General features: G+C 58.1%; 3 protein-coding genes and 1 long non-coding RNA gene across 6 annotated transcripts in view; 1 reads left to right on the top strand and 3 right to left on the bottom strand.

Annotated features, from left to right (window-relative positions):
• DBH (dopamine beta-hydroxylase) overlaps positions 1-1,224 on the top strand; it is a 17,754-nt gene extending 16,530 nt beyond the window's left edge. Inside the window, exon 12 of the mRNA XM_061434138.1 lies at positions 615-1,224. Coding sequence (XP_061290122.1) covers positions 615-746 — 132 coding nt within the window. The 3' untranslated portion in view covers positions 747-1,224. The remainder of the gene's footprint in view (positions 1-614) is intronic.
• Positions 1,225-6,392: 5,168 nt separating this feature from the next.
• Positions 6,393-66,452, bottom strand: SARDH (sarcosine dehydrogenase). Of its 3 annotated transcripts, none has more exons than XM_061434142.1 (23): positions 66,350-66,451; positions 65,623-65,719; positions 65,004-65,091; positions 64,081-64,442; positions 62,880-63,058; positions 61,345-61,524; positions 60,557-60,680; positions 60,307-60,407; positions 51,034-51,138; positions 49,689-49,818; positions 45,699-45,785; positions 45,312-45,402; positions 41,415-41,556; positions 38,686-38,769; positions 36,590-36,703; positions 31,015-31,153; positions 29,479-29,592; positions 27,877-28,024; positions 23,878-23,971; positions 11,417-11,579; positions 10,734-10,902; positions 8,440-8,575; positions 6,393-7,675 (listed from the first exon to the last, which is right to left on the bottom strand). In XM_061434142.1, the coding sequence occupies exons 4-23, from the start codon at positions 64,412-64,414 to the stop codon at positions 7,550-7,552; spliced, it is 2,760 nt and encodes a 919-aa protein (XP_061290126.1). In that variant the 5' UTR covers positions 64,415-64,442; positions 65,004-65,091; positions 65,623-65,719; positions 66,350-66,451; the 3' UTR covers positions 6,393-7,549. The 3 variants fall into 3 exon arrangements, with proteins under 3 accessions (XP_061290126.1, XP_061290125.1, XP_061290124.1); XM_061434141.1 differs by having other exon boundaries at positions 65,623-65,722; positions 66,350-66,450; XM_061434140.1 differs by lacking the exon at positions 65,623-65,719 and having other exon boundaries at positions 66,350-66,452.
• On the bottom strand, positions 19,700-20,258 carry LOC133257760 (uncharacterized). Its single transcript, XR_009739691.1, has 2 exons — positions 20,158-20,258; positions 19,700-19,968 (listed from the first exon to the last, which is right to left on the bottom strand). It is a non-coding gene; the product is annotated as an uncharacterized LOC133257760 (long non-coding RNA).
• Positions 66,453-74,190: 7,738 nt separating the features above from the next.
• On the bottom strand, positions 74,191-117,009 carry VAV2 (vav guanine nucleotide exchange factor 2). Its single transcript, XM_061431408.1, has 24 exons — positions 116,997-117,009; positions 114,210-114,502; positions 113,519-113,619; positions 106,690-106,789; positions 105,719-105,814; positions 104,835-104,903; positions 103,432-103,518; positions 100,858-100,943; positions 99,990-100,122; positions 98,544-98,558; positions 97,581-97,690; positions 96,118-96,219; positions 95,661-95,749; positions 91,160-91,176; positions 90,347-90,368; positions 89,267-89,394; positions 88,066-88,140; positions 86,774-86,826; positions 85,390-85,506; positions 82,387-82,474; positions 81,071-81,194; positions 80,174-80,260; positions 79,085-79,242; positions 74,191-76,475 (listed from the first exon to the last, which is right to left on the bottom strand). Exons 1-24 carry the CDS (start codon positions 117,007-117,009, stop codon positions 76,428-76,430), a joined length of 2,211 nt encoding a protein of 736 aa, XP_061287392.1. The 3' UTR covers positions 74,191-76,427.
• Between the last annotated feature and the right edge of the window lie 24,433 nt (positions 117,010-141,442).

The raw sequence follows: 141,442 nt of genomic DNA on the forward strand, positions 1-141,442 counted from the left end.
AACACAGCGCTCAGCAGGTGGGGTCGGTGAGAAGTCAGGGTCTGAGGCTGCAGGCTGGGTTCCCTCCTCATTCGGGACCCATCGGGATCCAAAGGCATCTCGCTGAGCCCCTGCGAGCTCCTGGCAGGGCCCAGGGCCTGGGCTGGGGCTGAGTTAGGTGGAGAAGGCTCTGCAGCCTGCAACTCTGTGAGGCAGCTTTCCTGGAAGCACTGGGAGCTGGACTAATCGCTAATTGAACATTCCCAGCCCCAAGGTGGGGGCCAACACTGGATCATCAAAGAGCAGTTTGGGGCTGACGTCTGACGTGGTTAAGTGCGGCGTTTGACGCAGCCGTGTGTATGAGTCGGGGGGTGGGGAGAGCGGCTGAACACTCAGGCTGCACCCAGGCCGTCTGACCGCTTCCCTGAAGGAAGTGAGGGGTGGCTGAGCAGGCAGATGGGGTCGGCCCCGTCTCCCAGGTGAGGACCCCATGTAGCAGTGGGCGGTTTGCTTTGGTTTGGGAGAAGGTGAGTTTAAGGGCAGGAACCCACAGGGTCACTGGGAGAAGTGCTGGGGGAGGTGGCCCCCACTTCGCCCCTCCAGCCTCCATTTACCTCCTCGTCCCTTCCTTGCAGGGCGAGTGGAATCAGCAGCCCCTGCCTGAGATCGTGTCCAGGTTGGAAGAGCCCACCCCTCACTGCCCAGCCAGCCAGGCTCAGAGCCCCGCCGGCCCCACCGTGCTGAACATCGGTGGGGGCAAAGGCTGAACGTGGGTGGCCTCTTCGCTCCCCTCACCATGCTGCCCCTGCGGGCTCACAGCAGCTCTGTGCACCCCCTACTCTGTGAAGACCCCCATGGAACAGCCCAGCACGGAGGGCTGGACCAAGCCACCACCTGAGACCAGGGTCTGGTCCAGCTTTCTCCCCCAGGGACCCCCTGCATGGCTGAGAGGGTCCCGTGACAACTTTTGCTGACCCACCGAGGCCCAGGTGGAACGGGACCCTTGCACACCCTTTGACACAGCATAAGGGTAACCCCTCTTGGAAGTCTAGAGTCCAGAGCCCCGAGAGCCCTGCTATCTCGCTGGGGCTGGGGGGTGCCCATCTCCTGGGACACGAGCCACGACCGGACGCGGGCCAGACTCCCGGAGCTGTCCCGGCCCCGCGTCCCCAGCCCCCGCAGAGGGTGATCGGTGTTGCGTGTGACGGGTGCAAGTGCTGTTGTACTTAAACGTGTCCCTGCAGACCAGCTCGTGTGTCGCAGTGGGCGTCTTCTCTGCCGATGGGGGCAGGACAAACCACTTAGCTAGTTAGAGACTCGCCTGGGAAATTGATCCATTGGAGGGTAAACAGATATTTTCACCTACCTAAAGGGAAAGCCTAAGAACAGCTCTCACCACCACCAAAAGGATGAGACAGCAAGGATCTAGGCCAGGATCTGGATACCAGCTCCCTGGGAGATGGGGTCAATGGCCCAGGTCACTTCTCTCTGCGGTGGGACAGGTGGCTGACAGAGCAAGCAAGCCCTGGAACCAGACCTGCGCTAGAAGGCCGGCCCCGCCTCCCCGACCCTCGGTCTTCTCATCTGTGAGACGGGGCCAGCGTCGTGCAAGTTGCTGAGACGATAAGGCTCACGCCTGGGGCCAGCACCCGGTGGCAGCTAGTGCAGGGTGGCGCTGCCTGGCCAGGCCTGCCTCCTGGGTCGTTTCCACCTTCCCTCCCTCTTAGCCGGCGCTCGTTTCAGGCCAAGTTCAGCTCTTTGATAGTTGCTGCCGAGAGAGACAGATTCAGCTCTGTTCAGCCAGTTCAGCAAAATGCTGTGCGGCTTCTAGGAGAGGGTGGGTGATGGATGGGCCTCTGGGCCCCCCTTACACCCCAACAGCCATCTGCTAAATGCCACTTCTCCTCCTGCCAGCACTTCATTACAGGCCAGGCGCTGCGCACCACGTCTTGTAAATCACACTGCCCCTGCCATAAGTCAGGCCGTGACGGCTGTGAGCTGCCAGGCCTGACGGAGGCTGCAGAGCGGCCAGCCCTCCGTCATCTTTAGAGCCTCGGGGGGCAGTGGGGCGAGAGGCCCTCTCTGCAGGGCCCCGGCCTCAGGAGGGCAGCTGCGGCTCACCTAGCCGCTGGCCTTGACCGTCTGGTCCAGGAAGTCCCCTCCCTCTGAGGGGTCCCGTCAGCCCGGAGCTCTGGGGGAGGGCTTGGAGGTGACCCCCGGCCTCACCCCCACCCAGCCCGTCTATCGCTTTGTTCCCCAGACCCTGGGAGGCACCAGCGGCGCCTGCCCCAGCCTCACCCAGGGGCGAGCCCAGGTCCGCAGGAGAGAAAGTTGCCCCCCGCCCCCAGGGTCCCTGGGGGATTAGTGGCAACCAGGAATCGCTCCCAGTTCCAGAACCTTCTGCCGCCCTCACTGACACGCCCTCCCCTGCACTCACTGTTGCCCTCGGGCTGGTCGCTCTTTTCCTTGGGGGGTGGCGTGTGGTTTGCCCCACGCACAGGCCCCTGCCGCCCCCTGCCCTGCCCGGAGCATCCCACCCGGGTCATCTGTAAGAACATGCACCCTGGTTCTGCATTAACTCGGCCACGAGCCCAGGACACGCTGTCTTTCCTCCCACTGACAGACGGGGGCACTCAGACACCTAAAGCTAGGTGCCAGGGTCACCCAGCGTGCGTGGGGGGTCCTGGAGGTGACCTTGGGCCTGTGTGATGGCAGAACCCAAGCTCCCAGCCTCCAGCCTCCCCTGAGGACCCAGGCAGCACACCCTGCACCTCATGGGGACCGAGCTAAGCCAGCCAGGGAAACGTCTGCGGCCAGGGCTGGGCGCCCCTCAGCCAGGCCCCCCACGCACCGTCAGGCTCGCCCACCTTCTGCAGGACAGGAGCGATATGGGCCCAGCGGCCAGGGGTCCCGTTCTGCCCTCTGCTGAGTGGCTCTGGCCAACCTACTCTCCTTCCCTGGGCCTTCCTCTCCCCATCCGCCCACGGAGAAGGCTCCCTGGGCTCCTGGGGGCGAGGGCTGCTAGGGTGCCAGGCCTGGAGAGCCAGGCTGAGCTGTGCCCGTGCAGGCTCTGTGTGGAGACAGCCTGGGAGGTGCGGGTGCCTGGCCTGAGCCGGCCCCAGGATGCCCCGGGGCCACACTGCCCACTGGCCATTAGGCTCATGTGGCTGTTGAAGCGTAATCGTAAATAAATTAAAGTGATGTAAAATAAGGCATCTGGGTTCTCGGTCACAGCAGCCACATTTCAAACGCTCCACGGCCACATGTGGCCAGGGCTCCGGTATGCATTGCTGGGATATCGGCCCGTCCAGCAGCACGGAAAGTCCCATCGGGCTGCTCCGCACCAGGGTCAGGCCCCAGACTGATGGGGCGGGAGCCGCCTGCACCCCCTCCCAGCTCCCTCCCAGTGGGCCCGGCGGCCCTGATCTGGCTGTCACTGGGCAGAGCAACTGGACCGGCAGGGCTGTGGGCTTGTCCACGGAGGCACGTAGGGCAGGACCAGTCTCCCAGGCCAAGGGAGGTCCTTCCAGCCCCGGGTACGAGCACGAGAAATGCCCAACAGGCCTCCCAAAGCCTGGGGAGGGCCAGGCTCAGGACCCAAACCATCACAGGCTCTCTCAGTCCCTGCCCCCCACCCGCCCCAACCCTGTGATGCTGAAGGTGAAACAGTCCAGGCTTCCTGGGGGCTCCTGCTGCTCTGGGCTCCGCTACAGAGGAAAACAAAGCTTCTCGTTACGGCAAAGAAGCCCCGTTCCGTTCCCCTCTGGCTCTTCCAAAATGCGCTGAAACCCGCCAACGGTCTCCCTGGGACACGCACGGTTCTATTTTCTCCCGTCTTTCCAGTATCCCCCCTCCCCCACGCCCACCCAGCCTCACGCGTACATTCCACATTTCCCTGCTTTCTCAGGAGGTTCTTGGATGGAAGGCAGCCCGCCAGGTCCCGTGAATCCCTGGCCAGAGACTATGGTGTTTGTGGCAGACTCCTAATGGGGGGACTTTGGGAGCCTTCAGTGGAAGACGCTAGACCTGATCCTGGGGAGCCCTGCCCCGTTCTGACGTCACAGCTCAGGAGGCCTTTGTGTGGGGACCCTCACCCTCCATCCCCTCCCAGTCAGAGACGAAGGCTTTGCCCTGGCCTTCCATCCTGTCCCTTCTTCCTCTGGAGGCGAGAGGGCCCGACTGCTGGGAGAGGCCTGGGGGGCTCACGGGGCTGGAGGGGGAGCCCAGCGGGGGAGCCAAGGGGCAGCACCCGCAGCTCCAGGTCCCGTGTGCAGGGAGCTAGCGTATTGGCAGCAGGCTCCTTGGGCTATGAGGAGGGACGAAGGATAAAGCTGAGGGGGAGCAAAGGTGGGACCCAGCACCAGCCCACGCTGGGCGTTCTGAGGCCGCTCAGGATTGCCACGCGCCCCTGAGCTCTGGGAGCAGCGAGAAGGCCGCCTGGAAGACCATCCAGCGCCCCTGGAGGAAAGTGGACAGGCCCCTGCCTACCTGACTCTCCTGCTGGCCCCTGTCCAGCAGCCTGAGCAGGCTGTTAGGGACCATGCAGGTCCCAGGTCCCTGCACCCAGCAAGGACGTTTGCACCGGTCTGCCGGCACCTGGCCTCTGGTCTCTGCATGGCTGCAAGGATGAGGTGCCAGCTTGCTCAATTCCTAAATGCCTCACACTCACGGGGCTGGCACGGGACCCACTGCCCTCCAGCTGTTAGGAGTGGTGGCAACAGCATTTGGCAAAGGAGAGGCTCTAGGGTCAGACTTGCATGCACCCAGCCCCAGGGCCGCGCTCAGGGGTGCCCCACTGGCCACACTGCCTGCTCCTCCCCACGGCCCACCAGATGCCCCACTGCCTCCTGCTCGAGCAGCCAGGCGAGGACCCTGGGAGGAGCGAGCGTCTTGTTCGGGTCCCAGGGCTTCTGCTGGGCAGGCCCTCTCCAAGCTCACGCTGCACGACCCCAGGCCAGACGGCTCAGCGCTCTCCTGTCCATCAGGGACGTGGGTAGGATGTGCTGGCCACCCTAGGCAAGCACTTCGTTCCGTGGCGTGGGGGTGAGCTGAACACTCGGGCCTGTTTGGGCTGGATGGCACCTCTGTGGGGTCCGGGAGGGTCCTCAGCAGGCAGAAGCTCCACCGGGGTGTCCCCAGACTGAGGCAGAGCAGCAAAGCACCCTGCCCGCTGCCCCAAACCCCTTTGCAGACGGGGTGGAGGAAGCCCAGCCAGGCTGACACTGCCCGAGGCACATGGCGGGTCACGCCCACCCCAGGCCCTTTGCACGTGACGGGCTCGCTGTCCACGTCACTCAAGTCTGGCCCTAGAGCCTCTCCTTTGCCAAATGCCATTGCCACCACTCCTAACAGCTGGAGGGCAATGGGTCCCAGGCCAGCCCCATGAGTGTGAGGCATCTAGGAACTGAGCAAGCTGGCACCTCATCCTTGCCAGCCATGCAGAGACCAGAGGCCAGGTGCTGGCAGACCATCCCTGCTGGGTGCAGGGACCTGGGACCTGCATGGTCCCTAACAGCCTGCTCAGGCTGCTGGACAGGGGCCAGCAGGAGAGTTGGGTAGGCGGGGGTCTGTCCACTTTCCTCCAGAGGGCACGTCGCTGCCCTGGTCCCTGCAAGAGGCTCAGAGCTCCCAGGATGGCTGGCCGCATGTGGGCTGAGTCTGAGGGTCGGTGGCGGGGGGGGGGGGGGCCCTTCTCCTGTGTCCTGCTAACAGCCACGCTCAGCCCAGCCTGTGCAGAGCTCCAGGTGGTGCTCAGAGCCACGGTGCTCATTCTGCCCAGAAAAACCTTCCAAAATTAAGGCAGCAGAGTGCTTCCGGATTAGGGTGAGGAAGGGCTGGCCTGAGGTCACCAGCTCCGATGGGAGAGGGCGATACGGTCCAGCCCGAAGCGATGGGGAAGCTTGCTGGGGCTCAGACCTTCCCGAGCGGCTCTTTGGGGTGAGGTGGGTAAGTTGGGGGGGTGCGGCCCATGACCACCTCTCTCACGTCAGTGGCCAGTACCGTTTCCAGAGGGGCCCAGGGTTATTTCTCCCCAGCAGAGGGACAAACACAGGCAGGGAAGGGAGTATGAACACTTCTGTTCCCACGCTCAGCACCCTGAGAGAGGAGTCGAGGTGGAACCTGGGCAGGACTGCCCCTTGGCTCGAGCCGCCCCCAGGGACGGCTGTGGAATGAACGCTGCACAGGCCCCGTCCGGGGTTCCAGGGCCAAACCACAGGGTCCGGGAAGCAGGCCTGCTCCCCCCCGCTTCTGGCTCCACAGAGTCCTCTCGGGGTCCCCCAGGCCCACCTATGGGCAAGGGCTGCAGGCGCTACTCTGCCTGAGGCTTGAGAAAGACAGGCCCCTGGCCCCCAGGCTGCAGTCTGACGAGGGGACCAGCTCTCTCCCCAAAGGTCACCTGAAGCACAGACGTCTTCCCGTGGCCTTGACTTTATTAGCCTGAGCCGTTTCAACCCAGTCCACAGAGGGCGCTGAGTGGGATGGCGCCTCTGAAACCAACCCCAGGCCCACCAGGACTTTCTGCACCCAGTCACCGCACGCCTTCTTGCCCGCGTCCCCTCGAGCCCCGTCCCCCAGGGGTTGCCTGGGTGCTGGGGCCAGGCACCGCTCCCTGCAGGGAGGATGGGCAGTTCTGAAGGCCCTGGGATGGGGACAGCGGGGTCACCTCATCCCAGGCCCAGGGAGAGTGCCACCCCTGGGGACTGGAAGAGGGGGGGACGAGGCCTAGAGCTGAGTCAGACAGCAAGGACAGAGGCCCCCCGGGCAGGGGGTCCTGACAGGTCCTCACCCGGCAGCACCCCTTCGTCTCTGACATGGTGAGCGAGGGGCCCGGGGGAAACCAGGGCAGGAGAGGGAGCTTCTGCACCTTGTGTGTGGGGGGCCCAGCTGAGACCCTCCCAGCCCTGCTCCTGGAGCCAATTTCAGGGCTGGGAACTCTCTGGGGGCTTCCCCGTGTGAAGACAAGCGGAGCTCGCTTTCTGGATCCACCCCTCCTTCCTGGGACCTGGGAACAGACCATCCTGCCAACTCTGACCTCAGGGACGGTGCCAGTCTGGCACGCCTGCTCTCCGCCATCACTACTGTGCCCGAGGCAGACAGCACCAATCAATCCCACACGGTCCCCCCTGCCAAACACACCCGCAGCCCTCAAGGCCGCTACGGACAGCCTGCCCGTCAGGGACAGAGCACTGGGTGATGCTCTTTGCCGCCCGCTTTCACGGGGCCTTCTTGAGCGTTTCCTAAGCTCCTCTTCAGAAGCTCTCCAGGGCTACAGGCTGGTCCCTGAGCCCAAGGCACTGCGGGTGGCTTTTATGGGGGGGTGGGGGTGGACTCGAGAGCCCCCTTCTGTCAGTGACCACAGAACGGGCCTTCTGGGTCTTCTTTCCACCCCCTCTGTCTGCATCTTTGGGGGCCATGGCAAGTAGCACTCGACGAAGGGCAAGGGAGCCCATGTTCCAGCCAGGGTCCGGGTCCTGGCGTCCAGGGCGGTGCGGGTCCCTGGGAATGGGCAGCGTGGGCTGGGGCGGCAGGTCGCTGACCCTCGGGCCAGCTGAGGCCCTGCCCGCGGCCATCAGTAGACCCCCTTCACCCTCTTGTTGTCGGGATCGAAGGGAGACTTGAGGTGGGCCTGGGCAGCGTGGGTCACTCCCATCCTCTCCAGGGCATAGTCCCCACTCTTCACGAAGTCCAGGGAGACCTGGTGGGCACAGAGGAGGGGCCGTGGTCACTCGGTGCCCTGTGGGAGCCGGGCTCACACAGCCTGCCTCCCGGGACGGGGCCGCCGTCTCACCCTCTCATGCCCCTACGTCCTCTGAGTCCAGGAACTGCCCTGAGCCCTGAGCATGTGGACTCCGTGTCCCCGGGCGCCTGAGCTGGACCTGAGCCCCCAGGGTCTGGCGGAGCCGAGGTCTGGCACCAGGGAGAACCTCTCCCGCTGGGCAGCAAGCCCTGCCCTGTAACCACTGGTCCCTGGGAGGGCAGGCGACCGGTGGGGGACTTCGGGGGTTTATAAATGACGGTTTGGGCAAAATGCTTAAACATTCCACACGCAGACCAGGCTGCCCCTTCGGCCTCATTGCTGAGCCCCCAAATGAGCCTGTGCACATGTGCCCATACATGTGCTCACATGTGGTATACCTGTGTGTACACTGATGTGTGCACACACAACCGTTTGCACACACACAGGATCTCCAGCTCCAGGGAGCAGAGTGGGTGAGCCCTGCCCAGGGCCCCTTTCTGACCACGAGAAGCCTGGAGCTTCCAAAGTCAGATTTGGTCAGAAAGAAAATATAGAAACAGCCGCCACGTCTGCCTGGGGAAGACAGGGCCCGTCAGTCAGTCCCTTCACTGGCCTCCGGTCCCCCCAGGCCCAGCCGACCCAGAGAGGGAGGCAGGGGTGTGGGGGAGAGCCCCAGGGGGGACCAGGGCTCCCCGTGGCAGTGCAGGGACGGGAGGACTCACCGGCCCGCCGCTGGGGTCTCGGATGTAGCCGTAGGCCAGGGTCTTATTGATGGTGAATCCAAAGTCAGCCCTCCGAACATGGCCCACCACCTGGCCGTTCCTCCAGATGGCCTCCAGCCCGAACATGGGCACTTTCCTGGAAGAAGCAATAGATGGCTGGGAACCCAGAGCCCCTTGAGGGGGAACTCCTGCACTTTGCCTGGCCAAGGAAAAAGGACAGAGGCCCCCCAGACCACGGGCTCCACTCCTCAGGGCTGGTCTGCTAGGGGCCCATGTGCCCCTCACCTGGCCCCCAAGGATGCTGGGGCTCAGGCTCCGAGCAGATAAATGGACAGAAAACATCAAAACCAGGACCCGACTTTCATGTTTCTGGAGGCAGGCCCCACGGATTTGGAACTGTCACACAACTTGTTTTAATCTGACGGCTCTCCTTTTCTGACAGTGTGATGTATCATTTACTAAAAGTAATTTTCTGTATTACACATAAAATATGAATGCTTGCCGTAAAATTTTTGAAAATTTAAAATAGGAAACGAGCAGAGGATTAAACTGCAACCCCAGAAACACCAGTGCCAGAGTGTTTGGTGTAAACCTTGGCCGGCGTGCCCTCTGCTGCCCGAGTCCTCATGCCCGCGGGCACTGGGCCAGGTGCTGGGGATGAGGTGCCCCCAGGGCTGCAGTACCGCGTGGCCCCGTGGGTCCTGGCGTGGGTGCCAAGGACCATGCCCCATGGGGTGTGGGGCACGGCTGGGCTGGTTACGGTAACCGGAACTGGGGGACCCTTGCACTGAGCCAGAGTCTGAACAGGGTCTGGGTGCCTCCCGGTTCGGAGGCCAAGGGTGACAAGATCTGGGCCCCACGGGGGCAGAGGATGAGGGTGGGGTGGCGGAAGCTTTGCAAACGCATCCTGTCTCCTTCGATCCCGTCCTACGGGGGTGCTGTGTCCACACGAGGAGACAGCCTCAGCGAGGCCCCTGCCCCGCCCAGGCCCCAGGGCAAAGCAGCAGCATCCTGGCTGCCCTTCCTCGGTCCGGGATTGGCCGGGCCGTGGCCCTAGGCGGATTCTGCACCCCAGCGGGGAACCCTGGGGAGGGACGAGCTGGGCTGTGGCCGCTGCTCTCCAAGGCAGCAGGAGCTTTCTGGAGGGCAGGCAGCAGGTGGGCTCGGCGGACCCCTGGCCTGTCGGCACCCCAAACCAGAGCCGAGTGTTCCCCGGGAGGCGGACAAGTAGTCAGGCAGAGGGGAAGCCCGACGGGGTCCCAGGGAGGAGCTAGGAGACGACACGCCCAGCTCCGCTCACTCTGCACCCCCAACCCCGGCAGCCTCAACGCTTCCTTTGAAAGCGCCGAATCTGGGAGAAAGGGCACCGCTGGCATCAGCTGTCGGCCCCAAACCAACGAGACTCAGAGACGCCCGCTGCCCTGGGGACGGCTGCTACCCAGTTCCTCATCACCCCACCCACGTCCTCCAACACCAGACCAGGGCCCTGGGGCCTGTGCAGGCTCAGCTCCCAGCACGTAAGGGCGACGCTGCCGGGGAGGTGGGGTGGGGGAGAGGTGGGGGCGGGGGAGGCGGGGGAGAAGAGATCGGCCCCGCACGGGGCTTCCTTCCACCCTGGCCACGGGCCTGGGTGAGAACCGCTCTGTCCCTGGGCCCCTGTGGTCTCCTCTGTCGATGGGGCTGCTGGCCCCAGCCTGGCCCCTTCCTCCACGGGGGCCCCTCCCGGGCTGTGGGGATGCTCTGACCAGGACACGGGGGGCGATGGCAGCACCCTGACAGGCAGCCAGATCGAGGGCCTCGGCCGGAGCCCCCCACAAAGCCTGCTTGGCTGGGCAGGGCCTTCCCTTTTCAGAACACGTGTTCGGGGGAACTTCCCAGCCGTCCAGTGGTTAGGACTCGCAGCTTCCACTGCCAAGGGCATGAGTTCAGTCCCTAGGTGGGGAACTAAGATCCTGCAAGGCACGTGGTGCAGCCAAAATAAATAAAGTGAAACGAAACCTGTGTTTGCTGAGGGCTGCCCTGCCCGCTCCCTGCTGACCGCCACCAGCCCGCGCCCGGTTTGCCCCCTGCCCGGCCCTGGTGGGATCTGATTTGCAGCCCCGGCTTCCGAGTCGGGCCTGCTGTGGACCCAGCCCTGCCCCGCAGGTCCAAGTCTCCTCCCTGTCGGGGGCTGTGATGCGCGCTCCGGGAGAGGGTGCCTGGCCTGCGGGGGCAGCGGGAGCCCAGAAGCACCGTCCCATGCGTCTGCATGGCCGCTCCCCACTCCCGGGGGCCCCAGGCCCAGCGGTACTCACTCGTCCACAGTGAAGCCCACCAAGCGCCGGCGGAGGCCCTCGGCCCGCTGCTTCTCCAGGGCCTCGCGCCCCAGGAAGGGGACGGAGGACTTGAGCTTGCAGGTAAAGGCCAAGCCTGCCTCCAGCGGGCTGTCATCAGCCCGGAGGTCGGCGTGCCAGTGCCGGTAGCCTGGAGTGGGGGAGGCCACGGGGTCACTGTCCAGCGGGGGCGGGAACTTCAGAAGATGCCCCGGGGGATGCCCGCCCCCGGTCACACCCTCAGCCTAGACCCTCCATGACCCGGGGTTTCTGGGGGCTGGGAGCATCCTCAGTCACAGGAGGCGCCCTGGCTGAGCCCCGGAGTTAGACCACCCCCAGCAGCATCGCCGCACATCTCTGCCATCAGGCTAGAGGCCCTGGGGAGGGGGCAGTGGGAAGCCGGGCAGCTCAGAGGGCCCCTCTCATGCTCTGATGGTCTTCAGCTCTCTCTGGGAATCTCAGCGCTAAATCCAAGTCTGGCTCTGGGCCCCCTCCCCCTGGGAGATACCTGCCCCCCCCACCCCCAAGAGTGCTGGGATCTCTGACCGTCCCCAGGCCCTGGTACAAGCGCAACAAAGGGGGTTTGGGGAAACAGTCTGTGTGGGGGGACGGGGCAGCCACGCTGTGGCTCAGCGCCCCCACTGTGGTCCAGGCCCCACACACACCTTTCTCGATGCTCAGCGAGTCGATGGCCCGGTAGCCGGCATTGACGAGGCCATGCTTGGCCCCCGTGGTCATCAGGGCCTGGTACACGGGCAGGCAGGACGGCCTCGGGGCGTGCAGCTCCCAGCCCAGCTCCCCCACGAAGGACAGCCTCACAGCCCGGACCTGGGGACGAGGCACAGCTCAGACCTGGCCCAGCTACCACCGATGGGTGGACACTTCCTACCGCCACCACTAAGAGCCAGGCCTGGGCCCAGGCCACAGGTCACCAAGAAATGGGGCCTGCCAGTGAGAGTCCTCAGCAGTGCTCTGGAAATCTTTGAAATTAAGAGATGTTGTCGTTGGGAGTGGAAGTGGACATGTGGTTCCCAGGCCACAGCTCGTCTCCTAAATGACTATAGGAGTGTCCTGGGGCCTCGGTAGCCAGGGGAAGAGGACCACGGAAGTGAGCTCTCTGCCAGGTCTAAGGCCCGAAGTCCAAAACCAGGCTGTGGGCAGGGCTGTGCTTCCTCTGGAGGCTCTGGGGCAGGTCCCTCCTGCCCCTTCCGTCTCCTGGCGGTCCAGGCTCTGCTGACATGGATGCGTCACGCTGGCCTTGGCCTCCGTCTCCTCTGTGTCTGTATCTCTCTGTCTCTCATGAGGACACTGGCTGCTGGGCAGAGCCCCCCTACCAGGGTGCTCTCATCCTGGGATCCTCACGGGCATTGAATCAGCAAAGCCCCTGATTCCAAGGTCCCGTTCCCAGCCCAGGGGTGATGTCTTTTTAGGGGGCCACCGTTCAATCACTGCGGTGACCTTGGGCAAGACTCTTGGCCTCTCTTTGGCCTCTAAATGTGGTCGGGAGCCTGGCTTTGTCCGGCTTAGGAAGCTCTGAGGGGGTGTCCTCGAGTAAGGATGGGGAGTCAGCCACACAACTCATGAGTCACGGCGGCTGCGCTTAGCACATTCAAGGGCAGCGGGAGGGGGCAGCTGGGCATCAGGCGAGTGTCCTGGTCACCCCCAACCCCGGTGGGCCTCGGCCAAGAGCTAGGATCTGAAGACAGACACAGCCTCTGCCCCCCAGGCCTTGAGTCTTGGAAGGACACAGCCAGATGCCCAAGCAGGCTCCAGGGCAGGCAGGTGGAAGGACCCTGAGGCAGGCACAGGCCAAGCTGGGATCTTGTGCAGGGTTTGCTGTCGTGGACAGGCCTTCCAGACAAGCAGCAGAGTGGTGCAAAAGCACGGAGCAGGAGCGGCTGTGGGTGTTGTCGGGGGCAGGGGGCAGGCAAGAAGGCTGGCGGCTGAGGCCGGGAGGGCCTCGCCAACCGGCTGCCAACGCTGGGCCACAAAAGCACTGCCCAGCGCTGAGCTCACAGGCCAGGAAAGGGACCGTGGGCCCCCAAACCCCACAGAAGGGATGGTGCTGTTCATGGAGCACCCCCAGGCCTGCTTTTTGTAGACATCACTGCAAAAACTTTCTAGGGGATGATGCGGAAACAGGGGCTCCAGAGACAGCCCACCGGCCGCGCACACACAGTGCTGACGCGGGGACGGCTGGTCTCCGGGCAAGCGTGTCCGTCAGCCTGTGTCCCGCACCAGCAGCCACGTGGAGGCCACGAGCAGGACAGGTGACGCCTGGCCCAGCAGCCTGGCTTTTCCTGCCTGGCTGGTTGGGGCCAGGTCGCTTGCACACCCAGCTCCTGGCGTCTGCTTCCAGCCTGCAGGCAAACCCTTGAACGCCCAGTGTCTCCGTGTGCGGGGCCGGGCACGGCCCTGTCCAGGTCACAGAAGGGACAGGGAGGCCACAGCAGGCCTCAGTGCTCCCGGAGGCAGAGGACCCGATCCCATCACTGCTCTGAGCCTGAGGGGCTGCCCGGGACAGCTCCCGCAGCGATAAGGTCAGCGGACGGAGAGCCAGCCCACTCTCCCGAATGACTTGAAATCACAGCCGCTGGGAGGGCTGGATTCAGAAAGCTTTTGAAAGGCACACATTTGCCCTGAGCTGCCATTTGCCCGGGGCCTCTCAAAAAACTCAGAATTGACACAGAAAACATACTGTTGACGTTTCCCTGCTCCCCTGGTGCAAGCCGTGGGCCCCTGACAAAGACTGCCTTGTCAACGGGGTTCTAATTTTAGGCAGACCACGGAGGAGCTTGGGGCTCAAAGCCAATCTCATTTCAAACGGGAAAAAAATAAATTTCAAAGCTCACCCATCAATGGGCCCAGGACTGCGGGTCTTGTCAGACACACTCCCTCCCCCAGTTAAGCCAGGCTCTCGAGTGAATTCAGGGGTGGGATGGAGCGACCCGGGCCCTTCCCCAGCTCCCAGGAATCAAACGAGGCTGAGAGGCTGGCCAGCGTGCTCTCCATTACAGCCCTGTGGGCAAGCCCGGCATGCAGGGGGCTGAATAAATACTTCCCGGACGGAGTGGGGAGACAGGTGCAGAGGGCCAAAGCTCTGCTTCCCGGCAAAGCGAGGGGAAGGGCTTGGGGATTCCTAGTGACTTTCTAAGTCGCCAGCATCACTGGCTCTCGAGACACCTTGCACTTTTCTCCACTGAAGCCGTGGATTTAGGCAAGCCCTGGGGTCTTCTGAGAGGGGACGCATATTGAAGGGACAGGCTGAGAATGAGTGCATCTGGAACTTGGGCTCAGAATCAGCCTGACCCACGGGTGGGCCTCCTCCAGCCTCCATGCCCACGTCTGATAAACGGGGGTGAGCATCAGGCTCATGGAAGGCAGGTGCCTGGTACTGTGGTCTGCCAGTCAGCATCAGCTTGGACCAGCTTCAAAAGTGAGCCCCAAACTGAGGCAAACCCTCTGCAAAATAGCACCGCCCTGCTCTGGGAACCATGGGCAGTGGGCTGGGCCACAGAGATGCAGAAGGTCATAAGGAAAGGCCTTAAACCAGGTTTTGTTTAAACCCTTTTATGACCCCAGGACTCCCCTGATAGTGTTAAAACCAACGAACCAAGTCAGCAAGGTTGCAGGGTACCACATCAACACTCAAAAGTCAGCTGCATTGCTATACTCTAACAACAGACCATCTGAAAAGGAAATTAGAAAAAATTCCATTTACAGTCACACCAAAAAGAATAAAATACTTAGGAATAAACCTAACCACGGAGGTGGAAGACTTGCGTGCTGAGAACTGCAAAGCACGGCCAAGAGAAACGAAGGAGACAAACGGAAAGACAGCTCTTTAGTTTGTGGACTGGAAGACTGAACATCACCAAGATACCAATATTACCCAAAGAGATCTACAGAGTCAATACACTCTCTGTCAAAATCCTAGTGGCTTTTTTTTTTTTTTTTGCAGAAATAGAAAATTTCACCCTAACAGTTACACGGGTGACCTCGAATAGCCAAACAGTCTTGGAAAAGAACACGGCAGAAGACTCACTTCCTCATTTCAAAACTCATTACAAAGCTGCCACAGTCGAGACAGTGCGCTGCTGCCATAAAATCAAACGGACAAATGGAATAGAGACGAGAGCCGACATAACCCTCAGGAAACGCCTAGTGACCTTGAACAAGGGGCCCAAGGCCGCTGGGCCTTCCCCGGCAGCTCAGCAGTAAAGAGTCTGCCTGCCAATGCATGAAACGCAGGTTCACTCCCTGAGTGGGCAAGATCCCCTGGAGGAAGAAACGGCAACCCACTCCACTCTTCTTGCCTGGGAAAATCCCACGGATATTGGAGCCTGGCAGGCTGCAGTCCATGGGGCCGCAGAGAGTCGGACATGACTGAGCGTGCACACGCGCACACACGCCGTGACTATTCCACGGGGAAAGGACAACGATCGGCACACTGAGCCTTCTCATATACCATGCACAGGACATACACGCCCGAACTCAGACCGAATCAGAGCCCAGATGCGAGCCCGCAGACAACACAGAGGCGAGCTTCGTGACTCTGGACTCGGCAGTGATTCCCAGATAAGATACCAGAGGCAAAGGAACAAAGAGCACAGAGAGCTAAATGGGACTCCAGCAAATCCAAAAACCTCTGTGCTTCAAAGGATACAGCCACCAGTGAAAAGTGGTGGCTGTGGCCACCAGTGAAAACCTACAGAACGGGAGAAAACATTCGAAAGTCATGTGTCTGATGAGGGGTTAACATCCAGAATATATAAAGAACACCTACAATTCAACAACAACAAAACAACCCGATTAAGAAATGAGTTAAGAACTTGACATTTTACCAAAAATCTACGAATGGCCAACAAGCATATGAAAAGATGGTCAGTGTCGCTAAACAGTAGAGAAACGTCAATCAAAACCACAATGAGATACGACTTCTAAGCCATTAGCATTTCAAAGAAAACAGAAAATAATCAGAGCTGGCAGGAATATGAAGGAATTGGAACCCTTGGGCGCAGTTGGGGGAATGCAAAATGGTGCAACTGTTAGGAGAAACAGTATGGTGATTCCTCGAAAAACTAAAAATAGAACTACCATATGTCCAGCATCCCACGTCTGGGTGTATATGCAAAAGAACTGAAGGGTGGAACAAGGAGCTGCTCTGGTCTTGTACCTCCCGGGCAGCAGCAGCCAATAAGCAGCTGGAGCAGAGCCTTGTGTGAGGTCCTGCTGGGAGCAAGGTCCTTCTCTGCTTGGCTCAGCTCAGGGACCACTCAGGAATCACCAGGGCTTGGCCAGGGCCCATCTTTCCAGCGGCCGGCGTGGTTCTGCCGGGTGACCCACAGAGGAAGGAACCGCTTCTAAAGCTAGCAGGAGCCCCCTGCAAGGCGCAGAGTCCTGGGCTGGGGAACAGAGATGCAATGGGACCGCTCGATGAAAAGGGACCGTGCTGGGGGTGGGGAGGCAGACCCGTCAAGCCCCAAACATCTGCGTGAGCAGCTCTCCTGCTGTACGGCTCTTCTCCAGTCTGAATTTGCTCAGAGACCCTCTCCTCACTGGAAGGACTGATGTTGAAGCTGAAGCTCCAGTACTTCGGCCACCTAACACGAAGAGCCGACTCATTGGAAAACACCCTGAGGCTGGGAAAGCTTGAAGGCCAAAGGAGAAGAGGGTGGCAGAGGATGAGATGATTAGATAGCATCATGGATGTAATGGACATGCATTTGAGAAAACTCCAGGAGTTAGTAAAGGACAGGGGAGCCTGGCATGCTGCAGTCCATGGAGACGCAGAGTCGGACACGACTTAGTGACTGAACAACAACAAGCCCTCCTTTAGGGAGATTCTGTGTTTCAGACCCCTCCACCCAGGGCCTGCAAAGCCCTGGAGGGAGTTAACGTGGGATGCTACGGGTCTCCTCTGGTGAGAGAAGATTCTCCCCGCTGCCCGTCACCCGCTTCATTCTAGGCGGCACCTGCGGTGTCAGCAAGGCGCGGTGAGGGAGCGCTCTCCCCACGCGGACAGAGCTGTGTCTGCATCAGCCTCGGCTGCAGCAGGCTTAAAGCTTATCTGCCTTGTAAGGACAAGGTTGGAATCCAGAACACGGGAATCAGATGCCTCTGAGCCCCCCAGTCCCCGGGCTCTGCACACAGTGGGTGGTCAGTAACGTCCGTCATTCCACACGGGGTCACCTGCCCCAGACAAAGGTGGCAAACCCAGCAAGACAAAGCTTCTAGCCACGCTTTCCACAAACGCCTGTGTTCCAGCATCCCCAGGGGCCCCCGCATCACCCCAGGATCTGGACCCTCCTCAGTCCTCCTCAGGGTGGGATTCACACCTGACACAGGGCAGTAAGGACCAGCCGCCCCTCCCAGAGCAGGCACCCTGGTGGCTGGGAGCGTGGGCTGGGTGCCACGTACCTACAAGGTTTAAATCTGAGTCACAAACGTCGCATCCCCGTTGACTGACATCCCTCTGAGTCTGCTTCTGCAAATCCTGGTGGGAATAGGGTTCACAGAGCCTTGGGCTCAGTCAACAAAACTGTCAGTCCAGGGCCCCTGGCTGCCTGGCAAGGCGGGTGCTGCTGGCATGCGCATTTTACAGATGAGGAAGCTGGAGCTCAGGGAGGTCAGGCCACCTGTCCGAGGCCCCGTGATGTTCTGGAAGATGCTTGACAACCAGCTCTCGGGAGGCAGGGGTTGTTTCACAGCGTTTACCCCTTTCTGTGGGGTGAACAGCCCTACCATGGTTGATTTCAAGCTGCCAGTGGTTTAACCATAACCTGCCAATTTTCCTCCAGCTTTAGCCATCAGCTCTCACGAGCTGGAAGGAGCACTTTCCAGCACGCTCAGAGGACTCACAGCCAGTAAGTCAGAGCAGGCGCTCCACGCCGTAAGCTCTCCACACTCCCTCCCTACCCTCGACTGACTCACTGGATTATTTTGGGGGCAATGAATACACTCAGGTTTCAGCAAGATGGATTTGGGGGCTTCCTGAAATTCCTGCCAGCTCTCCATGGGGAGGCACGGGAATGGAGGGGGTGTTATGAGGAGGTGGTGCTGGGTCCCCATCCTGGCTTGGATCAAAGGCCACGTGGGCACCCCGGGCAGGACAGTCCACGTGGCTCCCGTGGGACGGGTGCTCTGGCCACGGGTGACATCAGAACCAGCCTGGGGCCGCCTCTCTGGACAGACACCACGAGAGGGCTTGAGCAGATGTGTCCACAGACACCAGGCACAAGCCAGCGTGTCCAACTGTCTCAAATCACATTAGCTCACGGGTGTTTCACATGCTTCCGGGGAGTTTGGTTGTATAACAGCACCCCTGACTCACCAGGCACGTCATCCAAACTTAGTCATCCCTTTAAATAAATGAGGATCCTAGGGGCCCCCAAGGCAAGGGATAGACAGGGGTCTGAGCACGTGCAGCCTTCTGCAGGGGCCTGGGGCCCCGAACCCACACACGAGTGAGGAATTCAGCTGGCAGTAAGGCTTAAAGGAGCTTCATTTTCAAATCCTCTGAACAACCCAAGACACTCTTGACTCCAAAAACATCCTTCTACATCAGTGTGCAATTTCTCCCTGCAGTCTGGTCCAGATGGCTGCGTGCAGGCATGCTGGTGGTTCTGGTGAAGGTGGTTCTGGTGATGGTGGTGGTGGTGATGGTGATGGTGGTGATGGTGGTGGTGGTGATGGTGATGGTGGTGATGGTGATGGTGGTTTTGGTGGTGATGGTTTTGGTGATGGTGATGATGGTGATGGTGGTGATGGTTTTGGTGATGGTGATGATGGTGATGGTGGTGATGGTTTTGGTAATGGTGGTGGTGATGGTGGTGATGGTTTTGGTGGTGATGGTTTTGGTGATGGTGGTGGTGATGGTGGTGATGGTTTTGGTGGTGATGGTGGTGATGGTTTTGGTGATGACGGTGGTGATGGTTTTGGTGATGGTGGTGGTGATGGTGGTGATGGTTTTGGTGATGGTGATGATGGTGATGGTGGTGATGGTGGTGGTGGTGATGGTGGTGATGGTGGTGGTGATGGTGGTGATGGTTTTGGTGATGGTGATGGTGGTGATGGTTTTGGTGATGGTGGTGGTGATGGTGGTGGTGATAGGGTATAGTGACTGGAAACCAATTTTCCGAGAATAAGAAGAAGTAAAAGGTGTGGTACTTCCCTGGTGGTCCAGTAGTTAAAAATCCGCTTGCCAATTCAGGGGGCACGGGTTCATCCCCTGTCCAGGAGGATTCCACATGCCGCAGAGCAGCGAAGCCTGTGCGCCTCAGAGCCTGTGCTCCAGCACGAGCAGCCACTGCAGTGACGGCATCCCGCAACTAGAGAGGCGCCCCTGCTCATTGCAGCTAGAGAAAGCCTGCACTCAGCAACGAAGACCCAGCACAGATAATAACTAAATAGATGCATCTTTTAAAAAAAAGCTGTGACGCTCCGATCACACTTCACAAACTTGGCCATCTCTGAGGATCAGCAGGTGAACAGGAAGGGGCACCCCCAGAAAGACCCCACCTGCACCTACAGACGGGCAGGGACTGAGGGTCGGATATCCCTGCAAAGAAAGGTTCTGCCCTGGAGGAGCCTCCAGAATCTCTGAAACATGCTCGTTCCAGCCACACCCTGTCCTTACAGTTTGACCGCAAAAAGCTGTCACTGTCCCCACGAGATAGCCTTGCGTAGTGGCCTTGGCCACCACGTCTTTCTCGACTACACACACCCCTGTCTCTCCAGGGCTGTGGTGAATTTACACGAGTTGTGCAAAGCAACTTTTCAGGCAACGGCTAAAACCCAGTTGGCAACCCAGGCTCCGTGAAGGTGCGGGCCTCCCGCCTCTGCATGAGGCGCGCAGGGGGAAGAACAGTCCACCCTGGACTAATGGAATCTGAACAGTGAGATGCACACAGTCAGGAAAAGAAATGCAATTTCCTTTTGACCCAAAATTAATTTTCAGAAGAAAATTGCTTTATCACGTGGCCTCAAGATGAGCCTGTAGCCCAGCACCTGCTGCTTTCCGAGGGGCCCCCGTCCTCGGCTGAGGACACTGTGTCTTCCCTGAGAACAGGGCCGGGAGCGGACCTACACTGGAAACCTCGCTGGCCTTGAGGACATCTGGTCAGCTGGCAGCCGAGGGGACAGCTCCCGCCCCGTTCTTCTGACAGGAATGCGAGGATCTTGGAAGCCTGGGGCCCATCCAAGCATCTCAGAATTGCTGCAAAACAACGGCCCCGCTCTGCTTAGGACACTGCGACTGACGGCACTGCTCAGCCTCGGTGGCCCACCCGCGCGGCTGCCGTGACGGTGGGTCTTCACGGGCAGCAGCGGGGTCCCACTCACCCACCCTTGGCGGGATCTGTGGTTCTGGGCTCTGACCCCCATCGTCCCGCATGTCCCTTGTGACCTGGAGGTCTGGCCGATGACTCAGACACACACATTCCTCTCCCGCAGCTGGTTGGCTGGTGACCAATTATCTCCCATAAAGACTTGGCCCTGAACTCCAGCCCCAGCATCTCAACACTGATGGAACTGGTGTCAACACATGTTGATATTATTTAGGAGAACATGAAATTCCCCCTGGATCCAGAGTGCTCAGGACGTCTGGACAGACTTCCAGGACGGCTCAAAAATGCTGACGGCCATTGTCTAGACACTGTGTGACAGATGGGGAAACTGACCCCAGAAGGGGGTCCCGGGGTAGGACCAGAGGCCAGGCCTGCTGGCCCCCAGCTCTGCTGGGCCCTGATGGGACTGTGCCCCGGACCCCCAGATCCCGGGCCGACCGGCTCTCAGCTCCCCGTCCGCCTGTGAGGCCGCCTCGGGCGGGGCTGGGTCAGCGGCCAGCCCAGCTCCTGCAGCCTGCGTCCTGCTGGGCGCCCTCGTGCAAGCGGTGGACGGGGAGGCCTTCACGCTGCCCGCTGGGACCATCTGGGAACTTGTGGCCCCGGCCACTGTGAGGTCATAACATCGACACTGCGGAGTCAGAGCCCCACCAGCGGGGCCGCAGGGGGAGGTGCAGTCGCCAAGGCAAGACTGGAATCCCCCCGTACACGTGCTCCCAGGACCCCCTCACTCCATGTCGGCTTGCGGTAGGTGCTGCGACCTCTCTCCACCCAGGTCTCAGGGCCAGTGCAGGCTGTGCTGGGGCTGCAGCATCCTTCCCGCCCCCAAGCCCAGCCAGGCTGTGAGCTCAACGAGCCCCTGATGTGGTAGGCTCCCAGCCAACATGCCCAGGACTAACTCCAGGGGCAGCTGCGGCTCAGCACTGGGAGAGACCCGGAGGTTTAGAAGGGAATGCCAGAACTCAGCTGGGCTTCCATGCCGGCCGAGTGTGAGCTGGTAGGCTGGGCCGCACTTGGACAGTGTCTGTCCCCCCCTCCCCCAAAGGGGAGGCAGAAAACCCTGCAGAACTGCTGCACGGCCGGAAGGCTGGGGCCGTGACCCTGGGACACCTCTGCTTCCGGGTCCTGGTTCTGAGCAACGTGTCCAAGGTCAATAATCAAAGTCCTAACAGGCCCACGTCACAGGGAGCCCGTCACAGAGCAATTCCAAGGCGAAGAAGTGGCCTGACCAAGTGTCCTGCGTACGGTGTTGGAGTGGGTAACGCAGTATTTCAACCTCAGGCGGTATTTCAAGGAACAAGAAAACCATCCCAGCAATGTCCTGAGAGAAGCCGAGTGCACGAACTGTGTACAGTTTATGGGATGATCCTGCTTCTGTTTTAGAATTTACAGGCAGAGATCAGGGACAGAAGGCGGAAGGAAACACTGGTCACCTCGGGCTTTCTCTCCGGTGGAACTGGAGGGGTTTTCGTTAACTTGCTCTTGTCTTACAAATGTTCCCAGTATTTACAGCGAAACACTGACGCCCGTCAACTCTTCAGCCAGACTCTGTGGCCGGCGAGAAAGGGCAGGCTCAGCGAGGTCAAGGGCGGCACCCAAGGGGGTCCCGCCAGGATGAGCTCTGTACCCCGGCCCTGCACAGCAGCTGGAAACAGAGGCGAGCAACGCGGTGCTTGCCACAGAACCGCTGAGCCAGCTGAGGGGGGCAGTGGGGAGAAGCAGCCTGCGACCTTCCTGCGCCCCACCTCTGCCCCCGAGCACCCCGTGGCCCCCACCTTGTGCCTGTCGTCCCGGGCCGGGCTTCACCCTGCAGTCTGGCCTCTGCTTCTCCTGGCCCGTGCCCTGGCCAAACCCGGGTCCCAGGCCCCAGAGGCCAAGGTGCAGCCAGACAGCCATGGGCCAGGCCTGGGGAGGCAGCGGGGCCAGGGAGGGCCGCCCCCGCCCCCCAGGATGGGTGTGGGGAGGCAGCTGGAGCCCGTTGTCCCAGCCCAAGTCCCCAGCGCCTCCCTGGAGTGGCCCTCGGCTGGAGGGGCGGCCTTCCCATCTGCTCTTCTTCCACACGAACCCCCAAACCACACACAGGCTGAGCCACACTAGCTGCCCTCCGCCCCACATCACAAGTCAGAACCCCTACTCCTGACTGGAGGGCACTGCACAGACCACCCCCTCGGGGGTGCCGAGAGGGCCCAAGCTGCCCACAGGCAGGCCAGCGGCCACAGTGGCCTGGGTGGAGCTGTGCTGTGCTCTCAAGACGCACACCCTCTCTGGTCCTGGCAGGCAGCGCTGCGCCAAGGAGGCAGGAAGCGAGCGAGACAGACACAGCCCCGCTTCCTGCCCCAGCGCGGCCTCCAAGAGCGCAGGCAGAGCAGAGCCGCCTTTATCTGCCTCCTCCTGGCAGCCTCCTTGCTGACGTCAGCGAGACACTGTTTACTTGCTAACAGGACCAGACTGCGTGACCTCCCGCCCCTCTGCAGGCCAGGATCTGGAACCTTCCTCGGCGCCTCCCCAGATGAACACAAGGAGAGTAAAAGTGGGGGTGCCCTCAAATCCGGCTCTGTCCACCCCTCCCTCCTCACAGCCTTGTCTGTGTTACTGACACATAGTCACGAGGTTTTTTATGTTCCGTTAGCTGGGGGGCCTGGGCAGTCCATCCGACTCCTCTGAGCTCAGGTTGGGAAAGCACCTGCCCTGGCAGTAACATTTCCTACATCGGGAACTGCTGGAAGACCTTGTTCAACGCACGTGGCCGCGACCACCTCCAGGGTGCCTGCACGCCTGCTAACTGGGCGGTCACGGGGCAGTGCGGCCCCCCACGGGGCTCCTGCCCTGGGAACCTGTGGTCATGCCTGGGCACGCTTTGGGTTGTCACATCTGGGGTGCTCCTGGCGTCCAGGGGCTGCAGGCCAGGCCTGCTGTTTCACACGCTGCTAAGCCCCTCGCCCCGAATATCTGCTCCACAGCATCGTTGATCGCGCAGGGCTCAGAAGCCCTGATAGAACCTTCCACGCTGCCAGGAGGATGAAGCCGGAGCTGTGCGAGCCCTTGGCTGACAGCGGCTGATGTTACTTTGACCGCCTGCTCCTCACCTCGGCCCCAAGAAGTCAGAGTGGAAATCATGACACTTATTTTCCAAAAAGGAAACCAAAGCCCTAGAGCAGGACGCGCTGACCAGAGCTGGACCTGGGGCCTGGCCCAGGGGCTCAGAGGGCGGCGGGTCCGCTGGAGCCGCCCACAGTCTCAGAAGCTTCCGGCCCCGGGACCCGACTTTCTGGGCTGGTTGACGGGCAAGGTTGCTGCCCAGGGGCCTGGCAGGGCACCCCGAGCAGTCCCTGCCCCCTCCCATGGTGCCAGGGGAGGGGGGACAGTCCAGGAAGACCTGGACATGCTCAGCACACGCAGGCCTTGGGAACAGCAGAAATGACTGCTGTCTGCAGCCCCGAGCCCTGCAAGAAGGCGTAGGAAATGCACTGACCCGGGAAGGTGTGCCCCACACCCGAGGAGTGGACATGGGGGGCAGCCGCACTGGCAGCAAGGCCAAGGCAGAAGCTTGGGACTGGGCCCCCGCGTGTGCCAGACACCACCTTGGACCCCCACTCCTCCTCTGAGGCCCTGAAAGCTGGCAGGCATGACCGTCTGGACCCCCACTTTACTGCAGGGAAGCCGGGCCCAGGGAGTTCCAGAACCCTGCCCAAGGGCACGAGATCCCCCCGCCCCGGGTTTGGCCCCGGAGCACGTTGCTGCTGCCACCCCAGCCCGGGGGCCCGTGGGTAGCTGCTACCTACCAGGTGCCCGGCGGCTCTCACCAGCTTGTGGGTGGAGAAGGGGAAGGCGTCGTCGCTCAGGTCGGCCTCCAGCAGCTCCTGGAGAACGGCCCGGCTGTGAGCAAGGAGAAGGCTGGTCAGTCAGTAGGGCGAGAAACACCTGCCAAGCCCACCTGGGTGCGCACCCCGGGCTGGGAGGGCTCTGAGGGCACCGCGGTGGTCAGGCTGAGGTCCTGTCCTCACGGGGCAGACCGCGAACAAACGTGCTCTTAATAAAACACACCAAGGTAGAGACGTGCAAAAGTCCAGTCATACGAGAAAGGCACCTTCAGGACTTCCCTGGCCATCCAGCTAAGACTGCAGAGTAACGTCAGCTAAGACTCTGTTCTTCCACTGCAGGGGGCGTGGGTTTGATCCCCAGTGGGGGAGCTAAGATCTCAAATACCAGGCACCATGGCCAAAAAAATTTATCAAGTTAAAAAAAAAAAAAAAAGGCACCTTCATCGGAAACAGTGGCAGAAATAGCCAAGCCCTGGCTCTCCTTTCTCAGATGGGGAACCCAGGCCTGGGGCAGCTGTCTAACCAGTTAACGCCCGACCTGCCAAAGCCCCCCAAGGGCAGGGGCCCCTCTCCTCGCCCCTCTGCCCGGCTGTGCCCGGAAGAGTCTGAACCTCACGCTTGATACTTCGCCTGAGACCTTCCAGTGTCCATGGAAACCCTCACCTCTGGGGTGCCTTGCTTCTCGCCTCCCTCCCTGCCAGCCTGAGCTCACTCTTGCACCATGCACATTCCCTCCAGGCGTCCCGGCCCCTGTTGAATCTTCCGTCATCCTTCAGGTCTTGGCTCATCTGTCACCTCCTACAAGAAGCCCTCCCGGATTCCCTGAGTCCAGGTCAAGTCCCCCCTCAACGCCCCTGGCCTGAGCCCGCGGCCCTGAAACGTCTCCCACCAGGGCACCTCTCATGGTTGCAAACCTGCCCCACTGAACTGGGAGCTCCGTGCTGACAGGGCCCCCTCTGCAGACATGCCTGGCACAGAAAGGGCACTTGGTAAATGGGACTGATTGAAGGTGGGCTGACTTTGCACCACTGGGCCAGCTCCCCATCGGCAGGAAACAGCTCCCACCCACCCCCATTTCTGCCTTGCAGGGTCCCAGCCAGTGCCCAGAAACACTTCCGACCCTGATGATCCCCGCCCCCCAGGGTGCTGGCAGCTGCCTGCCCACGCTGGCCCGAGGTGCCCGGCCTGCTGCAATGTGTCAGGATCCTTATGTAACATCCCGGCACCCACGCATGCCTGCCCCTGGAGGAAGCACACTCGGTCCTCAAGAAGCCTGTCTACACTGCAGCCCTGGGCGGTGGGGTCTGCCCCACGGGGAAGGAGGAAGGAGCTGGAGCTGGGGCTCAGCAGGGCCGGGGGCCCCCAGTCGGGCACCAGCCTGGGCACGCAGGTCTGCAGGGCACAGGCCAGGGTGTGAGAGGCTGTCCATCCCCCAGTGGGCAGCAGGTGGCACCAGAGGGCACCAGCTCTGGGCGGAGACCAGGTTCAGGCTTACTGTCCCCCGACCTGGTGCTGGGCCCTCTCGTTGCCCTGTGAGGACCGTGGGGCAGGCGTCAGCCAGAGGCCCCGAGCCGAGCACCTGGGTATTAACCACGCAACAGCAACCACCGCCCACCAGGCTGTCTCCACCAGCCACGAGTGGTCTCCTGAGCTTCGGTTAATTAAAAAAATTCTGTCTCGCCGGCCACCTTTCAAGGCCTTGCTGGCCACGTATGGCTTAGAGGCTACCATTCTGGGCCATCAATTCTGAACTGTCTCCCGAAAGTGCCACTGGTTGCAGGCCATCCAGCACCTCCCATGGTCCAGGTGCCACGACACGCTTCCCACGCAACAGCTCAGAAAGTTCAGCCCGTATCAGCGGCGCTGGTGACATTATTATTCATACAAGAAACTTTGGGTTATTTTTGAAGGAGCGAGGACAGCTTGGAGGAGAAAGTTAAGAAATCGCCAGGAGGAGGGGAGCTCGTCTTCCTGCCCTGGCAACCGTCACTCGCTGCCCTCCTGGAGCGGCTTATAATGAGGCTGGGAGAGCTGGCCTGTCCCCGCGGGCCGCGCCTTGATCAGTCTGTCTGGTGCCCCCTCCCTCCCCTGCCCACTCACCCCCCCACCACACCAGAAATAACCCAGTCCCTCCCCAAGGTCGCCATGGCAATGAAGCTTCCGAGGACCGCCTAGCGCTCAGGAGTCCAGGACCACCCCCCCCATCCCCATTCAGCCTAGAGATGCGGACATCAGCTCACCCAGGGGAGAAATGCAGACCCCCACCTGCAGAACAGGGCGCTTCCCCGAGCCGGGCCAGGGCAAGCGTGGTCCATGCATCTTTCTGCAGAATCCCAGCATCCTGGTTCTCCTGCTGCGGCTGGCATGCTCAGCCTCTCTCCACACGCCCCATTCCTGTCCTCTCCTCCTGTCTCAGCACGCCCCCACCCAGCCACCCCTGAGATGACCCTCGTCAAGTCTGCAGGAGCCACCGGGCCGCCAAACCCACCTGTCGATGCTCAGTCTTTGTCCGCTGACCACCCGGACACAGCTCGTCACTCCCTCCTTGGAGTCCTTCCTTACCCTGGCCCTTGAGGCTCCTGCCCACCTCCCATACTCTGGCCCAGCATCAGAGACCCCGATAAAGCCCACGTCCAACCGTGCCCCTCCTCTGCTCAGCCCCCTGTCCTGGAGGAGCAGCCTCTGCCCTTGCGAGCTCTGGCCTCCGCGGGCCTCTGAGCTCGTCCTCCCCCACAGCCCTGCCGTCGCTGCGTTTCCTCCCGCCACGGGGCCTTTGCACCTGCCGCTCCCTCTGTCTGAAACACTGGCCCCTCAGAGAGTGCCAAGGCTTGAGTCCCATTTCCTCCAGTGTCTCCTCCAAGGTCCCCTTAACAGATACTGGCTTTCGTGAGCAGCCCGAGGTCCAGCATCTGATGGATAAGGGACACGACCAACCCTGACTCCACGAGCACTACTGCCGGCCTGTCCGCTGTGGGCCTCTGGGCGACGTGGGGCACACGCAGAGCCACCTGCAGCTCTGCCCGGGAGGGGAGGTCCACCCGCCCAGGACCCAGCCCGGAGCTGCTGGCTTGGCCAGCTCCAAGGCCCCAGGGAAAATGGACCCTGTGGCGGGGTCTGAGGGCAGCGACCAGGGATCCTGGTGTGACCCCAGGCTGACAGGGATGCCCGTGGACACAGCCGTGCGTCGTCTCAGCGAGCAGCTGGGGGATAACCTGGCTGGAGGCACACTGTCCTCTCTTCTTCACCACTAAGGAAAGAAAGCAGTTCTCACCACCTAAAGGGCGGGGTCAGGACTGGAGCAGCTGTTGGAGCACCCCAGGCACCCCGCTGGTCGGCGCCAACACGCGGGGCTTGCCCCTGGTCCTCCACCCCGCCCCCACCCAGCCCTTCCCTGATGCCCAGCCAGAGGGTCTTTCCAAAGTGCACACGTGCCCAGGCGTCCCGTTGCCTCAGACTGTCCGGGCAGAAGCCAGCATCCAAGGGCCTTCTGGGAGCCGGTTCCTCGTGGGTGGGAACACAGCTCAGTAAACGCTCACAGGATGAATCAACGAGCCAATGATCGTCCGTAGACCTAGTCACTGGAGGTGCTCAGGGAGGAGCCAGTGTCCTCCTGCTGCGGAGCACCATTCTCAGCCCGGGTGGCACAGGGAGCCCCAGTCTGGCTCCGCCCACTTAGAAATGGCACACACAGTTCTCAGGCCATATCAACCATCCAGAGGCATCCCTGCCAGACTTCCACGACCCCTGTACCCTCAGGTATTGAGTATGAGTCGTATATTAAGAGCTTTTCCGTATCCCAGTGCTTTGAAAAGCATGTTCCTGGTTGGCCTCTTGAGGGTCGCCGGCACGTTCAGCTCGCTAGCCACCGCGTCCCATCCTAGACCAGTAAATGGTTCTGCCTTGGGCCCAGACAGAGGGACGAGGTGTACCCCGGCCCTCAAGTCCCCATCCTCTCCTCACCTGGCCGGGCCCTGGACGCTGATCAGGCCCAGGTCCTCGGAGCTGTCAATGAGCTGGCACCGGAACTTCCGGTCCTGCAGCACGGTCCTGATGTGGGACCAGTTGTGCTGGGCTGCGGCCCCACCCACAGCCAGGTAGTATCCGTTCCCTGCAGGAGAAGCGCCGGGACTCAGAGCAGGGCTGTGGGGAGGCAGGAGGAGGCAGGACCAGGAGGGGCGGCCCAAGGCCTCCGTGGAGGAAACAAGCCCTCCTCCCTTGAACGTGAGCCACCCAGGCCTGAGTCGGGGGACCCTCCCAATGGGGCTCTGGGTTCTCATCGCCCACAGGACAGAATGCCAAGGGAGCATTTTCAGGGAGCGTCCAAGGCTTTCTCCCACTTCTCAAAGGGTCTGTGATCCAGGGAAGTGTAAGCGCCCCCAGCACAGTCACCCCTCGGGAGATCCTGAGTCCCACCTCAGCCACCAGCGCTGGGTGACCTCGGACAAGCCTCTGTCCCTTTCTGAGGCTGCATCCTCACCAGTTCCCATCTCTCTCCACATTCCCATGTCCCCACCCCATTCCCAGGGTTCCCAGCGGTGGGCTTTCAGAGGCTGGAATTTTACAGCCATCACACCACTGACCCTCCCCCAGAGGCTGACACGCGTCAACACCCTCGGGTTTCTGAAAAGGAGACTGAGGTTCAGAGAGGCCCCACGTGGAAGACTGCCTCTAGCCAGCTCTGAGTCCACAGCCTGTGGAGCAGCCACTGGGCCAAACCGCCCCCCGGGAACTGCTGAGCGGAGGGCAGCCCAGCTCCGCCTGGTGTCCTGAGAGCCACCGTCCCGGGCGGGCGACCTTAGACGGCCGTGTGGCCCTCGGTCCCTGGAGAACCTGTCACTGTCTGTGGATCTTGGCCACCGCTCTCCCTCCTGGATGGGAGGGGCTGCCGCACGAGAGACCAGACGGCTCCCACGCCCGCCGAGGGGTGATGTGATGGGCAGCAGACCTCGCTCAGGGAATCAGACCCGTACAGATAAGGGGCTCGGACGCTGAGCTCCCTGTCACTGGAGGCATGCAAGCAGAAGTGGAGGACCTGCAGAGGGCAGTCCAGGCATCAGCTTGGGCCCAGAGCTGGAGATCTTCAAAGGACCTGTCCCCTGCCTCAGACTGGGAGTTCCATGGGAACCAAGACAGCCGATTCGGCAGAGATGCCGGAGGCAGGAAGGAGGTAACTTCTCCCTCCACGTGGGAGGCACGGCCTTATCCGTGGCTCACTCTGTTCTGGGCAGGTGAGCTGAGCACACCCATGCTGATGCCGCCCTGAAACCCCGCAGGACAGGCAGGTTCAAAGGCATAGCCACCGAGCACTCAGGGCTCAGCACCGCTGCCCAAACAAAGGCTGCATTCAGCCTGAAGCAAGACCTCTGGTGTCCCAGGCCCTGACCGCAGCGGGCGCACGCGGGATTGCAGCAAGACCTCTGGTGTCCCAGGCCCTGACCGCAGCAGGTGCACGCAGGATTGCAGAGCAGCCTCGGAAGCCCTTCCCGCCCGTCCCGCACTGGCCGCCGCCTCACTGAGCTAGGCTGCCGTCGGGGCGCTGCTGGGCCCCGGGGCACCTCTCACCTTCAAAGGCAGGGGCCAGCGGGGAGGCCTGGGGGCCGGGGGCCAGGCGGCTCACGGTCAGGTCGCTCTCTGTGCCCCCGCGGTGGTTCAGCATGCACGTGTACACTGTGGAGCCTGCGGGCAGGAGAAAGACCCCAGAGAGGGGGGAGCCGCTCAGCAGGGCAGGCGGTCCCTCAGAGCTGGGCAACCTTGGCCAGATGCTTGGGGGAACCCCGACAGGCCTCTCAGCTTGGTGATGCCGCCGTGACTCGATGACCCAGAGAGGGACAGGCAGGCCACCGAGCACCGCCATCCTCGGAGGAGGAAGGAGCAAGAAGACTTACTTATTCTGAAATGTGACTCTTCCCACCCATCCCTCCCACCCACCCCCCACCTCACGCTGGGGCACTTTCAGGGCAGGATTTACTTCTCATTCACTTTGGTGCTCGAGTGCCAAGCCTGGCATAGCAGAAGCTCCATGAATGCTGAATACATGAATATGTGGATGGAAGATGGGGATGAATGGGGAGGTGGGGAGAGGGGAGGGGCAGGGATGGATGGGAGGAGGGGTGGGGGGTAGAAGGATGTTAGCAGGGTGAATGGGGGGAGGGGGACCAGGGGAGGTGGGTAGCAGGGGCATGTGATGAGGTGTGTGGGTGGTTTGGCAGGATACATGGTGTAATGGGTTGCACTGTGTCTCCCTAAATGGTGTGTTGGGGTCCTAAATCCCAGTCCCTCTGAAAAATGGACCTTATCTGGAAATAGGGTCTTTGCAGATGGGATCACGTTAAGAAGATCAGAACTCATGAGAATGGACCTGATCTCACATGACTCATGTCCTTAGAAGAAGAATACGCAGGGAGACGGCCTGTGACCGCAGAGGCAGAGGCTGGAGTGATGTAGTTGAAAGTTGTGGGCTGGCGGCCGCGGCCGGAAGCCAGGAGATCCCACGGTCTCTGGCCCTGACTTTGAACTTCCAGCGTCAGACTCTTAAGACAACACATGAGGGTTGTTTAAAGCCATTCAGTGCGGTATTTCGGTGCAGCAGTATCACCAGGAAGTAACAGCAGTGGGGCCGGGAGAGTTTGGGGGCAGGTAGATGGGTGGGGAAGACGCTAAGCGCATGGTTGATGAAAAAAGGGGAAGTGAGGATCCCAAACACTGTCTGGGACACACTTACACCACGGGATTATTCATCCTTCATTCCGAATTCAAATGCAAGTGAGCATCCTGTGTTTTCACTGAATTCTAGAAACCCTATCGGAGAGAGCATTCCTAGAGGGGGAATGGACAGGCTCCTCAGCCCCAGGAGACTGTTCTGAGAGCCTGCTGCTTCGAACCCCCTCTCGAACAAAGTCAGAGGTGGATAGTGGAGGACGCAGAGGAAGGTGGAGGGGGCTGGGCCTTGGGGCTTGGCGACCAGGGCAGAGGGGGCTGGAGGCGGGGGCCCAGGGCTAGGCTGGGGGCAGAGCCGTGAGCTGCGTGAGCCCGGAGCGGTCAGCCTGTGCCCAGGGCCGCGCTGAGGCGGGGGAGGCACGCAGCCCTCCCGCTCCATACCTGGGGGCCGGCTGACGTCGGCGGAGAAGAGCCAGTCGGCAGCCTTCCTGGCGTCTGGGCCCACCAGGAAGAACTTCCCGAAGTAGGACATGTCGAACACGGCCGCGGCCCCCCTGCAGGCCAGACACTCCTTCTTGATCTGAAAAGTTCCAGAGTTGGGGTACCATGGGGGCTTCGGGACCCGCCTCCCCGAGAAAGACCCCACAGCCCTGGGCTCCAAGACCCTCTCCTCCCCTCCAGCTAGAAACGCACGGGCACACTCTCCTCGGGCGCAGGAAGAGCGCCCTGCTGGTGCGCATGTGCACAGTGTCCTCGGGCACAGGGAAGAGCGCCCTGCCGGTGCAGGAGACCCGGGGGGAGCGCGGGCCGCGAGAGGATACGCTCCAAAGGGTGAAGGCCAGTGGAATGTGTTCTTTGACCACAATGGAATCCAATTAGAAATCCGCAGCAGAAGGAAAATTGGGAAGTTCACAAATAAGTGAAACTAGAAAACACACTTCTTAATAACCAGTGGATCAAGGGAAAAGGTCACCAGGAGGATTGGAAACCCTTGGAGAGGGATGAACACGAGGAAACAACGTGTGCAGACTGACGCGCGGAGGCCAGCGCCGTCTCATCCGACGTTATACCTGCAAAGGCTCTCAAGTCAGCCACCTCGCACTCCGCTTGGAGAAACCAGAAAAGGGAAAGCAAATTAAACCCAGTGCAGGCAGAAGGAAAGAAATAACAAAGACTGGAAAGGAAATAAACAAAAATCTCAAAAGATAGAGAAAATCAGCAAATGGAAAACTGGTTTTTGGAAAAGTTCAGTGAAATTAGCAAATCGTTAACTGAAATTACCAAGAATCAAAAACGACTCCAAGTGCTAAAATCAGGAATGAAAGAAAGGTGTCACTATCCAATTCATAGGAGAGAATTGTAAGGACTCCTGTGAGCCACTGTCCACCAATAAATCAGACACGAAACAGAAATTCCCAGAAAGACACAAATCGCTGAAGTCGGTTGAAGGGGAAACAGACAGTCTGAACAAATCTACAACCAAAAGAGACTTCTTCAGTCATTTAAAACTCTCCACACGGAAAAGCCCAGGCCCACATGGCTTCACTGGTGAATTTTACCAAACATTCAAAGAAGAATTAATACCAGTTCTTCACAAACTCTTCCCGTGAGGCCAACATTACCCCAAAACCAAAACCAAAGGCCTCATAAGAAAATCAGAGACCAATATCCTTCATGACTATAGCTACAAAAAACCTCCATGATATACTAACACACTAGATTCAACAACATATAAAAAGGATTACGTGATCAAGTGGAATTTATTCCAGAAATGGGAGTCTGGCTCACCATTCCCAAATCAATATAATGTACCATATTAATGGAACAAAGGACAAAAACCAAATGGTCATCTCAGTAGATGCAGAAAAAGTATTTGACAAAATCCAACACCAGTTCATGATAAAAACTCCATATAAACTACAACTAAAAGGGAATTTGCTTGACCTGATAAAAGGCACGAGCAAAATCCCACTTAATGAGGAGAGACTGGATGTCCGCTGCTAAGACCAGGAACAAGACGGGGCTGTCCCCTCTGCCACTTCCACTCAACATCGTATTGGTAGAATTTTTCTGCTACCAGTGATATCATTAAAGAAGTGAAAAGACAACCCACAGAAGGGAAAAAATAATTATAAATCATAAATCGGGTAAGGGACTTGTATCCAGAATGTATAGAGAATTCTTATAATCCAATAAAAAGACAACTCAATTTTAAAATAAGCAAAATATCCAAATAGAAATTTATCCAAAAAAGATATAGAAATGACTAAATAAGCACATAAAAAAGACGTTCAATATCATTGGTCATTAGGGAACATTGTGCTGGAGGTCCGACCCAGGGCAATTAGGCAAGAAGAAATAAAAGGTATCCAGACTGAAAAAGAAGAAGTAAAACTATCTCTATTTACAGATGACATGATCTTACATATAGAAAATCCTAGAGAACTCACTGAAAAAAAATCTTATAATTAATAAAATAGTTCAACCAGGTTGGAGGATATAGGGTCAACATAAACAAAAAAATAATTTCTATACAATAGCAGTGAGCCATTAATGAAATTAGGAAAATAATTCCATTTACATCTTCAAAAAGAGTTTTTAAAGGCTTACAAATAAATTGAACAAATGAGGGGCAAATTTGTACTCTCAAGAAAATGTCTCTGAAGAAAATTAAAGCAGACCTAAATAAATGGAAAGGCCTCTCGTGTTTGCAAGATGAAGACTTACCATTGCTAAGATGAGGGTAGCACCTCATGTTGGTCTACAGATTTGACAGGGTCTCTACCAAAACCCCAGCGGGCTTCTCGGCAGACGTTGACAAACTGAGGCTAAACTTCACACAGAAATGCACGGCGCTTGGAATGTTCAAGACAATCTTGAAAAAGGAGAACAAAGCTAGAAGATCTGCTCTTCCTGATTTCAAAACTCACTACAAAGTTACTGTACTCGAGACAGTGGTGCAAACATACGGATGGAAATGTAGATCAGTGGGATGGAATGGAGAGTCCAGAGATAAACCCTCACCTTATGGCCAGCTGATCTGCGCAAGGATGCCAGGACAATTCAATGGGGAAAAGAGTAACCTTCCACAGATGGTGCCGAACAACTGAATAGCCACTTGCAAAAGTCTAAAGCTGGGTCCCTTCTTACACCTTTCACGAAGCTTCATCAAAATGGACCACAGACCTACGTATAAGACTGAAAACTACACAGTTCTGAGAAGAAGACATAGTAAACCATTGTGACCTGAGTTAGGAAACACTTTCTTAAATATGACACCAAAGCCCCAGGGACAAAAGAAGGCATCCATAAGCTGTTTTCATTCAGTCACCAAGTCATGTCCAACTATTTGCAACTCCATGGACTGCAGCACGCCAGGCTTCCCTGTCCCTCACCATCTCCTGGAGTTTGCCCAAGTTCATGTCCATGTCAAGTACATAAGCTGTACTTCATCAAAATTAGGAACTTTTGTGCTACCGATGATATCACTAAAAAAGTGAAAAGACAACCCACAGAAGGGAAAAAATAATTACAAATCATAAATCGGATATGGAACTTGTATCCAGAATGTATAGAGAGTTCTTATAACCCAGTAAGAAGACAAACAACTCGATTTTAAAATGAACAAAATATCCAAATTGAAATTTCTCCGAAACAAAGAAATGGCTAAATAAGCACATAAAAAAGATGTTCAACATCATGGGTCATTGGGGAAACGCAACTCAGATCGTTGAGATACCACTTCACACCCACGAGGATGGCTAGAACCAAAAACAGAATTACGAACGCCGATGAGGATAGAGAAATTGAAACCTCGTCCACCAAGGGTGGGGACATAAAATGGTGCAGCCACTTTGGAAAACCCTCGGCAGGTCCCCAAAAATGTTAAACGCGGAGTCACTACATGCCCCAGCACTCCCGCTCCTAGATACGAGAACTGAAAACATTTGCCTAAAAACCTGTGCACACATTTGCAGAGCAGCATTATTCACGATGGCCCCAAAGTCCAATGACTCACGCGTCCGTCCACAGATGAATGGATAAATAAAAAGGAGTGTACCCCTGCCATGGAATACTGTTCCGAAGAAGAAGTAACAAAGCACTGACATGTCCTCAAACATGGAGGTGACAGAGGCCAGTCACCAAAGACCACCACTGTGTGAGTGCCTTACGGGAAACGTCCAGATACGATACATCTACAGAGACAGGACGTAGATCAGAGGCTTCCGGAAGGTGAGTTTGGAATGAGAGAGGGGCAGAGGCCACGAGAGGGCCAGCAGCCCGCGCCTTCTCCCCCATCCCACGGTTCAGACGCCACTGCCCAGCGGTCTACAATTAGCCTTACAGCCAGCTGCCTGCTGAGGCCCAGGCACGGGGCGTGGTCTGCTCAGGGTTACACAGGAGGAAATGATGGAGCCTGGGTCTATCCAGCAGTGCCCGGACCCCAAGAGGCCCCCAAGTGCATCCTCCCCACCGTGTCTTCAGTGATTCCACCTGGATGGGAGGGAGGGCATGGATGGCGAGTCTCTATACCAGGGAAACTGGCCAGCGTGGGGCCAGCTCCCTGCCCTCTACCCCGGGGCAGCTGGCTGCCACACAGCATCCCACTGACTCATCTCCTGAACCCCAAAGGCCGCTGCTCACCACTGTCCAGACCCCACCACCCTTTACAGCTCCCCCTCCACTGTCAGGCGTCAGGGTGCCTTCGCTTACGCTGCTGGGGCTGCAGATCCAACCCCCAGACAACTTGCAGGCCAAGTCTCATCTGCCCGGGCTGGGGAAGCTGCCAAGGCTGAGAACGAGCGTGCATCTCCTGCTCCGGGATGTCGAGGCGCCTCTGCTGGGATGCAGCCAGGAAGTGGAGCTGGCACCCCGGCCCGGCGCCCACATCCTTAAGGGCCTGAACACCCTGTGGGCCTTGGAAGCCGCCCCGCGGAGGTGCCAGACGGAGTCCCATTCGCTCCTGGGAGAGGCAGCCCCCAGGGCCTCCTGGACTTCCCGAGGCACGTGCCTCCCCTCCCGTTTCAGAAGCCTCTTCCCCAGCGCCTTCACTAGAGCAAGCCTGGGGGGGCGTGTGGTTCCTTCCCTACGGGATCAGGTGCAAAGTCCAGGTATGGGCCACGCTCAAGATACATTCAGGATTTGTAGGCAGCAGCAGCAGAGCATGAAACCCAGCCCACGGTGCTTCTGAGTGAGGGGCCTCACACGACTGCAGGGGCCCCACGTCCAGGAGGCTTCTCAGGCCTCCCGTCTCTGGGGACAACCCCCAGGCTGAGGCTGTGGCCCCAGCCCAGTGTAGACACTGAGCGGGCCTTCATCCCCCTGTGCGGTCGGCCACATGCTCACGGACACAGAGAGCACATTCTCCTCTGGAACACAACAGCTGGGTGTCTCAGCAGGGACACTGGAGTTGTCTTCTCTGCAGACACTGAGAACCCCTAGCGTGATGCGGACCTGGGGGAGGCCTGGCCCCTAGGACCCCGTCACCTCCTCTCCCACTGTACCAGGGAGCTGGGCTTGGAAGGGCCCAGGAGCCACCGGAGCAGCCACACCTGCCCATTTCCAGAGCAAGCTGGGCAGTGAGCGGGCCCCAGCTGCGGTCTCCTCTGCTCGCCCCCTGGGGGTCCCGTCTTGGACCTCCTTGTTCTGGGTCTGCTCGGTCAGAGCGGCAGACGGAAACCATGGCCCCAGATCCGGCAGGGGGCTCGCCACCCACAGTCACACTTGGGGGCGGTTCCAAGGCCTCCAAGAGATGAATCCCCAGCCCGAGACCACACAGCCTGAGCCAGGCCAGGCCGCCTGGCTGATGCCCCCAGCAGGCCGCGCCACTGGCAAAGTCTCAGAACAGCCGGAGGGCCGAGGAGAGCATCACCTATTCTGCCTCAAAACTGAGTCAGCCCAAAGCGGGATGGGGGTACAGGGAGCCGGCTGGGAGAGGGCCGGAGCTCCCCGGGTGCCTCCCCCGACCGGCCCAAAGTGCCGCCCAGCTTTCTGCCCCTTGGGGTTGGGGGCCTACCACATCGTGGTGAGGAGGGAAGCTGAAGGTGTGCTCCTGGCCCAGCAGCCGGCCGTAGGTGTAGTCCTCGCGGGCCCGATGCCCGTACGCCCCGCAGTAGTCATAGGGGAGCACCTGCGGCAGGCGAGGGGGTGTCACAGCCCGGCCCTCCTCCCTGCACACGCTGCCTGGAGACCGAGGCCCACAGGACAGACGGATCTTGGCCCTGCCCTCGCCAGGCCCCACCCGCATCACGGGGCAGCGCGTTGCGGACGGGGCTGGCTCAGGCATGCCAGCAGCACGGCACGAGCGAACTGTGGTCTCCGCGGCAGTGGGAGGGCGGGGCCCGAGACGGAGGAGAAATGGGGTGTGCTCGGGCAGGCAAAGAGGGGGAGAGAGGGGGCTGAACAGCAAACAGGGCGGGTTGACTGGGACCCCAGGGGCCACCCCAGGGCTTCCGCCTCAGTGCCGAGGGGCTGCGATGAGGCCCAGGGGTCAGCCTGCTGAAGAAGAGAGAGACAGAGTCAGGGGTGGGGTGGCTGCCGCAAGGATTCCGGATGCTGTTGCCATGGCGATCCAGGATGCGGTCCCGCTCCGGCCTGGCCCTGCTCAGAGGGTCTTGCACGTTCAGGAAGGGAGTCTCTGGACAGGTGGGGGAACCAAGGTGCAGAGAGACTGACGCTTGCCTCCAGTCCCCGGAGAGCCCTGACTGCCTGGCCTGAGGCAAGGCGGTGGGCCCCAGAGGCTGGGACTCAGCGCCTCTTACCTTGGCCTCTCCTGTGCTTGGCCAGCCGCTCTCAGGGAGGCCCAGAACCCCACACCCCACTCTAGTCCTGTTCCTGCTGATGGAGCCCCTCCTTCCCAACTCCACGGCCACTCCTGGAAAAGCGTGAGCAAGCCCGGCACCTCTCACCCACAGCAGGGCCAGCCCCGCCCTGTCTCTTCTCACCAGTAAGAGCTGAGGGTGAGGTCTTGACTGAACTGGGCCTCTCTGTTCCTCCAAGTACCCCCTCAGTCCCCACCCCCAGCTCCTGGCCGAGCCCTGGTCCAGGGAAGGCCTTTACAGGAGTCTCTGCAGGAAGTCATCTCCCTGGCCTGCCAAGTGGCTCCCACTGGCCCCTGAGGCCCCTGCAGGAACACCCCAGCCTGCTGCAGCCTGGCCAGGAAGCAGGGAGTAGGGGATGTCCGGCCGCCCAATGCCCTGGGCTCCCAGGGTGGCTCCTGGGTGGGAGGGGGCTGCAAAGCCCACCCATCTACGAACCAAGGGTGTGTTCCTGATTCTGGCTGTGGTCTCCTCCCCTTGCCCATGGGTTCTGGGAAAGAGGGGCTTCCAGGCACCAGGCTGGAGGCAGGGAGGGGTCTGTGCAGGCCTCTCCTCTCTGCTGACCCCAGAGGTCATCAGGAACTTGCCTTGGGACATGGTTGCTATGGAGATGGGAGATAGGTCGCACTTGGAAGGTGGCTGCTGAAGTATAGCGGCAGGAAGGGGCTTTTCATTTGTAAAAACCTGGATCCACTCCTATCCCCCTGGTTGTATTAAAGCATCACACCACCTGCCCCAGAGACCCAGGGCCTCACAGGCAGGATGGTTCCCAGTCTTTCCTCTGAGAACCCAGTTCCCTGGGAGGAACTGGGTGGGAGTTGGGAGCCCCCAAGAGGGCACCCAGAGGCCAGGACACTGCGAAAACCCCAACTTACAAACTAACACACGGAATGCGTCATTTTGTGCTCAATCCTCCTACTCACATTAACAGTTGCAGCCGCCAAAAATATATAACAACATTATGAGAAGATGCTCTAATTTCTCCCGTCAACGGGGGAGTCTCGTGTGTGGCCTCCTCGCTGTGGAGCACCAGCTTTCCTGGGCCCCTGGCCCATCTAAGGCGGTGGGAGGCCGGGCACTGTGGGTGGTGAGTGACGTCCGTGGCAGGGCCCCGAGGTCACAGGCGGACCGGGCGGACCAGCAGGGGCTCGACTTCTCCAAAGGCCAGACGAGCCTCCCACCCCACGGCTCACCAGGCTCCCGAGCGCCAGAGACAGCGAGGGGCGCGGACGCGGGGGTGGGCAGTGGGCGGGGCTGGAGGGCAGGGCCGGGCGTGTGCCGGGGGCCTACTCACCGGAGCTGGGCCCTGGGCGCTGAACCATCCCGGCCGCTCCCAGCCGTGGCGCTCTTGGAACACGCAGCCTCGTGCACGGAGCTCCTGTTGGGGGGCGGGGCACAGCGAGCAGACTCAGGCCTGGTGAACCCCCAGAGCAGGGCAGGGGGGCCGGGACCCGCCACCTGACACCTCAGGGCGTGGACGATACAGAGATGCTGGTGTTCAGACCCAGGACCCAAGCCCAGGCTCTGAGTCCAGGTCTAGGTCCCCCTGGCACCCCAGCTGCCCGCCCTGAGGATCCCCAATCTGTTAGGTCTCCCCTGGCACCCCAGCTGCCCGCCCTGAGAATCCCCAATCTGTAGAACAACCTTCTCCTGTGGACTGAACTGCACCCCAAACTCCTGTGTTGAAGCCTTATCCCCAGAGTGACTGTACTGGGGACAGAGCTGGTGAGGAGGGAATTAGGGGAAATGAGGGCCCAAGGGCGGAGCCCAGATCCTTATCAAGTGAGGAGGAGCCAACACAGCGGGGAGATGGCCGTCCCGAAGCCAGGAAGAAGGCCCTCACCAGGGACCGGGCGGTGGACTCCTTTACCCCTGACCATCCAGCCCCCAGAACGGTGAGAAATGAGCCCGAGCCCCCCAGCTGGCGGCGTCTGTTACAGGACAGCCGGGGACCCCGTGATGCCACAGCCGGTGTCTACCCAGGAGGAATGAAACCAGGGGAATGGCCAAGCTGTGCACACACGCGTTCACAACAGCCCTGACGAATGCAGGGGCGGCAGGTGTGGCCCACCCATACGACAGGGCGTCAGCCTCCGAAAGGAAGGACATTCTGACACCTGTTAGATCACAGACGAACCCCAGGAGCAAGCTAAGGAGAAGGAGCCAGTCACCAAAGGCCGCGTGGTGTATGATTCCATTTCTCTGAAATGACTAGAGGAGGCCAGTCCCAGAGACAGAGAGTACAGCACTGGTGCTCAGACGTAAAGAATCCGCCGGCAACGCAGGAGACCCGGCTTCAATCCCTGGGTCGGGAGGATCCCCTGGAGGAGGATTCTTGCCTGGAGAACCCCATAGATGGAGGAGCCTGGCGGGCTCCAGTCCACCGGGTCGCAGGGAGTCGGATACGACAGAGCGACTAACACTTTCACTCACTTTCGATTTTGCGAGGCTGGAAGGCGGGGGATGGGGAGTTATTGCTTAACGGGTACGAGGCTTCCTCTTGCGGTGACGGGAATGTTCTGGAACTAGCTGGAGGTATGGTCGCACAGCAGCGTGGAGGCCCTGAAGCCCCCTGAACTGAGCACTTCAGGTTCAAATGGCAAGTTGTATGTGACACGCACTTTGCCACAATAAAACATTACAGCAGATGCAGTAAGTTATTTCAGTGGCAGACCGCTTTGAAAATAAATGCGGTTGGGGGGGAAGAAAAGAATCTCTACTCTTGGGTTTAGAAGGTCCTGGGGCCGGGGCCCAGCCATGTCTGGAGCCCAGGAGGAGTGGGCCTTGGGAGCTGAGTCTGGCAGGACTTACAAGTGCCAGCCAGGACCAACGGGCACCCGAGGCCCAGATGGCCTGTGTCTCCCCCTCCCTGTGGGCCACCGGCCTCAAGGGGGAGGACGCACGCGGCCACATGCCTGCTGGTGACACCCTGATGTCTCCCTGGGCGTCCGAGGGGCTGGGAACAAGGACACAAAGCCTGCTGCCCTCCAGTAAGAAGGGGGCGCCTCCGCCCGAGACAAGTCGCCTCCCCGATGACACACACATCAGCCGTCAGCGGCCGGGAGGTGTCACGAGGGGGCGGCTAAGGAGGAAGTGGAGGCCTGCGTGAATGTAGATGCCTCCCCGGGGGCACGGCTGTGCGCCCACCAAGTCCCCTCCAGGCACAGCTGTACGCGCCTGGACAGCTTGTCTGCGCCCGGCTCCTTCCACCCCAGGCTCGGGGAGCAACCCTGTGTTCCTTGGGAAGCAGCTGAGCTACATAGACAGTGCGGGTGATGAAAGCCTGGGGTCAGGCGGGGGGAACCTGAACCCACGGGGGTCCCAAGATTGCCCCCGGGCCCTCCAGGCCAGGCCGGAGAGCAGGACAGCCCAGGAACCTCTGCTGACTCTGTCCTGGTGGGATAGCGGGGAGCGTGCGTGGACGCCAGCTGCCTCTGGGGTCCAGGGACTGGTCTCAGAGGAAGGAGGCCCTGTCTTCTATAAACACCACCTGCTCACTGAGCCTGCCACCTGCCTCCCGCTCCACCCGTCCAGGGGATGGGCAGTCCCTGAGCATCTATCCAGAGTCAGGCTCTGTACCCAGAGACAGGCCCGGGCCCCGCTGGCTGGGTCCTTGCAGACAGGTAAGCTAAGCATGCAGCCCCAGACGAGGGCAAGGAAGCGGGAATGGAGATGGAATGGGGACGATAGGAGCAGGGGGACAGAGCCTGGGTTGCTGGGGACCTGAAGAGTGCTGAGGGGCAGGTCCCAGGAGAGGGCACCTGACGATGGGTTTCATCATATAAGTAGAAGTTTGTCAGGAGGAACGACGGCCCAGGCAGGCTGCTGCCTGGCTCGGCCTCCTGACCGGTGACTGCACACATCTGCCCCCGCGGCTACCCTGCCGCCTGTGCTGCTCCAAGCGCGTTTTACCCGCAAATGCCGGGAACGAGCCAGCGGCCTCGTCACCTCACGCGCCCTGCAGCCGGGACTCCCCGAGAGCGCCGCAGCCAGAGCAGAGCGGGCCCCGTGGGGCTGGGGTACCTCGTGCAGGGGGCCCGTCCGCATGTTGCGTCCTGCCAGCGGCTCGTCGTGGGGGAAGACGACGGAGTAGTTCTTGGCATAGGCCTCGTGGCTGCGCTCCCGGATCCAGCGGCCGTGGCCCGTGAGCGAGCGGTGGAAGCGCCTGTGGTGACAGAGAGGGGTGCGTCACCGCCTGGGGGACCCTTGTCCTCTCCCAGAGTCCTCCCCAAAGGGGCCTCGGGCACCCCCAAGCCTTGGGGAGCTCAGCTGCCTCCTCTGCAGCCCCCACAGCCGTCAGGCACAGGGACTGTGGGCGCAGGGCCTCAGGCTGGGGTCGTGCTGGGGGTAAGCCATGCCCCTCGTCCTACTGGGGAGCCACCCAGAAGCCTGGACCTTCCGGTGGAGGTTAACATTGGGGTCTTCAGAGTCTGGGGTCAGCAGGTGTGACAGCCTCTTTCTCCATGGGGCCCCCTCGGCAGAAACAAGGGGTGAAGATGAGAAACCCCCCAGAGGAATGGAGGCTTGTCTGGGGACCCTAGCTGTGTCTGCAGACCCTGCACCCGGGGACTCTGTGGCCAGGATCCCCGCAGGATTCCCCCGGGCCGCTGGGGGGATCACGTCACCCCCAGGGGCGTCCAGCTCCACCTACGGGCCCTTCGCCGTTTCCCACCGAGCTCAGAGGCGCCTCCCCAGCCTGCTCACGGGCGCGATGGCCGGGCCACCCGACGGCCCTTCTGCCTGGCCTCCTTGGACTGCAGGGCCGCCCGAGCCAAACAGAGCACAGCCCCGCTGGGCCCCGCTGCCCTCCCCGGGCACAGCCCACCCCTCAGGTGCCCAGCTCAACACCCCCAGCCCCCGCCTTCCCCCCACCTGTGGGCATCTCGCTTGTCCTCCAGGACCACCGCCCCCCCGGCTGCGTCCCCACCGGCTGCTGTCCTCAGGGACCCCGCCCGGGCCTCGTTGTGCCTGCCAACTCTCAGTTCTCACGTGGTTCTCGTCTGCGCGGTGCCCAATCTGGGCGGGGCAGCGGGACCACACTCGTGAGGGTTCTGACGCCGACTCCATTCACAGTGGCTGCTACCGCGTAAGGGGCTCCCTTCCAGGGCGGGGCTGGGGGCCGGCTGCGAGAACCCAGGGCTGGTCCTCAGAGCGGCCTCACGTGTGGGGCCCTGGTTTGGCTCCTTGCACGGGACAGGAGACCAGCCTGTACTGAGCCAGGAGCTTCAGCATGAAGGCGGCTTATGGACGGGGGTCTGGGGGTGCCCAGGCGCGGCCGGGACCGAGGAGGGGGATGGGCCTGGGGCAGGGCTGGGTGATCCCCAGACGGACAGATCCTGCCCATCTGGACCAGCCCCCGCCGGCCTTCTGCTCACACCTGTGCACGCCTGTGGGTGTCAGGAGCAGGCACTCTGCTGAGCCAGAGCACCAGCAGGGGTCAGCAGGAAGAGGGGCCCTCCCTGGGGCCCGCATAGCCCAGGCTGCCGTTTCCCACCTGCATGCAGGCGGGCAGAGGGGCCTGCAGCCGGGCACCAGCGTCCAGCCGCCCTCCCAATGTAGTAAGGAGCGACTCCTCCTTTCCTGGCTGCCAGGACCCCAGCGACTCTCCTCAAACCAGCGGCCTGCGCTCTGGGCCCCGCCTAGGCCAGGCCCCGGGGGTGGGGGGCACATCCCCACCGTGAACCTCAGACGCCTCCACTGGGAGAGGGGACCCTCGTCCCCATTTCACAGATGGAGAGACCCAGGTCAGAGAGGGGAACTGGCCACACAGCTAACAGGGAGGGCCTACCCTGGGAGCCTCCCCCACAGGTGACCCCCAGTCACCTCCGTGCCCGAGCTTGCCCTCCAACCCCCTGCATGTGTGAGCACAGGGACGAGCGCGGCCCCCCGCTCCCCGCACAGAACCCTCTACCCCCGCCTCGCCGCCCCCACGGCCCGTCTCCACCCCCGCTCATTAGTGCTGAGAGGCCCCGGGTGCCGTGCCGGAGGCTGGCCTGGGGGTGGCGGCCGCCCAGTATGTGTGTGGGGACGGGGCGTGGTGCTGGGTGGGCACCAAGTCCCACGTCAGGGACTGCTCGGGTCGGACGTCTTCAGCTGGTCCTCTCCTGGGGCACACTGTCCGGGCCGGGAGAGTGGGCGGACCAGCCCCCAGCCCCGAGATCGCAGCTCTGGGGGTCTCCCTCCGGGGACCCTCTGCTCTCCGACCTGTGACCCGAGGTCCCAGCTGGCCGGGGCAGGGGCGGCGGCTCTGTGCGCACCCACGAAGGGGCCCCCAAGACGCTCCCACTGATGTCTTGCTTGTGAGAGGAGGCAGGGAGGGAGAGAGGCCCAGAGCCCCTGAGGGGGGCGTCCACCAGCCCTGGAGGCGGGAGGCCGTTGGTGAGGCCCAGGCTGCACCCTGGTCCATCGGTTCCCAGGGCGGAGGCCTCACCCCTGAGGGAGGGGAGATGGCAGACAGCCTGCAGGCCTGGAGCTGGGCGGCTGTGGCTCCAGCGCCCGGTGACTTCAGGCGAGCCGCCTCCTGTGAGGGCTCCTCTGCTCTGCTGTTTGTAGCCGGAGGGGCTGGGACTGGCCCATCCCTGAGGCCCTGGGCAGCTTTATCATCTCTGGAACATTCCTCTCTTGGGAGAGCACGTGGGCACAGCCCCAGACTGTCTCCGAGGCAGCAGACCGCGCTGTGCCAGGCGCCACGGGGAGGGGATCTCAGGGTATGCCTGCCTGTCTGTGTGGGTGGCGGACACACCCCTGTGGACACAAAGTCCCCATCAGGCCAGGACGGGGCGAGGTTAGAAGAGGAGCCAGGGTGCGCTGAGCTGAACCAGAGTGGTCTCCACCACCCCCACCACCTCCAGCCCTGCCGGGCAGCCGGGGTCTCTCCAGGGAGCCCATCTGCCCAGAGCCATCACAGCGCCACGGGCTGGGCCCCCACAGAGGCCTCTCCAAGCCGCTGTCTCCTCTGCCCTCTGCAGTGCTCGGGCCACAGAACTGCCACCCAAGGAGCGGAAGCCTGGCCCCACCGACCCTGCCTCGGGGCCTCACTGCTCCAGCTCACAGAGGGCAGTGGGCAAGCCGGACGCCTCCCAGCTCCGATAGCAGCCCCGCACGCACACTGGCCTCAGCTCAGCTTTCTTTAGTGTTTCACGCACAGACCCGATGCTGAGCATTCTGCCTACTCAGACACGCTCACTGCTCCCAGCAAGCGCCTCACACCCCCGTTACAGAGGGACGGGCTTGCACGGGGTCCGATTTATTCCAGTCTCCCCGTGAGTGAAGTGTGCGGCCAACGTCTCACTCGGGGCTGCCTGCCTCCCAGACGTGCTCAGATCCCAGCAGTGACCACCCTGGCTCAGCCCCATCCCTGGGCAGCCTGCTCCCCCGGCCTCAGTCTCCCCATCTGCAAAGTGGGACGATGGGATCCCACTGCTGACCCCAGAGCCGTCGGACAGGTTGGGCAGGACACTGGGACGAGAGGTCCTGGAAACTGTAGAGGGCGGTGGATTTGCCAAACCCAGGCACCCTGCAGCACTGACCCCTCCCCCAGCTGGCCTCTTCCTTCTTTGCTTACTGCCACCTCTTCCAAGACGCCCTCTGGATTTCAGGGAAGGCTCCTTTCTAAAGAGCCCAGGATGTTCACCCCACCCCACCCCATCCCAGCAGCTTCCCTTGTAGCTCAGTCGGTAAAGAATCTGCCTGCAATGCAGGAGACCCAGGTTCGATCCCTGGGTCGGGAAGATCCCCTGGAGAAGGAAATGGCAACCCGCTCCAATATTCTTCCCTGGAGAATCCCATGGACAGAGGAACCTGGAGGGCTACAGTCCACGGGGTCACAAGAGTTGGACACGACTTAGTGACAAACCATCACCTCCGCCGCCCCATTCTAGGGCAGCCACCGCCCACCCACCAGCCCCCATGGGCACTCGCCTGATGTCATAGCTGTGCATGTCCTTCTCTGGGCGCCCGTGGACGATCCAATAAGCCAGCTGCTGCCCGCAGCCACCGCCCAGCATCATTCCTGGCAGGAGCAGAGAGCTGTGGGTCTGCAATCCGCCCCCAGGCCCTGCACCCCACCTCCGTGCCCCTCCCACCTCTGTGGGCAGCGTCAGCCCCTATGCCCTGGATCTCACCCCTGGGGTGCCACATGCCTCCTCCTGGCAGGCCTGTCCCATCTCCACCCCTGTCCCAGCCACAGCGCTCCTAGGCCCACCCCCATCCCAGGAAGGGGCGGCTCTGAGAACTGGAGGAGAGCCCAGCTGGGCCCCTTACTTCCGAGACGGCAGGAGTCGGGGAAGCTGCGCTGCCCGTACTCACCTGCGCTGTTGAAGCCGCAGCCCAGGAAGAACCCGCGGAGCTCGGGCGCCTCCCCCATCAGGGGCTTGTGGTCCGGGGTGAATGACTCTGAAAGGGAGGGGAGAGCCTGAGGGTCCCTCCTGGCCACATGCTCCTGGGTGCAATCTCCCAAGAGGACAATAACTGAGGCGGGAGTGGGCATCCGAGGCCGCTTCCTCCCTGCTCCCTCCTGCCACGTTCCGCTGAGGTCTTCCTCACTGATGATCTGAACTGGGCTCCACCTCGTGGGGCCCAGGTGTGTCTCGTGACTTGCTGCTGGCGGGGGACCTCTCCCCGAGTCCCCGGCACAGCTTCCCGTCCCTGCGCCAGCTTCCCGCTGTATCACAGCAGGGCGTTCCTGCCCATTGAACCCGGGCAATGCAAGGGCCGGGCTTTGCTCGCTGCCGTATCTCAAGGCACAGGGTCCAGCAAACAGTTGGTGCTTGATACATGCTCGCTCAGTGAATGAAGGGTTGTAAGTTCTCTGGGAGAGGGGACCAAGCCTCTGGCTTCTGTCTGCCGCCAGCGTGCTGGGGACGGAGGCTAGGACTGGTGGAGAGGAACGCTCGAGCATGATTAAAAAGGGCGTCCCTGGTGGCTGAGATGGTGAAGAATCCACCTGCAACGCGGGAGGCCCAGGTTCAATCCTTGGGTTGGGAAGATCCCCTGGAGAAGGGAAAGACTGCCCACTGCAGTATTCTTGCTGCTACCCACTCTGGTATGATTATAAAGAGCCGCACTTGGCAGCCACAGTCCTGGGTTTGAACCCTGCTTTACTGATTCCTGGCTGTGTGACCTTGGCTCAGAAGAGCCTTGGACCCTCGTCTGTAACACAGGGATCATGGTCCCGATGACCGCGGACTTCACAGGGCTGTGAGTTACTCGGTCACAAATATTTGCAGCCCACCCGTCTGTGCCCAGAACTCGGCCCTGGGAGGCGACTGAACAGGCCCCACCCCTCGGGGAGCTGCCGGGAGAGTGAGTGGGACAGAGAGCCAAAGCATGAGTAAGCAAAAAGGAGGGTGTCTGGGGGGAAAAGTGCTACGTGATAAGGGGTCTGGAGTGACCGGAGGGCAGGCCGCTCCTAACCACCTTGCCGGCGCCACCAGAACCCCGGGTCACAGAGGCGGACGCCGCCTGGCCGGTCAGGGCCCCAGGCTCCCCGTGGGGTCCTAAGCTCCGTGTGTGCTGGTCACAAGCGCTGCCCTCCTCCCTGCTGGTGACCGGCCGAGCCTGGTATCCGACCCTCAGCATCTGAGCCGGAGGAGGCCGCCAGCCCCAGGGACCTGAGAAGGCTTCCAAACAGCCACAGAGCAGGGTGGAGGAGGCAGGGCAGACAGAAGGGCAGGGCCCCTGGTGAGGGCCTTGGAGGCCACAGTGACCCTGGCGGGCCTCCAGTGGGGGCGTCAGTGGGGGCCCAGGTCCTATGAGGGGGCCTGTGTGCAGGTCGGGCTGCGAGGGGCAAGCGGGGGAGGCCAGGAGGGCATCGGGTGAGGCCGGGGCGGCTCCCGAGATGGTTGTATTTGGGGATGCTGGTGAGCATTCTGGGAGTGCTGGAAATGTTTCCAGAATGTTCTGAACAGTCTTCACAGAAAGTTAGCAGGAGGGAAGTTTGGGGGTCAAGGGTCACCTGGATGTTTAAAAAATGATTCAAGAAGATGCCGGATGCCCGGGACGGGGGCCCCCAAACTTGCCTCTGACGTCCCGACCTTGGAACAAGAGGTCTGAGGGCCCCCCGCTTCCTGAAGTCAAGGGTCCTGGGACTTCCCTGTTCTGTCCCGGAGGCCGAGGGCCGTTGACCGGCCAGCAAAAAGGCCCGTGTCCCCAGAGAACCTTCCTCACGCTGGGAAACCAGCCTCCAGGGGTCCTGACAGACACATTCTCCCAGTGGGGCTTCTTGGGTCGCTGACCCGCAATCCCGTTAGAGCCAGGACGTTCCCTGGGATTGTGTCGGGCCTGGCAATACTCTTGCCTGGAAAATTCCATGGATGGAGGAACCTCATGGGCTATAGTCCATGGGGTCACAAAGAGTCGGATGCAACTGAGCAACATTGCTTTCGCCTTGGCTTTCTCCCTGACAGCCCCACCAGGCCCGGGAAGCCCTGGGGCAGTGAGTCTTCAGCCTGAGCCCACATCCTGTGCCCCGAACCTCCCGGGCTGGCCAGGGGGGACCCCAGCTACCTCTTCCGGGAAAGCTGCCTGCTCACCTTTGCTCCTTCATGAGCCGAACAGATTGAAGAAGCCAGGGCTGGCGGCTGTCTGGACCCCATGTACTCGGGGCTCAGGAGGGCCTGGCGCCTCGGCAGGCTGCAGGCTGGGTGTCGGGACCCCTCCCTCCCCTGGCCTGGCCTGCCCCTCACTCCTTGCTCGGCCCCCAGGGACGACTTTGCCCGCTGGCCTGAAGCTCACGTGTGGCTTCCCCTCCTCATTCGGCCTGCCACCCATTTCACAGACGAGGACACCAAGGCTCAAGGAACGCAGAGTTTCAGACCCAGAGCTTCCTTTCTGGGCAACTGTCTTTCTGACCCTCTCTCCACCGCTAGGTAGGCACACACTCCCTGCTTCTTGCCTTTGTTGAGGATTAAAGGGGCCCCTCTGTGCAGGAAGGAGGGGGACACCCCTGTGATTCTGCTGGAGCCAGGATGGGGCGGTACGTCTGCGCCTGCAGGCCCGCTCCCCCACCCGGAACCCTGGCCCCAACGCCCCACATGGCACCCTCTAGGTGGCCCATCTTGTACCCACCAGCTTTGAGAGCCTGCCTCTGGCCGAGAGGAGGAGCCAGTGATATCTTAGAGGCCCCTGTGAGCCCTGGCCTGTGCCACACGCAGCCCCACAGCTGAGACGTCTGGGCCTCAGGGCTGCCTTGGGCCCCTCTTCTGCCCAGAGGCCACCCTCTTTCTGCCAGGACCCCAGGCTGGCCGCCTCATCCCCCACCCCCGCCTCCACGCCCTCACCCTGGAACACGCCTTCTACCCTGCCCAGAGCCCACCGCCTTGGGTTCCCACTGCAGAGGCTCCGCCCAGCCTCCAACACAGGAGCTCCCCACCAGCCTTCTGGGCTCCAGGCACTCAGCTCTCAGAAGGAGCTGAGTGGACACCGTGGAGTCCCTTCACACCATGGCCCGCCTCTGGGGCCTCGGGCTCGGATCTTACTCTGAAATCTTCTCCATCTGCATGCAGCCTTTGAGACTCAGCTCAGACGGCTCGCTCGGCATGCATGGATCTTCCCCCACCCTGGGGTCCCTGAACTCCCTGGGGCACCCTAGGATGACCCTGCCCCAGGCCCAGTCACGGAGCCGTCCCCTCTCCCCGCTGCGTTCTGAGTGACCCCCGTCACAACACTTTGAACGTCTGCGGTGTAGCCTGGCCAGCTGGCCCTCCCACAGCAAGTGAGTGGTCTTGGCTGAACATGCCAGCATCGAGGGCCCCAGTCTGCCCTGGCCTGGGGTCTGACCCGGCCGGCTGGCAGGCAGGGTTGGGGCCTGCACCCTGCACACCCGAGACGGGCACTCAGAAGCTGAGCCTTTTGGTTCATGCCGTTTTGCTCCAGCCTCCTGCGGTCCAACTCTTCTGGGGACCAGAGGGGAGGCCCCAGGTGGGGCCTTTCCACGCTGTGAGGGAGTGTGGCCAGAAGGCAGAGGGGTGAGGCTGACCCGGGGGGCCCGCAGGCCTGAGCGAACAGCATCAGGAGCGAGCTTGGCCCTTGCTCCCTGGCTCAGCCTCACTGGGCGCTGGGAGGGGCTCGCCCCATCTCACAGCTGAAGGCACCAGATTCAAGCAGGGACTGAGCCCAGGTGGCCCCCAGGAGGGTAGGGCGGGCAGAGGTCTGGCTGGGGCCAGGGGGCAGGCTTATGTCTGTCACCTGCAGGGAGGAAGACGCACAGTGCTGCCCGCCCAGGACGGAGGGCCGGCCGGCCACACTCTGGGGGCGGCCAGCTCCCACCCGTCCCCAGCTCCGGGCCTCCCCACTCACCGGGGCCGCAGACTGTGGACTTAATCCCAGTTTTCTCCAGCACGGGGACCCGGTTGATGGCACCTTCAATATGCTGGGTGAACACATCCCAGTCCAGGTCGAAGAGGCCGAAGGCAAACTCATCCGACACCTGGGGACATGGCGGGAAGCTGCCCTGTGCCAGCCGGCCTGCCCCTGGAGTGCGGAGCCGGGCAGGCCCTGGCCAGCGTCTCCATCGGGTGTTGATGGTCTAGACAGTCCCGTTTGTCTCCCCTCCCCCACCCCCCAGAGGGCCTGTCTGCTCCCCCTTCCTGCCTGGACCCAGGCCCACCTGCTCTGCCCTGGACTGTTGCAATGGCCTCCTGCTTGCTGCCCTCCTTCAACCCATTCGCCCAAGTCAGATCAGGCCCTTTCTTGCTCTCGAGCCCCGCAAGACCCCCTGTGACTCTGTGTCTCCTAAAACCCTACATAAGCAGGCCCTGCCCACATCCACCACGGACCCACAGCCACGCTGACCTTCCTTCGGTTCTTCGAGGACACCAAGCTTGGTCTGACCACAGGGCCCTCACCCCATGGGCGAGCTGCTGCCCACCCTCCCTCTGCAGGGTCCACTCAGATGTCAGACCCCCATCCAGCCGTGCCTGACCGCAGTCTGAAGGACATCCTTCCACTCCAGTCTCACTAGGCTTACCCTCAGCCTGTTAACTTCACTCAGGGTTCAGATCACCATCCCAAATTACGTGACTTCTTTGTTTATTTATTGTGTGTCTCCCCACCAGAATACAGGCCTCCGGGCACAGAGACTTTTATCTTGGTCTTCCTCTTTCTCCCCAAAGTAAAACAGTATCTGGCCGAAAGGAGTCATTTTATTGTTCAATTTGAAGACTAAACACATGAATACGAGAGCCGGGGTGGCCCATATGTGGTTGAAGTGGCTGAGGGTGCTGAGGGGGGCGCTGGGCCTGCATGAAGCTGGGCCTGCATGAAGCTTCCTGCAGAAGCTGCCAGGAGAGCAGCCCAGGCCGGAGGGAGACACAGCTAGAGCCACAGCAGGCAGGGGAGGGTGAGGGATGCTTTGCTGATGGGCGGAGGGCTTACATGCCTTCATCATCTACTAGAGTCCCCACTGCATAGCTTGTAGCCTCTGACTACTGCTGCTTTGAGGCCAGCCCTCCGCCTGCCCCGGGTCTGTATATGCCCGCGTGCCAGGTTCTTAAGGGCTGGAGAAATGTGGGTTCAACTTCATGGGATGGGGGACCTGCCACTTCTCAGGTGGGGGGAGAGCTCCAGGACGGGGGTCTCCGGAAGAGGGCGTCTCCGCTCTGAGACGCAGCCCCACACCCCCCCTCGAGCCCTGGTGTCTCACCTCCTCCCAGAAGATGGGGTTGGTCTCGTAGCCGCCCACAGACAAGGCGTCCCCCTGCAGCCGGAGGTAGACAGAGGCATCATGGTCGCGGACGTTGGGCATGTTCTAGAGGGCAGAGCACAGAGGCCTCGGGGTCAGCGGGGCAGGGCAGTGGGCCAGCACCTCCACCAGGGCTCACAGACCCTGCAGGGCCCACGGTGCCTCCTCCTCATTGTAGGACTCTGAGGACACGGTGGACCTGGGGCCTTGCTTACACAGTGGACAGAGCCCCCCGCTCACACCCGTAAGACGGCAGCAGAGATGTGGGAAGGAGGGGGCAGCTCAAAGGTAAAACCACAGAGAGCAGAAGACAGGAGAGCTCCACCAGCCCAGGGGGGCAGAGTGGGTGGGGGGCATGCCTCAGCTGGGGCTGGGGGGGCAGAGTGGGTGGGGGCTGTGCCTCAGCTGGGGCTGGGGGTCAGGGGAGAGTCTGCCAGCCTCCATACTCCCTCTAGTCTGCACAGGCCCAGCCTGCAGGTGGTGGCCAAGCACATGTGTGTAAGTGTGTGCGTGTGTGCACATGTGTGCATGTGTGTGCATGTGTGCATGTGTGTGAGTATGCATGTGTGTGTGAGCGTGTCTAAGTGTGTGCATGTGGACATGTGCACGTTTGTGTGTGCATGTGTGCATGTGTGTGAGTGTGCACGTGTGTGTGAGTGTGAGAGAGAGTGTGTATGTATGTGAACAGAAGGTTGGACTGGGGTCTCCTCAAAGCCGTTGGACCCGGGTGCCCTCCGTCCAGACGCCGCGCCCTCCAGCCCCGAGCCCCGCCCCACAGGCCCGCGGACGTGTCTCTGGTGAAAAGGGTCCCAGAGACCCCAGGCTCCAGGGAGGTGAGGAGTGGGCTGCCATTCCCCCCTCGACAACAGACTGGAGATTCTTTTGGAGACACCGACGCCAAGGTCCCTCATCAAAGAGAAGAGCGTTTGACAGAAGGACTGGATGAGGCCAAGAACATCTTCCAGGTCAGGCTAAAACACATGAGGCGCGGGAATCAGGAACGGGGAAAAGTAAGAAAATTAGAAAGTCAGTCCTGAAGGGCTGACATTTACCTCACAGGGGCTCCAGGAAGAGAAAACACGGAGAATGGAGTCATAGGAAAGTCAAAGCAAAAAGCCAAGATGACTTCTCAGATTGAAAGTTGTGCGTCTCAGTCCTGAAGGGCCCACGAATGACTGGACCAGGCCTGCACAAAGGCTGTGCTGGAATGGACCGCTGGGACACAAGGGAACAGGTGGGTCCTAAATAAAGAAACAGCAGCCCTGGAGGCTGGAAGACCCGGGGCAAAGTCCAGCAAATTCTGAAGACGACTTTGAAGGCAGAGGTCCTCATCAGTTGGGTGTGAGAAAGAATAAAGATTCTTTTTGACTGTTCATGTACACAGAAGCATTTATCTCCCCAAGTAGCCTTCTCAGTAAGTGGCCAGAGACCATGCCCTGGGCACGGAGAGCAGCGCATACGAACAGAAGATGGGTGAGGAGGGTCCCGGGGTGACTGCGGAGCAGAGGCTGATGGAGAAGATCAGAGCGAAGAGCCCTTCGGGGAGGGCAGTGCAGCTTGGAGACTTTACATGCTCTCTCTGCTCTGTATGAATACGCAGAAAATATTACTGTTTGACAGATCTTTTGAGACGTTTGGGGGGGGAGAACTGTGACAGTTATGAATGTAGATGCAAATATCCAGAGGATGAGACGGTTGGATGGCATCACCGATTCAATGGACATGAGTTTGAGCAAACTCTGGGATACAGTGGAGGACAGGGAAGTCTGGTATGCTGCAGTCCACGGGGTTGCAGAGAGTCGGACACGATTTAGCAACTAAACAACAACAAGCCTTCACAAAATACTAGGAAACGGAACCCAGCAACATATAAAAAAGATTATCTACCCTGGCCAAGTGCGGTTTATTTCAGGGACGCAAAGTTGGCTTAACATCTGAAAATCAATCTAGGTCATATACCACTATCAATAAAGGGTGAAAAACACTAATTTATTTCAATAGGTGCAGAAAAAGTACTTGACAGATAAAAACACTTTCATCATAAAAACAGTTAATATCCAGGAACAAAGAGAACCTCCTGATAAAGGACATCAAAGAAACGGAACAGCAAGGAGAGAAGAGAAGCCTCCTCAGCGGTCAGTGCACAGGAAGGGGAAGCTGCAACACAGGGAAGACTAGAGAGCTCCTCAGGAAAACTAGAGACACCAACGGGACGTTTCACGCAAAGATGGGCTCGATAAAGGACAGAAATGGTATGGGCCTAACAGAAGCAGAAGACATTAAGAAGAGGTGGCAGGAATACACAGCACTGACCTAGAGCCAGACATCCTGGACTGTGAAGTCAAGTGGGCCTTAGAAAGCATCACTACGAACAAAGCTAGTGGAGGTGATGGGATTCCAGTGGAGCTATTTCAAATCCTGAAAGATGATGCTGTGGAAGTGCTGCACTCAATATGCCAGCACATTTGGAAAACTCAGCCGTGGCCACAGGACTGAAAAAGGTCAGTTTTCATTCCAATCCCAAAGAAAGGCAATGCCAAACAATTCTCAAACTACCGCACAATTGCACTCATCTCACACGCGAGTAAAGTAATGCTCAAAATTCTCCAAGCCAGGCTTCAGCAGTACGTGAATCGTGAACTTCCTGATGTTCAAGCTGGTTTTAGAAAAGGCAGAGGAACCAGAGACCAAATTGCCAACATCCACTAGATCATCAAAAAAGCAAGAGAGTTCCAGAAAAACATCTATTTCTGCTTTATTGCCTATGCCAAAGCCTTTGACTGTGTGGATCACAAGAAACTGTGGAAAATTCTTCAAGAGATGGGAATACCAGACCACCTGACCTGCCTCCTGAGAAATCTCTATGCAGGTCAAGAAGCAACAGTTAGAACTGGACACGGAACAACAGACTGGTTCCAAATTGGGAAAGGAGTACGTCAAGGCTGTATACTGTCACCTTGTTTATTTAACTTCTATGCAGAGGACATCATGAGAAACGCTGGACTAGGTGAATCACAAGCTGGAATCAAGATTGCTGGGAGAAATATCAATAACCTCAGATATGCAGATGACACCACCCTTATGGCAGAAAGTGAAGAAGAACTAAAGAGCCTCTTGATGAAAGTGAAAGAGGAGAGTGAAAAAGTTGGCTTAAAACTCAACATTCAGAAAATGAAGATCATGGCATCTGGTCCCATCACTCATGGCAAATAGATGGGGAAACACTGAAAACAGTGAGAGACTTTATTTATTTATTTATTTTTTTGGTCTCCAAAATCACTGCAGATGGTGACTGCAGCCATGAAATTTAAAAAAATGCTTGCTCCTTGGAAGAAAAGTTATGACCAACCTAGAGAGCATATTAAAAAGCAGAGACATCAGTTTCCCAACAAAGGTCGGTCTAGTCAAGGCTATGGTTTTTCCAGTGGTCATGTATGGATGTGAGAGCTGGACTATAAAGAAGGTTGAGTGCCAAAGAATTGATGCTTGTGAACTGTGGTGTTGGAGAAGAGTCTTGAGAGCCCCTTGGACTGCAAGGAGATCCAACCAGTCCATCCTAAAGGAGATCAGTCCTGGGTGTTCATTGGAAGGACTGATGCTGAAGCTGAAGTTCCAATACTTTGGCCACCTGATGGGAAGAGTCAACTCATTGGAAAAGACCCTGATGCTGGGAAAGATTGAGGGCAAGAGAAGGGGACGACAGAGGATGAGACAGTTAGATGGCATCACCCACTCAGTGAACATGAATTTGAGCAAACTCTGGGAGATAGTGGAGGACAGAGGAGCCTGGTGTGCTGCAGTTCACGGGATCGCAAAGAGTCGGACACGACTTAGTGACTGAACAATGTTGTAGCTGATTCGCTTTGCTGTACGGCAGAGACTCATACTATTTGTAAAGCAACCGTGTGTCAGTCACTCGGTCAAGTCTGACTCTTCGCAACCTCTGGACTGCAGCCCCCCAGGCTCCTCTCTCCATGGAAATCGCCAGTGAGAACACTGGAGACGGCTGCCATTCCCTTCTCCAGGGGATCTTTCCGACCCAGGGATAGAACCTGGTTCTCCTGCATTGCAGGCGGATTCTTTACTGTTTGAGCCAACAGGGAAGCCCAAAGCAACTATACTCCCCCCCAAAAAATTAATTAAAAAATGAATTTGAGAAAGAAGTGTGAAACTTGTACTGTAAAAATTAGAAACAATTTAATAAAAAGACAATCCAGGGACTTCCCTGGTGTGGAAGTGGTTACGTCTCCATTCCTCCAGTGCAGGGGGAACAGGATTGATCCCACATTCCATGCAGCCAAAAAAGTTTATTTTTTTTAATTAAAAAAGACAGTCCAATGAAAAATGAGCAAAGTGTCTTAATAGTGGTTTTCCCCAAAAAACATACATAAGGCCAATAAGCTCATGAAAAGATGCTCAACATCATTAGTCATTAGGGAAATGCAACTCAAAACTACAAGATACCACTTTACACCCATGATGATGGCTAGAAAGAAAAAGATGGTAACAAATATTGCTGACAACGTGGAAAAGTCAGAACCCTCACACACTGAGGCTGGGAGTGTAAAACAGTGCAGCTTCTTTGGAAAACAGTCTAACAGTCAAAAAGCTGCGCACGGAGTTAGCAACGCTCCTCTGTAACTCAGCAATTCCACTTCAAAGGTATCCACCCAAGAGAAAGGAAAACACATGTCCACACAAGTCTTGTATGTGAATGTTCACAGCAGCACAATCTACAGTAGCCAAAAAGTGAAAACAGCCCAAGCAGCCACCAGCAGATGAAAGGAGAAATACATCACGGTTTACAGGAGCGTATCATTCAGCCCTAAAAAGAAACGAAATTCTGACACATGTCCTAAAAGGACGAGCCCTGACAACGTCATGCAGAGTGAAAGAAGCCAGGCGTAAAGGCTGCAAATGATGTGATTCCATTTCATTCAAAGTCCAAAATAGGAAAATCCATAGAGAGAGAAATCAGATTAGTGACGACCTAAGCTAAGGGTGGCATGGGAAACGGGGACTGATAATGTGGATGGGGCTGTAGGGACAAAGATGATGTTAGACAGATAAATGACAGCTAGATGGTAGATATGGATGACTATAATAATAATAGACGGATGATCAATAATGGACGGATGGATGGGTGATAGATGACAGACAGATAGGCTCAGTTTAGTTCAGTTCAGTCGCTCAGTCGGGTCCGACTCTTTGTAACCCCATGGACTATAGCCCGCCAGGCTTCTCTGTCCTTGGGATTTCCCAGTCAAGAATACTGGAGTGGGGTGCCATTTCCTGCTCCAGGGGATCTTCCCAACCTAGGGATCGAACCTGCATCCCCTGCGTCTCCTGCATTGGCAGGCAGATTCTTTACCCTTGAGCCACATAGATAGGAAGAATTAATGACAGCTACATAGGGAACTGAACAGCTGGAAAAACATACTTATTAATAATAACTCCAGGAAACACAAGAAGTTGGACACTGCTTGCTCAGGAGTTAACGATGTTTTCATTGCCATCAGATTGCAAATACTGACTACTGATTAACCAATAAGTGAACAAGCAAAAAGTAAAATCATTTCAGAAAGCAAGCGGGAGTGAGGAGAGGCTCACTTCCCCTGCGGGTCCCGGGCGCCGAGCTGGCTCTCAGCACCCCCAACCCTGGAGATGGACTCCTCAGGTGTGACCCCTCCACCCCACATTTGAGGACACGCAGCGACCAAAAGGGACCACCCGGCAGGGGCCCTGCCTCCTACTCCGGTCTGCGGGCTGCCTGGCTCCTCTGAGCACGGCAGCAGGGACGTCTGGGCCGAGGAGCTGCAGTCAGGAGCCACACGGGGAGTTCTCGGTAACCGAGCACTTCAGAACCGGTGATCTCGTTACCTCTGCTATCTCTACTACCCGAAAAACAAAACACACGAAATGCTGGGGCTCCACAGGGCGGGACAGTGGGGACACCTGGTGGTCAGGACAGCCCCTGCATTTGTCCAGCAGGATCCGTGTCCCTCCTCCCGGCCTTGCAAGGCCCCGGCTGCCACAGAGAGCCCAGCCCAGGCTCAGCTCAGCCCAAGGCGTCCACGGGGTACCCTCGCTGCCCCCTGCATCCAGAAGCCCACCCTATAGGTGCGACCCCAGGGCCACTGCTGTCACTGCCTCCTGATCCCAGCCCGTCCCCTTCCATCCGCTGCTCCTGGCCTCACCCTCGTTCAAATCCCGCCAGTTGCTTCCTTCAGGAAGCCCGTCTGATGGTGCCAGGCTTCCCAGTTCTCTGAGGCCCTTGCTGCCTGGACCGTCCTACGTCCTCTGTCACAGTCACGGCGGTCCTCACCTTGATGTGCCAGGCACTGCGCTCAGCCCTTCAGCCCACCACTTGGTTCCTCCCTCAGCACGGCCCTACACAGTTTTAAACCCATTTTGCAGAAGAGGACACAGGCTCTGGTGGCACCTCGGCTCGCCCGGCTGGCTAATGGAGCAGGTCGGATGCACACCCCAAGCTTGGGCCTTTTCCCACGGCTCCGCCGCAGCAGGGCAGTAGGTGGGAGGCGGTAGGGTTGTCAGACCATCACGCGGCATCCGGGCCACCGTGTCTGGTGGACGCAGAGACCAGATCCAGAGAGGTCCCTGGATGCGGTCACAGAGGAGCCGAGGACAGTGCTCGCCTAGGACCCAGGATGGCACGGCTTCTTAGAACCGGGGTCCTTGGGGCAGCACAGCCCCCTATCCCCCAGGAAGAAAGAATAAGGGCATGTTGTCCAGGGGGCTGAACCCTGAGCCCTCACAAGCAGCCTGGGGCATCCAGGCCCCCAACACCGTGAGGCCCAGACCTGGGCAGTTGGCCCCTCACAATGCAAGACTCTCCACTGTCAGGGAGTCTCCTGACCACCCATAAACAGACCCGGGTGTCAGGGACCTCCCAGCATGAGCCCCAGAGCCCAGTTACAGGAGCTGCCTTGGCCTAAGCGAGCTTGTTCTCTGACTCACCAAGGGGTCAGACCATGTGGGAGGTCAGGGTCAGGGCCCGTTCCTCTCCCAGATTCAGGCTGCCCAGGTGTGATCTCAGGAGAGGCTGCCCTCCCAGACTCCCCATGTGGAGGGGAGCATGGGGAACTTGGCCCCCAGCCCCGAATCTCTTTTCTCCTACAAAGAGTCTAAGAGTTTCTGGGGCTGGTGGCCCTTCTCTGGGGTGGAGCCTAGGGTTCCCAGAGGCACACAGGTCTCTGGGAGATGGTAGTGTTTGCAAGTAACACGAGTAACCCCAGTGTGGCACTGATCTTAAAAATTCAGGGAGTGTCCACGCTGCCCTGCTTCTCCCTGAAGCTGCCTCAAAGCCAGGCATCACGTTCATCGGGGCGCGGAGAGGCTGAGGCTCCGTCCCGGGCTCCGTGGATGCCCTGTGACCCTCCTGCTCCCCACCAGGATACGGCCCTCCTCTGCCCAGACCCATCCCCAGCTCTAGCCCAGCCCCCTGTCCACAGATTCCCTGTTGGTTCAGTTAGTAAATAATCCGCCTGCAATGCAGGAGACCCTGGTTCAATTCCTGGGTCGGGAAGGTCTGCTGGAGAAGGGAAAGGGTACCCCCTCCAGTATCCTGGCCTGGGTCGCAGAGTCGGACAAGGCTGAGCGGCTTTCACTTTACTTTCCTTTTCCAGTCCAGAGCAGTCAGAAGGTGACCCCTGGCGGCCACCGGAGATATTTCCCTCGGAACCAGGGCGGGCGGCTCGTCCACCGACACCGCCTCTTTCCCCAGTGACTCACTGTGCGTGGCACACCGCAGCCCTCAGGAGGAATGTGCTGGATCGTATCAAACCCATCCATGAGTAAGGGAACTTGGTGTCGGAAGAGGGGGGCGGGAGAGGGCAGGGGCTCCAGTCCTGCCCCAAGTCCCCACCCCCTTCACCACTGGGCCCACCCAGCAGCCAGCCTGGTGACCTGACGGAAGCCAGGCTCGTCCAGGGCAGGGGCCAGGCTCCCGGGACCCTCCCTGCTGGGGCCTGGCCCTAATCAAGGTCAGCCCCATCTCTTACCCACACCCGAGTGCCCAGGCCTGCCTCCGAACTGCCTGCTCCTCCCCAGCTGCCGTGCCCTGCGCCCTCCCCTCCTTCCCTCCTCCCCTTATCTCCCCTCTGCCTCCCCTTAGATGTCTCAGGAGACCCTTCGGATGTGCTCTCTGCCAGGGCACCGCCCTGGTCCACAGGCTGTGGGTCCCTGAAGCCCCAGTGCTTACCAGCCCGTTTTAAAATAAATAAGTCTATTTACTTGCTCGTACCTTCCCACTGCCAGTTCACCTGGGCAAGAACTGGGTTCTTATCTCTGTTACAGCCCCAGTTTCTAGAACAGGGCCTGGAGCACAGAGCTTATCCAGTCAATGTTTGACAGAGAGGGTGGCGGGGAGGGTGGGTTGGTAATTCGTGTGAATAAGTGGACGGATGATGGAGGAATGGTGGGTGGAAGACGGGTGGGTACAGGGGAGGAAGGATGGGCAGGTGAACGGGTGGGTGAACAGGTCCATCAGCGGATGGGTGGACGGAGGGCTAGAGGGAGGGAGGGATGGAAGGAGGGATGAACAGATGCAGGGAGGCAAGATGGACAGAGAGGAAGTGAGTGGAGGAAAGACGGGTGGGTGGAGGGAGAGACGGGCCGGGGGACAGAGGGATACGTAAGCAAAGGGATGGACAGGGCAGGGACTAGATGGAGGCGTGAGGAGACGGGAGAGGTGTGTGCAGGGCAAGAGGTGTGGTCGACGACAGGGCGACAGGAAGCTCCCAGGACAGGAGAGGGGAGATGGAAAGGGAGGGGGGGGCAGGGGCCCATGCCCGCCTCCCTTGGCAGAGGGGTCTCCAGGGCTCCCTGGGAGGGTCCCAGGGCCGTGGATCAGTGTCCCCTGAGACTGGCACCCACAGCATATTTGGGGACCCGTGAACATTCAGGGGTTCCCAGGAACACCCGGGGCACAGGACATGGCCAACGTCAGGCTGGCCACACCAAGTATGACAGGCTTGGCATCAGTGAGGAGCCGTGCCATGAAGGCAAAGGGGGGGCGGGACCTCGGGTTGCAGCTGTGCCACCTCTTCATCCTCACGTCGCCCAGAGCGTCCAGTCACGAGGAGGCCCATTTTACACATGGGGCCACTGACGCTCAGCATGGCGACCTGCGTGTATGGGGTCAAAGCCAGGTCCGTGGGCCACCATGAGGCAGTCTCCTGCAGACTGATGCAGGCCTGGGGGCCAGCTACTCACCTGGATCCCCTCAATGCGCTCGGTGACGACGTAAGCGTGGTGCATGGCCACCAGCGGGACGTTGACGCCGGCCATCCTGCCCACGGCGCGCGCCCACACCCCTGCGGGCAGAGCACAGGCGGCTGAGCCCTGCCGGCGTCTGGCGGGGGCTGCCAGCCAGGCGGGCACTGGGCGCCCCCACCCCTAAGCAAGGCCAGGTTTGGGAACAGTCAGGGTGGCCACTCGGGAGGCAGGAGAAACGCCTTCCCACCTGCACAGTTGACCACACAGGGGGTCCGGATAGAGCCATGTTCTGTCTCCACAGCTGCGACCCGCCGCACCCCAAAATCGTCTGTCCGTACACGGATCCCGGTCACCGGGCAGTTCTCGATGATCTGAGAGTGAGAGGAGCTGCTTTCCAAGCCACGTCAGCTCTTGGAGGGCTAACCACCCACCCTCTCACCGCCCCTAGCCCGGTCAGGCCCCGGGACCCCTGCTTTTGCTCAAGGAGGCTTCATGTGGCCCCATTGGGGATATGCGGGTGACAGCAGGGCAGGAACTAACTCTGCGCTCCTTGACTTGGAGAGCCTGTCCCCCTAAACAGAGACTTTAAAGAGAAAAAGGGCCCAAGTGACTGACAGATGCTGTGGTTCAAAGGTCACATGAAATTCAGCTACTCGCAGTAAAACTCAAGTGTCAGCACTGGGGGCCTCTGGGCGAGTCTATCTTTTCTTCTTTCTTCAACTTTTTCCATGTCTTCTTCCTTGCTTATTTGTCTTTTCTAATTTTTCCTACAACTACGTGTGGACTTGAGTCAAAAGAAGATAAAATATAACGAGAGGAGGCTTGGGACAGGTTTGCTATCCCAGCAGGGTGAGGCCTCCGGGGAGAGCGGACTTCATGGACAGACCGGAGCGGCCAGCCAGGGCAGGAGCGGGTCAGGGGCTCGGGTCCCCGCTGGCCCGCGGTCTCAGTGCAGAGGGAGCTCGTGTTCCAGGGCAGGAGGGCCAGGCTCGGAGCGGGGAGGGGGGGGGGCCCGGGGCCAGGAGACGGTCGTACCTGCGCCCCCCGGGCGGTGGCAGCCCGGGCGAGGCTGGTGCAGGTGCCGGCGGGGTCCATGGTACCGTCGTGCGGCACGTACAGGGTCCCGTAGAGGTCCTCCACGTTCATCAGCGGATACAAAGCCTTGGTTTCCCCGGGGCTCAGCACGTGGGACTCGATGCCATAGACCCTGCCCAACTAGGGGGACCCAGAGGAAAGTGAGCCTGGGGCCTGGGGGCAGATCCTTCCAGCCACTAGCCTCCCCGTCTGGGCCTCCAAGGGTCAGTTTTGACCCTAGCACCCCCAGGAACCCTGAGCCGCGCCCGGGGAAGCTCCTGTCCCTTGGGCCAGCTCCGAGGAAGAGTAAGGAACCCGTGCAGTGCTCAGCAGCAGTCTCTGGGGCCCAGGCACATAAGGGCTTACTATGTAAAAAAAATAATCCCCACAGGTCTGATATTTGGGGCTTGAACCAGGAGTGCTGGTCAGACCAGCTCCCCAGAGACCAGAGGGTCCTCTCTCCCAGGATCCAGCTGAATGACAGACCACACCCCTGACGCATCTCATTGGTCAACGGGCAGCCAATCAAGTGTCCGCAGGCATCCGCCTATCAGGACCTGCCCAACCAGAGATGTGCTCAGTGGCTAAGTCGTGTCTGACTCCTTGGACTGTTGCCCACCAGGCTCAGACTTTGTCCATGGGATTTCCTAGGCAAGAATACTGGAGTGGGTTGCCATTTCCATCTCCAGCCCAACTAGAGATGAGCTGAGCCAATCAGATCCCCTCTCGGAGATCCTGACTGAGAGGTGGCAGAGACTTCGTTCCGAACTTGAGCTGAAAGATTTGACGGGTCACCTTTGGGGGCCCCGTCCCAGCTGATGAGTGAGTAAGCGTGGGGAAGAGATGGTGGGAGGAGGCAGAACGAGACCACCCAGAGATCCCCCGCCCTGCTGTGAGGAAGCCAGCTGCCGCTACCTCCGCCGGGGCACTTAGAGGAACGCGGCGTCCCCGCGAAACTGCATCCCCGCGACCCACACAGCCGGTTTTGCTCGCCAGTATACAGTTGGTGCTCAATAACCAATGCATCGCTGGAGCAACCCGTCCCTTCCATGCCCTGGAATGTGGGGGCCAGCCCTGGCTGCTCTGGGTGAAGAAGCAGCACTCCACACTCCACCCCAACAGCGGGCCTTCCACGGCCTAGGGCTTTCTCTGCCGTCTCCCCAACAACGGTGTTCCCTAAGCGTCTCCAGCAGAGCTGGGGGAAGTGGTCCTTGCCTCCTGGGTTGTGCAGTTTCATCCTTCAGCCTGACCCCGGGAGCACCGCGCATGGTGGCAATCCCCATGCACTGGGCCTCTTCTGTCTCCGAGGCTCAGCAGAACTGTGCTCCTTGACACGATCCCATTTCAAAGGTCAGAATGCCGAGGCTCAGAGGCAAAGCCTCCTGTCACAGGGGGCCCAGCCCAGGCGAGGCAGCCCGAGGCTCGAGCCCGCATGCACCAGGGCTCCTCCCTTGCACTACACTGCCCACCCCCCACCCCCGCAGGGGCGCACCCACCGACATGAGCCTCTTGTACTCATCCAGACGCTGCTGGCTGGACGCGATGAACAGGCCCCCGTTCTGGATCCAGCCCGTGTGCAGCCCCGTCTCCTCCTCCAGCTCGCAGCTCACCACTTGCCTCGTGTGCGCCAGAAGCTCCACCTCCACGTCACTGGGCCGCAGCTGCCACAGCAGGCCTGGCGGGAGCGGGTGGGCGGGGACGCCGTCAGCCCCACTGCACCCCCTTCCTCTGGCAGGCCGGGGCTCCCGAATATCAGGCTGAGGGCCTGAAGCGTCCCTGCAGGCCACGGAGAGGGCCCCGAGAGGCCGATGAGCAGGAGACGACAGGGGCAACGCTGAGTTCCAGGACACGGCCCTTGGGCAGCTCAGAGAGTGACAACACCAAAGGCTCCCTTTATCGGGCACCCGCTTGTGGGCAGAGCCGGTCACAGGGTGAGGCGGCCCTGGGAGGCAGGTGGGACTGTTGCACGGTGAAATTAAGGGGCACCAAACGGCTCTGTGCCAGGATCTCAGGGCAGGTGGTGACGGGGTCCCGGGACCGACTGAAGTTCCCCCACAGAGCGGACCCCTTCTGAGTGGGGCCTGGGGAGCGGCCGGCCCAGGGAGAAGTGACGGTGGGGGGACAGGCCGTGCGGGCAGTGATGGGTGCCATCTGAACCTCTCCCCAGCTCCACGTTTGGCGCCGTCATGCTTGTATCGGCCAAAGCGGGAGTGACTGCCCCACAGACGCTGCCAATCTTAATGCAGGGTTAAGGCAGAAGGTTGGCTGCCCTGGGGACATGCACATTGGTCAGGTGCTGAGGATCGTGGTGCCCGCTGGGGATGCCTCTCTGCCTCATCTCTGGCGGTCCCTCCCCTGTGCATCCTCTGCACCCCGCGGATGCCCCTCATCCTGGGGGCTCCATCTGGAGAAAGGGCTTGTACTCTGAGCAGACAGCTGCCTGGGCCCCTGGTTCTGGTCTCAGCTCTGCCCTGCCCCCCGGGCCGGGTCCACAGTCAGCGTCCGCTCCCTCCTTCCCACCGCAGCTCTGCCGAGACTCAGGGACACGCAGGGCCACCTTCAGGACGAGCCCGCCTCTGTCCTCCATGGCCTTCCCTCTGCCTCAGCTGCCTCCAGCAGGCCTCCTACTGGTCAGCCCAGGGCTAGCACCTCAGTGGGTCCAGGCCCTCCCGCCCCCACCTGCACCCCGACCCCTACCCGCCGTGTGCCAGGTGGTCCCGGAGGTCAGCCGCTCCCGCTCCAGCAGCACGGCGCCACTCACGCCCAGCTTGGCCAGATGGTAGAGGGTCTGGCAGCCCAGGCTGCCCCCACCGATGACCACCACGCTGGCTGTGCCAGGCAGGGGCTGGCTTGGGCCCTGGGCCGCCGCCGAGGCGTCCTCTGCCTCTTTCAGGGTCCGCTGGTATGGCACACTCTTCTCAGAGGTGGGGCCAGGCCCGCTCACCAGGGGTCTCAGCCCCCAGCCCCGGGCAGGGCTCTGGCGAGGACGGGTGGCCGCGATGCCACGCAGGGCTCGGCTCAGCGAGGCCATGGGGAGTCAGCTTCAGCACCACGGGGAGCTGGGGAGAGAGCCGGGGCTGTCTGGGTGCGGAGGGGACCAGTGGGCCCTGGGCCCCCCAGGCTGCGACCCTCCAGCTTCCCTCCTGCCGCCCACAGCATACGTGCACCCTGCATTCATCCAGCCAGGTGTACGGGGGTCTGTATGCTTCAGGCTCCGGCTGGGCCCAGGGAAGACCACGGTGGGGGAGAAGGGGGCAGTGTTCATGCTGAGACAGGACCACGGTGGGGTGGCAGGGGTCACAAGGCCAGGACCCCAACCCTCCAGCCTACATTCAGCTTGCCCTCCAGGGGAACTCCCGTCTCAACCCCACACAGAAGTTATTTCTGCCACGTTGGCCCCCACAGCCCTTTGGGACCCAAGGCAGAAGGTGAGGAAGGCAGTGAGGCCCGGCCTCCGGCTGCCTTGGGCCGTCTTGAATCTGGAGGGTGGGTGGCTCTTCTGTGACCTCGCAGTAGCCTGCAGGGCTTACCTTGCCTCCCTTCTCCTCCAGGAAGCCCTCCCAGCCCTCCCCAGCCAGAAGACCCTCACAGTTATAAGAAGACAGTGACAGGGAGCCCACCTTCTAAGGAGAGGAGGTGCAGGCGAAGTCTCCTTGGGGCAGGGTCCCGGGGGGGGGACAGGACGGCTCTGAGGGGCCCCGGGCCCACCTGTGGGTCAGCAGGAGAGTAAGAGGGGTGTGGCTGAGACTGCGTTAATAACCGTGACGGCGTCAATCAGCCGATCATTAACGAAGTCCACTTGCGTTTTCAAGCGTGCATTACACGGCAAGCTGGGAACACGTGTTCTCTCTGCTCTAAAATCAAGACGACTGTTGTCCCCGTTTCACTGGGTCGAGGGGGACTGAGGCCCAATGAAGCTGGCCAAGGTGACCAAGGTCACAGGGCCACCGTGTGACCGCGCCTGCTGGCTGTCCTGCCCCCTCCTGAGCTCTCGGGGCTGGTTTGAGGGGGCAGAGGCTGGGGGTGCCCACTGCCGCTTCCTTTCCTTCACCCTCCACCCCCGTGGGCACCGGGGCTCCCCAGTGGTCAGGGCTGTCCTGCCCCCGCTACAGTGACCCCCGCCCTTCTGGGGGCTGAGGGCAGAAGGAGAAGCAGGGAAGGGTGATGGCTGGGGCTCCGGGGTTTGGAGAGGTTGGAGAGCAGGCAGGGCACCCCGGTCCCTCTGCCAGCTCTGCCTACCTGCTCCCAGGCACAGAGAGGGACTCCTGGCACGTGTCGGGATGTCCCTGTGGCCTTGGGATTACCTTACTCTGCCGGGAGCCTCCAGCAGTGGTTCCTGCTGGTGGAGACTCAGCATCACATGGGTGCCCAGGACACCTTCCCAGGGCCGGGCACCCACCACCTGCCTCCCACCAACACAGGCCACGCGGCACTGCCCAGCACACACCTGCCTGGCCCCCGGCCTGGCCTCCCTCCCTCCTGCTGCACCATGGCCAAGGCTTCTGGCCCGGGAAACTGCCAAGTGCCCCTTCCCTGCCCGCAGCCAGCCCCGCTCTCCCACCTGGGCAGTCCTGGCCCCCGCCCCCAGGGATGGCCCAGGGCCCTCCAGCCAGGGCAGCCGCTTCACCATTGACCCGCTCTCCTGCCCCCTCCAGCTCTCTCCCAGCTGAGCCCGGCCATCGCTGCCAGGGTTGGGGGTCAGGCAGAGGGGGTGGAGCCCCAGGGACACCCTCCTTGAAGGCAGTAGGAGGCGGGGTGGTGAGGGAGGCACCAGACCCAGCTTCTGCCAGGAGAAGGCGGGCTGGGAGGGCGCCCAGGCCCCCACCCCCCACAGAGTCCCGTGGCTGTGCCCGCCCAGCCCTAGGGTCCCTGCAGCCAGAGCAATAGGAGTCCCGGCCAGCTCCAGGCCTGTCCCACCCCACTGGCCCAAGGGAGAGACTGGGGCCTGCCCGCCCAAGGGGTGTACCTCCGGTCGGCCGCAGAGCTCCGAGGCCCCAAGGGGCCTGCCAGAATCCAGCTCAGCGGCTCCAGCGCCGTCACCTCCTTCCTTCCCAGCAGCAGCCAAACAGGAACCGGGGCGGCCCCTGCCCCTGCCCTGGCCCCAGAGGCCCTCTGCCAGCCCCCCGGCCCGCCCACTGTGGGGGCAGGACGCACCGCCCACCGCCCAGCGTCCTGGAGGCCAGCTGGCTGAGCAGCTGCGGAGCAGGCCCTGCTGAGGCAGCAGAGCGGAGCTGCGAACCCTGAGACCCTGATAAGCCTGCGTGTGGGGCAGGTGACCTCAGCTCCTCATCCCTAAAACAGGGGTCACGGGGTTCTGCAGGTGAGCCCGTGCACCCCCATCTGCCCATGGCCGCCATCATGCTTCCCGCACCAGAAAGGCACTTAGCACAGCCAGGCGGGCAGGAAGCGCTGGGTCAACAGTAGCCTCGGGCCGGCCGGTGCTCCTTGGTCAGGTGATCCAGGACCTTAGCACGGACCTGCCTGTCCAGCCTCAGCTGCTCACCCCCAGGGGAGGGGTACTTGCTGCCCTCGGAGGCAGGAAGTCTGGGTTGCCCCCCCCCAACCCTGCTCCTGGCCACTCGACAGTGCCCATCTGCATTCTGCCGTTCGGAGTTCCCAGATGCCTCTGCTGCTGGGTGAGCCACCCTGAGCCTCTGCTTTCCCACTGCACAGCGAGCAGCTTCCCAAGGCAGGGATGCCTGCCTGCATTTGGTCGTCGGGGGCACCAGGGCCCAGAGAGGGGAGTCAGCTTGCCTGGGGTCACACAGGGGAGCCAGACCAGAGCCTGCAGTCTACCCCTGGGTCTAGGGCATCTGGTTTGTGCTCAGGCAGAAGATGCCCAGAGGAAATCTGGAACACATAAGGACATCCCCCTGAGGTGCTGAGATAAAATAGGACTTCTTCCACTGGATCAAAAAAGCAGTATTGAAATTTTGGTCAAGGAACAACATAGTAATGTTGGCCGCTAATACAGTGAGTGATGTAGGAGAGATGCTGCTGTGATTAATGCAAGTGTCTGTGCTCTTGTTCCCACGGAGCGTCCAATGTCTTGCTGCCCATTCGTCCTCTGCACTCACTGAGCATTTTTGTTGTTGTTCAGTTGCTCGGTCGTGTCCGACTCTTTGCGATGCCATGGACTGCAGCACACCAGGCTTCCCTGTCCTTCACCAACTCCCGGAGTTTGCTCAAACTCATGTCCATGGAGTCGGTGATGCCATCCAACCATCAATGAGCACCTACTGTATGCAAAACACTGCTGGGAGACCCCGAGTCAACCAGCAACCCAGTCCCTGCCCTTAGGGGCTCAGGAAGAAGACAGAGGCAGGAAGGGGCGCGGCAGCCACGAGGCTGGCTGTAATGACACAGATCCTGAGCAAGCTGTCCTTCTTTTCAGCAGAAACCCAGGAGGGCATCTCAGAGGAGGTGGCCTCAGAGGGCTCTGGCCTCCTGGGCCTTGCCGCCGCTGTCAGAGCCCATCATGGGGACAGAGACTGTCACCACCCTCCCTCTGGAGGAAGGCTGGCTCCTCCAGCGAGAGGCTCCCCAGGGGCGGTGCTCGGGTCCAGGGTGCGGAGGACACCAATCCAGACACTCAGTGGACAGCAGGCTTGGCCCTGCCACCTGAGGCAGGGCTGTCCTCCATGCATGGCGGGGCGGAGGGGTCAGAGAGGGCTAGAGAGTAGTGTGACGGGGTCCTCGGAGGACACGGGGTGCACACGCAGTGGTCACTGCAGCCCCAGGACACAGGCCGGGCAGCCCAGACCTCGGCTCCGTGCTCAAAGATAAGCAGCTGTTGCAGAATCGTCCCAAGCAAGCAGGCAGCACAGTCCTGGTGGACTTTGGACAGGGGTGGTGGCTGAAGGGCTGGGCCTGCGTGTGGTCAGAGTTGTAGAATTTGTCATCCATCAGGCTCTGCCCGGGTCTGGGAGAGGCGGGTTCCGGGCCGTGTGGGGTACAGCCCAGGAGGCAGCCGGGCTCCAGCCAGGGACATGAGACAGGGACCTGCTGCAAGCTTGCTGCACCATCTGGGCTGGTCTCTCAAGCCTCGGTCTCCCCAGCTGGAAACTAAGGACTATAATCCCTACCCTGCTGGGTTCAGGGAATTTTGCAAGTTTCTCTGCAGATTATTACCAGCCCTGAGATGCCTCCTTCTGGCCCGGGCTGGCCCTTTCCACATGCCCAGCCAGGCCTCCACCCCCACCTGCTGGCCAGGCTCCCGGGGAAGAGGGAAGAGTCTGCAGGCCACCCTCTGACTGGGCAGATGTCCAGGGAGGAGCGGAGGTGTGGGCGGGGGGAGGGGAAGCGCCTCCGTGGAGCTCTGCTTGGCGCTGGGCAAGAGAGGGGCACTAAGCACCAATCTGACGACACCTGGCCCCACGTGGCCCAGCTGCCCCTGGCCCCTGGCCCCAGTGCCCGACCAGACTCGGGCACCCATGGGGGTGGGCAGGCCATCCACTTGCTGAGGGCTTCGTGTGTGTTTTCTCAGAGGAGGCAGAACTCTGCTGCTCGTTGTAAAGATGAGCAAACCAAGGCAGAGCACAGCCAGCGGGCGGGCGCCAGACCCAGATCAGGGGTTTCCAGAGCAACTTTTAAGGGCTGCCTTTGCACTGCCAAGATTTTGTTTTTCCAATAAGAACTTAAAAAAAAAATAATGAATCAACACCCCGTAACTTCATGAAGACAATGCTTTATCATCCGGGAGTAAGCGGTCCTTCCAGGGAGACAGGTGGGTGCCTCTCCCCCAGCACGCACCCACCGAAGGCAGGTGCAGAGGAGGGCTGGGGTCTACGGCCAGCCGGGCTCCACCACAGCATACACAGTGGGTGTGCGCAGCTGTGGGCCAGAGCCCCCTCACATACCTGGGCCTGTACCTGGGCACTGGGCCGCTGAGCCCCCCACGGGCAGGCCAGTATCCAGATCCAGGCAGTCGGAGGCCCAGCCCAGCCTCCACGCGGAATGTTGCCCCTGGTGGCCACACGTGAGTATGACACCCCGAGGCAGTGGGACCCAGAGACTGGGAACGTAGAGCCCCAGGACAGGGACAGTCCCCCAAATGGGACCCGCATCCGGGCAGGGAGGTGGACGCCCACCAGGACCGACAGCCCGGCTCTGCCTGGTTCTCCCGCTGTCCTCCACACGGACACGCCCCGGCAGTCTCCTGACGGTGCTGTCGGCTGTCTCTAAGCGCTTGAGTGCCCTCTGTGACTGGGACCCATGCACTTAATTCTGTTTTTATTCTATGGATTTCGAGGCTGCATTGTGAAATGCATTAACCTCCAGGACTTTTTCAGCTTATCGCTGTTAGCGAGCCGCTGCCTCCAGTGGGTGCTGCTAAATGTTTCAACATCTGGCTGTCCAGGTGGGCGACACTGGCCAATTTCTGCTGAAAATGCTCCCGTGAGGGCCAGTTTCAGGCCACTGACGAGAAGGGCACCACGGAACATGGACTTGGGAAGAGGCTGCACCCTCAGCTCCCGTGAGCCGGTGCCAGCGCATCCCAATGCACCCACAGAGAGCTCATGCGCACGTGTGGGGTTTCCTTTTCTAAGGAGAGCAAAGGGTCAGACTAAATTGCTAAGGAAAGTAAATGCATCAGCTTGTGATGAAGGAACAGGAGTCTGAGTTAACCCACAAAACTCATAAAACCCTATCAGGAAAGCTCCTCACTGCCACTCCCTCCTCCACCAGCCGTGGGAACCAGCCACCCCTAAGACAGCCATCCAAACCAGAGCTGTAATTTCAAAACCCTGTAATTTATGTGCATTTAATACATTTGTAATTTTCTACTTGGAAAAATTACGTTTCCTTTTTTTTTTTTTAACAAATGGAGGCCACTTACTTTCCGTCTGAGTAGTTTATTTTGGCCGCACCACGGGCTCTCAGTGGGAGATGCAATGACCTTGTTTTCAAGTCAGGTCGCATTCACAGGTACTGGGACTTCAATCTGCCTTTTTGGGAGGGACACAGTTCAACCCATAACCCATGTTCGCAAGGAAGTTTTGGCTTTTTCCTCTAGCCATCATCAAGATCCAGGAAAAAGAATTTTCTGTGTCATCTCACGGTGGTTGCGGTTTGGGGTGGTGCGTGTGTTTCTTTTCATCCTGACATTTAGGGTTAGGCCCAGTGGGGTCCCAGCATGAGCAAAGAGCTCACCTGTTAGACTTGGTGCTGTGATGAGGGCTGGGTTTTGTCCCCTCTCCCCATCCCCAGCCAGGCTCTATGGACCGGTACTCAGGCTCACTCAGTTGGGCAAATGCCCTTAGGGGAGAGAGCTAGCTGACCTCTCTGGAGTCTGCCCTCACTTACTTTTCGGCGTCTGTGTGTTCCTTCTTCATGACCAGCTCATTGATGAAAATCAGAAATATTTACCCTCCGTTTCTGTTGTATTTACCAGCAAGACTGGTCAGAGTATCCAGCCTACTGCTGCAGCAGAATAGTGGCCCCGTGAAGACGTCCACACCCTAACCTCTGACACCTGTGGCCATGGGACCTCTCATGGCAAAAGAGACTTTGCCGGTGTGATAAAGTGGAGGACCCTGACAGGGGGAGGTTTTCCTGGATTATGCGGGTGGGACCATCTGATCACATGTGTCCTTAAAAGTGGAGAATCCTCCCCAGCTGTGTCAGAGGGGGACGGTGAGATGTGACTTCAGAAGGGTTGGAGACACAACTGTGCTGGTTTTGAAGATGGAGGGGGAGAGGGCTATGGTACCGGGAATGCAGACAGTGTCTAGAAGCCAGAGAGGCAAGGAGATGGACTCTCCCCTAGAACCTCCGGACAAGAACACGCCCGGCAGCACCTTGCTGTCAGCCCAGGGAGATCCGTGTGGGCTTCAACAGCCCACAGAACTGGAGGATGATGGGGTGTGTGTCCCGAGTCCCCGTGGTTACGGTAACTTGTGGCAGCAACAGAAAACCACCCACCCACACACCTCCGGAGAAGACCCCAAGCCCCTTCTCAGGCAGGATCCGTCATCTCTCTCCCATGAGCGTGACTGTGCCACTCCCCTGCCCCAGCCTTCCTCTCTCACCCCGTCCAGTTTCAGGCCATCATCTTTACTCTCGTAGAGTTCATCTTCGTGCTATTAAACGTGCTTACGCCTCTCTTCCCTTCCAGGTCTCAACACCAGATCTTGACTTTACCTGGAAAAGAGACCAGCACCTCTGCTGCCTCCCACCGCCTGCCTTTGTCTCTCCCCAGCTCTCTTTGCTGAAATCGTTTTGACATGCCTTACTTCTGGTGACAGGGTTGAGAATCACTGTATTAGGTTCTGTAACCAAATCTTCCCTTTGATGTGTTTCTGCAGACAGAGGTTCAACATGCTCCCCACCCCCAATCCTGGGGTGAACTTTCCCACTCATCGGGCACCGGGTCGGCCCCTGGACATTGGTCCAGGCAGTGATCCCACACAGGCCAGCCCCTGAGGTGAGTGGAGGGTTGGAAATAGTCTACTTGCTGCCTTATGCCTGGAAGACTTGGCAAGCACGAAGCCTTGGGCACGGTGACCAGTGGAAGTCTAGGGCAAACCCAAGCTGTTCTCCCCGTCAGGCACTTCACCTTCTGCTTGCTACCCAGGGGGTTTTCATTTTATCTGTGAAGCCCAGGGTTAGCCATTCTGGGTTCATGCATCCTTTTGCTTCTGGAAAGTTTAAAAAGCACATGAAAATATCCGTCTTCGTCTGCGATCTTGTTTGTGTCCATGTGCGTTACTTTCCTTTTCATGACGGGGCACTTATCTGAGATCTCGGCTTTATGCTGGGCTCCACCTCTGGCTCCTGGCCTGTAGGACCTGTGGCTGATGTCATGATGTCCCAACCCCAGACGGCCGGAGAGCCGACAGGCTGCCCCGGCGCGGGCTCCCAGCGGCCGCTCTGCTCCAGGCTCCTTTCCGGACAGGCCCCTTCTTTCAAGCTCAGCCTCCCACTGTCTTCTGTGGGCTCCTGTGCTGGGGGTGGGGGAACAGGAGCGGCGGGCGTCCGCCTAGCCTCAGAAATGGGCTGTTTCCATCTTTCGCTCAGCAGGTGTTTCTCTGTGGACACAGTGGGCTCCACAGTGGCCCCGCCCGAGGGGAGTCTGCGGTTGTCAGGATAACCACGGGCGGCCCGCTCTCGACGACGGAGCGCACTGCTCCTGGCTGCTTCTGGGGCGACCTGGGGCAGGCAGGCCCTGCTCCGTGCTGGCCTCCATCCTGCCCACACACAGCCCCTCCAGCAGGGCGGGAGCTTCCCACCCTTTTCCGGTCAGGACCCCTTGGCAGACGCTGCCAGTGCCCTCCCCAAGGCCCCTCAGCCCCGGTGCCCAGGTTCACCCACAGCTGCCCTCAGACGGCCAGGGGCTCTCTCCAGGGCTCTCCAAGCTCGCTTGGCCCCTGCTCGGGACAATTGAGTGCTGGCCCAGGGGCTGGTCAGTGAGGGTCCAGGCCGTTCCCTCACCACGTGTGGACATGAGAACTCAGAACTAGAGGCTGCAGTCGGGAGACAGTGTGGGAACCACTGGGCCTCTTGGGGGACTCAGTTCAGTCGCTGAGTTGTGTCCGACTCTTTGCGACCCCATGAACTGCAGCATGCCAGGCCTCCCTGTCCATCACTAACTGTCAGAATCTACCCAAACCCATATCCATTGTGTTGGTGATGCCATCCAACCATCTCATCCTCTGTCGTGCCCTTCTCCTCCTACCTTCAATCTTTCCCAGCATCAGGGTCTTTTCAAATGAGTCAGTTCTTTGCATCAGGTGGCCAAAGTATTGGAGTTTCAGCTTCAACATCAGTTCTTCCAATGAACACCCAGGACTGATCTCCTTTAGAATGGACTGGTTGGATCTCCTTGCAGTCCAAGGGACTCTCAAGACCTGAGAGATTCTCAGAGAGGGGCTGGCCCCCCGTCAGGTTGTCAGGGTACCAGTCTGAGCCAGGTCCTGGAGACCAGAGACGGGGGCAACCTCCCATTCTCTCCAGCTGTGTCACCTCAAACACCTGCGCTCGCCTCCTTGGTTTATAATAAAACCTGACACCTGCTGAGCACCCGATGCCCTCTAGACTCCGAGTGACCCTTACCACCCCGAGGTGGGGCCTGTCTGGTTACGTCTCTGCAGCAGCAGAACCCAACATTCTCCAGGCTGTACACCTGCATCAGCAGCCTCCAGTGCCGCCAGGGGTGGCCACATGCCCAAGCATGTGAGCAGGATAAGGGGGAGTGCTGTGTCAGCTTCTGTGTCTGCTCAAGGCCTTGATGGCAGGAGCTCTAGCAGCCACCTTGGACCATGAGGTAACTATGAAGAGGGAAGTATATGCTGAAGATGAGAGGAGTCTGGGGGTGGGGGCACCAAGCCACCCTGCATCACTGCCTCTAGACTCCATCCCCACAAGGGAAGAATAGGTCTAGGCTGTACTATTCTGACTTTCTCTGGTCACAGGCCACAGTTACCCTCCGGAGAAACTGTGTTTTATCTCCAACATGTATATATAAAGAAACAGGCTCAGAACATGAAGGACACACCCAAGTAGCAGGGCTGGGGTTTGAATCCCATCCAGAGGAAGAGATGGCCACCTCTGAGAGCTGCTGGAGGGGTCACAGGACGCTGCACAGGAAACCTGTGACCTGGGCCAGCCTGGAGACACCTGGTTGGTGGCCCAGCATTATTATCCCTCCAGACCCCCAGCCTGTGCCTCAGGCTGTCACCCCAAGGCACACGTCTGACCCAGGCCACCACCCCTGGGCCAACAGTATTCAGATGGGTAGAACCTTCTGGACACAGACAGAGGAATCCAGCCACGCCCTCCTCCCCAGCACAAAAGGCCAGCCACTCCTGCAGAAAAGAACTCAGGTTTATTTGCAGTAGAAACCGTGGTCTGAAAAAACCTATTGGCAAATGTACAGTCTGTCTTCTGTTTGGGGTCACCGCCAGCAGCAGGACCCTCAGACCCCTGACCTGCATGCATTGGGCTCCTAAGGGTTCACAGCTAATCTCAGGTCCCAGCTCCGAAGCCCCCCCAGAGGTGGTCTGTGTCATGCCGAAACTACCCGCATCCCAGCCTGAGTCCAGTCCTCTCCTTTCCTGCTGCCAGCAGTGCGAAAACTAACCCAACTGAGACGAGTCTCCAGACAAACAAAACCGAAGCAGAACAGTCACGAGAGCCAGGCTTCCACGCGGGGTTCTCTGAGAGCCGGGCTTCCACGCGGGGTTCTCTCAGTGTCGTTCGTTGCCACCACGCCCTGTTTCACGATGACCTCCAAATATACATTACTTTCTGCTATTATAAAATCTCTTCCTTATTATTCACAGATATATAATGGGAGCTTTGGAGGAAATAATTACAAACTTTTTTTTTCCCCTCTCTTAAAAAGCAAACAAGCCAAACCAAAAAAAAAAAAAAAACAAAAAACAACAATGAAACAAAACAAAACCCCAACAACAATAACAAAAACCAAAACCTTCCCGACAACTGTAAACACGACGAGGGCAGCTGGTCTCCTCCCCTCCCATCGTGGCTGGCGGCTGGGCCAGCTGAGCAGAGGCCACGTGCAAAGTGCTGGGTGCGCCCTGATGACAAGTTTCGGGTCTGCTTTCTCTGTGAAAAATTCTTCCTCCCCACCCCTCCCTTGCCCACCACCCCAAACACAATCCTGTCACCCTCACTCCCCAAGCCTCTGCTGGCTGCCTTCTGCCTCCTGCTTGCTACACGCCCTCTGAGACCCCTCCCCATTTCCTCCCCAAGCCAGAAGGCTGCTGTGCCAGCCAAGCCTGGAGATTATGAGGCTGACCTCCGAGGAACCGCAGGGTGCTGGGTGGCCACCAGCACCCACCCCAGCAGGGCCCAGCCTCGGCAATGGCCGACCTTGTGCAGCTGAGCCCTGGGAAAGGGGGACCCACAAAGCCCAGGCTGCAGCAGCAGCTTTGGCACAGAGCTGGGAGGAGACAGCGTTGCTGGGACTCATGCAACATCCAGGCTGAGAGGATGGGGACTGGCAAAGCCAGCCAGAGGTCAAGGGCCAGGAGGAGCGAGGAGGGGGAAGTCCAGGGGGTGGAGTCACCCCCAAGAGCACTTATTCAGGGCTGGCCACAGGCCCCATTTCACGGGCTGCAGGAGTCTTGAAGACTTGCCAAGGGCTAGAACCAACATCTGTGCAAAGGCTGGGCAGACTTTCAGTGGCCACCTGGCAGGATGTGGGAGACGCAGCAGGCCCCAGCCTGCTCGGGGGCAGTGGGGGGCGGGGTGGGGCATCCTTCTGGAGAGGAGTGTGAGCAGCAGAGACCAAGTGAGCAGCAAACTCCATTTGCTTCCCGCCCTCGTCAGCATTTATAAACCATGTACCCACCGGCAGCAGGACAGGACAGACACACACCAAGGATTCTGGGCAGAGACAGTACCTGTGACTGGGGAGCAGGGCTGGCAGCTTCATCGTTCCTAAGGCTCCCGCCTGAGACAGGGGGCCTCCCTGGGGGGTCTCTCCACATCCCTGGTGCAGAGGGACGGGGGAGCCCGAGGGGCTGCACAGGCCCTGGCGATGACCCCTTCTGTCCCCAGGCACAGCAGCCTGCTCTGGCCCCTTCTGCTTCTCAAGGCCTGAAGCCTCCCCCTGGGAGCAGTAGGATGCAGGAGGGCTGAGGGTCCAGAGGCTGAATGGAAGGGGTCAGGGGAAGGTCCCCTCCGTGGAGCCCAGCCCTCCCTGGATGGCACCTGCTTTTCAAACCCAAGCTCCTGAAGGCCATCTTGACAGGACAGGGGCAAGGTGAGCTCTGGCCTCAGCTGTCATCCAGAGCCCGGCTCAGGATGCCACCCATGGGCACTCCCTCTCCTTGGCACCCAGGGCTGGCCCAGATTTTCTCTATGTACAAGCAGCGTACCCAGGACAGGCCACCAAGGGCAGACTGATGGCAGGACAGATCACATGTAGGTTCTGAACCCCCTCCCCATCCCCACGGGCTGTTGAAGACTGGAAGGTTGGCGGGCATTTCCCCTCTGAGTTGCAGAACTAGAGACAGACTTCATCGCTGGAGCAACTCTTCCAAGAAAATCCGCGAGTCCTGTCCGTGATCTTGCTGTCACTGGACGCCCTCCTCTTCTACATACGTTGAAGGAAACCAGCCGACCTGAAAACAATGTCAGACTCATGTAAGTGTTTGTGTGAAGAAAGTGAAAGTCGCTCAGTCATGTCCGACTCTTTGCGACCCCATGGACTATACAGTTCATGGAATGCTCCAGGTCAGAATACTGGAGTGGGTGGCCTTTACCTTCTCCAGGGGATCTTCCCAACTCAGGGATCGAACCCAGGTATCCTGCATTGCAGGTGGATACTTTACCAGCTGAGCCACAAGGGAAGCCTGAGAGTACTGAAGTGGGTTTCCTATCCCTTCTCCAGTGGATCTTCCTGACCCAGGAACTGAACAGGGGTCTCCTGAATCGCAGGTGGATTCTTTACCAACTGAGCAGTCAGGGAAGCTATCGGGAAGTGTGTGTGAAGGATGAGGGTGAGTGGAGGCTTGTGGAGTTGGGGGATTCTTTAAACGGCTGTTGTTCTAAGGCAGGCCTGTCCTGAGACAGGCCCTGGAGAAGAGGAGAAAACCTAGCAGAGCCAAGGCCCAGGGGTAGTGATGACCCTGGAATGCACCAGCCCCAAGCAGCTCCAGACAGCCTGCCCACCAGCAAACTGCCAGCAACAACAAAAAGTTAAACCCTCTCCAGAGGAAAACAGCATCCATCCAGAGCCTCTGCAGTGCTTTATGCACGAGCTTGGCATTTAATCAGGCCCAAGTGACAGAAGCTATGATAAAACGCAGATGGCAGAGGCAAATCTACAGGGAATCCAGACACTGGGGTCATCCGTTAGGAAATGTAAGTAACCCCCACTTGTCTGCTTCAGAACACTGACGAAAAAGCAGAAAATCTTACCAGAGAACTGAAATCAGAAATCAAATAGAAATCCCAGAACTGAAAACATAATGATTGAAATAAAGAGCAGAAGAGACAAAACAGAAGACACTGGAGGGTCAGCCAACAAAAAGGAACGAGATGGGAAACCAGGGAAATGGATGAAAACCACAGAGACCACGTGAGTCACACATGGGCCACAGGGGCTGGCGCGCTGCGGGCCACGGGGTTGCAGAGTCAGAAGCAGCTCAGGGACCGAACAACAGCACAGTGGGAAAGACTTGCGAGCAGAGCCCCAGAAAGAGAAGACAGAAAATGGAGCAGACACAATAGCTGAAAAACGTCCAAAACAGATGAAGAATGTAAAGCCACACATTCGGAAAGCTCCGCAAATCTCAGAGTAAATACAGGGAAAAAAAAAAAAAAAACACCCACAGGCACATTCTGGTAAAACTGATGAAAAGCAAAGATTTTTTTTTCCCCCCACATGGAGCCCCGTTTCTTGCAAAGGAACCACCGTAAGAATGTTGACAGACTTTTATACAGAAATGATGGCAGACTGGGGACGATGGAAAGACATCCTCAAAGTGCGGAAATAAAAGACCTGCAGCCTAGAATTCTAGTTCCAGTAAAAATACTCTGCAAAAATGAACTCAATACAATAGCTCACAGAAAGGAAGCAGGTCTTGGTGGACAGATGGCTGATTCTTGGGGCAAGGGGCGGGAACGACCAACTAGAGACGTGAAAGCCTTTTCTTTCAGTAGAATGCCCACCAAGAAGTGTCAAAGAAAAGACAGAAGATCACTATTTTCTACCACGATAGAAATAACTGAATAGGCAAAATTAATCAATGAATGATAAAACCAGTAGGTGAAAGTTTGATGAGGAATAGGCTATTTATCTGATTTCAAAGTATTATTCTGCATGTTACTTATTAATTACAGCTCATTTATAGTGCAGAAACTCAGCAGATATCACCTGAACCAAGTAATCAAGTGAAGGCCCAGGTGTGTGCTTATGAAGCTCCAGGTGCCTCTCAACACTTGAGAGCTAGTGGCCCCAGCCCTCTAGGTCAACTGCCTAGAACTCAGTGGCCTCATACTTCTGAAGGGCTGTCAGATGGAAACAGGGTCAGACCCAGGGGTCTCCAAGGGCAGACAACATGCCAGGTGAAGGCAGACCAGTTTTCTCCACCTGGCAATGGAACGGTGAGTGACGGGAGCCAAGTCTGGCCACATCTATGGGCAGCTGCAGCCCCCCAAAAGCTGGATGTTTCCGAATCAGTGGTTTGTGGAGCTCAGGTACCCTGTTGGGTGAATGCCAATGGAACCGTTCAAAGCCAGGGAGGCCAGACAGGGTACCTGGATAAGGAGCCACGGGTCTGAGTCGCAGGCTGGGTGGGGACACTATGCGTCCCTTCCCATATCAAGGTGTAAACGGAGTCTTAAGGAATGGCAGGAACCCAGTGACGGCACCCAGGCTCTGCTCTCAGTCCTGAGGCAACCTGCCTGCAAAGAGGGTCGGGCACAAGCAAGTGACTTGAAGACTGCACCCAACATCTGTCTCTGCCTTCACCACGATGGACCCCAGAATAGGGCTGAGTACGGACACAGGGTCAGACCAGCCAGGGTCCAGATCTGAGCCAGGAAGTCGCTTCCTCACAACGTGACCCCAGCTCGCGGAGCCTGTGGACACTAAGTCTTCCAGGCGAGGTCAGAGGGCACAGGGTTGGGCAGGGTGGTGCTTGGTGTCAGCTGGAGCCCTGCCTCCCCCAGCCCCAGCGTGAGCTGGGGTCTCCGACTGGGGCCAGGGCCAGGCCGACCCACTCACCCGGCCGCTGGTCTCGCCCTTCCACCAGCCCTGGTCCCCGCCGATGCGGCTGTATATCTTCACCACGTCACCTTCCCGCAGCGAGAGCTCCCGCAGGTCGCGGGCGGCGAAGTTGTACCTGGCCACGGCCGTGCCGATGACACGGGGTGTGAACACTGCTGGGGGAGATGGGCGGCGTCACACGGTGACGTCGGGGCCTCCAGGGTGGGGGTCCTCAGACTGAGCTGGGTCTCTCCCCCGGGGCCCGGCCTTGTGCCCGCAGAGGAGGCTGTCAAGCACAAAGACACCAGAGGGACAGACCAGGCTCCAATCCCAGGGCCCCTCAGTCCTCTGGGGGTGCCCAGGCTGCAGGCATGTGGGCCATGTGAGCCGCACCGGGCTGGAGCCAGAGCTTCACCACCCACGCTGGGGGCCATCACAGCTCTCTGAGGGCCTTCCCACGTGCCCAGCGTCTGGGAAACACATGAGTGGACTGCAGGGTGACCGCTGCCCAGCCCCAGCTGTCACCCTGACAAGGGCCTGGACGTGGACCCCAGGGCACTGGTGTCCAACCCCAAACCAAACTGGACACCGGGCTGGACCAGCGTGGCCCGGGACCCGGGAGTCCTGATGGACAGGTGGCAATGGACACGACGACGGGGGCGTTGCACAAACAGCTGCTGGGTGGGCTCTGACTCTGGCAGCAGCAGGCTGAGCGGTCAGGGCCAGTCAAGACTGTCCCTCTGCATTGAGTCCCACAAGTCCTCCTTACTGTTGCCGAGCAGGGCCCACCCCGATCTGCTCCCGCCTCCCTCAAGAGGGCCGCTGGGCCGTTTGCTGCTATCAGAGGCCAAGCTCCCAGGAAGCAGTAGGGGGCACTGGCTGATGAGCTGGGGAGGGGTCATGGGGGTGAGCGATTCAAAGGCGAGGGCAGGGCCGAGCCCAACAGTGTCCACAGGAGCGGCAGCAGCCCCCCTCCCACCCCCGCCAGCGTCCAGCTTCCCTGCCCCGCCCCGCCCCGGCTGCAGTGGCTGTGGACACGGTCAGGCTGGGGCTGTGGGTCGGCTGGCGGCAGGCCGGGCCCCCCACGCCCCCGAGCAGCAGCGGTACCTGACCAGAAGGGTGTGGAGGAGCCCTGAGAAGCAAGGCCGAGGCCCTGAGGACTGAGAAAAGAAAAGTTGTAGGAAGCGCAGGAAGCTGCAAAGAGGCGAGAGAGAAGGTGAAAAGGGGAGCTGGGGGCATCCACACGCAGTCACAGGCAGCAGGGATGGGGGGGGCTACCCAGGGCGCCAGGAGGGCAGCTGGAGTCTTGAGGCCCACCTGGGCATGGACACAGCTGCCCTCACCCCCGCCCCCAGCACCTGTGTCCTGGACCACCTCCTCCCAGCAGGCAGGCTGGAGCAGGGACGCAGGAAAGGACACGTGCAGAGATCCCAGCCTTGCGCCTGCACTTAGGAGGCGCTCGCTGAAGGGCCCAGCCCCGCACTGAGCTCAGGAGGCGCCCACTGAAGGCCTGGCTTCCTCTCTGGCCTGCTCTGCCCGGGGTGGGGGGCCCTGTGGTTCTATGAGCCCCTGCAGCGGGACGAAGCAGAGTGGCTCCAAGACGGAGCCCCGGGCCCACCTTGCCTATCTATCCAGCTGGGCCCTGTCTGTGCCAGGCAGCCCCATCCCCAAGTTGAGGTCCCAGCTCTGGCTCCCTGGCAGCCGGGTTCCCTGGGAGGGGGTGGGGGAGGGGGGTGGGGCACAGGGATGGATCTGGGGACAGAAGGGACCTGCCCCGGCTCCCTCCCCATGCTGACCTCCAGGCAGAGGCACCGAGATTTGGAGCAGCGATTCAGAGCTGGCACTCCCGACCGGTCACACGGGGCTGCCCGGGCACCCTGGCTAGGCACGGTGCTGGCGAAGAGCTGGGGGACCTGGGCCACCCCTCCCAGGGGCAGGAATCGGGAAGGGGCTCGGGCCTAGGTCAGGGAGGTCCACCGGAAGCCTTCCTGGAAGGGGCGTTACCTGGGGAGCGGCTGGAGGCCCTGGAGGCTGTGCGTTCCCAGGCCTTGTACGGGTACTTGAGTGTGGTGTCCAGCTGCTTGAAGCTCTCCTTGAGCGAGTGGTACTGGTAGTACTCCACCAGCTCCTGCAGGATGCACGTGGCACTGCTGCCTCCGCCTCCAGGCAGTCCTCCCGGGAGCCCTGCCCCGCCTCTGCCCCGGCCTCAGGTTCTCGACTCAGGAACTACCCCTCCTCCTAGCTGCCCCCGACCTCAGCTCCCAGAAAGGGGCCAGGGCGCGGTCAGCATGGCAAAGACTTTTGATCCTGCAATTTCTCTCCCAAACATTTCTAAAGGAAGAGCCACGGGAAGAAGGCCAGGACGGATGGCCACAGACACGCCCTGCAACACTCTTCACAACAGGAAAAAATCAGAAACCCCCACCCACCCAACAGCAGGGAAGTGCTTCTAGAATGCACAGCGTATCCACGTGACTGAGTGCCATGCAGCTACAGCGGGGCTGGAAGAGAGAGGGCCGTCCCCCTGGTGAGTGTTCACTGTGCCCAGAGGTAAACTAAGGTTGGGTCCATGTGAACAGTGGCATTGTCTGGAAAAGGAACCCAAAAACCACGCCTGGGCTCCACTCCAGGCTGGGGGGACTCACCCTGAAACAAGAACGTCAGGGTTGGGGGCATGTGGTGGGGCACTTTCCCTTTTACCGTGGGCTTTCCTGCGGCCACAGTGGGACGTCTGAGAGCCCACGTACTCGGGTTAGATGGTCTCCACACACACAACATGTGTGATTGAGCAAAGAAACACTGGGTCTAACTTTAAATCATTTTAAGGAGGACTGTTCATGTATTCATGGCTTTCTGGCTGGGCCGGGACAGTTCTGGGCGAGGCAGGGGCAGGCACCGGAAGCCCCATGTGCGTGAGTCCGGCCGGCAGCCAGACCTGGATGCAGCCTCCCTGGGCCTCGGTTTCTGGCTCCCGCAGAGGCTCGGCGTGAATGGGCTGTGGGAGGCTGGTGACCCTGCTGTCCACCTCAGGGTTTGGGGGACAGAGGTGCTGACCTGGGAGCTTCCTTACCGGTCCCAAGGTGCCTTACAGACCAGCTTTCCTGGATCTTTCTCACACTGGAAGCACCCCCCGACCCCACCGTAGAACAGCGGCCCCTAGCCCAGCGGTGGGGGACGCTTGCTGGGCCCTCCCCACTGGGAGCCTGGCCTGCAGGAGGGGCTGTGGGGGGCCGTCCTCCCCGGGGTGGCCTCAGTGGGAAACCTAGGCCCTCCTCCCACCTTTGGGGATGGGCCAGTGGGAGCTCCCCAGGACCACATACCAAGAGGCTCTCAAATTTCTTGGCTTCTGTGATGTGGACCCAGCTGTCCTTCTCCACCACCTTAATGTGCTTCACCTCGTCGTTGAACCTGGCCAAGCACACGGGCGCGGTGGTCACTGCAGGCCGTGCAGCCCAGCCCCGCAGGGCTCTGGGCTCACTGCACGTGTGCCGGAGCAAAGACCCGGGCCCCCGGCCCACACCTCCTGCTCTTCACTGCTCCCTCTCGGCCCTCTCCCTCGCCCCAGCCTGGGCCTGCCTCAGACCGTCTGTCCATCCATCCACCAGGCCACCTGGTCTGTCTGAAGCCCAAACTCCCGGGTCAGCCAAGGCCTAGGGCCCCAGAGCCCCACACCCGTCCTCCCCGCAGCCCCGCGGAGACATCCATCCCAGATGTTGCTTGCTGTCTGCACTGGGGACGTCTCCCTCCCTGCCTCCCCCCGCCCCCGCCCTGAGGCTTCCGCTGCAGCGCAGTTTGTAAGGCAGAGATCTGACCTCAGCCCGTGAGGCCCGAGGGGCGCGGCCTCACCCCAGCTGTGCCACTGTCTCCTAAGACTCTCCTCCTCCTCACCCTCGCCCCTGAAGGGCCTCTTCCTCAGACACACCGAGCACAGGCCCTCAAGGCCCTGGCACGGGCAGCGCCCTCAGCCTGGAATGCTCAGCCTTCTGCCACCCTCAGGACCCTGCCTCGTGTCCCAGATCTCAACTCAAATGTGGCCTCAAAGGAGAGCTCGTACCCCTCCCTTCCGAATACCACCCCGCCCCTTGCCAGCAGACTCCAAAGCCAAAGACATCACGAGTACAGAAAACCACACCCCAACATCCTCTAGGACGACAGAGGCACAAATCCTCAACAGACCATCATTATAGTGACTCTCTCTCCATATGCACACCTGTACACAACAACATATGAGAGGGACTTTACACCACGGTTAAATGCAACATTCCAGGGATGCAAGGTTGGTTTACCATCTGGAAACCAGTGGACAGAATAAAGAGCTGTTAAGTAAGCGTATGCAAGCTGGCCAGCCTCCTCCCCAGTGGGGCCTTGTGGAACAGCCCCCACCCTGCTTCTCCTGGATTCAAAGTGAGTGAGGGTGCTCACCTCCGCCCTGCCAAGCTCCTTGGACAAGTTCCTCTGAGCCCCACTCCAGAGCCCTGCGGGCCCAGCACCCAGAAGGTGCTCCGTGAATTCCCATCAGGTGAGGGACACCTCTGCCGCGGACCTGCCATCAAGCCTCATGCTCCTCTGCTCTCCTGGGGCCCTGCCAAGACTGCTGCGGTGGGAGGCCCCGCCCACACTGGGCCACGCCTCACCAAGCCCATCACCCGTGGCAGGCACAGCTGACCTCAGCTCGAGAGCAGTCCTATGTGCCGGGTGGCCCAGGCCACGTCCAGCTGGAGGCCACTGGACAGCTGTCGCTTTCAGTGAACATCTTCAGGCGTCCTCTGGTTTTTCCATTTTAGAAAAACCAGTGCATTGTTTTCAGGCCCAAACATTTGTGGGGCCTCTTAGAAAGGCCGTGGGGACCGAGGCAGGTTGTGCACTTGGGTGAGGGGTCTCATCTTCAGTTTCAACTCCTCCTGGTTCCCCAGGTCCTGACCTGCAGTACTTCCACCTGGAGGTCCTCCAGGAGCCATTCTGTACAGTGGGACCCTGCCCTGGATGACCAGGGAATGACCACCTGCAGACCCCTCAGTAATGTGGGGGGGGAAGGGGGAGGTTCACACACGTGCACACACATGTGCACACATCCACACACGCACACATGTTCACACATGTGCACACACGTTCTCACGACACACACATGCACACACATGTTCACACGTGCACACTCACACGTGCACATTCACACATGTACACACGTGCGCGCATTCACACACATGTGCACATTCACACACGTGCACACATGCTCACATGTTCACACAACACGTGCACATACATGTGTGCACATCCACACATGTGTGCACTCACAATCACGCGCACTCACAATCACGCGCACTCACACGCGTTCACACATGTTCACACGTGCACACACGCACACCCGTGCACATTCACACATGTACACACATGTGCACACACTCACACGTACACGTGTGCACACATTCACACACGTGCATGCACACACACACATGCTCTCGCGTGTGCACACACGTTCACACGACACTGTGTACATACATGTGCGCGCACATTCACACATGTGCACACTCACACACATTCACACGCACTCACACATGTTCACACATGTACACACACGTGCGCACACACGTGCTGGCCAGTGGCAAGCGCTCAGGTCATCATTGGCCCCCACTGCTGGGGCACCCATGCCCTCAGCCCCCACTGGGCCCAGATGTAGAGGAGGCTGGTGTACATAGAGGGAAGAGCAAAAGCTGAAACGGAAGAATGGGAGCGGGCTGTATCTTCAGGACCTGGGTGTGGCCCCGCTGAGCTTGATTCTTGTCTGCCTCTAACAGCCAGAGGCGCTCCTGCCTCCTACAGAAAGGGCCTCCCTGCTCCCTCATGTCGACGTCTGTTACTCACTTGATACCAGACTTCTGTTACTCACTCGAAGCACCCAGTGGCCCTGCCATGGACCTCCCCCACCCCTCACACCAGCACCCACCCAGCAGACCCGAGGAGGGCTTCCCTGGACACAGACCGCTGTGCTCGGGGCTCCTGACCCCGCTGAGGTCACAGCAAACCAGAGCCCTCTATTCACTGGCCCGAGACGCTGGTCCAGGGCGCATTCTGTGCCAGTGGCGACCAGCCATCAGTCAGCTTCTGTCCTTTGAAGAGGAGACAGGAGACCCAGGAGGGGGCAGCTTCGGGGCAGGGGGATCCCAGCCCCAAGGCCGTGGGCTGAAACCTTTCATGCCTAAAGTGCACAGTGTGGGCGGCACGTCCCAAGGCCACACCCAGCAAGCCCAGGATCTGGTGGGGATGTGGACGCCCGATTCAGAAGGGCACTGGGGCAGGGGTCTCCCTGATCCCCAGCCTCCACGTACTTGATACTTATGGCAAAGCGCTCGGCCTCCGCCGGCCGCTCCCTGATTAGGTAGGTCCCGCTGGCGTGGGGTTTGAGCAGGTTGTCGGTCTGCTGCCTCTCCATATTTCCGGCAAACCTGGAGCAGAGGAGGAGACGGAGCTTTGTGTCACACGGCCTGAAGGACAACCAGCCGGCCTCTAACTCACTGCTTAAGAGCCTACTGGGAAGCGAGGCCACGCCCCCAGGAGGCGGGGCGAGGGGTGGGCGGGGCCCAGAGGAGACAGGGGCGGGGCATCTACGTGCCAGCGCACAGGGTTGAGAAGAGGGCCCAGACCCAGCCAGTCCACCTGGGTCTCACCCTCCAGAACCCAGGGTCTGCAAGAGGCATTCAGGGAAAAGGCATTAGATCAAAATGTCCTTTCCAAATTCTTACTGTTTAGGAAGAAGAAAAAAACACAAACTGCTCACGTAGGGTCTTGTTTTGTGTTCTAACCCTTTGTGTCTGGAAGATTTTCTCTCCATCTCTATGAAAATGAAGCCCACCCACAGCCCGTCTCTTCTCCAGAACAAAGCCTGACCCCATTCGCACCTCCCTGTAGGGCTGAGTTGGGACTTCTGTAAATGGATTCATTAGAAAACTGAAATTCTGTGCCTCAAGTGAAGAATCACAGGCAAGTCCTCCACCCTCCACATTCAAATGCAGTGAATAGTGTACTAGAGGGAACAGACCCTGGGGTCTCAGAGACACGGGTGTGGAGGCTGAGCCCCGGTCCCAGGCAGCAGGTGAGCCTGCAGACGGGGTGATAAAAGCTAGAGCCCAGGCCGACCTGCATGTGAGACTCATGCCTCCCACATCCACACTCACATTTATTCATCAAACAGCCCCACCTCTCTCATCAAGCACTGTGTGAGTAAATACAGTTATAACTTTTGGCCTTAAATACATGGCTCACATGGTGAAGAATCTGCCTGCAATGCAGGAGACCTGGTTTGATCCCTGGGTCAGGAAGATCCCCTGGAGAGGGAAATGGCAACCCACTCCAGTCTTCTTGCCTGGAGAGTCCATGGACAGAGGAGCCTGGCGGGTTACGGTCCATGAGGTCACTAAGAGTCGGACACAACTGCGCGACTAACACTTTCACAACTCCTTTTCTATATTTTATACTCAAGTAAGATCTCATTTAAAAAAGGTTTCCTTCTCCTTATGTTCTAACCTGATAATCTATCTGTTTGTTACAGGGAAACAGCTGCCTGGGGTACAGAATATTCTCCGTTTCCCAGCGACTCACAGCTGAGAAGGGGAGAAGGGGCCGCGTGCAGCTGGGCTCAGCCACCCTGGAGACACGGGGGGCAGCCAGGGACTGCACGCCCCCAGCATGAAGGGGCCCCGCTGACCCACTCACCAGGGGTATGCCGTGTAGTCCATCTCCCGGGACAGCGGCCGGCTGATGGGTGGCTGGCAGGAGAGAATGCTGGGGTCAGTGTCTCCCCAGGGACTGTCCACAGCGTGGGGACCAGCGGTTTCCTATCATCGGTGAGCTGGGGGGCCCAGTCCTGGCTCCCAGCACGTCTGTGGACTCTCACCCAGAGCCACTGGCCTGGGAGGTGCCGGGACGCACCATCTCTAGGCAGGTGCTCGGTGGGTTTGACTGAATGAATGATTGACTGAATGAATGAACGTATAGCACTCAACGACCAGTGCACTGTTAGAAGGAAGAGAGCAACCCAAAGGCTGCTGGGACTTCTCAGCGGTGGACAGGAGCACACCCTACCCTCCTGTTCTCTGTGCAGACGGCTGCAGCCCCAAGGGTGGGCACGGGGCCGGCAGTAGTGTCTGCAGGCGGAGGGCTCCATCTGCAGGTGAACCGTGCCGCTCTGCAGACCCCATGCTGTGCCCTCGCTGGCCAGAGCCCTCCCCCCGGACCACAGGATGGGTAAAAACGCCAGACTACCTGTCCCCACCCCACCCCAGTCACCATGCCGATGGGGAAACTGAGGCCCAGGGCCAGGAAGTGCCTCCCGCAACACACACAGGCCACTCAGTGAGTTAGCGACATTTTCTTCCTCTGCCGTCTGGTCCCCTTGCCCTGTCAGCAAGGCACGTCCAAAAATGCTTTCTCCTTCACCGGGGCAACGGCCTGCGGGGAAGCGGCAGGCTGGGCAGTGGGGCCGGAGGCCAGGCAGGGCCCGATGGGCACTCCAGGACTCCCAGGGGCCTTGCACCTGCCTGCTGCCACTTTGGGAGAAGTTTCATTCTCTCAGTCTTAGCTGTCTTTTCCTGGGGGAATGGGTGTGATGCCATCATTCAAGGCTGACAGCGAGACGCCTTCTGTAAGACAGCAGGATCTGCTCCACGGCACTCAAATGAAAGAAATGCCATATCGCCTCTTTCCTAAATAACACAGTCCCTAGCTCTGCATCTCTATGTTTGAGGGAGAAGACCTGTGAAGGCCCTAAAAGCTGAAGACAGGCAGCTGGTCTCTGGGCCGTGATACGTGCTACAGAGATGCCCATTTTAGTGTTTTTAAGGCCATGTCTTCCCACCAGGAGGGCGCCCCTGCCTCTTGGACCCCGTCCCAGCTCTGAGGCCAGCTCGCCATGGCCTGAACAAGTCCAGGGTGTCCTGAGAAGGATGTTCTCGGCACTCACGGCACCCTGGCCTCACGCTCCAGAAGCTTCCATGAAAAGTACTCACCCTTCCATCCACAGGACAGGGCTTCACAGACGAGCTGGGGAAGTAGCCTGACTTCCTGGTCTGCACCAGCCGACCCTGGGGGTGGACAGAGGTCAGGGTGTGCGGGGCCTGGCCTGGCTAGTTTTGGGGGAGGCAGGGAGTTATCCCACGGAGGACGAGGGGAGTCCCTGAGAAGCCTGTTACAGCATCACCTGTTGTCACCTGAGCTGAACTCAGAGCCATTCTGGGCAGGAAGGTGAAGTGGGGGGCACCCCACTTCCCAAAGACACTGAGGCCCCAGAGAAGGGATAAACTCTCTCTCCCGGAAGCCGTCTCCTCTTATCCACACCGGCCCTTCCCAAGCCGTCAGGGGATCATGGACCTGGGGTCGGGGGCTCACTCTCCCCGCTTCCTCCCAAGGTCCCCCCAGCAGCCCCCACCTTCCCATCAGCCAAGTGTCTCCGCAGGGCCACTCAGACCTCACGGCCCCGGGGACACCGGGGAGAGGAGGGGCAGCGGGTGGCCGGGTCAGCGTGGGGGAGACCGGACCGCAGCCACTGAGTCAGTTACATGAGGCACAGCCTAACATAGCGAGTCCGTGAGTGAGGACGCAGTGACAAGCACCGCACGTGTGACTCGGACGCTGACGAACACGTGTGCTAGCGTCAGTTCTAAGCAGGTCACTGCGGTCCCCGGGCGGGAAGTGCCCTGGGTCCCTGGGGCGCCGTGTAGACCCCCGGGGACGGGGCTTAGGAGAGCAGCAGCATTGGCCACCCCACCCCCCTTCTCAGGCCCCCTAACTGGAACAGCAGGATTCTCGGCCCAGAACCACAGACCATCACGGGGACCTGTGTCTCCTGGGGGATGGCTGTGCAGGGCCTCGGACATGCTGTCCCCCAGCGCTGGGCACGGTGGCGCTGGCCGGGACTGGGGCGGGCTGGGAAGCAGGGTGGGAGAGGCGTGGTCTGTACGTACAGGACGCAGCCCAGGCAGGAGGCTGCAGGGAAAGGGCTTGGACGACAACGGTCTCTCCGGCAAGGGGACGCTGCTCCCCCTGCCACGTCAAAGCAGACACCCTGACACCCAGGCCCTGCGAACAGCCATTTTCTCTCTGATGGTGTAGCACCCGAAGCCCAGCCCGGCCTGGAAATGCAGCACTCTCCACTTCTGCCCTGGGGAGTGAGGAGGGGGCAGCTGGGGGCGAGATCCTCCCGGGACCCACCTCCCACCACTGAGACTCGGGGTCGCCTCTCAGCAGCTCGATCACATCGCCGGTCTGGAAGGTCAGCGCCAGCTTCGTGGGGGGAGCAGGGTTGCCATGGTAATTCTGCACGGCCACCATCTTGGGACCTGCGGAGGACAGGGCCGGAGAGGCCTGGCTTGGTGACGTCGTCCAAGGCGCCCTTGGCCTCCCTGGCCTTCTCGGACCCCTTGGGGCTCTTGGAAGTGGACGGGGCCCTGTCGCGTTCCTCCTTGAAATCTTCCCCTAAGACTCGCATGTCTCTTCCTTAAACATCATAAGTATCAATAAACTATTTATGTGATGAACAGGTTCAGGGTGTCATTTCCGTAACGGTAACCTGTTTTTAGAGAGCACTTTATGTGTCTTCCTCCAGACACCGTGGGATCTGTGGCGGAGCGCTGCGTGGAGCAGGAGACCACGCATTCCTCCCGTTAGAGACGGGGGCGGGGTCAACGGCCGACCGAGCCACCGACTGCTCAGGGCTGACACGGGGGCCCGGCTGCGCCCCCGAGAACTTGTGGGTCTCTCGAGCCCTGTGCTGACCGGCCCAGCCCTGCATGGGCCGCGTCTGCCGGGTCTGGTTCTGACACTGGTGCCCCGGAGGCGGGAACGCGGCTTCTTTGACTGGCCTGTTTGATTGGCTTTCGTGATTGGCTTGGACTTTGCCTGCAGCTCGGGCTGCGTCGAGCCTGACGCTTTCAGTCTCCTTTTGCCCAGTTCAGAGCCACCGGGACACGGGGGACGGGAGAAGCTGGGAGCACAGATATCTGCTCCGTGCGGGGCCTCCAGGCCGCAGCTCAGAGTCTCTCCTGGGCTGAAGGGACCCTGGGCAGGCTGGGCCCTGTCCCCACCCCTGGCGCTGTGTCGATAGAAACTAAGACGGCTCCCAGGGGAGGTGGCATGGAGGCGGGAGGGAGATGGGGCCAGAGGGCGCACAGACCCTGGGGGCCCGGAGCTGAGACCTTGGGGCAAAGCCAGCAGCCACCGTGGCTAGGCCCAGGCTCCCAGGGTGACCCCCGACAAGGACGACAGCAGAGAAGGCCCAAGTCCCAGACTCACCTGGCCCCGCTCCAGAGGCATCCTGTGAGGGCAAGGACAGGCGACAGTAAGGACGGAAGGCCGCCCAAGCAAGACACCCCCACCCCCTACACCCAATGAGAGACGTCAAGGCAGGGAGGACAGAGCAGAGGGACACGTCCTGGACACCCACAGGGACTTGTGACAGTTCCCCCGTGGGACCTCCACCCTCCACCTCAGCGCCCCTCCGCAGCCCCGGGACATTTGTCCTCTTTCCCTTCCCATCCCTGACCACTAACTTCCACCTCCTCCAGGAAGCCTGCCCTGACCACTCCACCCGGGGCTTGTCTTCTCTGGCTGGGGCAGGTCCTGCTGCACACAATAAGTGTGGGGTGTTCGCTCCTCCTGGAGGGCATCTCTGCACCCCACGTAAGAGCCTAAGTGCTGGACTGCATGGCCGGGGAAAGACGTGATGTCCACACCCCATAAGTGAGCTCAGTGACTTCATCTCTGATTAGTTCAAGAGAGGGTGCTACATCGAGTCGGGACGGGAGGGAGGTGGGTGGATGCCTGTGGCGGATCCTAGCACCCACGGCCACCAGCAGGACCACGGGGAGGCGGCACGGGTGGCAGCTGGGCAGGGGGACAAGCTGTCGGGCCAGGAGGCCGCGCCTGGGGACCCGTTTCTGTGTGGTGACCACAATGGAAAACAAAGGGCCCTCGTAACCAACGGGGCTCTGCGAGCCAGCCTGGCCCCACGGGCCTGAGGGCTGGAATGCTTGGGTCTTTCTGGCTCTGGGCACAGCGCAGCGTGTGGTGCAAGGCAGCAGGAAGGGAACGGTTTTGCGGACTCACCAGGTCTGCAGGAGAACCTGAAACGGAAGCACACGGGGGTCAGAGGGCAAGGGGCCAGGACTGTGGACCGGGGGGCTATCGCCTCACGACGAGAGCCGCTGGGGGCGCCCAAGTGTGCCAGGAGGGGCGCATCAAGGCCCGTGGGCGCAGACAAGGATTGTGGACATGCCTGGCTGGTGACCGTGAAAATCCCTCAGTTACTTCTAACAACAAATTCTGAGCTCTGGTTATGGGGGGCCCATGGGAGAGCCCCCCACGGCCAACAGGTTTCCTGCACGAACCAACTCTGCTCCCAGGCAGCAGCTCCCCAGCCACTGGGCAGAACCCCAGCCCAAAGGGGAGAGAGCCCCCGTTGACTAGTGACGCCCGCCATAGGCCAGGGACAGGAGGCGAGCTACTCTGTCAGCCCACCCGTTCTCACACACGGGCACTCCAGCTTGTCAGATGGAAGGTGAACATTCTAGAGATTCTTTTCGCCTGCCCTGGGGTGACCCTAGGAGAGGACACAGTGCCGGGCTGGGCCCCAGCCATCCATCCAGCCGGGCGGCCAACTCCACCGCTGGACAAAGCAAGCGCCACAGCAGCTGACGTGTGGCTGAAGGGCCTTCAACACCACCTCACACTCGCGGTCGCAGCCTGCCTTGGGCAGACGCAGGAATCCAACCCTGAAGAGCAGAGGTTAGGGGCATCAGGCACCGGGCAGGCAGGCAGCTGGTGCCCCCAGGGGAGGATTCCTGGGGAGAGGTGCCCTGGGAGGGGCCGGCATCTCCCTGGGACATCCTGGCCCTGGGGGCAGCAGACGGGTAAACCTGCCTGGCCCAGAGGTGGAGCCGAGGAATGTTGCCTGAGACCAGGAGGAAAGATAAGCACGTGGGAGGAAAGGAAGCAGCTTGGACTGTGCAGAGGAGAAAAGGCCAGGAGGGGCTGGGGCAGGGCAGAGACACAGAGAGCGGCCATGTACCTGCCCTTGGGGGGACCAGTCCAGTTCAGTTCAGCCGCTCAGTCCTGTCCAACTCCGCGACCCCATGAATCGCAGCACGCCAGGCCTCCCTGTCCATCACCAACTCCCAGAGTTCACTCAGACTCACATCCATTGAGTCAGTGATGCCATCCAGCCGTCTCATCCTCTGTCGTCCCCTTCTCCTCCTGCCCCCAATCCCTCCCAGCATCAGAGTCTTTTCCAATGAGTCAACTCTTCACGTGAGGTGGCCAAAGTACTGGAGTTTCAGCTTCAGCATCATTCCTTCCAAAGAAATCCCAGAGCTGATCTCCTTCAGAATGGACTGGTTGGATCTCCTTGCAGTCCAAGGGACTCTCAAGAGTCTTCTCCAACACCACAGTTCAAAAGCATCAATTCTTTGGTGCTCAGCCTTCTTCACAGTCCAACCCTCACATCCATACATGACCACAGGAAAAACCATAGCCTTGACTAGACGGATCTTTGTTGGCAAAGTAATATCTCTGCTTTTCAATATGCTGTCTAGGTTGGTCATAACTTTCCTTCCAAGGAGTAAGTGTCTTTTAATTTCATGGCTGCAGTCACCATCTGCAGTGATTTTGGAGCCCAGAAAAATAAAGTCTGACACTGTTTCCACTGTTTACCCATGTATTTGCCATGAAGTGATGGGACCGGATGCCATGATCTTCGTTTTCTGAATGTTGAGCTTTAAGCCAACTTTTTCACTCTCCTCTTCATCAAGAGGCTTTTTAGTTCCTCTTCACTTTCTGCTATAAGGGTCGTGTCATCTGCATATCTGAGGTTATTGATACTTCTCCCGGCAATCTTGATTCCAGCTTGTGCTTCTTCCAACCCAGCGTTTCTCATGATGTACTCTGCATATAAGTTAAATCAGCAGGGTGACAATATACAGCCTTGACGTACTCCTTTTCCTATTTGGAACCAGTCTGTTGTTCCATGTCCAGTTCTAACTGTTGCTTCCTGACCTGCATACAGATTTCTCAAGAGGCAGATCAGGTGGTCTGGTATTCCCATCTCTTTCAGAATTTTCCACAGTTTATTGTGATCCACACAGTTAAAGGCTTTGGCATAGTCAATAAAGCAGAAATAGATGTTTTTCTGGAACTCTCTTGCTTTTCCCATGATCCAGCGGATGTTGGCAATTTGATATCTGGTTCCTCTGCCTTTTCTAAAACCAGCTTGAACTTCAGGAAGTTCACGGATCACATATTGCTGAAGCCTGGCTTGGAGAATTTTGAGCATTACTTTACTAGCGTGTGAGATGAGTGCAATTGTGTGGTAGTTTGAGCATTCTTTGGTGTTGCCTTTCTTTGGGATTGGAATGAAAACTGACCTTTTCCAGTCCTCTGGCCACTCTGAGTTTTCCAGATTTGCTGGCATATTGAGTGCAGCACTTTCACAGCATTATCTTTCAGGATTTGGAATAGCTCCTGGAATTCCATCACCTCCACTAGCTTTGTTCATAGTGATGCTTTCTAAGGCCCACTTGACTTCACATTCCAGGATGTCTGGCTCTAGGTCAGTGATCACACCATCGTGATTATCTGGGTCGTGAAGATCTTTTTGTAGAGTTCTTCTGTATATTCTTGCCACCTCTTCTTAATATCTTCTGCTTCTGTTAGGTCCATACCATTTCTGTCCTTTATCGAACCCATCTTTGTATGAAATGTTCCCTTGGTATCTCTAATTTTCTTGAAGAGATCTCTACTCTTTCCCATTCTGTTGGGGGAACCACGACCTCTTAAAACAAAGCCCGGTGCCCACCAGGGGCTCTCAGAGTCACGGGAAGGATGCTGACAACGTCAGCTTGCGAAAGACACACCCCTGCCTGTCCGGTGAGGCCTCGGCTGTACGTGCGTGTGCTAAGTCACTTCGGTCGTGTCCGACTCTGTGCAACCCCGTGGACGGTAGCCCGCCAGGCTCCTCTGTCCATAGGGTTTTCCAGGCAAGAATACTGGAGTGGGTTGCCGTGCCCTCCTCCTCCAGGGGATCTTCTCAACCCAGGGATCAAACCCGTGTCTCTTACATCTCCTGCATTGGCAGGCGGGTTCTTTCCCACTAGCACCACCTGGGAAGCCCCCAGCTGTACATACGAAAACCACGCAAACCTAAAGAGGATTGGCATGGGGGGTCTGGAAAAAAAAAGGAAGAAGGCACGTGATGGCCATCAGCGGTGTCTTTGCCTGGCGTGACCACGAGTTGCTTTTATCTGCTTTACATTCCTCCGCATTTTGTATGAAAGTGGGTATTTAACAATCCGAGGGCAAAGAGAAACAACAAGATTATTTAAAACTTAGAAAGCTAGTCGGGGAATATGCCAAATGCCACCTTCGATTATTTCTTAATACGCTCATAAGAGATGATTATTTTCTTCTTTATTCCATTTCTTCTCTTTTTTTGCCCCTCCATTATTTTTGACAAATAAATATGTTACTTTCAAGACCACAAAAAAAAAAGTCAAAAGAAATGAACCGTCCGGTCTCTCGACATGAAGGACACGCGGCCACCAGAGGGCGGTATCCCCAGGCAAAGAGGAAAAGCCTCCTTCTCTGGGGCCGGGGGGCCGGCGGCTTCCTCCAGCCTGGAGCAGAGCAGCAGGGCTCCGCGGGGCCAGTATGGGCGGCAGCGGGCTCAGCTGGGACGAGGGGGTCCGGGCTGACCGGTCGGACCCTCCTCCCTGGTCAGGGTCCTGGGCCAGCAGTCGCAGTAAATGAGGAACTGACAAAAACTCTCCTGCTCTGCATGCTGGTATCTTGGGTGATCAGCAGGCCTGGCAAGCGCTGCCGTCTACCTGGAGCGTGTCAGGCCTCTCTGAGCACAAGTCCCCCGGGCGTGGATGGCAGCGTAGCCGCCCCGTCTCATGGGGCCAATGGGGCGGATGAGCCCACGTGAAGCACGGAGCGCGGTGCTGACGCTCAGCACAGGCCCGTGCCCAGATCACATGGGCAGCCAGCCCTCACCACGGGGGCTGCAATCTTTCGGAACCGTCTGAGGCTTCCGGCTGCCATCCAGCAGCTCTAGGCTGGGAACTCCCCCAGCTCATCCCCCAAACCAAGATGATTCAGAGGAGCCTCAGCCTTCCCATCTGACAAATGGGCTCAGGGCCAAGGGGAGCCTTGTGTAATAAATGCTGGGCATGCAGGGGAACCATCTACAAACGGGGCAAGAGAACCGGGGGCCAAGGTGTTCCTCTGTGAAGGGAAATCTCCACGAACTGCCAAGAACATTCTGTGCCCTGGGCCAGGTAGGGGTCCAGGGTCTTAACTGCAGTGTGGCAGAGAAAAGACAGAAGACATTGAAGGCATTGAAGAGGCAGAGCAAAGCCAGCGAGAGTGAGGTTCGGAGGAGGGCTTGGCCGTGGTGCCCCAGCCGGCTCTCAGGCTGAGCCTGTGTGCCCAGGGGCACATGCCCCTGCCCTGAGCCTCAGTTTCCTCATCTGGTCCCTGTCTTGTGGGGCCACTGTGAGGGATGGGCCGGACCCTGGGGCTTGTGCCCCATAGGCGGGGTGAGGTCGGTACTCACTGATCTTGCAGGGAGGGGTCACTTCCAGACACTCCTTGTGCGCCCCGACGCCACACTTGGTGCAGAGGTAACCCTGGTAAAAAGTACCCCTGTGCCAGGGGAGGGCGGGAGGTGAGGTGAGCCCCGACCCGCCTGGCCTTGTGCTCCCACTGAGCAGCCAGCCCAGCCCGAGAGCTCCCAGGACCCCCGCCCAAACGCACAGCCTGGTGCCGGCCCTCCCCTTGGATGATCCTGGCCTGGCTCTGCAGCTCCTGTGACAGACCCCCTGGGAAAACCGCCTCCCCTCCCCACTGGATCCCAAGCACCGAGGGCCGCTGGGCCCACACAGACGGGCCGCTCCCCCGGGTCTCTGGGGCCCAGCGCAGCGCTGGCCTAGGGGCGCTGGGCGGTGAGAATGCAGGACAGGGCAGCCCCAGGCGCCCTCGGGGGCTGGGAGTGGGCAGGGCAGGGCCCCCACCTGAGGAACATGCGGCAGGCTTTGCAGTTGGTGGTCTTGTCAAACGTGTACATCTGGAAGCTGTGGTGGTTGGCGTTGGCCTTGTCGGGCTTGATGTTTGACCTGGAGGGAGGGAGAGCAGGTGCCAGGTTCCCTGAGCCCCACTGACACGGGAGCCCCGGAATCAGCCGGGCTCAGGACGCGGCCGGGGGCAGGGGGCCAGGAGGCAGAGCCGGGCGCTGCCAGAACTCCCAGGCCTACCCGGGGACCCTGATGCCCAGGGAGGGTGGGGGTCCAAGCGGAGGCTTTTGAGAGGTTTCTGAGGGTGACAGTGAAGGGCTGTCTCTGGACAAGGCTTGGGTGTGGGCCAGGGCAACCCCTCGTCACGACTCAGCAAACCCTCTAAGAATGTCACTGAGTGCGAGCCCGAGATGGAAAAATCTAAATGAATCGCAAGCTCACAGTGGGTCACCTCAAATGTCACGGGGGCTACACCCGTGTCTGCAATTCACCAGAGCGAGTCCACCAGCAGATGCTCCAGGACAGGGCGGAGGCGGGGGAGGGGGCTCCAGGACAGGGTGGGTGGGGGCGGGGGCTCCAAGACAGGGTGGGGGGGCTCCAGGACAGGGCGGGGGCGGGGAGGGGGCTCCAGGACAGGGCGAGGGGGCGGGCAGGGGGTTCCAGGACAGGGCAGGGAGGAGATGGGAGAAGACGGCTCCAGGACAGGGTGGGGGGGGGGGGCGGGGGCTCCAGGACAGGACTGGGGGGTGGCGGGGGAGAGGGCTCCAGGAAAGGGCGGGGAGGGGGCAGGGGGACAGCGTGTGACAGAGCAACTCAAGGTGTGAATGCAGGAGCCCGGGCGTTTACCATGACGTTTTCGAATACTTGAAGTTTTTCACAATAGAATATGGGGAGAAAATTACAGCCCCTGGAAGCTGCGGGACTCACCGCCTGGCTGCCACCTCCTCTGACGTGCCTCATGTGGGACCCTGTTTGAGCCTCCCAATAACCCCAGAACCAGCATCGCCCTTCCACCAGGAGGGGAGGCGAGTGCACCTGCCCCGAGGCCCCAGGCCCAGCCGCCCAGGCCTCAAGGTGTGATGTGGCCGGGGACCCCAGTGACCAGCTTTCTCTGTGGGACAACTGGGGCTCCTCCTGGATTTCACAGACAAATGGTTCTGGGGCTTTCCTCAAAGGTGACCATCCGCAGCCTGGAAGGCCCCAAGGACCCAGGTCACCATGAGTCCGTCTGGCATCATGGCCGTTCCTGGCCACTCACTGCCCAGCCAGACAGGTGTGGGAGGCTCGGCTCCGGGGGCTCTGGCTGCTGGTAGATTAAGGATCAAGAATGCCACCCGGGGGAGGGGACTGGCTTCACCCAGGGCGACAGAGACAGGCTGAGCCTCCGGTCACTTGAAGGACCTCTCATCTGAGAAGCCCACGCGGGGCCAGCCACCCATACACCCCTGCCGTGGCAGACTCACATGGCCATCTCAAACTGCTCCATCCACTTCCTCTTCATGTCCTCTGTCTTGCAGAAAAACTGGAAGCCTTGCTTGCCTTGCAGGTGAATGAGATAGAAGCCGTAGGACCACTGCGGGGAGACGGGAGCATGCTTGAAACAGGCGCGGGCATGCACGCGCGTGCCCTCTAACGAGATGTCCCGGGGCCCCTCCAGGATGGCGGCCCACCCACTTCCACTCCCTAAATGTGATGCCAGAAAAACTCACTGGTCTGAAGTAGAGCAACAGAAAACACACAAAAAAAGGCAGAGGCGGCCATGGGCCACGGGAGCAAAGCCGGCCCAGCCTGTCTAGCCCTTGGCCACCACCAGGCCGGCCCAGTGCTCGGGGCCTCCGGATGGAACCAGGAAGAAGGGTTTGGGAAATATGAGCCCGTTTGTGTCAGAAAAGCTAGAGGGGAAAAGGAAAAGAGGGCAAGACGGAAAGAAGAAAGAGAAGATGACAGAGAGGAGACAAAACCCCCAGCTCTGAAAGCACCCCGTCCTCAACCTCCAGGGACCGGAGTGTGGGAGGCAGGGGGCGTCACTTCACACCCTCAACTGCAGACAGATCTGTGATCATCAACATGTGTCGTCTCATAAGCCAGAGGCCAAGGCGAGGCCGAGGGAATGCCATGAGCTCGCCTGGCTCAGGCCCACCCAGAGCCCCCAGACCCACCCGGAGCCCTCAGATCCCAACCCTGGAGCTCCTAGACCTCACTCCTGTAGTTCCCAGATCCCACCTGGAGCCCCAGACCCCACCCCCAGAGCCCCCAAACCCCACCCAGAGCCCCCAGACCCCACTCCCGGAGCCCCTAGACCCACCCCTGGAGCCCCCAGACCCCACCCCCAGAGCGCCCAGGCCCCACTCCTGGCTCAGGGAAGAGCTGTCAGCACCAGGCCCAGATGCACGAAGTCGGTGAGCAGCAGGGCGCTGGGGGCTTACCATCTTCCCGTGAGACTAGGCAGCATGAGGAGAGGAAAGGAAAAGGGGAGATGAGGTAATCAAGGAGCCTGGCCCAGCCCCGCGTCGGTGACCACAGCTTAGCACACAGCCCACACCAAGTGCCCTGGGACAGGGCAGCCAGGGCAAGGCCCTCCTCCCAGAGGGGAAGGCGACAGGCTGCACTCAGGGCGGATAGTGGGGTGCATCCTCAGCCCTGAGCCTGGAAGGAGCTACTGCTTTCTACCTGTAAGCTCGAGAGTCCAGGCTCTTTAGCACTTTGGTTCCCTGCACCCCCCACCCAGCCCAGGGCTGCACCTGCTAGGTGCTCAGCAGAAGCTTCGGCAGAGCGGCCCTGAACCAGACAGAAGTCATGGCCCCTCCCCCAGCGGTCATGGCCCCTCCCCCAGCGGTCATGGCCCCTCCCCCAGCAGTCATGGCTCCTCCTTCATCCATCATGGCCCCGCCTTCATCAGTCATGGCCCCGCCTTCATTCCTCATGGCTCCACCCCCAGCGGTCATGGCCCCTCCTTCATCAGTCATGGCCCCTCCCCAGCAGTCATGTCCCCTTCCTTATCAGTCATGGCCTCGCCTTCATCTGTCACGGTCCTGCCTTCATCCCTCATGGCCCTGCCTTCACAGTCATGGCCCCTCCCCCAGCAGTCATGGCCCCTCCTTCATCCATCATGGTCCCGCCTTCATCCCTCATGGCCCCTCCCCCAGAAGTCATGGCCCCTCCCCCAGGACTCATGGCCCCTCCCCAAAAGTCATGGCTCCTCCTTCATCAGTCCTGGGCCCTCCCCAGCAGTCATGGCCCCGCCTTCATTCCTCATGACTCCACCCCCAGCGGTCATGGCCCCTCCTTCATCACGCATGGCCCCGCCCCAACAGTCATGGTCCCTTCCTCATCAGTCATGGCCCCGCCTTCATCCGTCATGGCTCCGCCTTCATCCCTCACGGCCCCGCCTTCATCAGTCATGGCCCCTCCCCCAAAGTCATGGCCCCTCCTCAGCAGTCATGGCTCCGCCTTCATCAGTCATGGCCCTTCCTGCACCAGCCCACAGCCCCGTCTGAACATCAGAGTCTGACAGCCATAGGAAGACCCATCCAGAGCTTTCGTCCAAAGTGGGAGGGCTGGGGAGGGGCAGAAGTGTCTCTTGCTGCACGGGCACAGGGGCTGGAGCCAGGCCGCCGATGTCTAAGGCTGGACTCTACCAGAGGCCTCAGGCAGGGCCCCCACTCAGCGTCCTCACTGGGGTGCTGGGATCTGGATTTGGGGCCCCCGCCCCAACCCCAGGAAAGACTCAGACGAGAGACCAGGGAGGTGCTGGGCCTGACAGAGTGGCTAGAGGCCGGCCCGCCCACCAACCACCCTTTGTCCGGACACCCCACGACACCTCCCTCAGCGGGGTCAGCGCCTGCCCCTGGCCCAGCCCCAGCGGGGCCCACCTTCTTGACGTCTTTGTTGTTCATGGGGTCGTCGGTCATCTTGTGGAAGAGCAGCTCTATGATCTCCTTCAGCTCGTAGCTGTAGCCCCTCCTCTTGCAGACGATGACCACCTTGTCAAACAGGAACAGGTACCTGCCCGGCAGCACGGCCAGGGACCCATCAGCTTGGCCAGCTGGGCTCTGAGGTCACGTGACAGCCAGGGGCGCCTGGGTAGGGGGCAGGAGGGCTGTTCCCTCCCCGAGCCTGAGCCCGTCCCCCTGGCTAACTCTGACCCCTCAGCCAGGCCTCAGCTCCCAGATACACCTCCTCCAGGAAGCCCACCTACACCTCTTCCAGGAAGCCCACCTAGGCTCCTGCCCCAGAGGCCCGAGGTGCTTATGGGCTCCTCTGCCCCTCAAGCTGGCCTTCCTCGCAGCACTGGCCTCCGACGGTCACTCCCACTGACATGTGCATTGCTCACTGGACTGGGAGCCCTGTGGGGGCAGGGCTCATATCTGCTGTGACCCCGGCCACGGTCCCAGGCCTGGGACATGGCAGGTATGAGCGGAAGGCTGAACACACTAGGGCCATGCCAGCTCACCAGGGGCTTTCCTGTGCCCCACCCGGCACTCCTGACCGTCCCTTTGGCAGAGAACTCACACAGCCGCCCCTAGGAGCCTCCGGCTGGCCCCCAGCCCCGTGCAGTGCCAGCCACGGGCAGGGCAGCCAGTGGCCGTCGCTCTCAGAGAAGGAAGAAAGCAATTAGAATGGAGCAACCCGAAACTGAATTCACAGGAAAAGCTGTTTCCAGACCTGCGAGGGCGTGGGGTGCCCCCGGGGCGGGGCATCTGACTTGGGGTGCCCCAGCCCGGGGCCCGCTCCGCTCACCTGTCTTGCTTGGTGTGGTTGACTATGGACCGGACCTTCAGCTCCCCGTCGATCTTCGGTCTCCCGAATTCCTCCAGTTTCACTTGCTGGGAAAGAAAGGAGAAGGCCATGAGCCCGGGAGCCAGAGTGCGTTCCCTACGTGGAGAGAAACGCAGGTGGGCACATGCCCGGGGCGGCCGTTTCCCACGGAAACCGAAGGCGGGGGCCGTGGGAGACCAGCCCTGCGGTTCCTGGCTGCTGCTGAGGATGGAGCGGGGAGGGGAGACTGGGGAGGAACTGGGCCTGAGGCCCCCACTCTGGACTCCCCCCAGCTCTGCGGCAACAAAGGGCGATTGACGGGGGGCTCACGGTAACAGGCCGCTGTTGTGTGGCGCCCGAGTGGAAACCTGGTGGGGAAAGCCAGACGCCCAACCCGGAGAAACCGAATCAAAAAGAGAACAAAGAGCGCTTATCAGACGGAGGGCGGGCGGGGCGGGGGTCCTGCCTGTGGTTCCCTTGCCACAGGAAGAGCCTCGGAGTCACAGCCCTCTCTCTGGTTTGCAGGGATTTCAGTTTCGTTTTCCGCCTGGTTTGTACCTCTCTGCTTTGATTCACAAGAGACCGCTCTGGACAGGGTGCCCTGTGCCCGTCTACGCCGACAGATAAAGGAGGGGATGCTGCAAAGTGCTCTGGGGCCAGCTCGCCCAGAGTTACGATGGAGGCTCTCAGGATCTTCTTCCAGAGTTTTCTGTTTTCCAGAAGCTTCCAGAGCACGACTGAGCGTGCATCGTGGGGGCTTCCCTGGTGGCTCAGTGGTAAAGAATCCACCTGCTCACGCAGGAGACAAGGGTTCGATCCCTGGTCCGGGAAGATCCCACATGCTTCGGAGCAACTAAGCCCGCGTTCCACAACCACTGAGCCTGTGCTCTAGAGCCCAGGAATCGCAACCGCTGCGGTCCTCAAGCCCCGGGCCCGGGCCCCAAAGCCAGAGAGGCCGCCCCAGTGAGAAACCCTAACTAGAGAGCAGCCCCCGTTCACCGCAACCAGAGACAGCCTGTGCAGCAAACCGAGGGCCAGCACAGCCGAAAATAAAAATAAATACGATTCTAAAAGAAAATAAAAAAGTGCAGCATTGGTGTGACGCAGGGTGGGACCAACACCCCGATCAGACGCAGAGACCTCAGGTCTCATCTCCAAAGTGCAGGAAGACAGGCGCTAGGTCCACCTGCTCGGACGGGGTCCAAGGAAAACCACACGCCTGCTCACCTGCTGTTTAATCTTTGCTATTTAACGAGCAAGAACTGCCCGTACGTGAAAACTTAAAAATAAAAGCCGCTGCATTACAAAAGTAGTGCCCGTCCATCCATCGAAAACACCTGACACTCAGAGGGGATGACGGACAGGCCAGGCCCCACCGGGCACTGACACCACCGCCAACAGCCTGGCACAGTCGCCCTTGACCTCCTCTGCCCTCTGACAGGAGAGAAAAATCAGTCGAGTCATAACGCTGTCTGGTAACTTCTGTTTTCTTTGCGGATGACACGTGGTTTTCACACCCCATGTCTGCACAGGCAGTCCCGTCTGGGTTCTTCTGACCCTGGTGGGGTAGCCCGGGGATCTGCCCTAGACAGCCACTCCCCGAGACCCTGTAAGTTCAGGGACCAGGAGGTGAAAATGTGTGCAAACCAGTGGTTTGTGGCCAGGGTGATTCTGCACCCAGGGGCATCTGGTGACGTCTGGAGGTGTGTGTGGTGGTCATCACTTGGGCCCCCAAAGCACGGGGTGCTACCGGCATCGAGTGGCTAGAGACCAGGGGTGCAGCCCACCATCCTATGACGCACAGGACAGACGCCCCCACCACGAGTGGCTGGCTGCAGGTGTCAGCAGTGCCTAGATGGAGAAACCCCGGCTAAATGTCCCGCAGACTGTGCGAGGCCGGCGCTCGCGGACACGGTTGGGCGGGGGGAACACCGGTCTGCTTCCTGGGATGGCCCGTCTCCCCTCCCGGCAGGACAGCATGCTTCACCCAGCGCCCGAGGCTGAGCCTCTGACGGAGCCAGGGATCAGGTCCCGTGAGGCATCACCCTGCTAGAGGCCAAGGTGGAGAGGAGAATCCAGGGCAGCTCCTGGACAGGGTGACCAAACCCTCTCCACTGTCCCTCCCAGGGACTGCAAACGGGGGTGGCCAGGGGGCCCGGACCAAGAGGAGCCACAGCACCCCAGAAGCCGCATCCTCCCTTTGGACCCAAGAGAGTCCTGGTCCAGGCCAGGCAGGGAGAGCGGGGCGTCACGAGCGTCCTTCCCCTCAGGCCCCGCCCCTCAGCCAGCGGCCACCTTTGCCACAGGGCACCCAGGCCAGCCAGGGTGCACAGTCCGGCAGTTCAAGGTCAAACTCAGCTCCAGAAGCTGCTCTCCTCTCTCAGCGGGCAGCACGGGGCACGGCTGCACCTGCCTCCATGACCCAACGGGCAGTGTGCGGTCACCCGTGTGCTTATTCAGTGTCAAGATTGTGAAAGTAATGTTTAGAAATTATATCTATATCTACAGAGAGAGAGACGGTCACAATTATCTCCACGCTTTGGGCAGTCAACTCACCAAGTTTTCTATAGAGCTCTGAAATTCGCTGATTTTCTTCAGGGTCTCTTTGTCCCGTTTAACTTCGTTTATGTACATGGCCAAGTCCTGGGGCACAACAGAGGTGGGGAGGGGGTTAGCAGGCCCATGCTGGGCACTGTCCGAGGGCCGGACATTCCCGGAGCACCGTCCCCTGTTCCCAGAGGAGACTGGGCCTCAAAGTGATGCAGCGTGAGAAGCGACACCCACTTGACAAATAAGTAAGACCGGAAAGGTGCAGCCCATTGGCGGGCCGCGAAACCCCCCATAGACCAGAGTGGCTCCTTTTTAACGTCATTAGGCCCCCTTCTTGGTCCGAGAGGAAGAGAGCAGCCAAGGAGACTTGGGCCAGCCCACTCCTTGTGGAGCAAGGGCAGCTCTGGGCCTGGCCATCCACGCGCTGCGGCCTCCCAGAGGTCCCCAGGGGGCACTGCCTACTGCGCTCCAGCAGGCCGAGGGGGCAGGCACCCAGAGCCTGGGGTGGGGTCCAGGAGGCGGGCAGTGGGTGGGTAGGGGGCGAGAGCCTACTTCAGGCTCCCCTCCAGTGGCCCCTGCCCCAGAAGCCCACCGGCAGGGCAGGTTCCGAGATCTGAAGGCAGGACAGTGAACCGTCCAGCCCCTGCGGCCTCCATGGCCCCCACGGCCTGGAGCAAGGCTCTCCAGGACGACAGGCCGCTAAGAGGACCTTTTGACACAGACCGCCCACCACGGGGCATGGAAGCCAGCGAAGGGCCGGGCCTCCCGGGAACACGGCTTTGTAAAGATGGAGAATGCATACGGCACTGCCCGGTGACCTGGGCAAACTTCAGCCCCAGACAACGCAGATGAGAAAGGACGGAGCCCCCGCGGGAGCCTGCCTGGAAACGGGGTGCATCAGAGGCCAGGCATCGCGGGCGGCGGGAGCCACGGGCTGGCTCTGAGTGGGGAGGGACGGAGCCGGGCTCTCCTTTCAGTGTGGAGCTGCTCAGCGGCTTCTATGGACGGAGCGGGCAGGGGAGAGGCAGTGTGGCTCGGGGTTGGGGGTACATTTCAGAAGCAGCTGCCACAGGGCTCGACAGAGGGAACCACGGGGCCAGGCAGCCCACAACCGAGTCCGCTGCCTGGGTTCTGCTGACGGTAGCCGTGGACAGTCAGAGAGGCAGGAGAGGAGGAACGGAGCCCCGGGGGAGTCGCTGCGGGCCCCCCTGCACACACACACGGCCCCTCTGCCCTTGGTGGGTCTCATCCACCATCCTGCCCCCTCCTGTGTCTTCTGCCACCCCAGGAAAATCTACGTCTCCGGTCACAGAGGGCAGGTTGTTTGTTAGCCCAGGTCCGGTCCAAGTCAGCAGGCCTGGCCCGGAAAGCCCTGTCTGCCCGGCTTCTCCCCTGCCTCGGTGACCCACCTGCATGGCCTCCAGCGCTTCTTTGAGCTGCTGCCTCTCCGGCCGGTCGGTGGAATGGCTCAGAAGTTCCTGGAGGGGCGGAGGGCACCGGGTCACCACCCAGGGCCTGGGCCCGCCCCCCACCCAGTGCCAGGTGTGCACAGGGAGCCAGCCCCCTGCCCCCGGACAAGGCCCCCGCGCACCCTCCCCCAGGCTCTGGTCTGACTGCCCAACTCCAGACCGATGGCAAGTCCACCCCCAGGGGATACATGGCTTTGAGGCGAGCTGTCCCCAACTCTCATGGATAAAGAGAGGGACGTTAAGATAGCACAAAGCCAGGAGCTGAGCAGAAAGGGGAGCTGTGGACTCACTGAGGAGCCTCGCCCCGCACCTCGCGGAGACTTGCCGTCCCCCCAGCAGCCTGTCTGTCCCGAAGGGCTTCCTGTTCTCCTGACTACAGGAAGGCCACGGGCTGGGTTAAGAGTCCAGCCCCCGGAGCTCTTACTTCTGGCCTGAGGATGCTTTTCTGTCTCCCGTTTCATTTTCTCTTACTGATCCGAATCGTTAATGTTCCCTGTGTATTAACTGACAAATACTCGTAATACATATAAATTACTGCATAGCTCCTGATACTTATCTTACAGTTTTTTGTTTTGTTTTGTTTGGCTTGCTCCTCTTGGCATATGGGCTCTAAGTTTCCCGAGCAGGGATCAAACCCCCGGGCCCCCTGCACTGGGAGTGAGCAGTCTTAGCCACCGGACCACCAGGGAAGCCTGTTTTACAGCTTCTGGGCAGTTGGCATGGACTGTTTTCTGCTGCTTGTTCGTCTGTCAGTCTGGCCCGTCTGTGGGCTCCACCGCACACCCTGGGCTCTGTGAGCCCTGACCCGCTCCGGCCCGTCTCACCTTGAGGAGCAGGTGGTATTTGAGTACCCTCTGCATGGGGACCACCAGCAGGTCCTGCAGCTTGAACTTCCCGTCCTGGACCTTCAGGGTGCATTCCTGGGTGTCGGGGGAGCAGCAAGTGGATTTAGAGCATCCCTGCTCAGGGCTGCCAGACCCCAGCACCCCCACCTCCCAGCCTGGGGAGGAGGGCAGACCCAAGCCCTGAACTACACCTGGGTGTTCAGTGCGTCTCCGGTCAGGCTCCCAGACACCCTCCCCACACCCACTGTGTGCAGAGGGCAAGGGGCCTGCCGCCCCTCACAGCCTCAGGTCTGCGGTGGCCACCTGGAGGTGGATTCCGAGCGACCCCTGGCCTGGGATCTACCCGAGATGCTCAGGGGAGCCAGCTCACGCTAAGGGGGGACCACCCTCAGGAATGAGGGCTCCCAGGGGCTGCCTGGATACACAGGGGCATCAGGCCTCTCCAATGGGCATGTCACTTCCCAACACTGCGGGAGAAAGGGGACATGCCACCAGGATTCACCCTGGAAACCATCCGAGCAGCCAGATACAACCCAGGAAGCCCCGTCTCTGTGAACCGCCTGCTGCCCAAATGTGGCAGAGGCCTGGAGAGGAGCTCACGTCGGGGGCTCAAGGCGGGTGAGACTTGCAGGGCTGGGAGACTCCACGGCTCCCAGCAAACGTCCATCACCTGGGGCCCCCTCAGGGTCCAAACAGACCAGGGTCAGGGATCAGTCGTAGCCCCCCACTAAGCCAGGTCTGGTCCTGGGGCCCTGCCACAGCTGCACCAGGGGACTCAGGCTGGGCCAGGGCCAGGGCCAGTGATTTCCCCTGCCTACTCTCAGGGGAAAGGAAACACTCATTGGTCAAAAACATCTACAAACATGTCACGTCACTGCCCCGTCCCCACCTTTCCAGGAAATGGGCAAGAGACCAGGGATGGGCAGGCCCGGGCGGGAAGCCCCCAGTACCTCGACTTTCTGTCTGAAGTCCTCCCTGCTGGCCAGGAGCTGGTTCAGTGTGTTCTGGGCGTGCTCCATGTGACTGCAATACTCCCCATAGATCAGGAGCCTGGGTGGTGGACACACACACACACAGACACAGACACACACAGAGAGACACAGAGATGCACGCAGAGAGTCACAGAGACAGACACAGACACACACACACAGAGACAGACACACACAGAGAGACACAGAGACGCACGCAGAGAGTCACAGAGACAGACACAGACACACACATAGACACACACACAGAGAGACACAGAGACACACGCAGAGAGTCACAGAGACAGACACAGACACACACAGAGACACACGCACACAGAGAGACACAGAGACACACGCAGAGAGTCACAGAGACAGACACAGACACACACACACAGAGACAGACACACACAGAGAGACACAGAGACGCACGCAGAGAGTCACAGAGACAGACACAGACACACACATAGACACACACACAGAGAGACACAGAGACACACGCAGAGAGTCACAGAGACAGACACAGACACACACAGAGACAGACACACACAGAGACAGACACACACAGAGAGACACAGAGACACACGCAGAGAGTCACAGAGACAGACACAGACACACACACACACACTTGGTGTGAGTCTTCTGCTTTCATGACAAGCCATAGGTCTCTCCCCACGACAGCTCCTCACGAGTTCTCTCTGTGAGGCTGTGTTCCCTCCCTTCCCTGCCCCGGAGGAGGGCTGCAAACCACGGGGGAAACGGGCACCCGCCTTCCCCAGACCTTTCTACTCCAATGATTTGCTATTAAACTCAGAGTTTTCACATGAAAGCTGATTAAGACCCATCATCTCTGGAAGCGATCAGGGGCTGGAGACCCAGAGATCTCTGTGCAAGCTGTGCTGGTCCGTAAGGCAGGGCTGCCCCACATCGAGGGAGGGCTACGTGGGCAGCGAACGCCCTGCCCGTAGCCCAGCGGGCACTGCCCACATTGGCGGGCACAGCTCCTCAGCAGCCCCGACTCCCCGGGCCCTGCAGACCTGCTTCTGAGCACCTGGAGCCCAGAGCCCCCGAGCGGCCAGCCTTGGGGAGCGCCCTTACCTTCCGCACTCCCCCGGCTCACTCAGCCCGAGGTTCTGGCAGACAAATGGTGTGGACAGCAGGTCGCAGCCCTGTTTTCCTCACCGCACGCCCCTCACATCAGCCAGTACAGCTGCGGCCTTCCCCAGCCAGAAAACTTCTACTCATCCATCAAAACCCTGCCTTACCACTTCCTGCGGTGTCCCCACCCCTCCCCACCCCGTCCTCCAGCCTGGTGGAGTCCACCAAGGAGACGGGGCCCCCTGCCCGCCACCAGCTCTGAGCTCCAGGCACGGGTCTCCCTCCTCCCCACGTGCCAGCATGCAGCCTGGAGCCCTGGCCGGCACGGCCTGCACAAGGCCCTTACATACTCGGCTGTGAGTAGCCATGTGCATCCGTAAACAGGTGAAAAGAGAAATCTGACCACGGCCACTTTCAGCAAAGACCAAGAGACATACCCAGGCCTGCTCTCAGGCTCACTTACACACCACACTTAGGCTCTGGGAGGTGATCAGACTCCTAAGGTCACCAGCAACGGAGTGGCCGGGCCGGATCCCACAGCAAATCCAGAGCCCACGTGGCTCCCGCGCCCAGTCTCCCCAGCCCCGTGGGGAGGCCTCTTCTGAGTCCAACAGCCAGCACCCCAGGGCCACCCCCACCCGCTACCCAACTGTAGAGCAGAGCTGTGGCTACACACACCCGCCGCCTCCAACCACAGCTGGCCCCACTGAGATGGGAGGGGAACTGCCCAGGGACTCAGCTGACTGGCCAAAGTGCTCTGTCCTAGGTGGGACAGCAGTCCCCAAAGGCATGTCCACCAGGGGCCTCAGGATGTGACCCTGGAAACAGGGTCTCTGCAGATGTAATCACAGCCCACAGGGTCACGGTCAGATCACGCCAGACTAGGGTGGGCCCTGCATCCGAGGACAAGGTCCTTGGAAGAGAGGGAAGGACCCAGAGACACAGAAAGAAGCCAAGTGAGCATGGAGAACAGACCGGGGGCTGTGGCCACAAGCCAACAACATCTGGGGCCCCTGGGCGCTGGAAGCGTCAGGGAGGCCCCTCCCCACAGCCTCCAGAGAGAGCAGGCCCAGAGAGACCGGTTTTGGACACTAGCCTCCAGGCCTGAGAAAGAATTACATTTCTGATGTGTTAAGCCTCCGAGTTTGTGGGAATTTGTGACAACAGCCCCTGGGACACTCATGCTGACCCCTTGGCCCTCCGTCCACACCACGACGACGTCCGATCACCAGCCCCAGGCCAGGTTCCCTGGGCTGTGGAGTCTGGGGGCGGTTTGACTCTTCCTTGAAAATCAGAGAAACCGACAGGATGTTCTGTGTCTGTTGGAGGAAGTCGGTGAAGGAAGTGAAGTTGATGGGCCTTCATTCGAACCATAAAAATCTACTGCTGTTGAGTGAAAGTCTCTGAAACGGGGAAGCAGAGCGACGCGGGCAGGGAGGGCTTCGTAGCTCACGGTCTCTCGGGGGGCCTGGGACACCCAGAGAAGGCGGCCTTCTCTGACCCGGCCTGACGCACCCTCGCCGGACACTGCTCGGGACACGACGTCTGTCCCAGTGCAGGAGCGACCCGGAGGACCCGGCGCTCTCGTCAGGGAGGAAACGGACTGGTTTGTCTCTAACGTGGCCTCCTCCTCCCTAACATCTGTCCCCACTGACTGCGGCCAGAGCGCCAGACCGTCCCCTGAGCGAGCGCCGTCATCTTTCCGGCCTCCCTTTCCTGAGCCGGCTGATGTCTGTCAGCGGCTCCATGTGGCTCTCCACCGGGGCTGTGCTGTTTACCCTGGAACGTTCGGTTGCAGCCCCATAAACGGAAGCGCGCAGGCGTCTCCCAGGACTGAGGGCCCAGTTCCTCACTGCGTCACTTCTGCCGCAGCGCACACGACCCCAAACGCTCAGGGCACCGGGGACAGGCCCCGGGACACGGGACACGCTAAACCCCCGCACGCCCAAGCTCCCTCTCCCGCCCTCAGCTCCCCGATCTGGGAAGGGAGATGTGGAGAGACTCAGAAGTCTGGCCTTTCCAGCTGAGGGTCCAGGGCAGCCCTCCAGACAGGGCGGCCACGCGAACCCCTGTGGGGGCTCTAGGAGGGTACGAGAGGGCCGTCCCCATGCAGGATCACCCAACCTCAGGCTTTGAGACAAGAGGTCCCCAGAGACACTGCCCCCGTGAATGGAGATCACAGTCAGGGCGCAGCACCGTCCCCCTAACATTGGAGCCAGCAGAAGCCACAGGGCACGGAAGCCCTCACCCGCCCAGGACCCCTCTCCAGACGCTCATGGAAACTCCCGGGGTCCTGGGCAAGGGGGACTTGCCTTTCTGAATGACATCCTCCTCGCAGCACTTACGCAAAGCCCCACAGGGAGTCCCTTCTAAAAGCCTGGACTCCTGCCCTCCCACTGGGCCACCAGCTCCCCGGGGCCCATCTGGCCCAAGCCTCTGACCCACCAGAAGTCGGGCTCTGGGCTGCCTCGGTCAGCCTCAGCAATAAATACAGACAGTCTGACTTTAATGTAAACCTCTCCTGAGAGCCTGTCCCTCTGGGTGGGACACGTCTCTTTAGGCCCACGTGGTAAACAGGAGTATCTGCCTTGTCTAAGGATCAAGGCCACATTAATGGGAGCATAACCTCCAAAAAGAGGGAGCTGACTGTCCTCTGCCACTTGGCACTGGTCATACCATACTTGGATGCCACCCCATTCTTCATCCGTGATGAGCTGCCAGGGTCTTGTCCCTTGAGCTCCTCAGTGGCTTTTCCTGCCTTCAGCTAAAAAGTTCTGAATCCCTCTCTCGGCCTACTGGATCCTGTAGAACCTGGGATTGCTCCTGAGAGAGCCACCTCTTCACTCGCTTCATTCTTGCTCCCCTGGGCTCTGCCAGTTTCCAGAACAGAGCTCCCGACTCCCAGGAGCTTTCCTTCAGTTTCTGCTGCCCACAAGGCCTCGAGGTTGGTCCTCTCTCACCCAGGTCCTCAGGGGCCCCCACCATCGGCTCCAAGTCCCTTCCCCACGTCCCCCTCCCCCTGCTCTCGTGCAGCCCATAATAAGTCTTGTCTGTGGACTCATTCCCAGGGAGAGCTGAGCCAGCTCTGTTCACCACGATGTCCTTGGCCCGGAGTCTGAATGCCCCACACAGCAGGCATTCCATAAATGCTCAGGTGCTGCACACAATAGGCACTCAATAAATGTTTGTGGCGTCAGTAAGTCAGTGAACATCAGCGAAACATCAGGGTCATCGCTGACTCAGAAATTGAAGGGAAGTGCCAGAAAAGGTGGACACTGGGTGGACACAGCGATTCGGCCAATACATCTGATGACACGCAGCCAGTCCCTCCCACAAAGGGACTCCAACCAAAGGACCCAGGTCCCCGAGGCCTTGCAGGGGGTGACGTCCGCAGAGCTCTTGGTACCAGGATACGCTCAGCTCACTGCCGCTCTCCAAGGTGGAGACATCCATCATGTCCCGAGGAAAGGAGGCCTGGGAGCAGGTCAGCTTGAGGTCGTGTGTGGAGCGGGGTGCTGGGTCTTGCTTATGGGCCAACTGGACCGTGGGGGCCAGGCAGCCCTGGCACAGGGGATGAGGAGGGTCTCCGAGAGGGCACAGCATACATCTATCCCTCGGCCACCTGCCCTTGAGCTGGGTTAACGGGCCCAGAGTCCAGCTTCATCCATAGCCGCCCCCTGCTCAGCCAAGGCACGGCACGAATGAGGCGCTGTGCCCGCCATCTGGGCAAGAGTCAGGTCTGACAGCTCAAGTTTGCCAGCGGGGCACCGTGACGTGGGCTCATCTGGCACAGTAGGCTGCAGCCAGGTGAGAGGAGAACCTTGCTGAGGGCAGAGGGTGGGCTAGAGAGCTGACCCGACCCCTGGCCTCCATCTGCGCGTCCTTGCCCGGGCCAGCCAGCGTGCCCACACCCGCTGGTCCGCGGAGGAACCCTGCCCCCCCGCCCCTTGCACGTGCATTTACACGGGCACTGTTGCTCTCTCGTGGCTGCCGGGAGCCCCCAGCTCTTGGCCCCTGAGAGAGCAGGCTCGAGGACCCTTGCCCGCTCAGGGGGCAGAGCGCCTCGCCTGGAGCTGGATGCACCTGGGAGGCGCCTTCAGGGGGTCCCAGGTGAAGGCGCCCTGAGGCGGCCGTCTGGGCAGGAGGGTTACAAGCGGAGCTGAGAGTCACCTGGCGGACGATGCAGGGGAGCCTCCTGCAGATGAGGGTGACACGAACCCAGGGTCCCCACCAGCCCCTGGGGGGCCTTCTACAGCTCTCGGGACCCCTCCTCAGACCCCAGGAGTCGGTATTTTTAATGAGCTCCTGTGGCTTCAACAAGCAGCCAGGTTTAAGCACCATGAAGGTAAAACTCTGTGGGCTCCTCCTCCAAAGATTCCACGACAGACAGAAAGCGAGGCCCCGTCTCCTGGTGGATCTCCTGGGGTTTCAGTGGCTAAAACCGCTGTCTCCCGGGCCCCCAGCAGGGCCGGCCTCTCGCGAGCCCCCTTCACATCCCACGTCACCTGGCTTCTTCCTCGTCAGCATCTCGCCCTCGAGAGCCGGCAGCCGAGGTGCGAGGGAGGGAAGCAGGGGCCATCTCTGCTGGGACGGCAGAGCCATCCTGACAGCTGCCCTCCGCACTCAGCCAGAAGCTTCCAGAATCCCGATTCCACGTCCCCCCACCCCCGCCAGGCTCCAGCAGGCCATTCTCGAGAACAGAAGGCCACCTCCGCACCCCCTCCATCAGCTGGGGTGGCAAAACAGAGGCTTAAAGCAAAGAATCAAACAGATTCAGAGGCCACACGATAGCAGTGTAGAGACAAGGCGCCTGCACCGATTCCTAAAGCTGTCACTCTCCCCTGCCGACAGTCTGGATCCCGGACCAAGGCTGTCACGTCGGGCACGTAAGGGGCAGGTTGACACTGCTGGGCTGGAGGCCGGGGCCCTCTCTGCATCCAGACTCTATCCAACCGCCCGGGTGGGACCCGGAGGGGAGAAGCCGCCTCGGGTCCTGACGAGGGCGTCTACACCCCCTCAGCCCCGTGGACACTTGTCCCGAGGCTGCGGACGCTCAGGCGGAACCCGGGCACCACTGGAAGGCCCAGGGCTCCGTGCTCTTGGACCCAGAACAACTGTCTCCCCAAGGTCAGGGCCGAAGCTGGTTTACGCCAGGACGGCCCCGCATCCGCGCCCACAGCTGACGCTTGCGCCCCTCCCGGCCACCTGGGGTCGGCCCCTCCCCACGGCCGGCCGCCACTGCCTTCACCGGCTGGGGACCAGGCCCGGCCTCTGGTCACTTGCAGGGCACCGAGGGGCACAAACGCCATCCTTGCCCCTGACCAACTGATAAAGAACTCCAGGTGTGGCGTCCTGGCAAGGAAGCAGGCGTGTGTCCTCCGCCCGGGGGACCCGGAGCCCCTGAAGCCCCTCCCTCAGGCCTGCAGGGGGGTTGGGGGGGTTGGTTCCTAAGCAGCAGCTTCCAAGGGCCACGCCCACCGGGCTCAGAGCCAGAGTCCCCTGGCACTGGATCCCCGGGGGCCCAGAGCACAGCAGGGAACCCTGATGGCAAGAGGGTCCCTATCCCCCCAAACCCCCAGGAAGAGAGGTGAAGGGGCTGCTGGGCCCCGTGAGGCCCCCTCCCGTCCAGGCTGGGAGGGCAGAGAGGGCAGTTTTCTCAGCTTACAAGTGAGGACAGGGCGGAAACGGAGACGCCCCCGAGGCCCCGTCTGCTCACCTCTCCTTGAAGTCCAGGAAGACCTTGGCCAGCGAGCTGCCGCCCGCCATCATGGACACGTCGATGGCCCTCAGGAAGCTGTGATGCACCTTAATCAGGTCCTGGGACGAAAAGCAACCGCGTGTAAGCAGGCTCGGAGGGCGGGGCTGGGGGTGTGCAGAGGCTCTGGGCAGGCTCTCTCGGGGCTGCTGCTGGAAGGATGTCCATGTGCGGGCCGGGCGCTGGGTGCACCGCCCCGGGTGCGATCCACTGCAAGGCTCGACAGCCGGCCACAGCCGTACCAGCCTGTCCAGACACACCGCGGCCAACCCCAGGCAAGCCCTGGAGCCAGACCCCAGCCAGCATGCTCGTGATCCACCCGCTGGGTGAGGGAGCGAAGGGGTTCACAGGCTCTGAGGGTCGACTCTCCTCTGCGGAAATGGGGCCCAGCCCCAGGGAAGTGTGCCCACTGCAGAGCAGAGGGGCAGCCATCACCCTCTGTGTCCGTGTTCAGACCCCACAGGGCAGCAAAGGGGCTCAGTCTGCTCAGAGACGGGGAGGGGACAACTTCCCTCCACTGCTAAGAAAACCTCACGGGCCCTCGAGGACCTCCAGGGTCCAGCCCTCCAAGACCCCTCAAGTTAGAGCCCGCCCGACATTGGAGCGGGTTAGGACGGCGGCCCCCACACAGCGAGCCGGGCGGGACCCTCACCTCCAGGTTGATGAAGATGGCCGCCATGTCCACCGGGCTGAGCACCAGCCTCAGGGGCGTCACGTAGTTCTGCAAGAGAGAAGCCCGCACTGCACCATGGCCTGGAGCCGGAGGGGAGGCGGGGGCACTGACGGCCTCACAGGGCCAGGTGTCCACAGACGGGCTCTCCACGGGGCGGCCACTCAGCCCGGCACACAGCAGGCTCTGTGCCTCCTGGAGAGTGCAGGCTTTCTGGGGAGACCCAAGAGTCACTCTGCGGGGCGAGGCCAGTGTGGGGCCGGGCGGGGTCAGGCCTGGGAATCAGTGTGAGCACCGGACCCCCACCCCGCCAAGATGGGCACAGCTCCACAGGGAGCCCCTTGCACGTGGCGCTGGACTTCAACCCCAAGGCAAGCAGGGCGGGCTTTGCTGTCGCTGTCTGAGACATTTGGGGAAAATGAGGTTCCCCTGGGATGTGAGGGGCATCGCCCAAGGGTACACATGAGGACAGAGACACAGCCGTGAGTCTCTCCTGACATCAGGTCTTGGGCCTCTGCCCCGAGTGTCATCAGAAGGGCGCACTCCAGCCCCACTCGCCACAGGAGCAGCCTTTAGACAAGGCGCCCACATGTGGAACCGTGCATGCCCAGGGAACGTGATCAGGCCCTCCTGCGCTGCGTCCCTACTGTCCCTCATCTGCTTGCCGCTGTGTGAGCAGAAGGCTGTCCCCCGCACTCGTGGCCATGGGATGCACCTGAACACTTCTCCCCCACCGTGCGGCACCCCCCTCTGGGACTGCTTCCTCCCCGAGACCCAGCTGAGGGGCTGGGCAGGGTTACAAACACCATCGTCCCCAGGGGCATCTCAGGACTCTTGGCTGGAGGCTCCTGGTGCCCCGAACAGTGGGACTCACCTAGGGATCCCCATGACGGCCACACTTGGCAGTGTATGATAGCAAAGATGATCGGGCATGATCTCACATGATCAGCGCCATTAAGTCACTGATCACTGCCATGATAGTCATGTGATCAGTCCATGCTCAGTCACGGTATCAGTGCATGATCAGCCACGTGATCAGTGCCGGATCTGCCACGGGATTAGTGTATGATCATCCACGTGATCAGTGCATGGGCAGTCAGTGATCAGTGCATGATATAGACGTGATCAGTGCATGCTCAGTCTCGTGATGGGTGCCATGATAGCCTGGTGATCAGTGCAGGATCAGTCACCTGATGTGTATGAGGCATTCACGTGACCTGTACATGGTAGCCATGACAGTGCATGATCAGCCACGTGAGTAGGGCATGATAGCCACGTATCAGTGCATGATCAGTCACGTGATCAGTGCATGATCAGGCATGTGCCCAGTACATGGTAGCTGCGCAGAACATCGCAGATCAGCCACGTGAGCAGAGCTGATAGCCACGTGATCAGGCGGGACCCAGACACGTGATCAGGCATGGTCAGTCACGTGATGGAGAGGGCCCAGCCACGTGATCAGCGCCTGATGAGCCACGTGTGGGGGCAGGGCGCAAAACGTGAGAGTGCATGATCCGCACGTCACCAGTACATGGCCCCTACGTGATCAGTGCATGGCAGCCACGCCCACAGTCTCATGTAGCCACGTGATCAGTGCATGATCCGTCACGTGATCAGTACAGGATCAGTCTCGTGATCAGTGCATGTCATTTACGTGATCTAGTGCATGATCAGTCACGTGACCAGTACCCTGGTAGCCCCGTGATCAGCCATGGGGAGCCACGTGCAGTGCATGATGCCACGTGATGGTGCCTCCCCGCCTTCCTGGGGACAGGGATGCTGAGGCCAGCGCAGGAGGCCTGGCATGCCCCCGAGGACCGGTGCAGACATGACGGGACAGGTGTCTGACCAGCCACGTGACCCAGTGCATGTTCAGCCACGTGATCAGTGCATGATAGCCACGGGGATCAGTGCATGACCAGTTACGTGAGCAGTGTATGATCAGCCACGTGTCAGTGCATGGTCAGACACGAACAGTGTATGATCAGCCACGTGATCAGTGCATGATATCCAAGAGATCAGTGCATGATCATCACGTGATCAGTGTATGATCAGCCACGTGAACAGTGCATGCTCAGTCACGTGATCTGGGCCTGCTGAGCTGCGTGATTACTGTCTGCTCATCTGCTTGACAGCCAGCTGAGCTGCACGTTTCTGCCTGTCATCTGCTTGACAATTGCCAGCTGTGCTGGCTAATCCTGCCTGCTCAGCCTGCTTGATTATTGCCAGCTGAGCAGCATGATAGCCTCACAGCTGAGTTCCATGATTATTGCCTGCTGACTGTTTGATTCGTGCCTACTCAGCTCTTTGCTTGGTGCCTCCAGAGGCAAATGATCAGACTGTGGAGCCAAACATGATCAGTGCATGATCAGTCACATGATGAGCTTCCATTAAGTCACGTGAAACTGCAGATAGTCATGTGATCAGTCCATGCTCAGTCACCGCATGATCAGTCATGATCAGCCACGTGATCAGTGCATGATCAGCCACAGTGATCACCTGCTGAAGCCAGCGGTGATCAGGCATGATCTGACACATGATCAGACCCAGGGATCAGCCACGTGATCACCTGCTGACTCAGTCAGCAGATGAGCAGACAGTGATCATGCAGACTCAGACTGGGAATGATCAGTGGGATGATCAGTCACGGGATCAGTGCCATTGAGTCACGTGATGCAGTGGCATGATAGTCATGTGATCACTATCCATGATCAGTCACTGTGATCAGTGCATGATCAGCCACGTGATCCAGTGCATGCTCTGAGTCACCTGCCAGTGGCATGATCCGCCCTGATCAGTGCATGGGCAGTCCTTGATCAGTGCAAGATAGCTAGACGTGATGGTGGCATGATCAGTCACTGTGATCAGTGCATGATAGCCACGTGATCAGCAGCATGCCCAGTCTGGTGATCGGTGTGATCATTCACGACCAGTACATGGTAGCTACGTGATCAGGTGGCATGATCAGCCAGGAGTCAGTGCAGGATAGCCACCTGCAGTGCATGATCAGTCATGATCCTGCATGATCAGACACGTGACCAGTACATGGGTAGCCGCGATGGGGCATCATCAGCCAGCTGGGGGTGCAGAGAGCCACGTGACCAGCTGCATGATCAGTCCGTGACCCAGTGCACCGAGCAGTCACGTGACTGCATGATCGGGCCAGATCAGTGCACAAACACGTGATCAGAGCGTCAGCCACGTGATCAGTGGGAGATCAGCCACCGAGATCAGGTGCATGATCAGTCACAGATCTGGGGCATGATCAGTCACCTGATCAGGCGAGAGCCATGATCAGTGCAGAAGAGTCCACTTATCAGCATGATAGCCCGTGATCTGGGGCATGATCAGTCCTGGTGTCTGGCGATCCCAGTTTCAGTGCATGATAGCCACGTGCATCAGCATGATCAGTCAAGGGGTGTCTGATCAGCCACGTGTCAGTGCAGAAATAGCCACGTGATCAGTGCATGATAGCCACTGGATTGTCAGGATCATCCACGTGATCAGTGCATGATCAGTCACCGGGTACCCTGTCTGCCACTGATCAGTGCAGGATGAGCCCGTGATCAGTGCATGATCAATTACGTGATCAGTGCATGATCACCACGTGTCCAGCTGCATGGTCAGCTACGAGTCATTGCATCTCGGCCACGTGATCAGGGCATGATAGCCACGTGATCAGGCAGTGATAGCCAGGTGATCAGGCAGGATCAGTCACGGATAAGGGGATCCAGCCCGTGATCAGTGGCATGGATATCCACGGATCAGTGCATGATAGCCACGTGATCAGTGCATGAGAGCCACATGATCAGTGCATGATCAGTCACGTGATACATGTGTGATCAGCCACGTGATCAGTGCATAGATGAGCCACGTGATCAGTGCAGGGATCAGTTAGTGAAGCCATGCCAGTCACGTGCCAGTACATGGTTGCTACGTGAGCCATGGCATGTCAGCCACGTGAGCAGAGATGATAGCCACGTGGCCAGTGCAGAGCAGTCACCTGATCAGCTACATCATCAGTCAGGGACAGTGCATGCTCCATTTCGTGATCTGTGCATGATCAGCTCACGTGCCAGTCATATGGTATGCACGTGATACCCACGATGAGTCGTGAGCAAGATGCTGATAGCCACGTGATGCATGATGCTTGGTGGAGCAGAGTATGATCACCACGTGATCACACCCGAGTGCACGGAGCCCTGCAAGCTCTCGGCTTAGCCCAGAGTCTCCCCAGCCCCTGCAGTCCAAGTGTGAAGGTGAAAGTGCAGAAGTCGCAGGCACATGGACATCTTCCCTGCCAAGAGGTCAGGGAGCCAAGCAGAGAGGGACGCGAAGCTTGTAATGTGTCTTTCCAAACGAGCCAGGAAGTTACCGGCCTTCCCCAGTGGCTCAGCGGTAGAGAATCGCCTGCAGTGCGGGAAATCCAGGCTTGATCCCGGGGTTGGGAAGGTCCCCTGGAGGAGGGCACGGCAACCCACTCCAGAATTCTTGCCTGGAGAATCCCATGGGCAGAGGAGCCCAGTGGGCTACGGTGCATGGGGTTGGAAAGAGTTGGACACAACTGAAGTGACTGAGCATGCACACAAGGCAGTTACTGCTTGATTTATAATTCAGTAAGCATTTGTTTCCGCTCATGAGCTTGACCAAGTCATCTCCTCTGATCTGCAAGAATCAAGTCATGAGACACCTCCTCCAAGAGGCCTTCCGGGACCTCCGCCCAGTCTGCCATCCCGGACTCTCCCCAGCGCTCTTATACGAAGGACTCTCTTCTCACGGCACCTCCAGTTATTCCATACATGCCTGTGGGTAAGCCTGTCTCACCCCCAGATGAAACCCAACTTCGTAATCCCTTCTGATCTCCATGCCTGATACAAGGTAGGTGCTCAATAAATTTTCACCGAATCAGCAAATGAGCCCATGGGACTGTCCAACAGTCCCCACAAGCCTGGCACACACAGCCCACTCCTGACCCCAGGGGTCACTCTGGCCTGGGGCGCCACTGGGCCCGGGGTGGCCAGCTCTTCAGCCTGCTGTGGGGTCTGTCCTTGGGGTCTCAGCAGGCCAGCTCACCACGGAGGCCCAAGCAAGCCCCTCATGCGCCTCTCTGCAGGGTACAGCCCACCCAGCCGGGCTGAAGGCGGGCTGGCCAAGTTCTTCTCCGAAAGGCATCAGGATGAGGTGGACCACCGCCCGAGTCAGTCACGGGTAGGAGCATGATCAGCCACGTGATGAAGTGCATGATCAGTCAAATGATCAGTGTATGATCAGCCACGTGATCAGTGCATGGCAGTCACGTGATCAGTGCATGATAGAGTGATCAGTGCCGATCAGCCACGTGATCAGTGCTGATAGCCACGGATCAGTGGATGATCAGTCACGTGATCAGTGCATGATCAGTCCGTGACCAGTACATGGTAGCTACGTGATCATGCATGATCAGCCCCTGAGCAGGGCAGGGATAGCCACGTGATCAGTGCATGGGGAGTCCCGTGATCAGTGCATGATCAGTCACGTGATCAGGCATGAAGCTACGTGATCAGTGCATGATCAGCCACGTGATCAGTGCATGAAGCCACGTGATCAGTGCACCCACCCACGTGATCAGTGCATGATCAGAACGTGATCAGTGCATGATCAGCCACGTGATCAACTGATCAGCCCGTGATCAGTGCATCCCAGCCACGTGATCAGTCACATGATAGCCACGTGATCAGTGCATGGTCAGGCCGTGATCGGCAGCCACGTGATCAGTGCATGATCAGCCACGTGATCAGTGCATGTCAGTCTGCAGTGCAGTAGCCCGTGACTGGGGTGCAAATCAGTCCCAGACATGATCAGCCACGTGATCATCAGAAGCCACGAGAATCAGTGCATGATCAGTCACCCGATCAGTGCATGATCAGTCATGTGGTCACACGATCAGCCATGTGAACAGTGTTGCTCAGTCACGTGATCAGGCCAGCTGGCTCCACGATTCCTGCCTGCATCCTTTGTTGCCACCTGTGGCGTTTCCTGCCAGCTCAGCTGCTTGATTATTGCCAGCTGAGCAGCATGATTTCTCAGAGGGGAGTTCCATGATTATAGCCTGCAGACTGATTCTGCCTACTCAGCTCTGGTGGATTGCCTCAGGCACATGAGGGGTTATGATGGCAAACATGATCAGCACATGATCAGTCACATGATGGTGCATGAAAGCCACGTGATCAGTGCATGATCAGCATGTGCCAGCCCATGATCAGTCATGTGATCAGTGCATGATAGCCACGTGATCAGTGCATGATCAGCCACGTGATCAGTGCATGATCAGCCACGTGATCACGCATGATCAGCCACGTGATCAGTGCATGATATCCACGTGATCAGTGCATGAGCCACGTGATCAGTGCATGATCAGTCACGTGATCAGTGCATGATCAGTCACATGATCAGTGTATGATCAGCCACGTGATCAGTGCATGATCAGCCACGTGATCAGTGCATGATCAATTACGTGATCAGTGCATGATCAGTCATGACAGCATACAGAAGCATGCGGATCAGTGCGATCAGCCACGTGATCAGTGCATGCAGCCACGTGATCAGTGCATGATAGCCACGTGATCAGTGCATGATCAGTCAGTGATACGTGTGTGATCAGCCACGTGATCAGTGCATGATATCCACGTGATCAGTGCATGATAGCCACGTGATCAGTGCATGAGAGCCACGTGATCAGTGCATGATCAGTCACGTGATACATGTGTGATCAGCCACGTGATCAGTGCATGATGAGCCACGTGATCAGTGCAGGATCAATTACGTGATCAGTGCATGATCAGTCACGTGACCAGTACATGGTTGCTACGTGATCATTGCATGATCAGCCACGTGAGCAGAGCATGATAGCCACGTGATCAGTGCATGATCAGTCACGTGATCAGTACATGATCAGTCACGTGAACAGTGCATGATCATACGTGATCTGTGCATGATCAGTCACGTGACCAGTATATGGTACGTGATCATTCCATGAGCCACGTGAGCAGTGCATGATAGCCACGTGATGTGTGCATGATCGTGAGCAGAGTATGATCAGCCACGTGATCAGTGCATGAGTGCCACGTGATCAGTGCATGATATGTCACGTGACAGGTGTGTGATCAGCCACGTGAACAGTGCATGTTCAGCCACGTGATCAGTGCATGATAGCCACGTGATCAGTGCATGATCAGTTACGTGAGCAGTGTATGATCAGCCACGTGATCAGTGCATGGTCAGACACGTGAACAGTGTATGATCAGCCACGTGATCAGTGCATGATATCCAAGTGATCAGTGCATGATCATCACGTGATCAGTGTATGATCAGCCACGTGAACAGTGCATGCTCAGTCACGTGATCTGGGCCTGCTGAGCTGCGTGATTACTGTCTGCTCATCTGCTTGACAATTGCCAGCTGAGCTGCACGATTCCTGCCTGTCATCTGCTTGACAATTGCCAGCTGTGCTGCGAATTCCTGCCTGCTCAGCTGCTTGATTATTGCCAGCTGAGCAGCATGATTCCTCACAGCTGAGTTCCATGATTATTGCCTGCTGACTGTTTGATTCGTGCCTACTCAGCTCTTTGTTTATTGCCTCCAGAGGCACATGATCAGTGTATGATAGCAAACATGATCAGCGCATGATCAGTCACATGATCAGCGCCATTAAGTCACGTGATCACTACATGATAGTCATGTGATCAGTCCATGCTCAGTCACGGTATCAGTGCATGATCAGCCACGTGATCAGTGCATGATCTGTCACATGATTAGTGTATGATCATCCACGTGATCAGTGCATGGCAGTCATGTGATCAGTGCATGATATAGACGTGATCAGTGCATGATCAGTCTCGTGATCAGTGCATGATAGCCACGTGATCAGTGCATGATCAGTCACCTGATGGGTGTATGATCATTCACGTGACCTGTACATGGTAGCTACATGATCATTGCATGATCAGCCACGTGAGTAGTGCATGATAGCCACGTGATCAGTGCATGATCAGTCACGTGATCAGTGCATGATCAGTCATGTGACCAGTACATGGTAGCTGCGTGATCATCGCATGATCAGCCACGTGAGCAGTGCATGATAGCCACGTGATCAGTGCATGATCAGTCACGTGATCAGTGCATGATCAGTCACGTGATCAGTGCATGATCAGCCACGTGATCAGTGCATGATAGCCACGTGATTGCATGATCAGCCACGTGATCAGTGCATGACAGCCACGTGATCAGTGCATGATAGCCACGTGATCTGCATGATCAGTCACGTGATCAGTGCATGATCAGTCACATGATCAGTGTATGATCAGCCACGTGATCAGTGCATGATCAGCCACGTGATCAGTGCATGATCAATTACGTGATCAGTGCATGATCAGTCACGTGACCAGTACATGGTAGCTACGTGATCATTGCATGATCAGCCACGTGATCAGTGCATGATAGCCACGTGATCAGTGCATGATAGCCACGTGATCAGTGCATGATCAGTCATGTGATACGTGTGTGATCAGCCACGTGATCAGTGCATGATATCCACGTGATCAGTGCATGACAGCCACGTGATCAGTGCATGAGAGCCACGTGATCAGTGCATGATCAGTCACGTGATACATGCATCAGCCACGTGATCAGTGCATGATGAGCCACGTGATCAGTGCAGGATCAATTACGTGATCAGTGCATGATCAGTCACGTGACCAGTACATGGTTGCTACGTGATCTTGCATGATCAGCCACGTGAGCAGAGCATGATAGCCACGTGATCAGTGCATGATCAGTCACGTGATCAGTACATGATCAGTCACGTGAACAGTGCATGATCATTTACGTGATCTGTGCATGATCAGTCACGTGACCAGTATATGGTAGCTATGTGATCATTCGATGAGCCACGAGCAGTGCATGATAGCCACGTGATGTGTGCATGATGAGTTACGTGAGCAGAGTATGATCAGCCACGTGATCAGTGCATGAGTGCCACGTGATCAGTGCATGATATGTCACGTGACAGGTGTGTGATCAGCCACGTGAACAGTGCATGTTCAGCCACGTGATCAGTGCATGATAGCCACGTGATCAGTGCATGATCAGTTACGTGAGCAGTGTATGATCAGCCACGTGATCAGTGCATGGTCAGACACGTGAACAGTGTATGATCAGCCACGTGATCAGTGCATGATATCCAAGTGATCAGTGCATGATCATCACGTGATCAGTGTATGATCAGCCACGTGAACAGTGCATGCTCAGTCACGTGATCTGGGCCTGCTGAGCTGCGTGATTACTGTCTGCTCATCTGCTTGACAATTGCCAGCTGAGCTGCACGATTCCTGCCTGTCATCTGCTTGACAATTGCCAGCTGTGCTGCGTAATTCCTGCCTGCTCAGCTGCTTGATTATTGCCAGCTGAGCAGCATGATTCCTCACACCTGAGTTCCATGATTATTGCCTGCTGACTGTTTGATTCGTGCCTACTCAGCTCTTTGTTTATTGCCTCCAGAGGCACATGATCAGTGTATGATAGCAAACATGATCAGCGCATGATCAGTCACATGATCAGCGCCATTAAGTCACGTGATCACTACATGATAGTCATGTGATCAGTCCATGCTCAGTCACGGTATCAGTGCATGATCAGCCACGTGATCAGTGCATGATCTGTCACAAGATTAGTGTATGATCATCCACGTGATCAGTGCATGGGCAGTCATGTGATCAGTGCATGATATAGACGTGAACAGTGCATGATCAGTCTCGTGATCAGTGCATGATAGCCACGTGATCAGTGCATGATCAGTCACCTGATGGGTGTGATCAGTCACGTGACCTGTACATGGTAGCTACATGATCATTGCATGATCAGCCACGTGAGTAGTGCATGATAGCCACGTGATCAGTGCATGATCAGTCACGTGATCAGTGCATGATCAGTCATGACCAGCATGGTAGCTGCGTGATCATGCATGATCAGCCACGTGAGCAGTGCATGATAGCCACGTGATCAGTGCATGATCAGACACGTGATCAGTGCATGATCAGCCATGATCAGTGCATGATCAGCCACGTGATCAGTGCATGATCAGGCACGTGATCAGTGTATGATCAGCCACGTGATCAGTGCATGATAGCCACGTGATCAGTGCATGATCAGTCACGTGATCAGTGCATGATCAGTCACGTGATCAGTGCATGATCAGCCACGTGATCAGTGCATGGAGTCACGTAATCAATGCATGATCAGCGCGTGATCAGTGCATGATCAGTCCGTGAGGAGTGTATGATCAGCCAAGTGATCAGTGCAAGATAGCTACGTGATCAGTGCATGATCAGTCACATGATCAGTGCATGATCAGTCACGTGATCAGGTCTGCATCAGCCATGTGAACAGTGCATGCTCAGTCACGTGATCAGGGCCTGCTGAGCTGCGTGATTAGTGTCTGTTCATCTGCTTGACAATTGCCAGCTGAGCTGCATGATTCCTGCCTGTCATCTCCTTGACAATTGCCACCTGTGCTGCGTAATTCCTGCCTGCTCATCTACTTGATTATTGCCAGCTGAGCAGCATGATTTCTCAGAGCTGAGTTCCATGATTATAGCCTGCTGACTGATACCTGCCTACTCAGCTCTATCTTCATTGCCTCCAGAGGCACATGATCAGTGTGTGACACCAAACATGATCAGCACATGATCAGTCACATGATCAATGCATGATAAGCCAGGTGATTAGTGCATGATCAATTATGTGACAGTGCATGATCAGTCATGTGACCAGTACATGGTAGCTGTGTGATCATTGCATGATCAGCCACGTGGTCAGTGCATGATCAGTCACGTGATACGTGTGTGATCAGCCACTTGATCAGTGCATGATCATCCACGTGATCAGTGCAGGATAGCCACGTGATCACTTCATGATTATTCACGTGATCTGTACATGATCAGTCATGATACGTGTGTGATCAGCCACCGATCAGTGAGTGATGAGCCATGTGATCAGTGCAGGATCACTCACGTGATCAGTGCATGATCAGTCACGTGACCAGTACATGGTAGCATGTGATCATTGCATGATCAGCCACGTGATCAGTGCATGGTAGCCACGTGATCAGTGCATGATAGCCACATGATCAGTGCATGATCAGTCATGTGATACGTGTGATCAGCCACGTGATCAGTGCATGATATCCATGATCAGTGCATGAGAGCCACGTGATCAGTGCATGAGAGCCACGGATCAGTGCATGATCAGTCACGTGATACAGTGTGATCAGCCACGTGATCAGTGCATGATGAGCCAAGTGATCAGGGCAGGATCAATTACGTGATCAGTGCATGATCAGTCACGTGACTAGTACATGGTTGCTACATGATCCTTGCATGATCAGCCACGTGAGCAGAGCATGATAGCCACGAGATCAGTGCATGATCAGTCACGTGATCAGTACATGATCAGTCACGTGAACAGTGCATCATTTACGTGATCTGCATGATCAGTCACGTGACCAGTATATGGTAGGTATGTGATCATTCCATGATGAGCCACGTGAGAGTGCATGATAGCCACGTGATGTGTGCATGATGAGTTACGTGAGCAGAGTATGATCATCCACGTGATCAGTGCATGAGTGCCACGTGATCACTGCATGATATGTCACGTGTCAGGTGTGTGATCAGCCACGTGAACAGTGCATGTTCAGCCACGTGATCAGTGCATGATAGCCACGTGATCAGTACATGATCAGTTACCTGAGCAGTGTATGATCAGCCACGTGATCAGTGCATGGTCAGACACGTGAACAGTGTATGATCAGTCATGTGATCAGTGCATGATATCCAAGTGATCAGTGCATGATCATCACGTGATCAGTGTATGATCAGCCACGTGAACAGTGCATGCTCAGTCACATGATCGCCTGCTGAACTGCGTGATTACTGTCTGCTCATCTGCTTGACAATTGCCAGCTGAGCTGCACGATTCCTGCCTGTCATCTGCTTGACAATTGCCAGCTGTGCTGCGTAATTCCTGCCTGCTCAGCTGCTTGATTATTGCCAGCTGAGCAGCATGATTCCTCACAGCTGAGTGCCATGATTATTGCCTGCTGACTTGATTCGTGCCTACTCAGCTCTTTGTGTATTGCCTCCAGAGGAACATGATCAGTGTATGATAGCAAACATGATCAGCGCATGATCAGTCACATGATCAGAGCCATTAAGTCACGTGATCACTACATGATAGTCATGTGATCAGTCCATGCTCAGTCACGGTATCAGTGCATGATCAGCCACGTGATCATTGCATGACCAGCCGTGTGAGCAGTGCATGATAGCCACGTGATCACTGCATGATCTTCACTGATCAGTGTATGATCATCCACGTGATCAGTGCATGGGCAGTCACGCAGATGAGCGACAGTAATCATGCATGCTCATGTGCATGTTGGTGGTATGATCAGTCAACATGATCATGTGATCCATAGTCACTGTGTGACCAGCTCATCACGTGATCAGTGCATGATCAGTCACGTGACAGGCATGATCAGCCACGTGATCAGCATGGGCAGTCATGTGATCAGCATGATATAGACGTGAACAGTACATGATCAGTCTCGTGATCAGTGCATGATAGCCACGTGATCAGTGCATGATCAGTCACCTGATGGGTGTATGATCATTCACCTGACCTGTACATGAGTAGCTACATGATCATTGCATGATCAGCCACGTGAGTAGTGCATGATAGCCACGTGATCACTGCATGATCAGTCACGTGATCAGTGCATGATCAGTCATGTGACCAGTACATGGTAGCTGGGTGATCATCCATGATCAGCCACGTGAGCAGTGCATGATAGCCACGTGATCAGTGCATGATCAGACACGTGATCAGTGCATGATCAGTCACGTGATCAGTGCATGATCAGCCACGTGATCAGTGCATGACCAGGCCCGTATCAGTGTATGTCCAGCCAAGTGATCAGTGCATGATAGCCACGAGATCAGCGCATGATCAGTCACGTGATCAGTGCATGGTCAGTCACTGATCAGTGCATGATCATCCACGTGATCAGTGCATGTGGAGTCATGTAGTCAATGCATGATAGCCACGTGATCAGCACATCAGTCCCGTGGAGTGTATGATCAGCCAAGTGATCAGTGCAAGATCAGCTACGTTATCAGTGCATGATCAGTCACATGATCAGTGCATGATCAGTCACGTGATAGGTCTGTGATCAGCCATGTGAACAGTGCATGCTCAGTCACGTGATCAGGCCTGCTGAGCTGCGTGATTAGTGTCTGCTCATCTGCTTGACAATTGCCAGCTGAGCTGCACGATTCCTGCCCGTCATCTCCTTGACAATTGCCAGCTGTGCTGTAATTCCTGCCTGCTCATCTACTTGATTATTGCCAGCTGAGCAGCATGATTCTCAGAGCTGAGTTCCATGATTATAGCCTGCTGACTGATTCCTGCCTACCCAGCTCTGTGTTCATTGCCTCCAGAGGCACATGATCAGTGTGTGACACCAAACATGATCAGCACATGATCAGTCACATGATCAATGCATGATAAGCCAGGTGATTAGTGCATGATCAATTATGCGGATCAGCATGATCAGTCATGTGACCAGTACATGGTAGCTGTGTGATCATTGCATGATCAGCCACGTGATCAGTGCATGATCAGTCACGTGTTCAGTGCATGATCAGCCACGTGATCAGTGCATGATATCCACGTATCAGTGCAGGATCAGCACGTGATCACTTCATGATATTCATGTGATCTGTACATGATCAGTCACATGATAATGTGTGATCAGACACCGGATCAGTGAGTGATGAGCCATGTGATCAGTGCAGGATCAATTACGTGATCAGTGCCTGATCAGTCACGTGACCAGCACATGGTAGCTACGCGATCATTGCATGATCAGCCACGTGATCAGTGCATGGTAGCCATGTGATGTGTATGATAGGCACGTGATCAGCGCATGATCAGTCATGCGATACGTGTGATCAGCCACGTGATCAGTGCATATCCACGTGATCAGTGCATGAGAGCCACGTGATCAGTGCATGAGAGCCACGCGATCAGTGCATGATCAGTCACGTGATACATGTGTGATCAGCCACGTGATCAGTGCATGATGAGCCAAGTGATCAGGGCAGGATCAATTACGTGATCAGTGCATGATCAGTCACGTGACTAGCACATGGTTAACATGATCCTTGCATGATCAGCCACGTGAGCAGAGCATGATAGCCACGAGATCAGTGCATGATCAGTCACGTGATCAGTACATGATCAGTCACGTGAACAGTGCATGATCATTTACGTGATCTGTGCATGATCAGTCACGTGACCAGTATATGGTAGGTATGCGATCATTCCATGATGAGCCACGTGAGCAGTGCATGATAGCCACGTGATGTGTGCATGATGAGTTACGTGAGCAGAGTATGATCATCCACGTGATCAGCGCATGAGTGCCACGTGATCAGTGCATGATATGTCACGTGTCAGGTGTGTGATCAGCCACGTGAACAGTGCATGTTCAGCCACGATCAGTGCATGGTAGCCACGTGATCAGTACATGATCAGTTACCTGAGCAGTGTATGATCAGCCACGTGATCAGTGCATGGTCAGACACGTGAACAGTGTATGATCAGTCATGTGATCAGTGCATGATATCCAAGTGATCAGTGCATGATCATCACGTGATCAGTGTATGATCAGCCACGTGAACAGTGCATGCTCAGTCATATGATCAGGGCCTGCTGAACTGCGTGATTACTGTCTGCTCATCTGCTTGACAATTGCCAGCTGAGCTGCACGATTCCTGCCTGTCATCTGCTTGACAATTGCCAGCTGTGCCGCATTCCTGCCTGCTCAGCTGCTTGATTATTGCCAGCTGAGCAGCATGATTCCTCACACCTGAGTTCCATGATTATTGCCTGCTGACTGTTTGATTCGTGCCTACTCAGCTCCTTGTTTATTGCCTCCAGAGGCAAATGATCAGTGTATGATAGCAAACATGATCAGCGCATGATCAGTCACATGATCAGAGCCATTAAGTCACGTGATCACTACATGATAGTCATGTGATCAGTCCATGCTCAGTCAGGTATCAGTGCATGATCAGCCACGTGATCAGTGCATGATCTGTCACAAGATTAGTGTATGATCATCCACGTGATCAGTGTATGGCAGTCATGTGATCAGTGCATGATATAGACGTGAATCAGTGCATGATCAGTCTCGTGATCAGTGCATGATAGCCACGTGATCAGTGCATGATCAGTCACCTGATGGGTGTATGATCATTCACCTGACCCGTACATGGTAGCTACATGATCATTGCATGATCAGCCACGTGAGTAGTGCATGATAGCCACGTGATCAGTGCATGATCAGTCACGTGATCAGTGCATGATCAGTCATGTGACCAGTACATGGTAGCTGCGTGATCATCGCATGATCAGCCACGTGAGCAGTGCATGATAGCCACGTGATCAGTGCATGATCAGACACGAGATCAGTGCATGATCAGTCATGTGATACGTGTGTGATCAGCCACGTGATCAGTGCATGATATCCACGTGATCAGTGCATGATAGCCACGTGATCAGTGCATGATCAGTCACGTGATACATGTGTAATCAGCCACGATCAGTGCATGATGAGCCAAGTGATCAGGGCAGGATCAATTACGTGATCAGTGCATGATCAGTCACGTGACCAGTACATGGTTGCTACGTGATCCTTGCATGATCAGCCACGTGAGCAGAGCATGATAGCCACGTGATCAGTGCATGATCAGTCACGTGATCAGTATATGATCAGTCACGTGAACAGGGCATGATCTACGTGATCTGTGCATGATCAGTCACGTGACCAGTATATGGTAGGTATGTGATCATTCCATGATGAGCCACGTGAGCAGTGCATGATAGCCACGTGATGTGTGCATGATGAGTTACGTGAGCAGAGTATGATCATCCATCAGTGCATGAGTGCCACGTGATCAGTGCATGATATGCTGTCAGGTGTGTGATCAGCCACGTGAACAGTGCATGTTCAGCCACGTGATCAGTGCATGATAGCCACGTGATCAGTACATGATCAGTTACCTGAGCAGTGTATGATCAGCCACGTGATCAGTGCATGGTCAGACACGTGAACAGTGTATGATCAGTCATGTGATCAGTGCATGATATCCAAGTGATCAGTGCATGATCATCACGTGATCAGTGTATGATCAGCCACGTGAACAGTGCATGCTCAGTCACATGATCAGGGCCTGCTGAACTGCGTGATTACTGTCTGCTCATCTGCTTGACAATTGCCAGCTGAGCTGCACGATTCCTGCCTGTCATCTACTTGACAATTGCCAGCTGGGCTGCGTAATTCCTGCCTGCTCAGCTGCTTGATTATTGCCAGCTGAGCAGCATGATTTCTCACAGCTGAGTGCCATGATTATTGCCTGCTGACTGTTTGATTCGTGCCTACTCAGCTCTTTGTGTATTGCCCCCAGAGGCACATGATCAGTGTATGATAGCAAACATGATCAGCGCATGATCAGTCACATGATCAGAGCCATTAAGTCACGTGATCACTACATGATAGTCATGTGATCAGTCCATGCTCAACGGTATCAGTGCATGATCAGCCACGTGATCATTGCATGACCAGCTATGTGAGCAGTGCATGATCAGCCGTGATCACTGCATGATCTGTCACATGATCAGTGTATGATCATCCGGGTGATCAGTGCATGGGCAGTCAAGCAGATGAGCAGACAGTAATCACGCAGCTCAGCTGGCACTGTTGATGATCAGTCACATGATCAGAGCCATTAAGTCACGTGATCACTACATGATAAGTCATGTGATCAGTCCATGCTCAGTCACGGTATCAGTGCATGATCAGCCACGTGATCAGTGCATGATCTACAAGATTAGTGTATGATCATCCACGTGATCAGTGCATGGGCAGTCATGATCAGTGCATGATATAGACGTGAACAGCGCATGATCAGTCTCGTGATCAGTGCATGATAGCCACGTGATCAGTGCATGATCAGTCACCTGATGGGTGTATGATCATTCACCTGACCTGTACATGGTAGCTACATGATCATTGCATGATTAGCCACGTGAGTAGTGCATGATAGCCACGTGATCACTGCATGATCAGTCACGTGATCAGTGCATGATCAGTCATGTGACAGTACATGGTAGCTGCGATCATCGCATGATCAGCCACGTGAGCAGTGCATGATAACCACGTGATCAGTGCATGATCAGAACGAGATCAGTGCATGATCAGTCACGTGATCAGTGCATGATCAGCCACGTGACCAGTGCATGACCAGTGCACGTGATCATTGTATGTCCAGCCAAGTGATCAGTGCATGATAGCCACGAGATCAGTGCATGATCAGCCACGTGATCAGTGCATGGTCAGTCACGTGATCAGTGCATGATCATCCACGTGATCAGTGCATGTGGAGTCATGTAGTCAATGCATGATAGCGCCGTGATCAGTGCACGATCAGTCCCGTGAGGAGTGTATGATCAGCCAAGTGATCAGTGCAAGATAGCCACGTGATCAGTGCATGATCAGTCACATGATCAGTGCATGATCAGTCACGTGATAGGTGTGTGATCAGCCATGTGAACAGTGCATGCTCAGTCACGTGATCAGGGCCTGCTGAGCTGCGTGATTAGTGTCTGCTCATCTGCTTGACAATTGCCAGCTGAGCTGCACGATTCCTGCCTGTCATCTCCTTGACAATTGCCACCTGTGCTGCGTAATTCCTGCCTGCTCATCTACTTGATTATTGCCAGCTGAGCAGCATGATTTCTCAGAGCTGAGTTCCATGATTATAGCCTGCTGACTGATTCCTGCCTACCCAGCTCTGTGTTCATTGCCTCCAGAGGCACATGATCAATGTGTGACACCAAACATGATCAGCACATGATCAGTCACATGATCAATGCATGATAAGCCAGGTGATCAGTGCATGATCAATTATGTGATCAGTGCATGATCAGTCATGTGACCAGTACATGGTAGCTGTGTGATCATTGCATGATCAGCCACGTGATCAGTGCATGATCAGTCACGTGATAGTGCATGATCAGCCACGTGATCAGTGCATGATATCCACGTGATCAGTGCAGGATAGCCACGTGATCACTTCATGATTATCACGTGATCTGTACATGATCAGTCACATGATACGTGTGTGATCAGCCACGGGATCAGTGAGTGATGAGCCATGATCAGTGCAGGATCAATTACGTGATCAGTGCATGATCAGTCACGTGACCAGTACATGGTAGCTGCGGATCATTGCGTGATCAGCCACGTGATCAGTGCATGGTAGCCACGTGATCAGTGCATGATAGCCACGTGATCAGTGCATGATCAGTCATGTGATACGTGTGTGATCAGCCACGTGATCAGTGCATGATATCCACGTGATCAGTGCATGAGAGCCACGTGATCAGTGCATGAGAGCCACGTGATCAGTGCATGATCAGTCACGTGATACATGTGTGATCAGCCACGTGATCAGTGCATGATGAGCCAAGTGATCAGGGCAGGATCAATTACGTGATCAGTGAATGATCAGTCACGTGACCAGTACATGGTTGCTACGTGATCCTTGCATGATCAGCCACGTGAGCAGAGCATGATAGCCACGAGATCAGTGCATGATCAGTCACGTGATCAGTACATGATCAGTCACGTGAACAGTGCATGATCATTTACGTGATCTGTGCATGATCAGTCACGTGACCAGTATATGGTAGGTATGTGATCATTCCATGATGAGCCACGTGAGCAGTGCATGATAGCCACGTGATGTGCATGATGAGTTACGTGAGCAGAGTATGATCATCCACGTGATCAGTGCATGAGTGCCACGTGATCAGTGCATGATATGTCACGTGTCAGGTGTGTGATCAGCCACGTGAACAGTGCATGTTCAGCCACGTGATCAGTGCATGGTAGCCACGTGATCAGTACATGATCAGTTACCTGAGCAGTGTATGATCAGCCACGTGATCAGTGCATGGTCAGACACGTGAACAGTGTATGATCAGTCATGTGATCAGTGCATGATATCCAAGTGATCAGTGCATGATCATCACGTGATCCGTGTATGATCAGCCACGTGAACAGTGCATGCTCAGTCACATGATCAGGGCCCGCTGAACTGCGTGATTACTGTCTGCTCATCGGCTTGACAATTGCCAGCTGAGCTGCACGATTCCTGCCTGTCATCTGCTTGACAATTGCCAGCTGTGCTGCGTAATTCCTGCCTGCTCAGCTGCTTGATTATTGCCAGCTGAGCAGCATGATTCCTCACACCTGAGTTCCATGATTATTGCCTGCTGACTGTTTGATTCGTGCCTACTCAGCTCTTTGTTTATTGCCTCCAGAGGCAAATGATCAGTGTATGATAGCAAACATGATCAGCGCATGATCAGTCACATGATCAGAGCCATTAAGTCACGTGATCACTACATGATAGTCATGTGATCAGTCCATGCTCAGTCAGGGTATCAGTGCATGATCAGCCACGTGATCAGTGCATGATCTGTCACAAGATTAGTGTATGATCATCCACGTGATCAGTGCATGGGCAGTCATGTGATCAGTGCATGATATAGACGTGAACAGTGCATGATCAGTCTCGTGATCAGTGCATGATAGCCACGTGATCAGTGCATGATCAGTCACCTGATGGGTGTATGATCATTCACCTGACCTGTAAATGGTAGCTACATGATCATTGCATGATCAGCCACGTGAGTAGTGCATGATAGCCACGTGATCAGTGCATGATCAGTCACGTGATCAGTGCATGATCAGTCAAGTGACCAGTACATGGTAGCTGCGTGATCATCGCATGATCAGCCACGTGAGCAGTGCATGATAGCCACGTGATCAGTGCATGATCAGACACGTGATCAGTGCATGATCAGTCATGTGATACGTGCGTGATCAGCCACGTGATCAGTGCATGATATCCACGTGATCAGTGCGTGATAGCCACGTGATCAGTGCATGATCAGTCACGTGATACATGTGTAATCAGCCACGTGATCAGTGCATGATGAGCCAAGTGATCAGGGCAGGATCAATTACGTGATCAGTGCATGATCAGTCACGTGACCAGTACATGGTTGCTACGTGATCCTTGCATGATCAGCCACGTGAGCAGAGCATGATAGCCACGTGATCAGTGCATGATCAGTCACGTGATCAGTATATGATCAGTCACGTGAACAGGGCATGATCATTTACGTGATCTGTGCATGATCAGTCACGTGACCAGTATATGGTAGGTATGTGATCATTCCATGATGAGCCACGTGAGCAGTGCATGATAGCCACGTGATGTGTGCATGATGAGTTACGTGAGCAGAGTATGATCATCCACGTGATCAGTGCATGAGTGCCACGTGATCAGTGCTTGATATGTCACGTGTCAGGTGTGTGATCAGCCACGTGAACAGTGCATGTTCAGCCACGTGATCAGTGCATGATAGCCACGTGATCAGTACATGATCAGTTACCTGAGCAGTGTATGATCAGCCACGTGATCAGTGCATGGTCAGACACGTGAACAGTGTATGATCAGTCATGTGATCAGTGCATGATATCCAAGTGATCAGTGCATGATCATCACGTGATCAGTGTATGATCAGCCACGTGAACAGTGCATGCTCAGTCACATGATCAGGGCCTGCTGAACTGCGTGATTTCTGTCTGCTCATCTGCTTGACAATTGCCAGCTGAGCTGCACGATTCCTGCCTGTCATCTACTTGACAATTGCCAGCTGTGCTGCGTAATTCCTGCCTGCTCAGCTGCTTGATTATTGCCAGCTGAGCAGCATGATTTCTCACAGCTGAGTGCCATGATTATTGCCTGCTGACTGTTTGATTCGTGCCTACTCAGCTCTTTGTGTATTGCCTCCAGAGGCACATGATCAGTGTATGATAGCAAACATGATCAGCGCATGATCAGTCACATGATTAGAGCCATTAAGTCACGTGATCACTACATGATAGTCATGTGATCAGTCCATGCTCAGTCACGGTATCAGTGCATGATCAGCCACGTGATCATTGCATGACCAGCCATGTGAGCAGTGCATGATCAGCCACGTGATCACTGCATGATCTGTCACATGATCAGTGTATGATCATCCGGGTGATCAGTGAAGGGGTCAAGCAGATGAGCAGACAGTAATCACGCAGCTCAGCTGGCAATTGTCAGTGATGATCAGTCACATGATCAGAGCCATTAAGTCACGTGATCACTACATGATAGTCATGTGATCAGTCCATGCTCAGTCACGGGATCAGTGCATGATCAGCCACGTGATCAGTGCATGATCTGTCACAAGATTAGTATGATCATCCACGTGATCAGTGCATGGGCAGTCACGTGATCAGTGCATGATATAGACGTGAACGCATGATCAGTCTCGATCAGTGCATGATAGCCACGATCGTGCATGATCAGTCACCTGATGGGTGTATGATCATTCACCTGACCTGTACATGGTAGCTACATGATCATTGCATGATTAGCCACGTGAGTAGTGCATGATAGCCACGTGATCACTGCATGATCAGGCACGTGATCAGTGCATGATCAGTCATGTGACCAGTACATGGTAGCTGCGTGATCATCGCATGATCAGCCACGTGAGCAGTGCATGATAGCCACGTGATCAGTGCATGATCAGACACGAGATCAGTGCATGATCAGTCACGTGATCAGTGCATGATCAGCCACGTGATCAGTGCATGACCAGGCACGTGATCATTGTATGTCAGCCAAGTGATCAGTGCATGATAGCCACGCGATCAGTGCATGATCAGTCACGTGATCAGTGCATGGTCAGTCACGTGATCAGTGCATGATCATCCACGTGATCAGTGCATGGGAGTCATGTAGTCAATGCATGATAGCGCCGTGATCAGTGCACGATCAGTCCCCGTGAGGAGTGTATGATCAGCCAAGTGATCAGTGCAAGATAGCCACGTGATCAGTGCATGATCAGTCACATGATCAGTGCATGATCAGTCACGTGATAGGTGTGTGATCAGCCATGTGAACAGTGCATGCTCAGTCACGTGATCAGGGCCTGCTGAGCTGCGTGATTACTGTCTGCTCATCTGCTTGACAATTGCCAGCTGAGCTGCACGATTCCTGCCTGTCATCTCCTTGACAATTGCCACCTGTGCCATGCGTAATTCCTGCCTGCTCATCTACTTGATTATTGCCAGCTGAGCAGCATGATTTCTCAGAGCTGAGTTCCATGATTATAGCCTGCTGACTGATTCCTGCCTACCCAGCTCTGTGTTCATTGCCTCCAGAGGCACATGATCAATGTGTGACACCAAACATGATCAGCACATGATCAGTCACATGATCAATGCATGATAAGCCAGGTGATTAGTGCATGATCAATTATGTGATCAGTGCATGATCAGTCATGTGACCAGTACATGGTAGCTGTGTGATCATTGCATGATCAGCCACGTGATCAGTGCATGATCAGTCACGTGATACGTGTGTGATCAGCCACGTGATCAGTGCATGATATCCACGATCAGTGCAGGATAGCCACGTGATCACTTCATGATTATTCACGTGATCTGTACATGATCAGTCACATGATCCGGTGTGATCAGCCACCGGATCAGTGAGTGATGAGCCATGTGATCAGTGCAGGATCAATTACGTGATCAGTGCATGATCAGTCACGTGACCAGTACATGGTAGCTACGGATCATTGCGTGATCAGCCACGTGATCAGTGCATGGTAGCCACGTGATCAGTGCATGATAGCCACGCGATCAGTGCATGATCAGTCATGTGATACGTGTGATCAGCCACGTGATCAGTGCATGATTACAGGTGATCAGTGCATGATAGCCACGTGATCAGTGCATGAGAGCCACGTGATCAGTGCATGATCAGCCGTGATAGCATGTGTGATCAGCCACCTGATCAGTGCATGATGAGCCAAGTGATCAGTGCAGGATCAATTACGTGATCATTGCAAGATCAGTCACGTGACCAGTACATGGTTGCTACGTGATCCTTGCATGATCAGCCACGTGAGCAGAGCATGATAGCCACGAGATCAGTGCATGATCAGTCACGGTGATGCAGTACATGATCAGTCACGTGAACAGCGCATGATTGCCACATGATCAGTCACGTGCAGTATATGGTAGGTATGTGATCATTCCATGATGAGCCACGTGAGCAGTGCATGATAGCCACGTGATGTGTGCATGATGAGTTACGTGAGCAGAGTATGATCATCCACGTGATCAGTGCATGAGTGCCACGTGATCAGTGCATGATATGTCACGTGTCAGGTGTGTGATCAGCCACGTGAACAGTGCATGTTCAGCCACGTGATCAGTGCATGATAGCCACGTGATCAGTACATGATCAGTTACCTGAGCAGTGTATGATCAGCCACGTGATCAGTGCATGGTCAGACACGTGAACAGTGTATGATCAGTCATGTGATCAGTGCATGATATCCAAGCGATCAGTGCATGATCATCACGTGATCAGTGTATGATCAGCCACGTGAACAGTGCATGCTCAGTCACATGATCAGGGCCTGCTGAACTGCGTGATTACTGTCTGCTCATCTGCTTGACAATTGCCAGCTGAGCTGCACGATTCCTGCCTGTCATCTGCTTGACAATTGCCAGCTGTGCTGCGTAATTCCTGCCTGCTCAGCTGCTTGATTATTGCCAGCTGAGCAGCATGATTCCTCACAGCTGAGTGCCATGATTATTGCCTGCTGACTGTTTGATTCGTGCCTACTCAGCTCTTTGTGTATTGCCTCCAGAGGCACATGATCAGTGTATGATAGCAAACATGATCAGCGCATGATCAGTCACATGATCAGAGCCATTAAGTCACGTGATCACTACATGATAGTCATGTGATCAGTCCATGCTCAGTCACGGTATCAGTGCATGATCAGCCACGTGATCATTGCATGACCAGCCGTGTGAGCAGTGCATGATAGCTACGTGATCACTGCATGATCTGTCACATGATCAGTGTATGATCATCCGCGTGATCAGTGCATGGGCAGTCACGTGATCAGTACATGATATACACGTGATCAGTGCATGATCAGTCACGTGATCAGTGTATGATAACCACGTGATCAGTGCACGATCAGCCACGTAATGAGTGCATGATAGCCAGATGATCAGTGCATTATCAGTCACGTGATCAGTGCGTACAATCAGCCAAGTAATCAGTGCATGATAGCCAACTGATCAGTGGATGATCTGCCACGTGATCAGTGCATGGTCAGTCACGTGATCATTGCATGATCAGCCACGTTAATAGTGCATGATCAATTACGTGATCAGTGCATGATCAGTCACATGAACAGTACATGATCAGTCACGTGAACAGTGCATGATCAGTCATGTGATCAGTGTATGACCAGCCAAGTGATCAGTGCATGATAGCCACGTGATCAGTGCATGATCAGTCACGTGATCAGTGCATGATCAGTCACGTGATCAGTGTATGATCAGCCACGTGATCAGTGCATGATCAGCCAAATGATCAGTGCATGATCAGCCACGTGATCAGTGCAGCGTCAGTCACGTGATCAGTGCATGATCATGCACGTGATCAGTGCATGTGGAGTCATGTAGATCAATGCATGATAGCCACGTGATCAGTGCACGATCAGTCCCATGATGAGTGTATGATCAGCCAAGTGATCAGTGCAAGATAGCTACGTTATCAGTGCATGATCAGCCACGCCATCAGTGCATGATAGCCACGTGAGCAGTGCATACAATTATGTGATCAGTGCATGTGCAATCACGTGATCAGTGCATGAGGGCCACGTGATCAGTGCATGATTATTCACGTGATCAGTGTGATCAGCCACGTGAACAGTGCATGCTCAGTCACGTGATAAGGGCCTGCTGAGCTGCGTGATTACTGTCTGCTCATCTGCTTGACAATTGCCAGCTGAGCTGTACGATTCCTGCCTGTCATCTCCTTGACAATTGCCACCTGTGCTGCATAATTCCTGCCTGCTCATCTACTTGATTATTGCCAGGTGAGCAGTATGATTTCTCAAAGCTGAGTTCCATGATTATAACCTGCTGACTGATTCCTGCCTACTCAGCTCTTTGTTCATTACCTGCAGATGCACATGACCAGTGTGTGACACCAAACATGATCAGCACATGATCAGTCACATGATCAATGCATGATAAGCCAGGTGATCAGTGCATGATCAATTACGTAATCATTGCATGATCAGCCACGTGATCAGTGCATGATAGCCACGTGATCAGTGCATGATCAGTCACGTGATCAGTGCATGATCAGTCACGTGATCAGTATATGATCAGTCACTTGAACAGTGCATGATCATTGACGTGATCTGTGCATGATCAGTCACGTGACCAGTATATGGTAGCTACGTGATCATTCCTGACGAGCCACGTGAGCAGTGCATGATAGCCACGTGATGTGTGCATGATGAGTTACGTGAGCAGTGCATGATCAGCCACGTGATCAGTGCATGATCTGTCACAAGATTAGTGTATGATCATCCACGTGATCAGTGCATGGGCAGCCACGTGATCAGTGCATGATATAGACGTGATCAGTGCATGATCAGTCTCGTGATCAGTGCATGATAGCCACGTGATCAGTGCATGGTCAGTCACCTGATGGGTGTATGATCATTCACCTGACCTGTACATGGTAGCCACGTGATCATTGCATGATCAGCCACGTGAGTAGTGCATGATAGCCACGTGATCAGTGCATGATCAGTCACGTGATCAGTGCATGATCAGTGATGTGACCAGTACATGGTAGCTGTGATCATCGCATGATCAGCCACGTGAGCAGTGCATGATAGCTACGTGATCAGTGCATGATCAGACACGTGATCAGTGCATGATTTGTCACGTGATCAGTGCATGATCAGCCACGTGATCAGTGCATGACCAGGCACGTGATCAGTGTATGTCCAGCCAAGTGATCAGTGCATGATAGCCACGAGATCAGTGCATGATCAGTCACATGATCAGAGCCATTAAGTCACGTGATCACTACATGATAGTCATGTGATCAGTCCATGCTCAGTCACGGTATCAGTGCATGATCAGCCACGTGATCATTGCATGACCAGCCATGTGAGCAGTGCATGATAGCCACGTGATCACTGCATGATCTGTCACATGATCAGTGTATGATCATCCGGGTGATCAGTGCATGGGCAGTCAAGCAGATGAGCAGACAGTAATCACGCAGCTCAGCTGGCAATTGTCAGTGATGATCAGTCACATGATCAGAGCCATTAAGTCACGTGATCACTACATGATAGTCATGTGATCAGTCTATGCTCAGTCACGGTATCAGTGCATGATAGCCACGTGATCACTGCATGATCAGGCACGTGATCAGTGCATGATCAGTCATGTGACCAGTACATGGTAGCTGCGTGATCATCGCATGATCAGCCACGTGAGCAGTACATGATAGCCACGTGATCAGTGCATGATCAGACACGAGATCAGTGCATGATCAGTCACGTGATCAGTGCATGATCAGCCACGTGATCAGTGCATGACCAGGCACGTGATCATTGTATGTCCAGCCAAGTGATCAGTGCATGATAGCCACGAGATCAGTGCATGATCAGTCACGTGATCAGTGCATGGTCAGTCACGTGATCAGTGCATGCATCATCCACGTGATCAGTGCATGTGGAGTCATGTAGTCAATGCATGATAGCGCCGTGATCAGTGCACGATCAGTCCCGTGAGGAGTGTATGATCAGCCAAGTGATCAGTGCAAGATAGCTACGTGATCAGTGCATGATCAGTCACATGATCAGTGCATGATCAGTCACGTGATAGGTCTGTGATCAGCCATGTGAACAGTGCATGCTCAGTCACGTGATCAGGGCCTGCTGAGCTGCGTGATTAGTGTCTGCTCATCTGCTTGACAATTGCCAGCTGAGCTGCACGATTCCTGCCTGTCATCTCCTTGACAATTGCCACCTGTGCTGCGTAATTCCTGCCTGCTCATCTACTTGATTATTGCCAGCTGAGCAGCATGATTTCT

Source organism: Bos javanicus, chromosome 11, assembly GCF_032452875.1.
Source record: "Bos javanicus breed banteng chromosome 11, ARS-OSU_banteng_1.0, whole genome shotgun sequence".
NCBI lineage: Eukaryota > Metazoa > Chordata > Mammalia > Artiodactyla > Bovidae > Bos > Bos javanicus.

Coding starts and splice junctions, on each gene's coding strand:
- VAV2 (XM_061431408.1), bottom strand. Junction 103,519..104,834: donor AAGCGCTGGAGGCCATGCAG/GTGGGTCACCGA, acceptor GTTGTGCCCCAG/GACTTGGCCATGTACATAAA. Junction 100,123..100,857: donor AACCACACCAAGCAAGACAG/GTGAGCGGAGCG, acceptor GCTGCCGGGCAG/GTACCTGTTCCTGTTTGACA.
- SARDH (XM_061434140.1), bottom strand. CDS start 64,414: ATGGCCTCGCTGAGCCGAGCCCTGCGTGGCATCGCGGCCACCCGTCCT. Junction 60,681..61,344: donor CCACCGCCCGGGGGGCGCAG/GTACGACCGTCT, acceptor TCTCACTCTCAG/ATCATCGAGAACTGCCCGGT. Junction 29,593..31,014: donor CGACGTCAGCCGGCCCCCAG/GTATGGAGCGGG, acceptor TCCTGCCCGCAG/GCTCCACAGTGTACACGTGC.